Here is a 131,455-nt window from a genome sequence, read left to right as displayed (position 1 = left end):
CTACTCACGTACTCGTAAAACGATTCGAATATCGTTCACGCGTGTCGTCTAGCGACGTCAGAGGAGGAGAAGATTTTGACACGAGATTAGTCGGTTCCGCTTGTTTGGTAATCGCTGGTGGCACTATCAGCTGAACCGAATAAGGATTAAAGTAAAATAATAATGAGTTACTTTCAGAAGAGAAAAAGCGTAAATTCAATGGTACCAAACATTAGTAAATATTTAAAATATAATAAATGGAGAAGAAGATATGATTGTAAATTTAAGTAATAAGAACTGTAGTCCGCAGAGCTGTATGTTGATAAAAATGTTTTAAAAAACGAGTAGATTTACTTAGGTATTATTTTTCACAATAACTTAAAATTGAAGTTACATGTAAATAACGTTTGGCTACGTTTTGTAATTTTCAAGCTGGTTATACTAAAGAGTATGATACCAAAACAAACAATAATAATCTTCTTCACATTGTATCAAATGTAATTGGGGATGGCTTTCAAGATAATATATTAAATTCATTTCAACTAAATCAAAGTGATATTACTGTCAAAAAAAATTTACACTATACACAATTAAGCAAACTAGGTTATCCAATGATTATAAAAATTTTACCTGTAAAAAGAAAATTAAAAATTTGATTTTTCATTTAAATATACTTATAAATTTTTTAGTAAGTATTTTGCGGATTACTTAAAACCAAATTTTAAAAAATTTAAAAAATACAGCGTGAAATTACAAATGTTAAAAGTTGTATACTAATTGTCATTTTTTAAACTAGATAATGGTATGTGTTAAAGAAAAAAGGTCCATTCATTTTAACTTTAATGTCTGATTATTATTGTTAATAGTGAATTATAAATTTTTAACAGTTTTTTGTAATTAATAATTGTCGTTGGATATATAAATTTAATACTTAATATTTTTATTGTATTTATAACTTCCAACCTCAAATACAAGCTTTAAATTTACAAAATTTATGTAATTTAAAATAATGATTTGTATTGTTTTGATTTAAATAAAAAAATTATCAAATATATTTTAAAGAGTCAAAAAACTTGAGTTAATGTTCAAAGATAATTTTCTTCGTACAACAATTTACGTGCTTTGATTTGGTGTTCATTTGAGAATATAAAAACTCGTTTACCGTTCAGTACGATTTCGTAGGTGAACAATAATTTTTTAAAAATTAGTAACTAAAAATGTGTTAATGATTATTATTTAGAGCATAAACGAGAATACAATGTATTTGATAATAATTTACGTATTTATAGTATTTTTTTTTGATTTTTATTTTTTTTTTGGTTTTGACTATTTATCATTCGTCAAGTTATCTACCGGTCTCGCAATTGTATTTTTGATCAGAATTAATGATTTTTTTGGAATCGCATCTGGATGAAATCCAATTTTAATCACACGAAATTTAAATAATCACAATGAACGCAGTAGATCGAAAGAAGAAAAAATTCCAGGAAACGCGAATTATTAATGTTTAAAGAAATAGCGGTTACTTATTTACTTATTAAAAACTCTTATTGGTGATTCAAACGGTTTTTGACTGTTAGAAGTAGTAAGTGTAAAAATACTGAAATTATAATAACAGAAATGTTTGTATAATTTAAAACTACCAGCAAATATAATATTGTTAGTAATTGCAGTGCGATAGTGATCAGTGACAGCTATTCTAACCCGACTACATTAAGGTTGTTGTCGAAATACCAAGCCAAAAGTCTCCGATATTCGTATGAGAGGTAAAATTTTATTAAAAATAAATAGCCAATGGTTAATGTTACTATATTATAAATCTTTAAATAGTACAAGAATATTTTTAATAATGGTTTATAATTTTTTTTTTTTTTATGTCATTAAAAAGAGAAAATACGATTTATTTTCTAGTTTCATTAAAACGTCCCATTCGGTACGTAGTGAATTTACAACCACGTATATTCTGTAGACCGTGGACCACATCTGAGCGTCGTTCTATGAAAAAACTTGCGCATGGTATAATATTTATCAACTAGCTAACCCGACAAACCTTGTTTTGTCATATAAATTATTTCTAGAGAATGTTTTGTTAGAAAAAAATAACCAATTTAATATAAGTGTGTAAAGATGTGGTATATAAGTGAAAGAGGTATGCTGTGAACGGTGACGGAATATAAAAAACATCAAACAATTATTTTTTTAATAATTTATTAAAATTCATCATTTAAAATTATATATATCGCTAATTATGACAGTATTAGTAAAAAACAATATCAATCCCTTAATGCAACAGAGTGTACAATATTTTTTGTCATCCCTTCTTTTGCCAACACAAACAAACTGGATGGTTTGAGAGCACGCCACGTATAATTGTCGGTGTGAAAAACATGATGTGCTCAATTCTAAGCCACAGACAGACATCGTTTGGCTTTAAGACTTATTGATAGACATTGCAAATGCTAATCTAATTGGAAATTGAAGGCTTTTAATTGTATTGACACATCTGTGAGTATAATAAGGATTCGCGGTAATAATATATTTTCACCTCGGAATTTTCCATTAAAATGATGGCTTCGATAACATTTTTCATTAATTTTTTAAATTAAAGCCACCAAACGTGGTGGATTCAAATTAACATACAAAACAAAATAACCGGAGATCCAACCTATCAATAGATTTGTATGACACCAAGTCTCCTGGTAACAAATGTTGTATCTTTAGATTCAATTCGTTGACGTCCACATTTGTTGCTGCTAAAATTGCTCTTTCTGCCAGCCACTCATGATTTGTGTATTGTCTGTGTACATTGGGAAATATCTGGTCAATGAGAGTATCTTACGAATCAATGATTATACAGAAATCGGTCGGTAATTTTATACATTCCGTTTCATCTGTAGTAACTTTCACATCACCGATATCTAACATTGTTTTGAGAATCTTCTGCGCGTAGCTTTTTTTGATCGAATCGCGAGTATCGAAATCGTTCGCTCTCTATCTTTTCATACATGTTGACCATGAATTGTTGACAAAGCTCACGACATCGTAGAATAACATTGTTTTGATCGTGTCTAATCATCAACCGATATGCATAATAATTCTTCTAAATAACATTCTTGTTTGTTTGGGCACCTGTTGCGGATCTTGTTGTTTAATATTTATGCAATATCCGACATTTAATACTAAAAATTAAATTAATAGTTTTTAAATAGTATTTAATAGTTTTTTAATAGTTTCATTTAATAATTCATTTTCAATTGCACAGTAATTCACCGGTTCAAAAATTATTAAATTAAACTACGATTTATTAAACAATAGCACTTTTCCAAAAAAAAATTTCGGAATCTTAAAACCTTCTCCTGGCAATTACGAACAATTTAAAAAAATTTGAGCCAAATCGACCCAGCTATTCTCAATTGATGAAATTTTATACATTTTTGGCTGCATTTATATATATATATATATAAGTAACGAAATAGAATTTATAAAAATAAACGAGTGCGATTGAAATTTAGGCCATCTTCCATTACGCGTCCTAAATTTCTACATGTAAATCTGTATGTCACATTCTCACACCACATATACAGAGTGATTCTTTACGATTGATCTACATTTCCGAAAAACGTTTGCCATTCTTTTTGTTAATATAATTCTTATTATAACACGCGCATCATCCTTTCCTCGTCACCATCAACTATCAACGTTTAAGTGACATATTATATTTTTAAGTATTCAGAATACTGGTTTATACTTAAAAGCATTGCGTATCGGTTAGAAAATACGCAATAAAATAGACTGTGGCTCATTAACTCTGTTTCAAGGATGTATCATCATGTATACAATCGGAATAACGAACGAGACCGATATGATAACCGTTTTAAAATGTGTACATGATGCGGTAATATTTTGCTCGTTGATTTGCCGTCCTTGGTATTCCGATGGATCATCAATATAGGTCGCGGGTTAAAAATACATTGAAATTTTTGAAGTTGTTTGAACCCGAAACTTTTGGCTTGAATGTATATATATATATATATATATATGTAACATATATAAAAGAAAAATGAAAAAATAGAATGGAATGCACCGGTGAAAGTGGTAAAATAGAATCCATAAAATGTTTCGCTATAAATAAAAATAAAAAATCATATTGGACGAAATACCTGCTGACCCAAAGCCGGGGTGTAGTTTACAGGTCACTGTCTTATACCCGCACCGTGCATGTATGCGATAAACGTATCTTTTGTCGGGCCAACAACATGATAATATGTACTCGAAAAATCAATTGTAGTCCATTAACCGTGATCGTACGATAATTTACTAAAGTACTAATAGTATCATGGCTGTTATTTCGTCCACTGGCAAAACACACGATGCCATGGCAGAATATTACGTATTCGGTAATGATCATGTGGTAGGTATAAAAAAATATTGTCCAAACAGTGAACTGCAATTTCATTATGAGGTACACGTTTACTCTGTACAAATTATCTCCAAATGTATTCTTAGGACCAACTCGTTTATTAGATGTACTTTAAATCACATAAATATTAAAAAATAATTGTTCGTTTTCAATAATACAAACAAATCGTTAATCTTTCATTTCGTCCAATCAACCGCGGCCGTGGGCCACAAAAAAAAATTAACTGTGAGCCACGTGCGTCTGACATGGCTGTTTTAGGATTATTGATTATTATAATTCACTTTAAAACATGAAAGACGAATTGATCACACCTACTCACATCTCTAAAATGTATTAATACACGCGTCAAATTAAAATCATAATTATAGTTTTAAAGATATCGTATCGTAAAAAAAAAATAGACCATAAAATCCATGTATAAATTGTACATTTAACTGACTATGATCGAACGATGACAAAATATTTTTATAAATCTATTTGAATGCGTACGAATAATAATTATCGATTTTTATTTATTTATTTTATTTATATTATTACATTATATTATTTCATTAATAGTCGTGTTGCTAACGTTGAAAGTTCGAGCAAACAAGTGCATTTTTTTCTATACGAATTACCTAATTACTCGAATTACGAGTGCACGCGCTGATAGAATAATATACTAATACAATTTCCTATGCGGATCTGCGGGTTTAAGCGATTATCGATCGATCAAAATGCTTACCTATGCATGTGATTGTTACGAAATATAAACTCTGTTCGAATACGTACAAACAATCAAACGTACATATTGTTACGGTCTGTTATCTAACGGTTGGACTTTCCTAATCTCTTATCTCTTATTAGCCATGAAGTACCATTATAGTCTACTCATACACATATATCTGTTCATATTCCCAATTTCAGAAATAACTACATAAAAACACGAACCGATGAGAAGTTGACTGTCTAAATCTTCAATGAAGATTCCACCTTTCTTGTTAATTTTTTTTTTTCAACTACTTTATACTGTTGTGTTTTAGATATTTAGGCAGGGGCGCAATTTCAATGAAAATTTGGGGGTGCTGAAGTCCTGCTATCTTTTTCATGTTCCTTAATGGTTATAGACATCCGCAACCCGGACAATTCAACAGTTAATAAAATATTTGGTAAATATTTGAATATTTGTAAAATTAAATTGTTCGCTTTGATTTTATATTTTTATTGTGCATATAATGAATTACGCGTCTGTAAATACAAATTTTTCTTTCATAAAACTTTTAGATTCTAAGTGAAGTGAAGAATATTATGGTTTTATAATGATGTTTGTATATTATTTTTTTAGCATTTTTTTGCATAGAAATACTGGTCCAAAAGTTTTTTCTATGAAATTTTTAGATTTCAAATTGGCATGCGGTAGTAATTTAGATAAGTAATTTTTTTTAAATCTTAATAGTTTTTAGAAAAAACTGTCCTGAAACGATAAAAATACGCTGTAAATAAGATTTTCATTTTTCAGATTTTAATTATTTAGTCATAATTCCAAAATTAATGTGACTAGAAACTTAAAACTTTTACCGTGTAGCAAAGATATTATTTTTCGTATTTTAGAATATTTTCATATAGCGTTTTTGATTTAAATATAGAACTTTAAAAATACCTAATTTTTTTAGTTTTTATGTAATACAATTTTTATTTTTGAATATTAAGTAAAAATTTAATAACATGTAACTCATATACGAGTACTTATTTAACAATACTGAATTTTTTTTAAAAAAAAGTTAATCTGAAATTTATTTCATAAGCGTTTAAGTAAATGTTTACACCTACTATTATTATGGATTTCACTATTTTTACATCAATTTTCAACATTAAATGTTAGTTCGAGGTCTGAAAAGAGAAAGAACGAACTTCTACCACCATTATTTAAATAATAAATTTAAATATTTATACAATAAAAACTCTGTTCTTCTAAGCATAATGAGTAATAAATATTTAAATATAAATTAACATAAACACATTTGGGGGTGCTAATTTCAAAAATTGGGGTGCTAAGCACACCCAAGCCCTCCACCTAAATTGCGCCTATTTATTTAGAATTAATATTATTATGTATACTACCTATCGTTATATATATTTAATATGTATTTATCCATATTATATTAAAAAGACACTGACGTTAGTTAACAATCAACAAATAAATATTAATACGCTAGAGATTCAGCTTGAAGATCTCATATTATTGGTTTTTTGTGTTCTAGTCTGGAAAATAATCGTTAATACCAACATCAGCGGGTATTTAATTATCATAGAATTTTAATGCTCTGAAAATATTTGATTATAAATCATACTACTATGCGAACTATATACATTCAATTGTACATTAATCGATTGATAACGAAAAATATGTTAATATTTTCAATCAGTTTGATCACTTTAACACACTTAACTTAATTCTATAATTATTAAAAATGTTGTATACCATGGAAGTTTATTCAACTAAAAGTCATAGTAAAAATATAGTTTTGTAGAATAAAAACCCGAAAATATAGAAATAAATTAAACTGCAGACACTTCGGTAACACAATGGTTATATGGTTCTTATTATTGATTAAACCAGTAACTCGAAGGAAAAATCAATGATTCGGAAACAAACCAAATCGTTAATAAAAAATAAAAACGCGTTATTAAAAGTACACGCAGTTCAATATCATCCGTATGACTTATTATTGGCTAATTATACTGAAATATTCTAGAGTCTCACGAGTACGTCGAAATTGAAATGTGTACTACAGCACTGCTTGAACGATGCATATCGTCATTTACATAATAATAATAATATGACAAATGTGTTTATATTACCTTTATTCCATATTCTCGTGTTAATTAATAATACGTGCATTCGATCTTAAGTCGTTACATTATGAATACGTTAATTTTGTTAAGACTCTTGTTAAGACCATATGTTGACACTTGACTCATGAAATATTTTACAATTTATATCGAATAGGATTAGATAACATAAGGATGGAAAACTTTAAGTAAGGCACACACGTTTGGTAGTATGAAATTCTTAAACCGATTCGTGGGTCTCGAATTATTAATGCAAATGTTAACGCTTGAATTGATAATCCTTTCAAGGTCTCACAACTCCTGTAATATAATAGGACATTGTACAATATGTGTTGTACGTTGTCCATTTCCCAAGATCGTGGTTGATTGGATCGTCGGTGTGAACGAAATGGGTGTATCGAAAATGGCGTTGCTGAATCGGACAACAATGCAAATCGGTATTCTAGAGTATTGAACTGTGTAGTATCCAGGTAATGTCCGAAATATTTTGGTATAACGAATGATTGCAATTATTTATATCGTTCCGGAAACTATATATCCTCTTCTGTAGTGGTTGTCTACAGCACGTATATAAATCGTCATTGGAATATAGGCCGCTTACCGAATATATAAACTCGATTAAAAGGGCCAGTGATGCATTGAATTAAATTCTTCGAAACGTTTATCGACCAGTTTATGCCAAATTCTAATTCCTACTACGTTAATAATATAGTAAAAGGATATCAATAACAAGTGTGCGTGCCTGTGTTTAGAATGAATAGATGTCATGAGTGCAAACGAAAACGCCAAAGACGTAACTATTTTTTAAGCTGGAACCATATGAACCAGAAAACGATAGTTAATTAAGATTTATTTTACTTTAAATTATTTCAATTTGTTTATTCATTTTATCTATTTGTTTGTCAATTTTATTTTTATATTTGCAGTTTTAACTTGTCTATATGTATACTTTGTTAGTTAAAAATTTTATATTTAAAAATTGTTTTTATATAATGGCATGATTGACACGAGAAAAAAAATGATATAGTAAATATTGACGCGTGTGGTGCTATTGAAGTATATATAAATAGTTTCGAAAACAAAACGTTTGACTTAACCGATTTGTATTGTAAGGTTAATTAGGCTCTCGAAAATTTTTTATATTATAATTTAATTGGTAACGTGTTTATATACTGAAGGTACGTGCTCTCAGTGTCGAGAGAGTCAGAAAGAAATTAGGATAGAGTGAGGGAAAGTGAGAAAATGAAAATAAAAAATGTGTCACAAAATTATTGTTTGAAGGCGATGACGCTCAGCGAGTTTTATTGATGGACACATTTTAAACCCATATTAGAAAAATTAGATTTAAAGTAAATATTACTTTATAATAAGTTTATAATCATAATTTTAAATTAGTGAGTACATTTAATTTTACTTTATTAATTGAAAAAAATCTTATTTACGATACACTAACGCGATTTTATTGACTTTATATAATTTTAATTCGAAACCGGTCGTACTTTACAATAATAGTAACACCCCAGGCTAAATATTTATTTGAATATATAAACTATTTGATTATTATTTTATACATTTATAAATAGAGCTCGGAAGTTATAGGAGTTGCATATTGTTCTGTATGCAAACGATTTATAGCACACCAAATTAGAAATCTGAGCTATACAATATTGAGTTTAAAAATTGAAAATTGAAAATGCATATTTTGCATAATACGTTGATTTTAGAGAAAAAGTGCATATTTCGACGATTTTCATTGATTTTTGTATATTTGTATGCATATTTAATGTTTCCTAAAAAAATTAATTTTTTTCATTCTTAACCGATTTATTTTAAATAATCTTACATAACACAAAGCTAATGACGCGGAAAACGTGCATCAAATAAAACTCAATAGTATTTTTCCTGGTTATTTATTGTTATTTTTTAATGTCTACTATGAATTTAACAAAAATATTGATGGTTCAATGCAATAATTTAACAAGTATACCAGGTATAACAGGTATAATATATTATACAACATATATTTATCTCGTATTTCACAAATAATGAAAATATATTTGTTCAATTATTTTTTCAATAAAATCTCAAATGCCGATCGATTATGCGCCATATTTTAGTTTTCAATAATACAATTTTTTTAACTATAAGTTTTTAAAATGTATTAATTAATTTTTAATAAATAATTTTTTTTTTTGCATATTTCACATTTTTTCACTTTTTCTTGCATATTTGCATGCATATTTTGCCTTTTTTAGCTCCTATAACTTCCGAATTCTATTTATAAATAATGATTTATTTATGATATTTATACAGAAATATTTTTGTTAGAACACATATTTTATTACAGAACATCAAAAGTCCAGTCGAAATAATTGCTTATAGACTTGTAATTCGTTACAACAAATAAAATGTCGAAACTGGTATTAAATTACGATTTCTGTTAATATTTTTTTAACCCAATACAACATAATCGTGTTTTTTTTTTCAATTATATAATTACAAATTGTTATCGTCTATAAATCATTTTATCGTATTAGATAGAAATATTTTGAACTTCAGGTAAACAATGTACACCGTCATGGTCATTACAGTTTGAACACTAAAATCATATTATTTATCATGCTCTATACAAATACAGAGTATATTAAGTTATAATATATTATGTTAATACATTAAATAATAACACTATGTTTTATGTTTTATTTTTAATTTTTTTTCCGAATAACGAAACTGATAGTAATCAGTTCGGTCGACAATATACTTCTATTTACTAGAAAGTGACTGATTAATCATATTACTGATAATTTGATAAACACATAAGTTACGATTTTGTTGATTTGTCATATTAGGTAAGTATCGTAAATGTTAAATAATAACCGAATAATAATGTCGTTTTCGATGTGTGTTTGGTAAGAACTGGAATTGTTCATCATATCGATTTGAGTGCCGACAAATGTTTCATTTTAGATTTAATATTTTCCATTATTATAGGGCTGATATCATTGTATAATTATACTTAAACGCTTTGGTGTCAGAAAAAAAATGCACGTAGGTACACGTGCATGTATAAAACGACAACATTGTAATGTGCCCCAATTGAAATGGTATTGAAATAATATCAATGGTTCTCTGTGAAGAGCAATCAAACTGCGAAAAGAATATGGTGTTTTTTTTCTCCTTTCAATTGCATTATTGCGTTATAAGCTCTTTCGGGTCCTAGTATCGACGATCTCGTGTAATGAAAACAACATTTTGAACTCATTACGGTATGTTTTCACAGTTGCACCACATACTTCTACTACTTGATCAGCATTTGGTATCCTTCAGCAGTTAATTAAACGCGTTCGTCGTTTTTTCTTTTTTTTTTTTATATAAATCTATAATAACAATAAGTCAACTCTACGTCGTCCCGCAACGAACGACTTTGTCCGGAACTGAAAATCCACATGTGAATTCATAATTAAACCGTGGGTTTTCGTCCGCATTTCGTGTCCCCGTTCAACCGTACCGAAATTTATCATAACGCTTAACGCTTCCAAACTTCTATGAGCTTGTACACGTCGTGATGCATCATCGCATTAATCGCATCCTTCTATTATTTATTATTACGTTCGAACTAGATTTCGGAGTTAACTTATATGTACCGCGTCGTATAATAACCACTTTCTATTTATTTATTCCCGATTTGATGTTTGAAATATATTTGTTTTTGACGAAAATTACGCACTGAGTACACGAAAACATACTGCTAACACGAGTAATAAAGTTTTAATAATATATTTTAATATAAAGTATTTATTAGTATTTAAATCAACAGCACAATATATTATTATTATTATTAGTACGGCGACATCAGCGTTTTCGGTAAACCCAAAATTTAAAGTATTGGAATAAAACCATTTTCATTGAAGACATATATATTGTTTTCACAAGTATTTATTTTAAATAAGTTTTATAGTATAAATAATTATTCACGTTGTATAATCATAAATAAATACACACATTTTTTCTTAAATTATACGAGCCAAATAGTTTCCGATCGCGAACATAACAAAAAACTATCATCCATTTTTTCCAAAATTCGAATTTTAACTCTCGTTTGAAAAATATGAATATTCTTTTTTTGTTCAGTGAATCAAATAACTCGCAGGAACTTATATAGTATTTAATTATTCTTTAATCGTGAACAGAAAAATTATTTCTCAAGAATCCAGGATCAGTCGGCCGGAATTAATGGACTACTGTTATCGCTGCTCATATACTCTTGAAATTTATCAGCTTTGAGCCTCAAGAGCTATTTAGAGTTATATTTATTTTCATATATAACATTGAAATCAGTGTATAAGATTTCATAATCAATGTATAAACATTGTACAATGGTATTTATTTTATACATACATTTTTGTACACCAAATATAAATAACCACTCAAACGTTAATGTTACCGTTAACGGTAAAGGTTTTTATTTTTTAGTAATCAATTTCTGTTCCTAAGCTTTTCTACATAATAATGGCATCTTTCAAAAATACAATTTTAATCAAACGAGTAAAATATAATATTTTTGTTTAATAGTACTTAATATTATTGGCTGTTCAAGCAGAAGACTTAAATTAATTGATTTCATATCTGTTATATTTATAAAAATATTTTTGAAAATCTGTGGATGATTTAAGTCAACATTTATTCATTACAAAATCACAATTATTTTTGGAACAGTATGATAAATCGTACGTATAAAAAAATCCAACGATTTAGTGATTTGGCCAACGATGTTCATTGTTCATAAAACTTATATTGTATAAAAGAAAAATATTTTTTTTTTCTTTAAACTACAATATTGAAGACAACAATTGAATATACATACAATTGATTCCACTTAAACAAAACCCAGTTTGTAATTGGACTAATTAATAATAATGGTAATAAAAAAGTTTCGTGAATATTCTGTGCAATAAATGATTATTTAAACCGATAAAAATGTTTTGTAAATTATGACGACCCCATATATATAATAGAGAACAATTTTATACTGTTATAATGAATGACCTATAAATTAATATAACCTATTATATTATTTTTTTTTACGAGGGGGGGGAAGGGGGAGGGGGGTTAATAGAATATCGGGAATACCCAGAAATTCTTGAGATAATATTTAAAAAAAATTGATTAAAATTTTCGAAACGATGAACGGTACATTCATAAGACGATATACATTATTAAAAACTTTATTTTAAGACTTTTTATCTGTAAAAAGATAAAACATCCTTTATAGTACTAAATAATAAAAAAAAAAAACAATTCTGAGTGAAAGTTATTAGGAGGATTAGTTTATATTTCAGAAAACAGTTAATATAACCAAAGAATCAAATATCTGAGTAACATAGAATGAATTTTTAATTTTTTAACTTTTGAATCATCATATCCCGCTGGTCAAAAATCGTGTACACAGACACAGAAAAATAAACATAAATTATGATATAGCTAATACATTCCTCTTTTTTCACAGAATTTAAAACATTAGCACAGTTGTAAAATGAAATAGATAAATTATTGTTTATTTGAAATTCGATTTGTTTATCCTTGGATACTTTTTAATATGGCTATTAAGTTAGATATTAGCGTTTATAATAATAATTAATGTTATATTAAAAATAAGCTAAATGATTTAACGTGTATAGAATTATCATAAAGTGCATGCACTATAAATATATATTTACATTTTTTTAGTTGTAACTCAATGAACGTACTTACAAAAAAAAAATTACTATGCTGAAAAAAATATTACCCAAATTTTTAAATATTGCTTAAAATAATAATTTGTTAAAAGATTAAATTTCAGAAAACTTTTAAAATTATACAAAACAGTACCGCTGTAATTATAATAATTTCACAGGGAACTGTTAGTGTAAACTATCTTAACAATTAGAAATTAACTAAGCACTATACCGATTTATCTATGTTTTAACATTCATATTTTTCTTTATGACTAAGCTAAATATTTTTATTAACATATAGAAATACATTGTTTTATTTCGTGCTAGTTACTTAAATGTTTTAATTTCATTGTTGATAAATCCAATATTTTCCGAGGGTTAAATAATTATTTATGTGATTTCGCATAATATAATATAAACTCTACTAAATATAAATGATTTATTTTTAATCAGTAGCTTCAAATTATTTATTACTGACAAAATTTCATGAAATTGGATCAATTTAATATAATCATTAATACATATTAACGAGTGCGCTCATTGTTTGCTTCTAATTTTGATTTTAATCGATTATTTAATAATGATGCGCTGGTTTTTCTAGCTATTAAGTTACTGTTTGCTATTGTTCTCTTGTAATCACTTTTATTTATTGTTCGAAAAATGGTCGATACTACAAACAAAGAGTTTTCTGAGATATTGTCTTAATATTAAACATTTTTATATTTATTTTATAAAATTGACTACAGGTCGCTTTTATTCCATCGTTGAAGAGCCATTTTCGTTGTGAAGAAGTTATTGTTTATTTATTCGTCATTTTTAAATATTTTATATTAAATTCCATTTACCATTACGCCTTTAATTTTTAATTATTGATGGCAGGTTGAAAATAAAATGTAATATAATCAACGCAACCATGATCAAAATGTGTCTCAATTGATTCATATTTGACTGAAATGTTATAGCATCATGCAGTCCAGTTTTTATCGATTTTGACTTGTTTTTATAGATCACATAATGGTTAGGACCCTCTGAAATACGACAAAGAAGTAAGTTGACGAAACAGTAGTTTAATATTCGATTTGAACAGTTGTACAGCTCTACGATAACCCATAAAATATGATTAATAGTCATGGACGCAAAAATTGTTGAACGGTCTCTTTGTAAGGTATATTGAATTATATCTCACGCAGTCGGTTTGTATAGTTAGAATTGTATTAGGGATCTTGAAAAGAAAATATTCAAATTCGTTTTTCGATTGTTTATAAATTATATATTAATATTTCGTGCAATGTTAAGATAAACATTTGACACACGGACGCAATAAGATGTAATAATCATACAATCAAAGAAAAATAAAAAATGTTAAAAAGTTTTTCAAGAATTTAGTCATTAAAGTTATATATTGCTCTTCAAAATTATGACCTAGAGTATTGAAAATGGGATCTGAACGAAGTGTTACGGACATACATAAATTTACGCCCTGACGATTACCATTACATGGTGGTCCTTATAAAGTATTATGATAACATATGTGTTATAGTCCGATCGTCGTATGCACCTTCACACCAGTTAACTTCCTAAATAAATTAAATATTTGGATATGGAATGTTTAGAATAAATAGAGTTTAACTTAATTTGAGTTATTATTTGAAACATCCTATCATATTTCCTAACCTCAGAACCGTTAAACTAACGGTACGCAGCGATAACGATAACGCATCCGACGGAGATTTTTAGAAAAAAAAAGAAAATTAAACCACTAACTGCAGATTATACTGAGAATAATGTGAGTGTCCTATTACATATTTCTATATCCGACCGCCACAGAAAAATTTAAAACCACCTGTAATGACATAAGAGGCGGATCGTCAAGAGAGACTTTGAGACTGCGTCTCCCCTTAAAAAAAAAAAAATTAGCTACTTGTAAATATATATGACTATTTAAAAATAAAATGTATAAAAATATTTTTATTTGAATTTAAAATTATGTTACATCGTTATCGTTGTTTATTATTAAAAATTGAAGGTCACAAAATCTAAAACCTATAAAAAATTCAATGGAAATAATATTCCAGTCATTTCAACGACGGTGGCCGTTTCGGTGAAACTGACGCCCGACAGGTTCAACCGTAATGCAATGTTTGAGGTTGTTGGACGGAGAGGGCCGGGGAGAGTAAGGTGCGTATTATAGACACTATTGAAACTGGGTTCGCGACAGTAATTTGCGTGTCACTGCACCGTCATTAGTTGCTGTAGGCCATCATCTGCGTTTATTTGCGAGTAAAAAAATTTCGTAGAATCGAACAAGTTTATAAAAAAAAATATATTATTAAATCAAGTTAAAAATATTAATATAATATAAGTATGTATTAAGTATGATTAATTTTTCAACAAAAGGGTTTTTCTTGTTCGCAGTTGTATAGAGTTAACGTTTAATAATTTTAGTCTCCCCAGAATACGTACTACGAGCCGCTACTGAACGGAATTCGTCGACCCAGTGAAACGGATTACTATGACGAGCCATACACACAGTTACCCATAAAACGATATTGGTACGCAATGATCGAAAGTCACAAGGTTTGAGAGCATTAGCCATCAAATGGACATGTGATGTACAAACATTACAGAGGGCTCCGTATTGCACAACGGTTAATGGCTTCAGAACAATCGACACCGTACGAAATGTATACAGGGCCGGGGCTAGAAGTATTAGCGACTTGGGCGAGACCGTGTTTTGGCCATCTATTGTGTCCAAACGTTTACAGGCAATTCTGTCATTTAAATTTGCAATTACCGCTATTTACATACCTACCGTGATACAGTACCGAACCGTTCGAATCGCTGTCGTGTAATGATAACAATTAATAACGACGTGCCATTTTGTCCCATGGTTTTCCCATTTAATCCCATGTTTATTGTGTCAGTGTTAATTGTATTTTTAATTTTACAGTCAAGCCGACTCGCGTTTTCGTCACAAAGTGGTAATAAAAAACTACCACAAACCCGATATCGATTATGCGGGAATATGTGTTGTGCACACGGAATAGATTTTTACGACATTTTCCTGACCCGATTGTTTATTCAATGCCAAAGAATATTGTTCAAATAAAATCCTTTCTTATTCTCCCTCTCCTCTTTCTCATCCGCAAGTCTATAACTTTTCCGTACGTGATTTATTCGATCGCTTTCAATGATTATTATTCGCTCATCAATTTGGTACCGGATATAAAAAATTCTTGAGCTGATATTGTGGAAGATTTTACGGTTTATTTATGTTCAGCAATCTAATTGGATATTGAATATCTTTCACTCAATATGCGCACTTTTTATTTTTTAATTTTACATATAAAAAACTTAATTTCCCAGATACCTTAAAAACAAAATATTAACACGATTATTTTACCAACTGACGGATCATTGAATGTTTTCCAATGAAACGCTATGCAAACGCTCCTTGTAACTTACTGCTACCGAAATATTCAACAAATCAGTTTTAAACCCGAGTCCATAAAACTCACAAATTGGATTTCGATTAATTACGTGCTGATAACAACGTTTCTTGATTACTGATTTTGTTCCATAATAATAATAATATTATAGCCATAACAAGTAATTTTTAATTTATCGTACCGTAAGGAATTCAATAACGTATCAAAATACAAAATTATTCATTTTATTTCAATATATACTTACAAAAATATATTTCGTATTCAGAAAAAATAAGAATAATTATGTTATAGGCAATGTTTATTTATTAAACTGTTTAAAAACTACATCGAGCGGCGTTTTTGATAGGCAATTTAGGTGCATTTCTGCCAATAAAATTGAAAACTGCATACCTATTTGCCTAACAAAACTTTGAAGCATATTTCCTTTTTTTAAATTTAATTTTAAGTAATATCATATAGTAATACACTTGAGATAATTACTATATAATAAAATACAGATACTGAAAATAACATTTTTTTTTAATGTTAATTTCAGTGGGTTAATAACTAATATTATGTGTGTGTGTTTTTTATATATTTGATGAGCTATTTTTGTTCTTATACGTTGTAAGCAATTTTAGAGGAAACCTATCAAATAAGTATATTAGTTTTTACTATGATTGGTTTTACAAAATGTGTAATTTAACATATTTTTACTTGTAAAAACACTACAACATACTTGTTGACGCCTATATCCGCATTTGTGATTTACGGGTGTATAGACCATCGGTGTTATAATGATAAAAATGTTTTTAAGAGAGAAATAAATAATAAAAGAAGAAGACCCAACGTATAATGTATCAGTAGTTAATATTATTAAGATATACATATTTATATATAATTCAACTTATAGAACAATGGTTATTTTACATATAACTAAATTTTAACAATAAAGATAATGCCAGTGTAATGACAAACAAAATAAAATTACCGTGGTTGCCGATGCCAAATGCGTCCACGCGTTCTCGTACCGAAAAATAGAAAAAACACCACAACAAAGCCAACGGCATATATGTCACAAAACCGAGAAAAGAAAAATAATGGCGATGACACACACCGATGACGAAACACGTGAAAAGTGCACAAAAACTTTTACGCACGTCTTATCAATGTACGCACGATCAACAACGCTCCGTTCATATTCGGACCGTTCCATGTCGGAGCGGAGAGTTTCGGGTGGTTGATAAGACGTGCGCAAATTCAAACATGGTCCGAACAATACTAACGTAAAATAGTTCATAACATTATCGTCGTCAAAATTCAAAACATAAAACTACGATCACACATTATTTATTTTGAATGAAATAAATATAATTTATTTCATTCCGACAGGAAAGATTCTTGGCGTAAAAACTTTTTTCATAAGTACGTCACTGATTATGAAAGTATCAAGTCTCATATTTATTAAACTACTTGAACATCATCCAAATTGAAACATTTATTACTTCATTATATCCGTAAGGAATATTAAATATTTTGAACTTACTACCGAAACGCATGGTTTAACTCATTGTCTAGTAAGAATTAAAATTAATGTCTACTTTTTATACAATATAGTCCAATGGATTTGTTCGTATCTATTTTTGATGGTATTTTATGAATAAATTTATTATACTATGGTATGTCTCGCACTTATATCGTCTTAGTGAAAAACTGTTTTATTAAATTAATAACAAAATAAGATTCATACCACTATTGAAGTACGAATATATTAATTTATCAAACCATTACGGCCATAATTAATAAAAATCGCCAAAACTGATAACATTCATAATTATCATTACAAAACAGTGGTAGTTTACACAAATAACTGATAAATAATTACAGAATAAACATTTTAAATAGGCAAAACCATGTTTAAAATACTCGTAATTTTAAACGTGATGTTTAAAAGAATACAAATTATTTATAAGACCACACATCATTAAAATGAAATAATTAATTCAATTAGTAGTTTGTAAGCTAGTAAAATAAGAAGCATCTATACGGCTTTAGTCTCTGCTCAAGTCATGTAAATAATTAATTAAACAAAATGTTGGTTTTACGTATATGATGAATGATGTGTACAACTTTTCATCGATCTTACGACTAATCTTATAATATAGTGTTTTGAAACTAATTTCCCTGAAATTTTCAAAACTTAATCCGTCATTTTCTACCACACGCATTATTAGGTCACATTTTCCTCATATGCGTTATTTTGTAAAATGATGTGTGTTGTTTAATGGTGTGTTTGATTTTTATATTTTCAATTTTTGAATTTCTAATTTTATTGTAGATGAAAACTTTTATCAATATACAATATACATAATTTGAATTATAAAGTATTTCAGACACAACTTTTTCTGTCCATATATTTGATTTTGATTCCAAAGGAATGTTCTGATCGTCACAAAATAAATATTAGAAGATAGGAAATAAGTTCTAATCGGTACTTATTTATATTGAATTTCCAAAAAATATTCTTAATAATTGCGAAAAATGACAAAAGAAGCATGAGAAAATAGCATAATATATGACGACCAGTTTTTGACAAAAAAAAACTTCGTTTTCATTGAAACTCAAAAATAACAACAGAAGAAACTTGGAAATTTCACTGAATACAAATCGTAAGTCATAAATGGTATAATCTTCTAAAGATTTGTTTTTTCTATTTATAGATATTTTAAAGTATTATGTTTTTTAGCTTCTTTTCGTAAATGTTATCAAAATGTCTTGAAAATAAAATTTAAAATTTTTTATAAGATTTTCTATGGCAAACAAAAAAATTACTAGAAAGTTGCAAAAACATTATATTAACGTGACAAAATGAAATCTTTATGAAATAGAAATTATAAACGAATTTTCATTAACTCAAAACAATTACTGAGTGGGTACGTACATTGATTTTGTGCGAGATACTGACATCGTTATCGGTTTGGTACTGAAATTAATCGCTTCCCGACATTTCCTCATAAAATACTATTTGTTAAGGTTATGGTGTGCAGCAAAAAAAAGCAAAACTTCTTGTGACTCATATGTAGCATCAAAATCAGACTTAATCGAATGTCACTTACCGGATGGACTACTACATGTTTTTATTTTCACTACTTGTCATAACCTTATCTCGACACAAGTTTACCTTGTCTACCAGATATTGTATTTTGTCGCAAAAAACGAAATATCGAATAAAATATGAATTAATAAATTTAATAAATAAAATTTACCATAAAATTAAAAATATAAAGTATTTTTATAAACGGAGGATCATACTGAGATATTGTAATTGATTACGAGCAAATAATAATCCACGTAACGTTAAGTTCCACAATTTGCAAGGATAACTGTTTATTTTTTGTAGTTTAAATTTGTGTGGTGAGGTGGTTCCATGTTTAACCTAAAATTAGTTACTTTTATCGAATATTAAGACTAATTTTACATAATTACATTAGTCGGATGTATAGATTAATAAATTAATAATGATATTTTGAGAATAAAATATTTGTAGTTAAAGTAGAAATCCTTCAATTGAATATAATAAAAAATACTAAGTTCATGGTAAAACACTTCAGTGACTTAATAAGTAAAAACAACCATTGTCAAGCTAACCAACGATCGAATTTTAGTTGAAACAGATATACATTTAATGGCTATGTTGAACAAATTAAAATTTTAATGATAAAAATTAAATTTTTACCATTTTTTTTTTTAAACGAGGTTTCATATTATACGGTAATATTTCGTTTTATTTAAACAACTTCGTATAAAATTCTATTGACGATTTATATTTTTGTACTATTCTACTATTCGGAGAAATAAAATTATTTTATATAAATAATCTATTATTACTTAAACTTAACTGCATTATAAACTCGTTTTCATACTGGCAAATATTTAAAACTATTCACTTTTCCAAAAATTACGATCGTATAATAAATGCAATATTATGAATATTTTATAAATTAATCTTTTACAATTAAATAATATTTTAATAGTATATTATTTCAACTTAAATAAGTACGATGAATTTTAATTCAATAATAAAAAAAAAATTAAAAAAATATTTTATTACTTATCTTCATAAATTTTCAAATTTAGTATTGACATTATATTTTGAGATGAGCATCACACGTGCACGGTAATAATTCACTATTATAAACTATTTGAACTCTTGACAAGTTATGAGCAATAGATACGTAGATTTATGATATGCGTTTAATAGCGTTCGCTCTGTTTAAAGTCAACATCTGAAGATATTACTGCTTGTGGATTAACGGTTTTAAATGGTAATGAGGGGGGAAGTGGAGGTTGTAGAACAGAAAAAAAAGTTACCGAATTTACTTATTGTAAATTACTATATAAGCTACAAATATTCATCACGTCAAATTATAAACACGACGAACATCGCCATAGCCATGGAGATTTCTTGCCCATTTCCTTAGGTTGACTTGGAGGTCGGTGCGGTTGCTCCTTACACCTATTTCATAGCTTAAATTACAGGTACTTGGTCAATCAGTTAAGGAAAGTCTTCGAAGATCTATAGAACGAACAATCGTATTGGTGTTATGACTAGGCTGAGTATATTTGCTACGTTCGAACAATGGTATCTCATCTGTGCCTTACTGCCAGATATATTTAACAACTAATATCTTGCCTAGTTAACGTCCTAGATACGGTTTGAAAACGATGTACCTTAGATAGTGTAAAACCACTGAGCGTTTTGAGAATGTTTAAAAATTTGCTCGTTGAGTTCAAAAGTTGAAACACTTTATAGACAGCACTTTTTTTGATTATAGTAAATGATGGATGATTAAATAAATTTAAAAAGGTATAAAGGTATAAAGGTATAAAGCTATAAAGGTTCATCGTAGCATATTTTCTTTTCATGTTCTAATTTTATGGTTTCTTTTTTTTTTTAATTCTTTTTTTTTTAGCTGTTTTTAACAGTTTAATCGTGAACTTCATACTGAATCATGTTTATTAATACATAATTTTATTTATTCATTCTTGAAATCTTGATATCTGGTTAAACTCTGATTCTTTGTGTTGATCACAATAAAATATGTACTTGCTAAAAAAATTTCCAATTAATAAAGATGATTTATCGATGATAATCTAGTAAAAATTATAATTAAAATTAAAAATATAATTCAAGTATTATTATAAACATTTAATTTTCTAAGCTTACTATTAAAAGAAATTACTTATGCTTATAGTATTATATTTTATCAAAATTGTACATTTTTCTTTCGGTATTGCGACCTATATTGCTTCTTAAATTTTATTTTTAGATATAGATAATAGTTTTTGGCAATGCCTGATATTGAATTTGTTGTAAATTAAATATGATTCTTAATAATATCGTAGACCTTTAAAAACGAAATTTGTCAAAAATTACCTTATTTTATTAAAAATATGTATAACAATTTCAATATGATCCAATAGTATTTTTATTTTAAATTATTAATTTAATGAAATAATGTATGCCAATAAAGTTATATTCGAATAAGAACAAAAGTGATTAAATGTATCGATTGTTCATTAGACTTTTTTGATGACAATTATCAAATGACCGATTCAATCCCATATCACTGTGTTTTTTGTGTGATGTGTGTGACGCAGAAATAATGCACTCGACCAGTGTGTCTTACATAATAAATCCGAACACAAAATACATAACCTACGGAAATCTTAGATGATGTGTATGAAAGGTTGCTAAAATCGTTTACATACTTGGTAATATTACAGCAGTTAATCGATTTCAGAAGTAAGTTACATATCATAATAAACATTTACGCAATTTATTATTATTTGTGTTTGTTGTATTAAGGAATCGTTTAATTTTACCAATAATGTACTCATCAATTTAAAGTCAAATGTTTTTTCTTTATTATTTCATAAAATAATTTTCGATTTGAACAAAAGGAACTTAGAAAATAAATAAATACTGAAGGATGTATACTCTATTAATTTATAATGGTTTACTTGGATTGGAACATTTTTCCAAAAAGTTTAAAAATATTATTTTGGAAAATATATTGGTATGTCGACAAAGTCACGTAGTTCGAAAACACGGTCGGTGAATTATCTTACTATACCGTTTAATGCTAACTTTTAATTTACATAACAAGTGTTTTATTTAGAGTTATCTGGGCGTGATGTAATCAATAAAAATGTTTGATTATAATTATGGACTTCATATAACTTCAGTATTATAGTTATATTCATCCTATTAGTTTGGGAATTGTTGATCGTAATTTTTTATGCACATCTTATAAACCACTGAACTCGTGACCGAACCATTGTTCTTTATACGAAATTAAAGGAGCGTAATGATTATAATATCTACTTCAATAAATCGTGGAATAATTAACGTTTGCCTCGTGCAAATGGTTTTTAGTTTTCAACAAATCAAAAACACCGTATCATTTCGTTCGGTGGTAATTTTTTTTTTTTCAAATATTGTCGCAAATAAAGAATAGTGTTCGAGTTTGGAACGATTAAGGAGACAACAATGTAATCGTTCGTTGCACGTGTAGACCACCAGTAGCACATTAGTTGTTTTCAATACGAAATTATTAATATCATACCGCCTCTCCATATCTGTGTCTCGTTCACTCTCTGTTCATCCTCCGCGTGTTATCAATATTTTTCTTTACTTTTTGTTTCTTTTTCCTTTCAAACGAGTCTCGACGTTGCACGTGAAAATAATAACGGTATTGGCACGTCGCGTTATGACCCGATGAAATCATAAATATATATATATATATATATCTCATCGGCCGCCTCCCACCACCTCGTTAGCTGCGGACAAGGTCGTCGGTAAGTAAAATAAAAACATGATAAGTAAAAAACTTACAGCGTAACACGATAATATCATCTGGTCATTATCGAACGAGGTCCACTAGCGAGGGTCTCGCGTCCTCCACCTGCTCGTCCGCGGCCGGACCGGATCCGGACACGCACGTGGTCTTCGGCGGCGGAGGCAACGGCGCCGGCGGCGGCAAAACAGTCGGCGGCGTCGACGGGTACGCTGTGTTGATCGCCACCCGGTGGCAGTCCGTCGACGCGCGTCTTCCGCGGTACAGTTCGATTCGCACGCAACAGCCGCGCGGTCCTTTGCCGGTGCTCCAAACGCCGAGCGCGCAAACCGCCCGCCCACGATTTTGGTCGTCATCGTGATGTGCGCCCTTCCAACGACATCGCGTGAGTACCAACACAAGTCTACGCATGATATTACGCTTGCACACGTCCTGGGAGGGGGCTTTGTTCAGAATATTTTTCCCCCGTCTACTAAATCCGCTCTCCGACCGCTTTTCCCCACGGAAGTGATTGCAACGGGTTCCCACGTGAAAAAAAACTCGACATTTTTCGTATAATGATTTAATTTTTTCTCGTTAAAAATCTGCTAGGACTTATCAGTTGACGTTACCGTCTCTACTGGTTTTGCAACAGCACTCGTTCGACCATGTCGCCGATACGATACAGGACGTTCTGCCTTACGCATGAACCTCACGATCGTCGTACTACATAATAATCGTTCCCGAAATTAGGATGAATGATGGAGTTTTGATATTTATTTTTTTTTCTGATTACATGTTAAAACAAATCGAAAACGTTTTTTTGAATAATTCCAGTCAGTACATTTTTATCGTATTATGCTATTGCTATACTGAGAAGTTCCTGATCTACTTGACGTTACTATAAGTAATAAATAATTAGTACCTATACTGAAAATGGATGTAAAACGTAACCGGATGTTAGACTGCTCGCGCATTACGTTTCCGAGTGATACTGAAGGAAAAAAATCGTTCATCCGTACTTAAACTGTGATATAAATCTTCTCGGGAAGGCACGGTACTGTCGAATACTAGAAACTATGAAACAATATCTTTGAAATTGTTTTTAACCCTTCGTTAGGCGCGTGGTCTACAATTGTAGACCAGCTATAAATATTGACAATTTTAGTATTTATAAAAAAAATTGTAGCGCCGTGTACTTTATAGTAGCTGTTGTTTATCTATACTACTGTGTGATCAGTATTATCGTGACCGTTGACGAGCGTTGTGTAACGAAACATATCAACAATATTCCGAGTGGTCTGCAGGCCACGCGACTTACTATGTTATATTTTTTTATAAATTTGCAAAATTCAATTTTTTTTTTTTTTAATCGGATAAAGTTATATAACATGTTATTATTTTTAATATACCTGTTGGGTCATGACATTTTGTTTTGTATAAACTATAAAATTCGATAATTATACTTTATATCAATATTATGGAATTTAGTTTACAAGAGGAAATGATTACTAAGAAAAATAAGCATCAAAACTCATATACACTATCATTTCCTATAAAGAAATTACAGTTATAATACCAATATTTATTCGACGATAACTAGTAAAAAAATATAAAAATGTATTTTAATTTTATTTCGGGTCTTTTGTAAACATGTCAATTTCAGATATTTATAGTTTCAGACCGATTGGAAGGTAATTGAGTAACTAGTTTTAAAAATAAAAATTTTATGAATGAAATTTTTATAATGTCACTATTAACAAGATAATTATATTTTCTTCAATTATTTATGGATTATTTTTGGTATTTTAATGCTCATACGATTCTTTATATGCATATAAATACTTAAAATTTTTAATATAAACAAAAATAATTAAAATTAATTTAATTTCTCATAAATTAAAATGGTCTATATGTGTATACCACGTGCCTAAATAAGTAAAAATATACTTCATGCCTAATGAAGGGTTAATGTTGTACTTCGACACATAAAAGAGTATTGGAATACTCGCACGGTTTATATGTTTTCCATCCGGGCACGAGAATACCTTTGCATGTGTCTTTAAAGTTGTATCTCGACATATAAAAGGGTATTAGAATACTCGCATAGTTTTTATATATATATATATATATATGTTTTCCATACGGGTGTAAGAATACCTTTTCAAATGCGTTACACATAATATCACCTGCTTACTCGTAACAATAACATGGTGCAAGTTCGCAAAAAAAAATATTGTAGATAAAATTTTTTGACAATATTATGTCGTTCGAAGAAAACATTTTGTTCCTGGGTTACATATTTTTCGATAGTAACGTTTTTAGTTTTTTACTTGATCTGAGATGAAAATCCTACGAGTAGGTAGTGAATATATGCTCAACATTTTTTCATAATATATTATTAGATACAATGGAAGACCAGGCAGATAGTTTTAGTTTGCAGACATTTTTAAACCAGATATCGATAATATACACATAATACTTATTTTATAAAGATATGTTTACGATATTCTCATTATTTTTTTCGATAAATAATCAAAAAAAATAAAAAAAAGCATACTCAAAGGTACGTTTGCATTTCGTCTGCCAAGCCCAAGCGTTAAAATAGAAAACTTAATTTTTTGTTTCGTATGTTGAAAATTTTAATGAAAACTTGCGAGCCAATTTTAACTAATGTTCAATATAAAAGAATGCATCTCAGTCAATGTTTATTATGATGACTACGAATATTACCAGATTTTGTACCCAATTATTTTACGAATATATATTGTTAATTGAAGTTGTTCTGTCGTCGCTACTAGCACCTACGCTTAAATATATCAAATTAAGTACGATCAACACATTAAATGACCATCACTCATAACTTGTTAGGTATTATTATGGCGACGTATTATGTTTTTAATTTATTGTAATTTTCGTCGTTTATCACACGGATCGTTGCTGCGTACATAATTAATGTTCACTAAACGAAAACTCGTGGGAAATATTTGGTCGTCATACGAATCATAGTAATATGTTATTATTTCAACCGATGTCTGCAACAGATGTATTTTCAGTTTCGAATAATGTAACATGGGTAATCATTTTCAAACATACTACAGGAATTACTCAAAAATTGAATTTGGACACATGAATAAATGAATAATGATACATCCCATGGAGTTGACTATATATTTCAATAACTGCTTATAGCAAAATATCGTAAAATTAATTTCGTAAAAAAAATTTTTGATTGAAAATTATAAGATATTCCTCATGTTTTTACATATTTTTCTTAAACATTTTTCGCTGTATTTGCTCACGGTTCCACGAAAATGCGCATTTTTTAAATAAAATTGCCATCAAATTGTCAAGTTTTTGCGAAAATAAAAATCTCCAAAAAAAAATTGATCGATAACAATTATATCAAGTACTACCACTTTGACTACATTACTGATATTATTTTATCATCCTTATTTTTACACCATAAATTAAACCCTACAAATAAGATCGATACTTAAGTATTCGTTGTATAGTTTTTAGATCATTATTAAAGTGGGAAATGTATCAAATATCAATGATGTAATATATATATATAATGTATTTTGAGAATCTCAGATCATGTTGTCGTGCATATAATTTTATTTATATTTTTTTTCATTAATAACACCGATTAAAAATATTATATATTAACTTAACATAAAAATAAACTACGGAAGAAATATGAAATTGGTGTTGAAATAATAAGTACATTGTATAGATACAAAATAGATAGGTGAGAAAAATAAAAGTTTGTGATAAAATTTAATTTATTGATTTAGAATTAAAACTTTCTAGCACAATACACTATCGATATAAGAATTATATGCATATATTTTTTCAATTTAAGGGACTTTAATTAATCAATTATTAGTTGAATAGTTTAATAAATTAAAAGAAATTATTGTTCGATCAGTAAGTACTTAAAGTATATTATTAAGAGGATAGTTTAATCTTGAAAGCAAGTAGGTTTCCAATAAAATGAGAACACTCAAATTAATCTTGGATAGTAATTTTGGGCAATATTGTTGTTTAGTAATTACTAATTAATAACTAAACGAAATATCATTAAGTACTCGAGTTCGATTAAATAATAGTTATAATGTTACTGAACCGTAATCCATCTATATTTTTATTTTTTATACACCTAATCTTTGTTATATGGGCGTAAAATTTCAGTTAAAAAAATTATTTCACTATTATGAGGTACCTGTATGGGTGTCTGTATCACTCTTGGTATTATTTATTTGCGGTTATTGTTTGTTATAATACTAAAATATGATTTCCCATTGACCATAATTACTATATAAGTTACAAATAGTTCTGTAATGATACATAGGTATCATTACATGTCATCATCTTCCTCGTAAAAATATTTGGTACAACGCATAAAAGTGCAAAGAAAACAAATTTAGTGTAAATTACTAAAGTGAAACCAATGTTAATGTCAATAGCAATAACCACGATAATAGACAGATATATTAAATATGTATAATAAATAGAAATCAATTAAGAATTCACTTGTAGATTTCTAGATATTTTAATAGTACACACAATTTTGCAGTATTATAAATTACGTATTTACCACGGCTTCCGTGTTGTGTAATTTGAAAATTCAGTATCGTATCGAGTCACGGGAAAAACCACTAAGATACACCTATTTTTAATATTTATTACTCATATTATCATATTTAATAATAATTTAATATAAATTTCTTATATATTAGGGATAAACGAAATGAACATTAATGTACATATTATATATAGTAAATATTAACAGTCGATTGTTGAAATTTTTTCGTTTTTGATATACATTATGCAATTTATAAATAATAATATTTTTTTAAAACAAAGGTATTGTAGTATTTAAAAAAATTTAATTTATCTTTACATATCGGTAAAAAAGTACCGATGAAATTTACATAAATATAGCATAGATATTGTTGGAATATGTCATTTAATTTGACTATACTAAATTGTTAAAAAAAGTTGACAATTTTATTTGAACTACGGTTTCGTTTTTCTGAAATTATTATCAAAATCATAAGGCTTTTAACTGGCGGTATCTTAAACAAACTTCAGGGTGGTGGAAGGTGAAATATTTTTCATATCAAATACAATCCTTAAAAATAGTAGTCATCAAAAAAAATACGAGTAGTTTGTTAAATTTAAAAATGCATTTCATATAATATTAAATTTATTTTTCTGACATAATAATATACTAAAATGATGCAAAAAATTCATATATTATCAGGATTTTTTTGTAATTTAAGATTATATTATATCATATTATAATCCACCCCCTCCACTCCCGTAGGACCACCACTGACCAGTATAATATTTGAAACCAATAAATATTAATCTGCTCTTTTATTAGAGTATCAAATCAAAATGTTATTTTTAAATGCCTAAAATGATCAATTTTTATCCATTGACATATTATGTTTTTTTAGATCGTAAATAAGAAATGCTTGAATTTGTATTTCATCATTAAATGTAAAACGATGTGGATGCCTTCTTTGAATTTTTATCGTGTATTCATATATACACAGTAAATAATACATATTATTTGTTTTATAAAATAAATTTGATATATAGTAGTACGGTTTTATGTTCCTACAAACGTTTGTTTTCATAATATTTACAATTGCGTTCGATTCCGTTTCGCTTTCCGCACTTTTTGAGAGTTGAGTCGATGCAACAATTAAGAACTACCTACGAACAATATTAATGTACAACAATACATTTTTAGGTTATTCATTATATATTTATATCCATTCTTCATCATGGTATATCAAAGAAATGTACGTACTGGAAACATTTCTGGAAACAATATAAATTATATACTTTAATTAATTGCATTAGTTGCGATAATAATCTATTCAAACATTTCGAACCGGGTGACAGAAGGCTACACATAACGCTTTAATTCCAAGCTGTGAATAAATCGTAAGGTAAAACCATAACATTTTATTTGTAAAACTGTTCAGATAATTTGGCCATTTCACTATTGTCATATTTAACAATCGTTTATATTAATAATTAGACGTTAAGAAATGTATTTTTAAAGTAAGAAATTGTTTTAATGATTTTACTTTAAAACGTACAATTATTAGTGTTCATTTTGTTCGCCATGACTTTTTTATTTTACATTTCAAACATTGCAGCAGGTATTATAATTTCTTGTGCAGATAATAAATTTTTTAAAATTATACAATTTTTCAAATATTATTCGAATATTCTCCAAATTAATATTATACTTATTAAAGTGCATAATTTTTGAACATTTTAGGCTTTTAGGTTTATTAATGTGGAATCATAAAAAAAAACCATCTATTTCAGTTTTGTTATAAACAAACTTCATGTAAATCCCATCTTTGTTGCGTTGTTACGTAATTTATCCATTGTTCCAGTAACTTTAAAACTTGAGTAGTTTGAAAAATTAATTCTATTTATGACGTAAAAAGTAGATAAAATGAGTGAACTAAAAATCTATACGTAATGTAATTTTCGGAGATCACTGGTAAGTGGTGTTTAACTTTTGAAACAAATATTGTATTTAATATTAAATATGTTTGTTTTTTTCATGAGATAGAACTAGAACTAGAACGAATTCTAATTAGAACTCTACATATTTTTCACTAAAAACGAAACAAAGAGTTTTTAAGTAACATTAAAAATGCAACTCATTCTTTTGATCCTATGTTATATGTAATAAATAATTTTACAATAGACACTTATCTACATTAAACGGCTTAAAAATAATAAGAGTACCTATAATAAATCTTCAATTCATGTCTTAAGCCTTAATAAATCGTTATTTAACGGATTGTGACAAAATTACGGAAAACAATAAATTTACATTTCTAAACAAAAGTTAAATTATTATATACATATATCAAATAATACGTCAAATTTTTTAACACGTACACACTCTTCCATACTCTAATCCTATCAGTCTCCCCTCTGTGTAAGCTCATAATATTTTTATTACATGTCCTATGAACTAGAGAATTTTTTTTTTTTATCAAACGTGGAATTACATGAATATGACATGGTACATCGGTTAAACGGTTAAAACGGTAATATATATACCGACTGTGTCATAAATTACTTATCAGTAAATATACATCTTAAAATCGTATGGTTTTAAACGAGTACCTACAATATACTATACTTAATTGAAATGAGAAAAAAAAAATGTTTGAATAAACAAAAATATAACTATTAAAGGTAATATTCCATTATAAATTACATCGATTAGAATTGGATCATTATTAAATTGAATTAATCAAATACATATTTTTTTCATTTTATTACGTGTAGAAGATAAAATATTAGCGTTAAAAATCAGAATTATATAAGGTTTTAGGGTCAGATTTATATTCATAGAATATTATGAAATTAAGTTCACTACGTTTTTAAATACCCCTGCTACAATAATGTCAGCAATTCAGTGAGCGTAGGCTACCACGCATCAAACGGCTATGCCATTAATTATTTTATAAAATATGTTATTGACATAAGTTAATTAAACAGCTCAACATGAACCTTATAATAAACGTGGTTATATTCTAATAGATAGTTAAGTTTGCCTTGTATATGACAATGAAAGAATATTTTAACCAATTTTTTTTTTTTTTTTACGTAACAGTTAAGAACTGATATCATCCGAATTACCAGTTTGTTACATTTCTATATAATATATTTCAGTGCCTGAGAGCCAAGGCTATGTGTATGTAAGGTTCAGCATCAAACTGTTAAATTAATTATTTTAATTTATCGACTGTATACGAAGTACCTACTGACATATTTTACAACTCGTTTATAGTTTTAAAACGAATAAAAATAATTACTCTGATCATTGGAAACATCATAACCTGCTAACTTTACACTATATTTTAATAATGTATGGTTAAATTATTCGTTTTTGTGTTTAGCGAAAACCACTTATGTCTCGATTTCACTGTTGAACAATAATATTGAAACTACAATGATGATTTCATTGCAATTTTTCAATCTTACGCGTAATTTCAAGGTCCGCAAAGACAAATCACAGTCGCCTGGATCTGTGTGGATTTAACATAACCTGATTTCTCACTAGATTAGGGATCCCAGATTTATTTTTTTTTTTTAAATACGAGACATTTTAAATCATACTTATTTTTTAAATTCAAATTGGTGTTAATTTGGGGAGGGGGTAAGGGAATTTATGTTAGCAATTAACATATTACAAAATGAAATATGTGATGTTTGTTTTACAAATTCTTTGTAAACATTTGGGAGCTAAAATTACGTTTGGCCTCTATTTAACATTTAATTTTCCTCACAGTTACTAAAAATAATATAAAATAAAGTTAAACACGATATTTGATACTTCAAACAAATATAAATAATAATTAAAATTAAAAGCAAATAATTAGGTGACTTTCTATTTTTTTTTAGATTTTTTTTTTTTTTTTTTTTATAATCAAATATTATTAATATCATTTGAATAAGATACTATGGTTTAACAATAATATAAAATTTAAAAATCTTAATGATATTAAAAAATGTAATTATTAAAATCAGGTGCGTACAAAATGAATTATACAAAATACGGGACAATAGTGTTATTTTTATAAATGTGTCTTGACACCGGGACACTTTATTCAAATATGGGACAATCCCGTGAAATACGGGACATATGGAATCTCTACGCTACGTAATATTTTCATAAAAACAAAAACGCATGACATCATCACTGACGGCTTATAGTTGAATATGTTAAAAAAAACTTTATAAAACCTAAAAATGTACATTTTTCCTATAATTATTCGTTGCAAAGTGAACAATAGATTATTTTAAATGCTTAACGAATTAAAACCAATTGTGATTTAAGGATTTAAACGTCCCATTTCTGTTTTTAGAAAAAATAATGCAATCCTCGGAAATAATAGTTATACGTTAAGAAATTCAAGTATACATAAATCATGACGAAAATTTTGCTATACTATATGTACGGAAAAATAATAACCTACCACACGTGAGCATAAAACAAAATGACAATATATAATAAATTCTGTACTACGAAAATAAAATAAGTTCCTTCTATTTACATAATCATCTAAGTAAAATATCACACAAACATATAAATGTATATATTTTATACGATTTTCAAAAAAAAAAAAAAATGTTTTTCTTATGTATAGAAAACTACATGACATTTCCCCGTGTACCTATACCATATACTTTAGAATTAAATGAATTATTCATTCGATGAGTTCAATTTATAATAATAACTAGGTATATGAATGAACAGCGACATAGACACGTCCTATTATTCGGCCACTTAAGTGTTGAATACTTGTACATTACTAAAACAAAATAAGGATGAATGCAGTGAGAAATGTTCCCGAAAATAGGATTATCTATTTTGTTTTACGTACACATACACGACTAGCATTCAAATATTTGTTGTGTTTCATATTTATTCGCATCTCGTGCGTGTTTTTCAGAAATAAAGGAGGAACATTTTTTCGAGTTTTTACGGTTTATCATCTGACGTTTTTAGAGTATGCTTATTTTATACAAACTACGAGACAAATAGGTAAATCAAAGTTTGAGTACTATATTTAGCAGGTGAATTAACTTTTTTTTTTTAATAAAATATCGTTTGTTGAATATTTACAATCTATACTATTATATGTATAATGAGTAAATTTGATGGAGGAATGACAGTTAACGTTAAAATTTTAAATCTATTGAAAATAACTCGAGTTACACACAAGGGTACCCATAGGAAAATTCTCAAGGGGGGGGGACAACATTTTAATTTATCAATCTATTCATAAATAGGAATGTCCCACGATATAGGAAGGGCCTTACAATTTACATTATACTCTTACATTATATATATATCAAACTGGAAGAAAATAAAATAATAATTATTTAACCAATTTACCATAAAAGTAATTTATTGAAATTTTTATTTAATTAATAATAAATATTCGACACTTAAAACATTAGTTATATTTATTAAAATATTAATTTACAAATATTATATAAATATTATGGTGATGTACACACACACATATACATACCGTATTTCTGGAAATACATAATATTTTAAGAATTGATAACTATCTATAGAATAGAAACGAAAAAAGCGTATTGTTATTTATAGCTGATAACCTGATTTTCCAAACTAAATAAATAAATTTTTCATAAACAAATTATAGATTTTCATGTATTAAATTAAATTTTTAAATTCTATTTAAATAAATATATTTTTATTGTAGTAAACAATATTTCAAGATTTTTGGCATTTTCTAGGGGGGCATGTCCCTCCCTTGCTTCCCCCATATGGACGCCCTTGGTTACACACTCATTATCAATTGTATTTGATCGTTAACTATCGTTTATATACGTTTGGAGAAGTAGTCCAGTACCGTATAACATTCAAGTATTCGAATTACAGTAATAAATTTCATTAAGCTCGTATACTCGTAGTATGTTAGAGTAAGTATGTACACGTCAACCGGTATAATAATATACCGGTTAATATAAAAATAATATGACGTGGCGTAAAAAATAAAAATATACTTAAAATATTATATTTTTTATTACTGATAATAATGTGAACTTATGCAATTTTAGTAGTTTTATTATTGAAGAGTACCCTTTTCTATACATTATTAATAAAAATGCATGTAAGGATTTGGTTATATCGATATTATTAAGTCTTTATCATTTTTCATACGAGGATTCGACATCTTGTCGACAATAATTTATTTTTTTGAATTTTTTTTAATAATTTTAAATAGAAAATCGAAACTATATAGAGTTGTGTATTGGTACGGCAATATTTTCATTTATCGGATCATAAGTACGTGTCAGATAATAGATGAAATATATTATGCTATTTATAACTTATCGAAACCATATAAAACGATTGATGCGTATGGGCAGCGTTAAATCATCGCGGTGAACCAAACTAATGACGTCACATGGATGTTCTCATTTTCCCATATTATTTCAGCGAAGAAAATAAAAAATAAGGGCAGTAAAAATATAAAAAAATTAATACTCAACGTAAGTAATCAGAAATAAACTATGTTGTTGTTTTTTTTTTTAAGATTCGTTAAAATTATAACCGTAAAACTAATTGTGAACAACATGTTGTAGTTAACTAAAAATAATTACTATCAATACAGTTTTTAACCTCGTCTGTAATATTAGTTTTAGAGTATTAAATTGACTGTATTGGGCCTAATGAGGTTTTTTACATTTTTTTCACTGGAAGTTAGTTTTTTTGATTAGAAATTAGACGTAAGTAGCACGCTTTAACAAAATACTCATATACTAAAAAGCCATAACATTATTTTAAGTAAACATTAAAACAAGTATAAAACAAAATTCGAAAATACGTCGAATTCCTTAAGGGTTTGATTTGGTTTATATTTATTTAAATAACATAAAAGAGCGTGTTGTTTTTTAAAAGTTGAAATTGTATACAAGAAATCCTTCACAAAGATTCCAGTCATAAACGAAATAATTTGTCAAAAATATATTTTAATGGCCATCACAAACTATTTCTTTTTAGGAGCATTTATTAGGTTTGAACACTACAGTAATTCCAGCTCGGTTCAGAATCATTTTCTTCGAGTACAACTAACTTTCAAGTTGAAAAATATCCAACCTAGTGGTCCGCCTTGTAATCTGTTATATTAATCCGGACGGTGATTTTTGTATAATTCAGAATGGTTGTTTGAAGCAAATGAAATGGATTTTATTTTAATTTATTCGTGATATTAAATTATTAGTCTTTAAATTAATATTATATTAAACATATTTTACATCTTTATTTTATCTCAACTTATCAAAACACAAGCTACGCTTATTTGGAGGGGTATCAAGAATAATTTAATTTTAAGTGTGTATATACACTTTTATTGTGAAATAAATATATAATATTGATGTATAAAAAAAAACTATAAATACGTATAAATTATTAAAAAAAGACCTAATATAATTAAATAAATTCAAAATCGTAATTAATAATACTGTACAAGGTTTTAAATTATTTACAACTACAACCCATTATCATACATTTATTTTTGTCAGATCTAAAACGAATTGGCTTTTTTATATTGTGCGATTTTTTTACAATTTATAATTTTAATAGAAAAAAGACAAATGTTGTGTTTTTCTCAATTTTTTATTTTACTGCAAGATTTACATTAAGAACAATATAGGTAGGTAATTAAAATCAAAAATAAATTAGGAAAAGATCGCATCAACTTGATATGGGCACATATCTTAAACTCGACAAAATTTTAGAGGAAAAATGTTTGATAGAGTAACTCTTGAAGTCAACAGTCTCACCTTGGTGTATTTTAGCAATTTCTTTTAAAATTAGCAAACCTTTATTTTTATTAATAATTTTGGATTATTTTTTTTTTTTTATTATTATTATTAATACGCTATTTTCATTTTCAGAAAGATTATTAATAGAATTCGTAACTTGTTCAAAAATGTATAAGGTATCTACGAGTAACAAATCTGAAGTTTTAAACTTTTTAATGCTTTCAAAAATAATCGAAAAATTTATTTTAATATAAGTTAAATCGTTAATTATATTTGATTTAGTTAGAATTTATTTACAGTTTTGAATGCTTTTGACACCATCTTCTTGTAGGATTTGAATAACATTTTTAAAATGTTTGAAATTATCTGCATAAAATATTGCCGATTCTAACCAAGCTCCTCATCGTGTTAATATGGGTTGAGGACCTCAACTTGAGGTGGTAATGGTGTATTAGATAATATTTCATGATATAATTGAATTCTATAAGGAGCTTTCAAAAATATCTTTTTTTCCGTTATTTATTAAATCGTATATTTCATGAAAAATATATATGATGGTCCATCGCACACACGTTTTACCTATGCCTACCAAGGGGCCTCTAGAGAAAAGTTATTCTGAAACCTATAGTAAAGAATTGGGACATAGTTTTTATCTAAGTCTATTTATTTTTTATTTTATTTTACAAGTTTCAATTTTTTTTTTTTTCATTATATAATATATCCGTGGCTTCTATGGCCATTGGACGTTGCAATGTTTGAGACTTAATAAATAATTAAAATAAATTTATCACTTAATCATTTATAAAAAAAAAAAACAAATATATTGGTGACAGGTTGGTTACAGGAGATTGATAAGGTGTGTATCTGTGAGGAATTGGCAGAGCTTGACGATATTGTCTGGTTTAGGGCTTAATGTTTCGATCAGATGATAAAATATCCGCTGCTTAATTCTCTCTATATTGTGTGCGTTACATTCGGTGATTATATATTTGACTGTAAGTGGGACCCCACAGCATAAGCAAATGGGGGTTTCTAAATTTCAATTTTGTTTTACGTGTTAATAAAAGTACTTTATTTTTATTTAACATCTTTTATGGGTGTTTAAATTATTTAATTACCTATGTTCTCAAAAACATCTCAAACATGCATTGAACATGCTAAACATCGTTTAAATAATTATTTGTGAGTAGGCAGTATCCCGCATAGCGATCACTATAACGTTATTCATTACTATCAATTCTTTTTAAATATTATGAAAGCAAATAGTTAAAATAAAATTGATCGTTTAAATTCAACTAACATCGTATATTCAAGTTTATTCAGCTTCACTCGAGTTAAACTATAAACGCTTGTTCTTTTTTTTTTTTTATATGAGTTATCATTAAAGACTCATCAAGTTTTATACTCATTATGTAATGTTATTCACTTTTGTTTCATCTATATGACATTTACATTTTACCAAATAATTTATAATTCTCATTAATTATCCTTTCGTTGGAAGTAATCCTTTTAGAGGATTTGTCATTACAAACAAAACAATACATCAGTATTCGCGTGGTCCATCGCATAGCACGCTTCTACTTAAATTCATTATCGTGAGATCCTTCCTATACACAAGACGTACTCAGGCTGAATTAGGTTCTATTGACGATGAAATACTACCCGACGACCATTGTATTATCAAAATTTTACCTTGTTTTTATTCTAAGATCAAAACCTATGGTATTTTCCTAATTTCAAATCGTCTTGAAAAAAATACTAATATTTCTGGTCTTTTCGGACGTATTTTCAGTCGACTCTGTGTAAACACTCGTATATCAATATTTATTAAATTACTATAGTTATACACTTACAAGTATAAATTGAATATGAAATAAAAAATAATGGGATACTAAATAATTTTTTATCTCGTGGGGAAAACAACAACCTTTGCATTAGAACAATAGCGAGTGCAAAATGCTGGAAACTTCAGAAATTAATATCTATTACAGAACGGTCAATTGATAACAATCAACTGGTAAAAGGCAAAAGGAGTTAAGCGACGTTTTAGGCTAAGCGATACGGTGTTTGGATAAATTACGGGACAATTGACGGTTCAAGCATTACATTTCATAAGCGCTAGTGTGCTTCTGATAATAATTATATATTTTACAGATAAATTTTGGTACATGCTAAATTAACAACCGAAGTATTATACTATACATAATGTAAAGTTATTTTATAAACGATACTATAGTGTAAATAGAACAAAAATTATGTTCACCAAGCGACAAACAAACAGTACTTGGCTCTTACTTTGATCGTCAATCGTATTTTATAATGCGGATTTTATAACCAGCAGTTACATTACATACTGATCATTGTAATATTATTATATTACCTAACCTGGTGCTTAATAACTTATGTGATTATTGAGTCGCTATGAAAATGAATAAAAAAACCAGACATATTTTAATCGTATCAAATGTAATTTCTATAATAAATATTAAAAAATGTGATTAGCGATTAAAGTAAAGACCAAATACTATCTATTTGTCACTTTACGAATACCATTTTAATTTTAAAGTGTCGCTTATAACCTAATTTTATAAAATGTCTGTTCGTAAATGTCGTTTGTTCCGAAATATATATATATATATATAAACAAAATAATTTCATCATTAAATGGTCAATAAAAAAATAGCACTGGTATGATTAAATGTTTTAAAATATCGGTTGTCCAGTAGTGTACACACCACGTTTAACGTTGAATTTTCTTTTACTTTTTATCAGTTTACCAGGTAATGATTATATTAATTATGAAACGCAAAGAAGTGTTTTATAAAATCTACAACTGATAACCCAGTGGAATAATCATAAAGTGACAAATTATTAATATTCAATTAAGTTACTGAATATTTCGGTTCATTATGCAGATGGTGACGAAAAATTAAATTTACTATAAACTTGGAATTAAAACACAAACTAACTGTTTAATATAGCAATTAAAAAATAAAAAATAAAATTGCTGTACATCGAAATATTAGAGAATTGAGTCTCAACATATTCGTTATCAACATGAAAAAAAAAACTATCCTATCCAAGAATAGGCTTATATGGTACAGCTTTCCAAAGCCATATTTAATTAAATTAAAATTAAAATTATATACGCATATAAACGTATAATATACTTTATTCACATAATGAACTTACGTTTACATTATACGTTTACATAGCGAAAAACGTTTGAGTATAGATAAATTATTTAATTTCAACATATTAATTTTAATTTACGGCCAATAAACCAATAACGTAATTGGCGATTTAATATATTTTACCATGGCATGGTTATTATATAAAAACGAAACTCTAAAATGATTGAACGTGTTTAACATGTATTTTTACGTTTCACTCGCAATGTTTGAAATATTTTGTATACTTACGAAGACTATTCTCAGTATTCAGGTCCATTAAACATAACATAAATTCATGAGAATTTTTTTTCGACCACTGACGGACTGCAATTAGTGCTCTGATTCCTTTTTTTTCGAGTGATCTATTATTAATCTATAATATTATAATTATCTATTTATCTATTATTTATTATTATCTATTAAACACTATTAATACACTTCAGTATTGCATCTGATTCGTATTGTCAACGAGAAACAATTTTATTCTTTCTGATATCAAACTATGTGTATATCATAAATTGTAATTTATAATGTCTTACGCTTCAGAATGTTATGATTAGTAAAATCAGATACCCGTTCAGGAAAAAAAAAAGAAAAAGTTCATTCAAAAAAACATAATTGTATACCCACGATAACATTCTATTCATGTTATTAAATGTACACATATATTTAGTATTATTTATATGGATAAACTTTATGGATCGTCAAGCTACTTTCACCCGAATATCTTTGGTCGGATGATTATTAAAAATTCGGGTTCTGGCAGAGTTACAAATTCGTATATTATAGTAAATAATTGTCGGCCATAAATAAGTGATCGAACATTTTTTCGAATCACCTTTTTTTTTTGTTGAACAGATGTTTTCCATCGTCTAGGCCTTGTGGATGGTTCAATTTGTGTATTCTTGGTTCGTCGAACGTTTGACGAAAATCGGTTGATAAAATATTTGGTGGATCCGATTCCCGTGGAGCAGGTTTATTATGTATTCTGTAATGATTATTGTACATAATATCTGTTCGATTCATTTTTAATTCACGTCGCGTACAGCGAAATTCAATAAAAAAAAAAAAAACATATATTACAATAAAAACTATTTAAATTGTATTTACGTTATCACCCAAAATTCAGTTTTATTTCATATTATGTAAACACAATAAAAATAAGTGTATAAATTATGTAACGCCGGAAAGGAACTAATTTAATTTGTTTATTTTTTAAGTATTCACTTATACTATATTTAAGTTTCGGAATAAAATATTTCAGAAATATGATTAGTTGGTAAAAACTACAAGTTTCCAAGTGTTCTACTAAACAGTCAAATGTTCGTGGGTCATATTTGTTACCAACTTCAATTACGAATTTAAAAATAAATATGTATATATTAAACGTATGTAGTCTGAAACGGAATTCAATTTCAACCATGCACTATAAATATTTAGCGATTGAAACTAAATGGAATTTAATAAATTAAGCAAATAAATAAATTATAGTTTGTCATCACCAAGCGTGAATGAATATTTATGTCGAAGTTTGTTATTCAAGCAGTATTTATTTCACCAAGTACAAAAATAGTATATACGCAGCTACTACTATGTCTACACACTTTATTTGTTTTGTTCCCGAATATGATTTATATTTATAAGTACCTAACCATAATAATTCATAGATTATTATTATTATTTTTATTGTATCGACCACGATTTTCTTTCGACCGCAACACCGCTTACGCAATAACTACCAAGTAATATTGTTATTATGTTAAATTATGTACCTGACGAATCAACAAATAACGCGGAAAAAATTACAATCATTTTTAATTTAAAATTTTATTGATTCGCTTTTTTTTTTTTTTTTGGGTGACAAAAATATAAAAATATAATTATAATAAGACAACATAGTTTGTGTCATTTATTGGAATTAACATTTGTTGTAAACCCTATTTTTGACTTGAAAATAATTGGAAAGGAATTCAGGATCGGTAGAAATGGCGAGAAATTTTGGAGACCATGAAAATTCTCGTGGAATACCTAGTTAAAGCCAGAATAAAAATAAGATAATGGTGTCGAACTCTTGGTTTAAAACAGAAATAAAAATAGCATCAGTACACTTTCCCTTCATCTTAACTGCCCAACATCATTTGCCCGACAATGCATTTGACCAATACTACATTTCCCCGGTAAACTCAAGTTATATTATAAATAAATATGTGTCAACAATTATTCAAAAATTCAATAAAATATTATATTATTTACTATTTAACATTATATTTAAAAATAATGTTTTAGACGATTATAAAATTTGTCTTAACAATTAATTATAATAAAAAAAAAATTAACTAAAATATTATAATACTTAAAATTTAATTTTATGAGCGATTCCTTTTAGGAATGATAAATTTGAACAATTTTCCCTGTCATTTATAACTGCACTAATACGTTTTTCTCGTTCAGAATATTCTCTGCGAGTTGAAGTATGTGCTATTCCACGAATTATATTTTCAGCTCTCCGTTCCATACGAATTTGCTCTTTTTTAGTTTCTTCGATAATTGTATAAACACCAATGTGACATTTTCCAACGAGAGTTTCAAAACCCCTTTACCAACCCCTTATGCAATTTAGAGTTCTAGGAATTCCTAAATTCATTCGCTTAAGTAAGGACCAACATTTTGTTGGATATATAGAAATTGTGCGACTTACATTACTTCCTCACATTATCCTTCAAATTCTACCATGCATATAATTGTTCTAAAACCACTGCATGTACCATTTTATGTTGAATTTTACTTAATAATTAGTAAATTTTCTCATAGAACAATATAATCGATGATAAAATATTCGTCTAATTTTGGTTTTTTTGAATTATTGTTTATTAATATAACGTATTAATAAATAATAATAATAAAATATTATATATCAGTACCACGCATAGTAAAAATAAGTAAAATAAAGTGTCAGGTAAGTGTAGTGTCGGCAAAATGTGTCAGGCAAATATATAAGTCTCAATAATAATATATTCGTGTAGAAAGATCTCTTTAAAAAAAAATACCCCGCTAGTGTTATATTATATCTTATAGTTATTTAAGTTATGGAACAATAAAGGATTTCTCTGAATTTTGAGTGCATATTTTTCAGGATAAAACTATGATGCACTTAGTATTATTGATATATTATATATAAATGAAAATGATATTATAAAAAAAATATTATCATTGTTAGTGTAAATACTTATTTATTACAATATCTACTACACCTAACGGCTACATTACGATTCTGAAAATTTGCGGAATCGTGTAGATCAGTGATGTCCAATCTTTTTTCATCGACGGGTCACTTAGGTAAACAACAATAGGTTTTAAAATATATTATTGACTACTGAAAAGATTACAGATCTAGGTACACGTTGAAAATACACGCTCTTTCAAGTACTTATCGTGAAATTTATATTTGAAAATCTACACTATAGATCTTCAAAACCATTCAATTTTAATAAACATAAACGATTCCACAAATTCCGTTCATGTATATATACATGACTCCACATGATTTAAAATGCAGCGTTGCACTCACGCTGTCCATAATTTGGAATTGTGTAGTCGTATATTTTTGATCTACACGTGTAATTAATTTGCGCGAACTTGGTTTAATGGACCTTTCTGCAAGATTTTCGATTATTAAACAAACAGTTCCCAACCGGGGGGTAATTATTCCCCAAGGGGTAAATAGGATTTTTTGGGTAGTAAAGACTGGACCAATTTTTCTTTTTTTCTTATTATTGTTTTATTATCTTCAAATTATGTTTATACATTGTACTTTCAATTATCTTCTGTAAAACGAACGATTTTTACATAAATACAAACAAAAAATAAAAAAATATAATTTTTCTTTACATAATACATATATCCATCATTGTGGTTCCGTAAACCGGTTTAATTGGGTTGCGATAACCGATGACCCGATATTATGGGTTTTACATTAGGCCTAGTGATTTTTAGCGGGTAGGGGTATCCACCCGGTTTGCAGGTCATAGTTTCGAAAAATTTGGGAACCACTGTATTAAAACAATCGATGTATTTTTCATTAGGATATTTCTGCATTCCCTACTTGAAGTATTGTATTTTTTCATAATTGCGATTTCCAAAATTATTTTTACAAGCAACATAACGAAAAACCAAATTTAATATTAAATTTTTCACATGGACGTACATCAAAACATTTCACTAAGCCTGTACGTATTTTTAGATATTGTTTTTCCGCCATTTTACAAAAATGATCTTACATACATTCATATATAAATATAGTGCACGTAATAAATAATTTATTACAACCAAGTGAATAGATATAACTGTCACTGAAAATAAAGAACAGTATATTTAATTAGCAATATAGTAGCAATAGTACATCACAAGGTTTATCTGAAGACAACGTGTTTATAGCAAATATTCTGCGTTTAGCGAGTATGGAGCATACAATATAGTATGTTTGTGTATAGTGTATACATTCATTACGTAACATATCGTAGACATAAACAACATAGGCGTATTATTGTATCTACTATACCAACGTGTGAGCAGCTTTTGTCAAAAAATGTACGCTGTTCGTTTACATTTCATCGTCAATCTGTTAGCTAGAAAATATTAGAGAAGCTATAAAATCTAAACGATCCGTCCGTAAACTGTTAACATGATATTTTCTATTTAGTCACGATCTCGGGGCGGCTTCTTTGAAAGGAAATCCTTAACCTTGACACTTGGTGCGCGAATGACCTTGGCCATGGAGACGGAGCTTGGTTGCAGTTTTGTATGCAAATGTGTCGCGGTATGTGAATGGACGTTAACGACGAAAACACGAACCTAAAGGAGTAAACAAATACAATACAAGAACGTAAATAATTGTGGATAATCGGGGTACAAAAAATCATTTAACGAAAAACCAATAGGGATGACACGGGATAAAATATATGAGTTATCACAAAACCAAACAATGTTAACAATATTTTTGTCCGTCTTACTAGAATGTATATTATGTTCAGTTAGAAATATGGGTGGTTTGTAGTTACAAAAATAATTTACATACTAATAAGATTTGCGTTTTTATTTTGAGTAACACGTTTATGTATATTAGAATATTATGATAATATCGAGAGAGACTGCAGAACATAACGCAAGGTTGATAAAAAATTAATCTTAACATTTATAGATAGGAACTCAATATTATTTATAAAAACTGATAAACAAAAAAAGTTTTGCAATTTCGAAAACTTTTATTTATGTTTAAGTCATTTTTTGTACAAGAATATTTTATTTGTATGAACGTAGACGATTCCTTTTGTCACAACTACTTAAAACTTGAAATTGAACCGTTCTTTTGCGATTTTCTTTTATTTATATAGATTGATTACATACATTTCTACAAGTACGACTGGTTTAATCTAATATTTATTTATAAAGAAGTACTGTAAGATTATTTCTGTTTATTTATTCTAATTATTTCTTGTTCGCATTAAATATATGATTGAAAATTTAGTTTACATTAAATTAATAAACGGTAATATATATGACCAAAATACAATTATCAAATGAAATTCCTAAAATGTAAATCACGAGAAAATTTGGAGAGTTAGCTTTTTTTGTTGATATATAGGTATGGATTTTTGTATTTTATTGGTATCTAGTGAACAGTTTTTCATATAATCACAGCATTGAAATTTATATTTTATTGTACTGGAAACGGTCCAATATGATGTATATTATTGCAAAAATCTACGATAGAAGTAGTTTCAAATATTGTTTGTAAGATATTAATAGATGTTCTGTTTTTATTCTATCATTCGTATTTCGTTACTCCTTGTCAGAATAAATTATGAAGTAAAATAATTTTTAAGTTTTTATAAATCGCAATTTTATTACGAGCAATCAAGTAAGTAAAAATATGTTACCAACAATTCCGAGATCCGAAATAAACCTTATGGAACCAAAAATGATTCATAATAAACATCCAACTGTGGTTTATTGACTAAGAATATTGTGCCAATACTTATAATTTCTAATACCGACAGGTTAGACGATTCTAGCAATGTACATTTTTAGGAAAAATAATTTAAGGTTTTTAATCCGCACTTATCCAAAATATACGGCTTTGGTTTTTATTTCAATCACATAAATGTGTGATAATCTATAAAAAATGTATAATAGGCATTATTATATTAATCTAACTAAAATAAAATTTTTCTTAAGTCAAAAATATTCAACGAGAGTCTGATCCATTCAGCAATAATATTATTATGGCGCAGGTGGACTACAACGAATGTACTAATTTGATTACCTAGCTCAGTGGTTCTCAACCGGGGTGACATGTCACCCAAGGGTGACATGGACACAATGTAGGGGTGACACGAAATCTCCACAGGAAAAGGAAAAAAATTAGAAAAAAATTAATTTTAATAAAACCATATTATTACCACAACAGTCATGTAAGTAGCATATCTTTAAGTTTACATCTTTATATTATTTAGATCCAACGAATATGTGCAGTATTGTTATTAACGCAAAATCGATGTATTATCGATTTTTTTATCGACTTAACTGGGGTCGTTAGTTATTTTACAGTCGTTAGATATGTAGTATTATTATATACAAATAAAACAAATAAGTATAAAAATCTTTAAAAAATTTTCTCTTTTTTTTTTTTTAATTTTAAGTATAAACTTTATAATATCAATGTTTATTGAACAATGCATCTCAATAAATTGAAGGTGTTCTACTGTTTTCTTCTGTTATTATTCTTCTGTTTTTATTGTTTTTGTTATTTCAAGAATTATTCTAAAATACACAGTTAAGATTATTTATTATTTTGATGTTAGGGTGACGCGGTGTTTAATTCTAGTGGCTAAAGGTGACATGAATGAAAAAAGGATAAGAATCACTGACCTAGCTAAATAAACAAAACGTGTTAAATCTGTACAATTATAACCAGGGCTCATGACTTCTAGCATTTGCATATTTTTTTTGAGAGGTCCTAGAGGTACCTATGTGAGCTATAAATTTGTTTCAGATAACCAAGAAGCTACATACGAAATTTTATGTTGCATATTTTTGCATATATTGCTATTTTGCTTTTTTTCGCTTTTTTTGGCTTATTTTTGGATTTTTGCATGATTTTTTTAAAAAATTTTTTAGTAATCTAAAACATTTTTTCTTAAAAATAACAAGTAATTATAGTCATATTAATTGTTCATATTAGTAATTAATTCGTGTTAATTAATTTTTCTTCTTATATAACTTATATAATAATATCAGAAGAAACTAAGAAAGTAACTATATATAACTATATATAACTATATAACTATATATCGTATAGGTATACGAGTTTAGGCGACCCGCGACGTAGTGAAAGTGTACGCCCGAAACTTTGTAATTCATAGTAATATATTATAATCCATAATACATTGATAAGGAAACCATTATTATTGTAGCTTGTACTGTTGTATTTTATTTTTATAGTTTCTAGGTATTCTGGTATTTCGATATTATCTAGATATTCCGATATCATCATTCTCAGATTATTTACAGGTTATTTTTCATTAACATTTTGCAGTCGTTTCCGATTTTTCGAATTGTGTGCATACTATTTCATTTCGTGAATTTTTTTTTAATAATAGAAGCTAAAATAATAAAATAATATAGTAAATAATAATAATAAAATAATAATTTTTGTATACAAACGTTTTTTTTTTTGCATATTTTAGTATTTTTAGTGCATATTTAAGCGCTTATAACAACCTTTTTAGAACTATATATAAGTTATGAGCCCTGATTAAAAAGTTTTAAAAATATTTTTTTTCAGTTTAACCTTTTGATAAGACATTTCCATTTCATGTCATACTGTTGCGAAAAGTATTTGGAAGGCTGCTCTACATACTTATCAATCATATAATCGCATACTTCTAATTTTAGTCCTTTTATTGATCTTGTTTTTGTTAACATTAACAGAATGCATTCGAAACGTAACCAATAATCCAGTATAATCAAGTAATGTAATTTAATACTTATTTATCGTTCCGTTTTACTTGTGATATTCAATTTATTTTTATTTCCCAATGACTCATCACGATAATCAAAATGTATTAAAATTTAATTTAAAATAATATTTATTTTTTATTTATATTATATATATATATTCAAATATACTATAAATTCGATTTTGTCAAAATCCGGTGCTCTGTAAATTATGTTTATTATAACTTTCCATTGCATTTTCGCAATTATTAAGATATTGTAGGAAAATTCGTAAAATGTCTCCTTAAAAGTATCAAATAGACTTTTCCTATCATAGTTTTGATGATCAAAGTTGTTCTACTGGTTGAAATCGTAATCACAGATAAAAATAAAAAAACTTACATGCGCACACACACACACACACACATATATTACGATAAAACCAATACCAATCCTCGTTTCGCTCAGAATCTAAAAAAAGAGAAATACATGAGATAGGTAAACGGAAAACAGAATAATGAAAACTATCATTCCATGTTTATCATCCATACAAGAAGTAAAAGATTATATTATAATTATAGAGGTTAATGTTAAATTGTCGAATCGAAAAAGTTGTGGCGCATTTCTTATATACGTATTTTACCTCCTCGATTTAATTAAAATATAATATTATTCCATTGTTAATAATTCGTAACAATATGAATGTTTTCATTTCTTATTACTTTTTTTTTCAGTGTAATGTGTGATGTGCAATCGTTATTGAACACTTATTATGCTTCAACCTTAGGCACCCCGAATTAAAATATCGTTGCGTGGTTTCTTTACAACTCGTCGTGATTGTACCTACACGCACAATGTATATAAATGTCCGAAAAATAATGGATTTCGTATGTCATTCAAATACTATAATGAGTACGGTTTTGAATAGAAATTATTCTTCGAGTTTGTTATTTCGCCAACACGCCCACGTTCAGTGTTAATACTTTAGAGGCATAGCGGCATAGCGAGAGATAGAAATCGTGTTATTATAACACATAATATTTTGTACGATTAATAGTAAACACAATAACACGAGTCAGAATCTTAGTTAAAAAAGGTGAAAAAAACTCTGTATATAAAAATCCATCACGAAAAAAAATCACGGCATGAAACCGAAAAATCGCTCGATGTCAATGATAATTCCCATGTTTAATATATTTCCAGTCACATATTGTTCCTGCGCAACTATACCAGTATACGGACCTGGTTGTTATTTCGCTTTGTTATTCGATCGAGTCTTAATAGTAAATCGCAAAAGATTTTATAAACAAAAGATTCTACAAGATTTTTGCTTGCTAACATCGAAAATGACTGAATTCTTTAAAAAAAAAAAATTTAAAAAAATATCATATTTAATATTATGTCGACAAAACAATATTGCCTAAATAATATCCGGTTTTCGTGGTTTTTTACTTTAAAATCGTATGAAAATGATGGATTCGTAGAAAAAAAAATTCCTGACGTTTTTAATAATTTTCTACTTGTTTCTGCTTTGCTAAAAAATCAATATTTTCAATTGAGTAATGAGTGGGTAACCCTGGAGGAATTGTGGTAGAAAAAAAAATGGTTTCCTTCATAAAAATGTAGATGCCAATACGTGACGGAGACATTTTTTCAGTATTTACAAAATTAATCATACGATTATATTTATGCTAAGAATAATATAATTTAAATGTACTTTCGTGTAACTGCAATCGTTCATAACGTATACCGAAAAAAATTGTCAAATAAGAATAGTATATAGAATATACTTTATGTACCATTAATAGTAGTTTAACTGTTTGCAGAACTAAAGGTTCAGAAAAATATCCGAAATGTTGATAAATTAGTTCAAATCATCGGAAGTTCAAAATAATAATAATATATATTTAACGCCCCGAAGACAAACAGTATTGTAAATAAAGAACGTATTAAATAAAGTCAAAACTTAAATACTCGTACAATTATTATCAATTACAATGTAACTTAATAAAATATAATTAATTTCATTTAATTAATAAAATTTCTTTTAATTTTTCATTACTTTCATCCAAAAAATATTATAGCTATACAATCGATAAGGTATTTTACAATAAATTTAAATAAATTAAAATAATTTAAATGTGGAAACCTATACTAAGGGTGAAATTAATGATGAGCGAGATGATGGAAGAACGATTAAAATCATGGTGATCGAAAATCATTAATTTTAATAGAATTCATAATCATATTAATAGGCACAATATGACTGTAACTTGGCGGTGATAAGTTAAAAGAACATTATTTCTAGAATTAAAATAAGATAACTTGAAGTATGTATATATCTCCAAATAATTCACTGTGATCAATATTATTATTATATTTAATAATAAATAAGATTATGGATAAAACTACAATCGAAATATTTTCTTCTTAATGATAAAGGATCAACACACAATTTTAAATTAAATAAAAAATTAGAATTAGGATTATTGAATTCACAAGCGTTTCTAACAATTTGTATAAATCCCAGCATTTGCTTAGCTTTACAATATATTCAATGTACTTATAAAAGGTTATTTGAAGTTTCATTCCAAGATATTTAATATAGTTAATAATATTCAACGATTTTTTATATATCTTTAAGCCGTAACTAATTGGATGAATATGAGAAAATGTAATTTAAAAATATTTATTAATACTTAGTGAAAGATCATTAACCTCAAACCAAATAAGAAAATTATCTACATCCAACTGTAATTTTTAGAATTGGACGACCTACCTATTGTTTTATTATATCGAGTCGGGTCAAGTTTCAATTATTTCGAATCGATTCTAGTTCAAAATTCGAGTACTCGACCAGTACTGAGGACTCGGAAAAAAAGTCGTGGTTACCAATCTGTATAAAATGTCATATAATGATAATAAAATATCGAAGCAATAACAATTAATTGTTTTTTATTTAAACCTTCCTGGTATTTCCTATCAGAAATATTTGGCTATTTATAGTTTTTTTAATAAAGTAGTGAATAAACTCGGATACTTGATTCAAGTCGAGTACTCGATCAAAGTCGAATAAATTCAAATACTTGATTTAAGTCAAGTAAAATCGAGTATTCGTATATACTCGTATATTTGTTTAAACATTTTTATGTCTCTTGTAGTTTTAAATAATCTTCATACTTAGGAATTACAGAGTAAAATTTTAAATCATCCGCAAAAAATATTAGAAATGACTAAAATATTATATATCGCAATTAAAAAATATTGGCAATGACTAAAAACAAGGTTTATATCATTAAAAAATAATAGAATCCGTAAAGGAGATAAGTACCCCAAAGTGAATATGAAATATATATTAGGACCTATTTTAACACAACGAATTCTATCATTTTTATAAGTTTTGAATCACGAACAAAAAGAACAGTTCAATATTAGTATTGACAGAATCAAAAACCTTCATAAGTTAACTTAAATTAACTGACCTTAGGTTAGTGTAAATAGAATATATTTGTTTACCTGATTCAACAGTAATTAAAATATTAGAATAGTAATATAAATATGTAACATAACATATAATATTATAATAAAGGTACGGTGGATATGAAACGTTTGAAAAACATTTAGGTAATGTTGTCCTTTGGCTTAATTACGTGTGAAAAACGCTTAGTTTTAGTGTTATTTATTGTGCATAAATCATATTAACGATAAAAGCTCGTTTATCAAAGCCGCGGTTTCGACACATTTCTCAAGGTTGAAAAATTCGCGACTTATGTTTGTTATGCTTGACCTCAGTTGTACGAGGCGATGATATTTAGGTATATTATATTGGGTGGTAAAAAGAAAGGAAAACGTCAATAATAATACAGATGGGTCAGTCAGCAATTAAATTGGCTTGCGATCAGAACTCATTAATATGCCCGAATAAAAATGTTTAGTGAAATTGACGTAATTTATATGCCAAGGTCATTGAACCGGTTTAAAAATAAATTAAATATCAAATACAGTCCAATCACAAACCTATATCGTATTGAAAAATTTACTTTGAAGTTAATTTTATTATTTATATTTTTAATAATTATCTATATACACCACATAATATTCATATATTTATATATTTATTTTTAATTATAAGTTCATACTTTAATTATCTAAGATAAATGTGAGTACCAAGAATACTGTTAAAGTCAAAAGTTATAACTTATATGTATTTTTTTCTTACGCATTACTAAAGAATATTAATATATTTACTTACACATTGTGTATAGGTAAAAAAGATTTTATTTTTCAGCTATAGGTGCTTATAAATTAGAATTAATTTGTTATCATAGACAAAATCGAATTGAAATCATGACTTTTGTTAAACCAAACTTAAATTTTATAAATAAAAAAGTTATTTTCTTTTATTATTTATTTATCATAAAAGTTATACCACAAATATTTTAATATATAATTATATTTGTGTGTCTATGTTTACCGTGCATAAACTTGCAATTTATATTTACATCATGACCAATCCAAATATTTACATTTTGAAATAGTTTTTCATGTAATTCTCAAGGGTTTTATATTATGAAACATATACTCTTAGAATAGTTATAAAATATAGAAATCAAATTTTGTTATTATTCCATTTAAATATCAAAAGAAATAGGTACATAAAAATGTAAATGTATTATTAAAATTGGTATTGAAAAATCAGTATATATTTTATTTATCAAATACATATTAAATAGCATGAAAGTATTCAATTGGATTCAGGTATTTTTTGTAATAGATATTTCATTCGAATTATAAGCCAAAAAAAAATAAACAACCATAGAGCCTATGTTATGAAGTTTGAACAAATATATTTAATAAATATTAGGAGTACCCACAACAATTTTATTATTTTACTTAATACAAAGTAATGTACAAAAATATTGTCAAAATATCGGTAAATATATATATATATATATATATATATGTGCGTGTGTGTTTATATATATTGTTTACCGTTGATTTTAAAATTTTATTTTTATGATCGTGTAAAATAATGGTTATATAATGTCATTAATAATAATAATAATAACAATGATTTTACAAAATAAGTACACGTTCAAAATAATAAATTTCATAGTGACACAAATTCGGTATCATAAGAAAAGCATCAAATAAATTGATCTTGTTTCTATTTTTAGTGTCATGTAAAATTATTATTACATTTGATTAGTATTATTTATAAGATTTATATGAATTTTAGACGTGCAGAGTATTATGTACTAATATCTTGTGTGGTATTCCTCCGTTGCACGGCTTGAATATATTTAAAAATCAGATAATTTCACTTTTGGTTACTTATAAAATATACGTACATTTAAGATGAATGTTGCAGTATACAGAAATTAATAATAAAAAAAAAGTCGCATTATATACCGGTATATATAAAATAATTATTATTTAATATATATATTAAGTATTATTTTGTTGAAATGTCAGAAAGAAAAACGCATTAAAAATGCAATTTAATTAATAAATTTACTGAGAAATCAAGTGTTTGACATTGATAAAAATTTTAGTGTATCTCATAAATATGGTAAAATCAACCTACAAAAAAATTTTGCTTGAAAAATTAAAAATAATAAAGTATAATCATTAAAACATTTTATATAAAAAATTAGTACCCAAAGTGAACACAAGTTCCGAATTTTGTCGAAAAAATACAACAAAAAATATTTTAGATTAAGTATTTAGAATTTACGTGAACACATTTCATTACATTCCAGAAAAACTATACCGAAATTGTCCCAGATTTATCACATCAATAATGGATAAAAAAAAACTGAGGTGAATAAGCAAAAAACAAAAATTAAAAAAAAAAAAATGTTTAAATACCAGTCATCAAAAATAAACATTATGTAGCTTATGAACTTTCAATTTTTCCTTGGTCAGTTGCCAAAAGTCAATCGTATCAAACTACAGTTCACATGTTTGTATAGTTCGACGAAAAATAACGTTTTTAAGCTACCGACCACGCTTCCGCCTTGAGATGAATTATTATTCAAATTCCATGATCAAAATTCGAACAAAAATTTTTAAAAATACGTACGAAATGATTGATAGATTTTAACAAACGTTGTTTATTACGAGTACCTATGTGTTTCGGTGCATTCGTAACGAAACAGTTTTTCTACTTTTTTTTTCACAATGTTTTCTTATTTTTTTCTTTTCTATAAATACGTAAATACTTAATGTTAAGGTAGTATTATGAATTTATTACCAATTCGAATTTGATGGGACAATGGTGTAGAATAAAATATTTATCATTATGTCGCATTTGGACGTATCGCTTTCTCTATTCATACAAATTATTAGAAACATAAGTAAATGTAAATAACTATTTATTAAATTATTCATTATAGATGTTAATCATTACTCACTAAAAATATGTATAGTTTTATTTATTTATTTCAATTAAACATTTTCAAATCTCTTGTGCTATCCGTGTGCTTTTAACGTTAATAATCAATTACAATCAACACATTGACACAGTTCAAAAATAAATGCTATACGAAATGCTTAAATATTGCTCCTAAAAAATACTATGCTGCAGCCCCTAATCAAGTATCAAATACAATTGAAAAAGTTTGATTTTCCAAATATTATATTCACACGATTTGTTATGTGGTTCTAATATATAGAAATAACATATATAACATGTATAACATATATTTTAATAACTTTGTAGAAACGTAGCGAAAATATTTTACCAACCTAAGATTCCTACAATAATGGTTTTATTTATTTTATTCGTGGATTGAATTTATTTTTTAACTCCCTCGAATATAACAAAAAAATAAAAAGAAGTCGGACACTCGTTAAAATGTTTTAAGTATTAAACTACAACTAGCTGCTGATATCGAATTGAACTAATTGGAGTAAAGCTTGGATCGCAATGTAATGATCATAATTGCTTTGGTACCGCGTGTAAAACCGTATAGGTGCCTAGATATGATTAACTTACGAAATATTCGCGATAAACATCAAGACTTTGATATGTAACATGGTAATTTTTATGATACAGCGATCCGATTTCCATTCTGCTTATACTTATTTTATTAGACTTAGGTATAAAATATCTGTACAAGGATAATGTTTAAACATTTTTTAAAAAGTTTGAAAATTTTTTTGACAACCAATTTTTTTTCTTTTATTAACGTTGAAAGTTTCCTTTGAAATATATTCAATAAGTGCCATTGTGTTATTTTGTTTAATAAAATCTAAAAAGCGTTTTGTTTTATTATGATATTATACAGATTTTTTACTGTCAATACTTAAAAGCGATAAAAATGTCAATAAATCACTTATTATATTCTTGTGAACAGAAAATTTGTATACGGTTTTGTTCTTTGAATAGGTCTTTTTTTTTCTTTTTTTTATATTTTCCTGTGATTTTGATCAGATCACAAAGCGTATTATAATATTATATAAGAAATTTATATTATACGGTAAATTACCATGTTGAACATTAGTATAATATTAACTGATACTGACAAATCGTTTTGTATTTAGGATTATTTATTAGATGCATTGATTGTTACGTTAAGTTTCATGTAATGTTAGGAATTAGGTATCATATATTTACTGATATTAAATGTGTACTTCAGTCGAACATTTTTTAATACGTATGAAGTAATAATAAAGTAACATGATTGTTTTTAGGTAACTGAAGCGTCAAGTTGAAATAATCTTCAAGAATAACAGACACGGAAATACATAGATATGATAACAGAATAGAAGAAAAAATCGAAAGTTTACATACATTATTCATGACGAAGATTTTCACAAAATCATCAATATTGAAGGAATCAGATACTATTTTGCGATACGATTGAGAAACAATTAAATGAAATAAAAAAAAAAAATTACTGTAATGGTAGATATTAAATATATTTTAGCAAGCAGTTAAAGACTTCAGTAAATCAAAACACAAAAATAAAAACTGTCATGAATTACTTCACTTTGCCATAGAAGAATAAGCAAAAGAAAAAAAAAGGTAAGAACTTATGTAACTAACTGTATGTGAAATTGACCATTCAAAACATATATGAACGACTTGATAAATTAGTAAAATTATATAAAACTCCATTTGAAATATTTACTATTGGTATGCACATAAATCTATTTCACTAATTTAAACATAACATTAACAAAGAAAAATTTCATGTTTTGTTTTATTTATTATTATAATAGTCCAATGCAATTTATAATTCTACAAGTAAATTTGTTATTAACACATATAGTTAAATAAATTCATCAGATTTTGAGTAAAGCAGAGAAGTGTTTTAACGCTATATTTATCATAAAACATGCAGTTCCATCTTACAGTGTGTGAATCTTATAACCCACAATAAACGTGCACCTATAAAAAGATTGCCATTCTTGTCATAAAATAAAGTTAATTGAAATATAATGTTCGTGCGTTTATTTTTATGCATTATTATTGTTATGCTAATTTATGCTATGTTAAATATCCATACATTTGAAACGACTAATAAAAATAATAATTCATGGTACGAAATTATTCTTAGATGTGTTTGGTGGGTATTAAATATCATAATAATATATCTATGATTTTCATATAATAGATGAATACTTATTAACGACAGTGAACTGCGTAATTACAACGGTGACGAGTATAAAATCATACCAAACTGGTTTGTGTATATCTCATTCGTATACACGCATCATATAAACACACGTCCTATTATTATATTAGAAATTAACCATGCAAAAAAAATTATTTTTCCATTGTATTTTGTATTGGATTTGAATTATATTCATCACACATTTAATATCTATGTGTAGCTCACTGTGAACACTTCGTTTTTTAAAGCACATTCCCCTCGTAAATCATGATCACTGCGGTTAACGTGTTTCTACGATATAGAATATAATGAACTAAAATCATATATATTATTACTCATATTTTTTTATAACCTATATTTTTGTAACAATTAATAATGTTAAAATAAATGATTAATTATACATAAATAAAAACGAAGGTTGACGTTTGCACAACAAATATTATTTATTATATTTGACTTATATGAAACGTGAATTTTTCTTTTTAAATTATTTTTTACAATTTTATTGTATTTACCATCATCATAATCAATAATAACTCAAAAATAGACAGTTTACAAATTATAAAAACACTATACATATTATCTATATTCATTATAAAGAAAAAATCTATTAAATTAAAATTTGTTCTTGCGTCAAAACTTCGTTTTTTTTTTTTTTTATGTTGACATTTTAAAGTATTTGATATTGGAAAAAAGTTTCAAAGAAAAGAACCGGAATTTTGATTATGAGATGGACTTAGAGTGTTACATAGTGATGATAACATCAATTTATTATGATTTTTATTTTTATTCATACTATTAATTGTCATAATTACCATTACTAATTATTAGGAATCTTAAAGATTACAGTATTCGATTTGAAGTAAACATGAATATTTAGCTAAATTAAGAAGTAAATGATTTTTTTTTTTTAAATATCTTGAAAATAACTAATAAAAACTACGTCGATTGTGATTTCATATCTTGTTTGGCAATATTATTAATATATTATTTACTTTTTCTTGAATAAATCGTAAAAAAGACTGATGGCCACTGATATTGATCTGATGAAAACTGAAAATGAATGTTGGCGCAAAGTTTTCTTGGTGCTTAGTATGATTGTTTTTTTGGTGTGCGGAGATTAATTTCATTGGTTTTTTATAATGTCTAGAAGTAAATTAAAGTAAACCAAGTTTCTTATAAATGATGTTTCCAATTCATCACCTAATCTAACCTGATATTTTGAATATCATTTAATGACTACGTACAATTATATAATGCAACTAATTTTATTCAATATGTGTCTTATTATAATTCAATTTTCTCATTTTTCTTCTTCTTATTCTATAACTATCACTGTACAATACAGTCTGTACTATACGCTTCTAAATCAAAAACTTTTTCTACTTCTTATTTTATAATACCCTTTACAAAAAGCTGTTGTTAAGCGTAAAATTCATAAACGTATAAAATTAAAAGAAAAGAAAATTGTTTCTATTATATTATGTTCGTACGCCATAAAAATCCTTTAAACAATTATGAATTTTTCTCATATCAACGATCTTTTTTATCAACGGTATTACTTTTATGGCTCCGTGGTTTAAAATGAAACAAACAACCGACATTTGCGTGGTATATGTCACATAACACATTTCCAATTAAGGAACTTATCGCCAAATCCTACATGTACACAAGACTACGCTATAGTAGGACCGACTCAAACCGAAATATGCTCTAGTCGACAAAAGACATTGGATTCATGTGGGATGGGGATTCGGCCTGAAATTGTGAGTTAGTAGAACAAGCTTAAAACACAACATCATTGTCTTCACGGTTCCACGAAAATAAATCCAAAAAATAAAATTTCATCACATTCGTTATAAGCAGTTTTTTTTCACAAGCTAAAGTATTTTTCGTTTAACTTACCACCTAGCAGTAAACACACAGATAAGAAATAAATAATTTATCATGACAATGTATTGTTGTTAAATAAAATTAATAATAATTATAGTCATATTAATAACATTCACGACGGGGTAACGATGAGTATATGATCTTTACATGGATGAATTGTCGATATAAATTCATAGTACACTGTTGTCCATTTGCATGATAAATATCGAAAATGATAACAATTGATATCAGTGATAATATAATGATGGGTGGTAGGTCGATAACCGCGAAAAACAATCTGTAACATACAAGTATATTTATATTTGTTATTTCGGCCTCACAATGGTTCACGGCTGTCACACAACGATGAGTGTATTTTAATTTTTTTCATTCGTAGGGCCCATATAAAATTTCAGCCCGGAGGTCCAATAGATACTTAATCCGATCTTGGGGACCTTAACAGCCTATGACGATGGTCAACGATCGACAACGATAATATGAATTATACAAACGTAAAAACCTATGTATATTATAATTATTACATCAATATTATAATAATATTGTAATTATTGTAATAATATATGTATATAATGTATGTTACATGATAACGTCGATAATTGACATTAATTTCTATGAATAAATTTAAAAGTAATTTTTACTTTTACAACAATGATAATAGGTTTTTTAAATGTTTAATATTTACAAATTATACACTACGCAGTACACACCATACGTATTATTGATTTGGTTCTGTATAATATAAAAATCTCTATTGATAAATAGAAATAATTTTAATACGAGTTTAGTTAAACTATTAAGTTAATTTAGTTAAAATTACTAGTATATTAGTCACTCCATTATATACCGATCTATAATTTAATCGGTAATTTTTTTTTTAAAAAAAAGACTTACTTAGGTACCTGATTTGAGTTCTACATTACTACCTTAAGATATACTCTCACGAAAAAATATAAACAGTGAGTTACACCTTTCGTGTGGGGTATAACTTTTAACAGTAGCTACCTAAACCAGAGTAACATGTACTGTATACATGTATAAACATTTATTGTTTTAAAATAAAATATAAAGATAAATATATATATATATATATATATATATATATATATATATAAAATAAAAATTAGAAAACGATTTAAACCAGTTCTAACTGGAACCTAAATTTTGAACTTTATGAAATCCTGAAATTAAACCTAAACCCCTAAAAAAATATTTTAAAGATCCGAACCTAAACCAGAACCGTTAAAATGATTAAGGTCTCAGTTCCTGCTTTTCATATAATTCCTGCAAAAGGAACCTCACATCAACAAAACTACTAACTTATGTCAAAAATAGCAAATTATCAATTGTAACATTATAAGTACTCATCGTATATGTGATATAAACGTTTTTGGGGAAAATCAAAGATAAATATTAGAAAAATTATCATAAATTCGTTTTAGATTATGGTTCAGTATTTAAACACATCTTTGACATAGCACTAGTCGTTAATAAGATAAATATTAGATATCAACGACCAGTATAATTTCAAATATGTGTTTAAATACTGAACAATAATCTAAAACGAATCTATGATAATTTTTCTACGTTTCAATAATTTATTTTGGTGTTGGCTATTAAGTGAGTCATTATAATATGACCAATTTGAATTGATCGTTCCGAAGATATTTCATGAATATCTACTTTATATCGGTATCAAAGACTGAGTATCTAAATTTATTACGTTGTTAGAATTTAGTAGAAAATATTTCTAAAGACGTCGAGAAGCCACTAGGCAATACCGAGTTGTGGATATTTGATATTTTATACGTTAGAGTTCGTATGTGTAAGAAGAGGGGAGAGCATTTGAGAGTGAAATGTATAAAATAAAGTGAAAAGTAAACCATACTGTGGTGAATCCAGAGACAATGAAATAAAAACGATTTTTCTAAAACGAAAGAATAAACTGCAGTTTGTAGATAATATGACATCATATCCCGTCAATCAAATCAAAGCTTAAGTGAAATTATTTTTCGAATCGGGAAGAACTCTTTTAAATGTATCCTGTTTTCTTATATATATATGTTGTAATCTTGTTATTACATTTTAAATACTATAAATTGGATCGGTTACCATACTTATATTTTGTTTGCTATATTACGTATATGTGCGTATAATAACAGTTTCGATACATGTGAAATATAAATTCGAATGTGTTTGGTAGTTGAGTTTTCGTTCATGGGTCTATTTCACTAAATAACATATTCACAAATATTAAATAAACATTCAGTAGCGTTTTAAAATCGTTTTAAATAAAAAAAAATATTGAAAAATAATTAAATCAAATTAATGTGTTAATAGTAAATATAACAAAAACTTAATTTTAACCCGAAATTTGAAAACCCATCAACATAAAATCAACTATTATATGTCAATTTTATATGTATCACTTCAATATAACTTAAACGTCAATGCACTACCCTTCAAATGAGTGCTCTTATTATTACAAACTTTGAAAGTTGTTTAATGTACGAAATTGTAAATTTTCTTACATCATATTAACATTTAATCTATTTTTATAATAATATTAATTATTTCAATAATAATACCATTGATTATAGAATAGATAGATAGTCCATGGTATAGAGATATTAAACTACTAAAATTATGTTTGTTCTAGCTGCCGATAGAATGCGTTGTATAATAGAAAAAATAATTATTTTACAATCTGTATAGATAAATACTGAACGAGCGTCGAGCGCTGCCGCACTGGGCGGGGCGGGCCACGGGTGCTCATAACTCAGTATTGCATTGCGCCATTGCGGTCAGAGTTATTTATACATTTTATTGACATTTAATTCCTAGCACTCGTACCTAATGATTTACTATTTTAAATGATATGATAAAATTGATAATTAAATATGATTAAATCCGTTTAAGGCGGAATTTTACAGATTTTACCGAAATTACTCAGTTTTTCAACAATTTTTCCTCATTTTTGGAAAAACTATGGAGATTTTCGAAAAATGACCTCCCTAAATTACCATCTCAGTCTAGTTTCGAATTATTAATGCCTACAATAATTTTCAGAAAACATTCTATACTTCACTTCAATAATTTGAGTAGTGAAAATTAAATACCAGGCACCAAATACCTTTTCAATTATTTTGACCTGTTATGCAAACAACTATGCATGTGAGTAGACATAATTTCATACTTTTTTCATTATATTTGTAGGTATTGATGAATATTTCGTAATATAATAAAATACAATAATAATACGGTAAACTTAATTGTCAGTTATGACATATAACTATTTATTTACACAATTGCATATCACAATTTTATAGTAACAACAATACAAACACAAAGATATGGTTGCAAGAGGTTAGCAACCTACAAAAATAAAACAATACAGGTAAACTTGTAAAAGAAAGAAAATGTTTGACTTCTCAGGCTAAGGTAACACCATGATCAGCAGGCTCTGCAAGTTCTATACTCAGTGTATCAGCAAATATATGGATCGATTGAAAAACAGATTAAGCTAACTCATAGGTACAATGTCAGAACAAAGAAATAATGAATACATAAATATAAAATTGTTATTATTTAAATATGATTTAATATTTTTAGTTTTGAAAGTTTTGCTAATTTTGATGTGGATGAAAACATTTTTGTTTTATTAAATATTTTGCATATTAAAAGGTATTCAATTGTATACAACTTATGCTCTAAACAGTTTGTCATTGATTCGTTTAGCCATTTTTTAATTGTATTATTATTTTTTACAAGTTCAGTTAATTGTTGTTTAATTTTCTTTTTATGAAAATAGTTTTTATAATTATTTTCAAAAACATTTAAAATTTTATTTATAACATTATTAAAATTATTTGATGGCGCTTTAAGCCCACTTGCATAATTTATTGGAGTGTAGTTTTTATTCAGAAGAAGTAATTGTTTTTTATCACATACATTTTTATTTGTAAACAGTTCTTGTTGACAAAAGTTACAATTAAATTTTTTTATACATTTATAAACCAAATATCCAGCAAAATATGCAACAGAACAGTACTCTAAGGTAACATCATTATCAATATTTACATTTTTAATAGAGTCCTCATCAGATTATATAGAAGAAAAAAGAGATAAATTAGAAATACACTCTGTGTCAGAATCAGAATTTAATGATGAATCCTTTAGGAATTTACTTGATATTGAGGTCTTATTGGGTCAATTACTATAGGATTATAATCTTCTAAGGTTGCCTCACAATTTGTTCTAGTAGATGTGCATAAAGAAAAAATACAATTACTTCTTATCGAAGTCCTAATCGTTCTGGCTGTTGGATTCTTGTTATAACCACCCTTTTGTCGAAAAATACTAAAAAGATTTTCTAATGCATCCTGATTCAAACGGTTGGTCATTAAAAATACTATATCATTAGATTTTTCTTCTTCAAAAAATTGCAATACACCATTAATGGTCTGCTTAAAACCTTTAAAACAGGGTGGTTGTGTTAATTTTCTTTTTTTAATTTATGTAAATCTGTGAAGTATTGCGAAGCTTCTAATACAAAATGTTTTACAGTACCTGAATCAATTAATGCACAGAGATATAAACAAAATTTAAATAGGTATTATTTTTTTTTTATAATTAATTAATTAGTACTTAACATGAACTTAGTGATATAGTTGTTTATAAAGATTTACCTATATTATTCATTATAGGTACCCAGTGGCGTATTTAGGGGTGGTGTCCTGGGGGTTAAAACCCCCCAATTTTTTTGTAGTTCTATTTATTACTGAAGTATTGCAAAATATTGTTGACGAATGACGAAATATTTTAAAACTGCTTTGAAAATTGAATAATGTATATTTCATCTTATACCAGAAAATAGATACTATTCATTAGCAAAATATTATTTGAATTTTCGCAGTAAACCGTGAACTACGTAATTCTTAGAATTGTATTATCGTTTCGTGATGTCAGGTGAGCCATATTATTGGTTATCGTCTTATTATCTTTCTTCGAATACAAGTTATTGTCAACTAATTACTATAGCAAAGGCCGACGATATAAAATATATACTGTGTACAGTGCACAGTACACTCGAAGTATTAAGATGTATTATAATCAGGTATGAATTCGTGATGAAACTATGTTAATATTTGTTGAGATAAAATATTGCCAGGAGTCAGGACACCCCCCAAAAAAAAATCTCAAAATACGCCACTGTAGGTACCTCCACCAAAACTCCAAAACAAAAAATCAGTTTATATGTGTTTGATAAATAATATACAAATAACAAAATAAGTTGCTATCCGAAATATACAAAAAACGTATCACTTAATAAATGGGGGATTTATAGCTAACTTGGTAACAAATCTAATAAATCGAAAAAATAACACCTGAGCTCTTTTTATAAATTTAAAACATTTGTTTACCCGAATTAATTATCCAAATTTCTCTTCTTTCATCATTGGGAAAACGGAAAAAACTCAAGTTTGGAAATGTTTTCTTCGACTTTCCACAAATTAAAAATTGGCACTTGTTACCAGACATTTTTAAAATTACTCACAAGACGTAAAAGTAATAAAAAATAAAGTACGTAACAAATAACAATAAGGCAAAATACTTAGAATATAAAATAAGCAAGACCTTTTTTTATTGACAAGTGACAACTGCAGAGAAGAATACTTACGTAAAGACTAATCGTAATTCGTATGTTCACAGAGTAAACGGTAAAATATTGACGAAATGATGATAATAAAATAATAATCGCTAATTTTATCGATTATAATGGGAATAAATATAATGGTACTTCAATTTTTCATTTTACATAAAAAATAATTCTATAAATAGAACGACGGTATTTTTCACCGACCCCGCGTGATTGCCTTCCCATCATCATGACTATCTATGATAGAGGTACCACCACCTGCATCCTAGCATCCACCGCGTACGTCGTTCATCTACCTATGATAGAGGTACCATCTCCTTGCATCCCAGCGACGCCAGCGCTCCATAGCGGTTGCATTTTACGAGTAGTCGCCAAATATTAACATTGCGTTGACTATCTATCTATTCTATAATCAATGATAATACTTTTAAAGGCTGTTACAAAGCTATAAATCATAAAACGTCTATAAAAAACACTTTTACGTAGGAAGTATTAAAGTTCATTGCACGAAAATTGTTGTTTTTTCTATTTTAGTACATTGATTCATTGAAATTGTTTTTCCAATTTTTTTACAGATTTTAATTAAAATCGTCAATAAGGTTTCACCATAGTCAATAATCAAAAAATATATATATTATCAGTGACATCCAAAGTAAATTTATATGTCATTGCCCTTAAATACTTAAGTTAATTGAAAAACAATGAAAATATATTTTTAACCACATTTGCGCAAACAAGTAACGAAAATAATAATATATTTTTCAAGGACAGTGGAAATGCGTGGTTTTCTTGTTAAATTGGTTATATTTAAAAATGATCTACATACTTAATTGAAAATAATCTATCAGCAGTGTTTTGCATTTCAGTTGTCATGTATATTTTCTCCAAGCTTATCGTATTCGAAAAAAAATCCTCTTTACCTATAATTTCCAACCGTCGTTTTTCTCAGAACGTCGAATTATCCGTCGATAAGATACTTTTTTTTCGAGGCAGTCGAATTTGATTATACTTTCTCGAATTTCCAAACCACCGATTTGTAAACTACACGTGGGCACATGTATTTGCGGCTTAACGGTTATTGTTATTGCGACGCGGAAGAAACAACGCGTGACAAGACGAAGGTGCATCCGCACGGGGATTCGGCCAGGATTTATAAAGTCAAATTGACGTACGCGTGTATATAACAAACGTTCGGTACATAATATAAAAACATACGATTTTTCGCGTGGGCAGTTTACCGGGGGAAAAAAATTAAAAAAAAAAATAAACCAACACGAACTTAGAAGTTAGAGAATACGTTATCGAACACTTCGTTGAACATTTTTCTATAACACGAAAACAGAGGCACCAATCAATTAGCGTTCAAACTTGAGCAAACGACTATCTGCTGCAACGTCAATTCCAAACCGTCCGAGGATATTCCGAGCCCTACCGCGTCGTCGTTTACGTCTGTTGGCGAGCACGACGAACACAAGACGCGTAGACCGGGAACCGCGAGATTTCTGCAATTCTATCGCGTGCGCCGCAGAAAAAGAAAACCGTGTGCGTGTAACCGTTCCGGAGTAGGAGGGAATGAGAAAACTGCCCTAAAGCATCCGAAGTATTATGCATTTATAGAGCACCGTAAAAATTAATGACGGCAAGAAAAATTTAGCGTTTCATTTTAGACATTTTAGACATTTTTCCACTCATTATGTTGCACATTGTGTGTGCTATAAAACAAAAAATTATGTAATCAGTGTTACGTGCCCGCAACAATGTAAAATTATTGCTGGAGGATAGAATAGTATTAATAAATCATTAATGATTGTTTACGATGACACATTACGACTTTATAGGTAGTGCACACCTATAGATAATAAATTTCAAGTGCCGTAGTCTATGAACTTGTGTGGTTTTGTGTTTTATGTCACACATTATAAATAAGCACATAGTGGTTGAAGAATTTCAAACATTGTCACGGAATTCGGTCGTCGGAGCCGATCTTCAGCGCAGGATATTAAAAATGGTTGCATCCAAAAAACTGCACACATTTGATTTTAATCCCAAAAAGGTCGGTAGACAAAAAACCGCACACATTATGGATTGCCAGGTAAGTATATCGTACAGCCAAATACCGCACAAGAAATCCCACTATATAATATATTAATAATAATGTATTTTGTATAGACGAGTGTTGTATATATAATTTTAAAGTTAATTGATACATTCAAAAGCTTATCTTATCGCACGTTAATGTGCTCAAAAAATGGCCGTAGCCATTTTCCTCCAAAAACGAGATACCGTTTTCCTGTCCATTTTCCTCCTCCTCTAAAAAAAAAAATTGGCTTCCATTTTCCGCCACATTACTTTTGACTAAAATTATGTCTTTTATCCTCCAATATTTTAGCCAGTGTTATAGGATCACATTTTGTGCGTATCTAATGATTAAATTCTAGTCGCGTTCTTATCAACTAGGGAAAAACGCTAGTTCAAGTGTCCTACAGCACTCGCAATTTATAACAGTCGATAACTTAATATTGTAACTTTGATTACGATTAATAAAGAAACGTAAATATAACATACGTGCATATATGTATATACTTATATTGTTATATTGTGTATCATAATTTATCACTGATTATTATGATTACAATCGTTGAGTGAGACAGAAAGACAAATATACAATATACTCGTTTCAATAAGACTATATTTGAGGTACATAGAACCAGAATGGCTTAACCCACAAAAAATCAAATTCTGTTTTATGCGATAAAACGTTTCAGATTTATATTACGATGGTACAATTTTATTATTTTATTTTTTGGTGGAAAATGGAAAGTGGAGGAAAATGGTCAAGAATTATTATTATTATTTTTTTTTTTTTTGAGAAAAATAGACTATGGAGGAAAACGGTATCTTGTTTTTGGAGGAAAATGGACCCGCCCCGAAAAATAACCAGTACGTTTGTCGACCAAAACGCGTGGTCTAATGAACGTTTATATACATATATTTATATTATATAAAAAAAAAGTGTTTTTTATAAAAGGAATTTAAAATAATTGATAGTAATAAAGGAGGCAAGTGTTTAATAATTGACGATTTTAAGTATAGTAATGATTACATTATAAACATTACATATAAATATTACATTATTACATTATAATATGTGCGGTTTTTGATTACAAGAATTTAAAAAAGTGTGCGGTTTTCACCTACCAAAAAAGGGTGGTTTTTTTCTAAATTTTATCAAAAGTGTGCGGTTTTTGGAGTCATCGTTCAAAATAAATTCCACCCCTTGCGCAATGGCGGACCATATTGCCGATTTTCGTTATTGTAATTAGATATCAAACACGTTCTCGCGTGAGTATCGTCGTTTCGACTATACGTGTACAACGAATTGAATGCGTTAAGTGGTAAAAAGAAAAAAGACCGCATTCGAGGCAGTTGAAAACGATTTCTGCTGTCCAACACATTCGCGCAACGCATAATAAAATATGTTTGTTCCAAAGATATCCGACGTACCGATCGATCGAACACGATGCGATTAGGATTTTCGAAAACCTATTTGTATCCCCATCATATCATGAGTCGAATTCTGAAAATGGGAAATTCAGTAAACTTATAATTTTGGATTTTCTTTTTCTTTTCGTTTTTATAGAAATTGAATGTTAAACGAATAACGATTTTTCAAATTGAGTACAAGTTGTACTTTGAGAATCAATTTTAAAATTTAAGAAACATGATATCAAATCCATATCATTTGTAATCATCAAGAATTATCACTTAGCAAAAGACTTTAAATAGATTATTAGAATTAATGTTTGTTTCATTTTTAGTTGTACGAACATAATCTCATTTGAAGGGCCGCCGATGTTCATATACATTGACGTTCGATTATCACAATGGAATATAAACATTTATATAAACTGAAAGGGAAATTAATAATAATTATAATGGGATGTATCGTCTAAGGAACATGATGTATATATATATATATAGTAAGAATGATTTTAATCTATATGATAATGTTCAACAACATTTTACTCCGAGGCGGTAAATCAGTGCACACATCCAATCCGTCAAAGACGATGTTCAAAGACAATTTCGCCAGAGGAGTAACTCCGCTGGTCCGCTGGTTAGTATTATAGAAGCGTAGAGAATGGACTTATTAGATTTTATAATAATAAATAAACAACGTTTCGTAGTGGAATACCGATGACCAGTTCAGTGGCCGGGGCATGAGAGAGCTCTTTTGGCAACCGAAACAATTCACAATAGCCGAAAAAAAAAAGTAAAAATAATGGAGGGAACGAACATGGCCAGTATATTATTATATGATTATCGTCGTTGTATTGCAGCACGAAGATGGACGTCTTATAGTAGGGTCTTGAATTTCCGACGTTTGTGATTAAGGTTGGTTATCGCGATATGATTTCACTACGTTTCGACATAATAAAATACAATATAAAATATAAAATAAAATAAAACATCCTGTTATAGCGGGACTGTTACTTTTGTGCGTCACATTTTTTATTAACTTTGACGCACAAAAGTAACAGTCCCGCTATAACATTTTTAAATTTTCATTTTTTATTAACTAAAAAAAAAATATTGTATTCTCAGCCCTCCGAGGAAATTTCATTTTTGTACGGCTCTAGGTAATAATTAAAAAAAAAAAAAGATTAGTCAATACTGCTTTATTATGGCAGTATGATAGTTGCACCTAAGTTACTCATTGATATGTAAAAAAATGCATTGTGATAGCGCTCTAAGAAATAACATGATTACACCCATTTTACTTTTAACTAACGAAAAACGCGACACGATTATTCGACACGAAGTCCAAGCATTGACCTTTTACCATTTTTCCAACTTATCGTTTGAAAATGTTAATATATAACACAGTCGACGTTGTATTTTGGAATTTTATTGGAAATTCTCCTACCGATAACTTTGATTCTTCTGGTCTTACATTTGAAAATCATGCGTGACGTTTTGTACCAATTTTATTGGCCGATAAACCATCAGAGAAAACAACCAGCGGACCTGAATCATTCTATCAATATTATAACTCATAATTTTTAACTTCACGTCATTTTATTCATAAAGTTATTAATACAGTATATTGTTAGTAATGCAAAGTGAAACTTGTTTTAATATTAAGACTCATAAAAAATTAAAAAATCCTTTAATTAAACCTCGAAATAAACAAGAAAGCAAATTAAGAGTTGTGAAAATTGCAAATTTCAACAAACTATGGAAATATCTTTTAGAGATCTGCAATCGTGTTACGCTATTCCACGTAAAAAAAGGTAAAACAGACATCCGTGTTTCGACGTTCTATTATTAGGGAAACTCGTTCGTCAAAACTTTACACGATTTAACATGATTTGATCTCGGTCCAGTGTACTGTGTTTAGTTTTATTATATATATTTTGTTCTAAATCGTTGATTTTATTAATCTTTTCCGAGCACAGCTGTGTGATGTCGCTGCACGGTGACGGCGGTAACATGAGCGCCGAGAGCGGCAGCTTCCTGATGCCGAAACGGGATCCGCTGTACATCGTCGTGCCCATGATCATCATGTATTCGGTGATATTCGTGACGGGCGTCATCGGCAATTCCATCACGTGCCTGGTGATCGCCAAACACAAGTACATGCACACGGCGACCAATTACTATTTGTTCAGTCTGGCCGTATCCGATCTCATACTGCTAGTGTCCGGGCTCCCGCAAGAGATGTGGTCGATTTGGTCCAAGTGAGTGAAAACCATTTGCAACGTTATTATTGTTCGCAGTTGTTCACACGATCGCTTTGTAATTTTTTTCCCCCTTCTGTTTAGAAAAATTTAAAAATTTCGTTCGAAAAACTCGTAACTGTATGGTTTTAAACACTAAATCACTGCGCTACTCCCAAACATTGTGAGTTTTCTGAACGTTCGATATTTTATTACGAATTTCCTTGTAAAACACATCCGTTTCCCGTCCAAACCACATTAAATCCTAATAATTACGCCGGCGCTTTTAATGATATTACGTAAAAGTTGAAAACATTTCTCGAATATTTTATATATTTTTACTTTGCTTTTCGATAATTTTCAAGCATTTTTCCATAAGTGTATTTCTTTTTACGGCAATAATTATTTTGAGGATTGAAAAATGGAAAAAATGTCTTACAGTAAAAAGTAAATTAAGAATTTGCTATTATATGACAAATAATATGATTCGATCAGTAAAGTATAAACTCATAATCGAATTCAATAATTGTGATATTTTGAAAATAATGTTACTAGAATTATTTTAACATTGTTGCCTACTTTTTAAAATAAATATAAATTAATGTACATTGATTTGGAGTGGAATAGGTTGGACACACACACACACATACACATATTATATATAACAGTTTAATAAGGACATATTTTCAATAGCCATTTTCTATTATGTACACCTAATTCATATTATTAAAATAATTACAATATAGTGTTACACATATTAATTCATATTATATAGTACAATATAAATATATATTTTCTTCCATTGCTACATAATAATAATATGTAGACAAATTTGATGATTAGGTCATACAATTCGGTAGTGATAAAGTTTTTCGGATACTGTCTTCGTTGATTTACATATCATTATAATAGATACATCAGCCACGCGATATTTTTTTTAATGACAACCACATACACGCTTTGAATATCTAATATTAAAATTATCTATTTGATTAAGTTAAAAGTCAAAAATTTGATTGCTCATATTATTGTCTTAAAAGTCGACGTGTGCTCAACAATAAGTATTGTAAATCAATACGATAAAATAAAGAAGCCCATTGTCAAACAACTTATTTTTCGATAATAAAACACGTAAATTTTATCGTAAAGAAATATGTTTCGGTTTTAACAATTTTATCACCAATAGAATGTTTGAAACTTATATTGAAGAAACTGCACCTCAAGTCACTCGTGTTCAATTTCTTTTTTTCTTTTCGTTTTCAGGGTTCTCGAAATTTCTGATTAATTTTAGTTGATTTTATCTGAATAAACACGTCCTACCCCAAACGGTCCATCCCGTCAGTGTCCAAGGTCTTCCCAAGGCTAGAGCCGTAACCGTCATAGATGTATGTATTTACGTGCACGCATACGATAAATTAAATTGCAGTCCACTCGTGCCGTTAAGCAAATGCGAACATTTAATATTATGAAAGCGCTCGGGTTTTATCACACATCCTGTCATATCGACCACGGTTTTCAAACGATACCCATGCACCATCACGGTTTCGTGATTATACGCCTTTCCGGGATCAACACGTTTTTCAACCTAACCTAACACCTAGAGCTGGTGGAAAGGCAGGGAAGACGGGGTGGCTATCCAGGACCTTGCCAACTAAGGGACCCCATGACTTTCATGAAATTTATCAATTTGTAAGCCTACTATACAATATTGTTTTTAAAATCAAATAATATGTTGTTCCTCTCATGTGAAAATGTAACTAGTATTTTAATCTCTGATTTTAATATTATGTTCAGTAAACACCTTTATTGTAATATAAACAGTATTATAATGATCAATTAATAGATAATAATATATTGTTAACGCTTTGATGATAAAATATAGTGCTCATTAGTGTCCAAATTATTCCTGATTAGCGTCCTAATGTCCGTGCAAAGAAAAAATGTTTTTACATAATTCATGTACAATTGGAAAAATACAGCGTACGAGTACTAGAGGGCGTCCAAGACAATATATTTTGCGTTCATGAAAAACATTTCTAGGCCCCCGTTACGAAACTTGCCCCGGGCCCCGGAAAACCTCCTGTCGGCGTTGTGGCTTTCTAACGCTTGTCGCAAGCAGCTGCCGATAGAGTGTATTTATTTATTATTTACCGGCCACGCGTACTAAAAAAAAAAAAAAATCACCCGGTTCACAGGTACCCATACATATTCGGCGAGATATTCTGTCAACTCCGAGGGCTGTTCGCCGAAATGTCGGCCAACGCGACCGTGCTGACCATAACGGCGTTCACGGCGGAGCGGTACGTGGCCATCTGCCATCCGTTCATGGCACAGAGCATGTCGAAACTGTCCCGGGCCGTGAAGCTCATCGTCATCATATGGCTGGTGGCCGTGATGTTCGCCATACCGCAGGTGAGCGTGTCCGCGATCAGCCGTTCGTCCCCGTCCGCGCGCGGCTGCAACACAATTGTGCAATTTTTCCTTTTTCGACCCAACTAATTATACCACGATTACTCAAAAAATTTACAACACGAATGCGCCCTGATCCCTTTTTACCTGATAAAATCACAACACCATTGCGCACCAAATAATAATATGTATATACTATGCAGTGGCGTAGCTAGGATTTTCTGAAGGGGGGTGTTAATTATAATTATTAAATATTATATATAATACGTACAAACTAAAACTTTTATTTTAATTAATTAATATGTATACATAATGTCTGTAAAAGAGATGTAATGTATATTCGAATTCGGATAGCTTTACCATAAATTATTCGAATATTTGACTATTCGAATATCAGTATTCGATGCTACAATACCTATTATTATTAAACGTTTTGTGTTGCACGAAAACGTAAACGAATAATTTTCGTTACGTATTGTCGCAATCGCGATAATGTTAACCTGTATATATGTAATTAGTAGTGTGTATCATTTTATATTTCATATTGTATTATCGATTTATTTATATTCCTATAATAATGTAATATATGATACGACTCAAGGGGGGTGTCATATCTACCAAACACCCCCCTTGTATACGCCACTGATACTATGTATAAGTATTATAATTTATCTACATATTATTACTTATTAATTCATAATTTTCCTTCACAATTATTACATGCTTAGGATTGTCAACATATTATCATCGTTGATTTGGTTAAAAATTGTTTTTTTTCTTTACTGAGTTATTAGTCGATATTATTATTATAACTATCATTAGCTCAATCAACTTTTCATTTCGATTTTGAAAATGTACATTTTGTGAATTAATAGTTTGATTGCATGTATATCCAAACTATAGAAAGTATGTATTATATACATTATTTTATGTTGTACATAAATTATTATACATAGTATAGTATATACTCATATAATTTGATAAGCAATGGTGTTGTGATTTTATCAGGTAAAAAAGGCTAGGGGTGCAATCATGTTACACATTTTTTGCGCAATCGTAGTGCAATTAGTCGGGTCAAAAAAGGAAAAATTGAGCAATCATGTTGCACTACCGCGCACCTCCCCTCGGATCCCCGAGAGTTCTAGTGTTGATCACTAGTGGTTTGAGCATCCGACCACTGTGATCGATGGACGGATGTTGAAACGTTATCCTCGATACATGATGGCTCAATACTGTGATACTCAATACGATGCGTTTGACTTTATTTTATTTTTAATAATATGGAAAAATAATTTCATCCATTATTTTTGGTGATCCGCAAACCTATGATTCGCGATCCTCTTGGGGGTTGCTACCCCTAAGTTGAAAACCATTGCGTTAATTAAGCGAAAGAGATATTATACAACTCTTCTGCTGTTCGCCGTTTTAAAAATTGCTTTTCTTCGAAAAGCAAAGTCCCGAAATCGTTTTCAAAAACGGTAATAGCTATCGTGTTTGATTCCTAAGCAATATCCGATTGAGCACACGACGCGCGGTCGTCCGCCGAAAGCGCAAGTACGTCTATCCGTAGGATAAAGTTCTTATCCAAAACTGTCTAACCAATACGAAGATTTTTAAGTGAAGGTAACACATAGTCTCAAAAATCCCGTAGTCATGGGAAGCATTCGATCGTGAGAGGATAGTCGATTTCAATATTCGATATTCAGCGTGGTGGCTTTTTGATTTTCTAATTCATCCGTGACTCGATCGTTATAAAATCATTGTCAAATGCTTTGAACGAAAGCGCATTTTCTTCTTAAAAATTTTCAAGTAAACCAAGTTATGTCCGATAAAATCTTATTCCAAATCCTAAAGATCCTATGTGAATATTTAATACTGTTTTGACAATAATGTAATACAAATATTGCATTAAGCTTATACGGTTTTCTATATATGTATTAATATTCGTTTGGTTTGCGAAATTCTATATCATTTTTAGAATTTACTTACAAAGATATCGCATAATTTTTATCTGAATAAACCGTCAACTACGGATTATTGATTTGTTAACCTATTTATTAAATATTGATTGATCTGTAGAAACAAAACCAAATATTATTTCGATCGTATTCAAAATGTTATCGAAATCCATTTATATTTTACGTATACTTTTTTTTTTTTTTACTTAACTTTTTATTTATTTTACTGAAATCTATAAAAACAAAAATCAATAATGAAATAAAAAAAAATATTATGTTTTTCAGTGTCGTATTTTCAAATTTTTTTGGAAGGGGTCTACAATTTATGCATAATCTATATAAACTAGGATAGCTTATTAGAAGTTTATTTACTCATATAGTCGTATGTTATAGTATATATATATTGTATTTCATACTACATAATAAAATATAATTTTATAAAATAAATTTCAGTCGACTTGATTTTTAGCTAACTTATCTATCACTTGATTCATTTCAACTTCCTTATAAATGTTGAATATGGCCAATGCATTTAGTCTTTTCTAAAACAAAAGAAACGCAAATATTATTTTTAAAATTTAAATATCTTAATAATATATAATTTTCTCAGATAGAAAATATGTATAAATGTATTTTTTAGATATAATAACTCATGCTCACGTTTTTAACACTGATAAGTTACTTAAGAGTTTTCACACTGAGACCAGCGTTTGTTTGTAAATAACTAGCATTTAAATCATCATTATATGGTTAGATCGTTTACTTACATGAATATACATTTATAGAAATAAAATTCAAAACTAGTCGTTACTTAAAATCATTCAAAACTCTTTATCAAATAACCCGTATTATGAACCTTCCGAAATAAAAATGACCAAACCATCTGTTGAAAATAAATGTATTTCTCCGAATATGATATAACAATATGTATATAATACAATAATAAATTCAGTTTGTGTCTAGAACCCTTTAAATTGATTTTTGAAATAAATAAAAACTATGAAATATTTTTTTCGGCAATACTTTTAAAAGAAAAACAACGTGTCACTTACTTAAAATATATGCAAACTTTATAACATGTATTTCCGATGAATACAATTTTTTGCTTCTTTTTTTCGTTTCGAAATAGCATTATAGCTAAATTGAAATAAAATACTATCAATAACTAATATATATTACATTCAATGATTATATAATAATATAAATTTTATAGTTTGAAAATACTTAATAATTTTGAATGACTAGGAATTTGGTAAAAAGGATAATAGAAAACGTTTATTACATTTTACGAGTACCTATTTAATCTAATAGGATACATTACCGAATGGTTTCTTTCTCTCTCTCTTCAGATATTATTTTATTATTCATCCGTTTTATTTTACCACATTTGCTTATTGTGAATATAGCATAAATCGTATATTTTCTTCATTAAATAGTAAAAAAAAAACTATGTTTTTTTTAATTTAAATTTATTCATTCATAAACAATAATTCTAAACTATTCTAATTCTCTATGCTCCTTAATCGTGTTTCTTTTATGTAATTTACATTTCTGTTTGAGACTATATTTTACTTGTTTTGTCACTAACGAGTTTTGAAGGTATACATCAAATAAAGTTTCCATGGACACTAACATTAATTTATACTATTGTTGTTGATTCGAAATTTGTTAATACTTCCTTCTCTCATCACAATAGGCTTTCTAATATGCTCAAGTGCTGTTAAATTTCTAGAGACCCTTATCTATTGTTGTACATTACTGTGGAGATATTTTAATTCTAAGCCGTCGACCTACTGTAATAATCTTCGAACGCCTACACCAGCATATTAATTTATATTCGAATCCCTTGAAATTGATAGTTTATTAAACGTTGGTCATAAATAATAAAGGTCTGACTGTCCGTGCGTTAGAATCTTCTAAATATAACCACAAGTACAGGGCCGGTAACAAAAACGTCGAATTTCGTCATACCATTCCAACCTTTGTCTAATGCGCAAAATAATACTAAACGAGTTTATTGTTTGAACATAATAAGTTCATTAAATATATTACTAGAAAATTTATGGAGATTTATAACAGTTTTCTTATTATTATATTAATTGGTAACGAAGAACCCGGTTATTGTATTTTACTTGCAATAATTAATTAAATATTTGGTATACGAGAAGAAAATAATTTAAACAAGAAAACAGTGAAGCATACGAGTCCATTTTCGATAATTTACACAACAGGATTATTAATATTCGCTTATCGATGTAGCCGCTAACGAAATTCGAATTAATGATTAGTTATTAACTATGCGCAAACTATAATATTTACAAAGTTTTGTCTATAAACCATCCAAGAACATACTAAAATAATTACTTTCTGACTACGTAAATTGTCTTTTGTTAACAAACATTTACGGCGTTTACATAATAAAATATAGCGGCATTTTACTAACGTTGTACAACTAATTTTAATTTTAATTTAAGCTGTTTTACATTTATCACGCTACGGATCGTGAAATATAATATAATGACCACGGTTATATATGACAGAGTACGTTACCCAGTAAAGACTAAATTTAAGAGTATCGAATAAAGAGATTAATAGAAAAATCATCACAAGAAGAGCACTTAGAAGAAAATCTGAAATTTAAGCCTATTGACAGACCAGCAGCATGCTGTAGTAGGAATTGAAACTGTATATTCGATCCGAATATTATAACGTTAAAATAATTGATTGTTTGATGATAATTAATCACGAAAATTAGATAAACCCCGAAACATTTCAAATTCCCATTACATTTTACGAGAATATTACTGCTCGGTAATAATTTTACTTTGCAATGTGTTGCATACGTTTTATGTAATGCAAGCGCTTTGTAAAGTTTAGTTGTTTCACTCGTTTGATGGATCGGTCTCGAAGGAAAATACATGAATAAAATTAAGATTTTTGTCAATTTAATAAATACAAACGTTTGTGACCACCGTTTTAATATATAATACCCGTGAACGAATATCGATAGACAATAAAATATCTTTCCAATAAAAATAAATAATATATAAATCACTTGTAAATTTGATTCATACATATAAATTCTTCATAGTAATGACTTAGTTTTAAATTTTTGAAATTCAGTAAATAATATAATATGTTTAATTATTAAAATTATTTAAAAAAATAATAATAAGTTTTCATCACTAGAAAAGTATTACATTTTTGTCGCAAGGTTAATGATAAGGTTATACAAATTTAACAAATAACTGAAGTAAATATTTATAAATTAAACACAAAAAAACCATTCCGATCTGAATTCAATTTGTTATAGTGAATTATTCATTACGAGTTGACGAAACCAAATGATAAAAAAAAAAATAAGTCCATCGAGTTAATATATTTCAAATATCTAATTATAGATAAAATATTCAATTACCGTTGTATCAAATATCGATATCTCAAATTAAGTTCTAACCCAATTTCGAAAAATTGTATTTGATAAAGCTTGGTATCTACATCTCGAACTTTTTTCTTCCGTTCATCTTATACTCAATAAAATAATAATCTACCGTACTATTTTATAGCGTACGTCAGGGTAAGATAATGAACTTCAATAAAATTTTACCTCGCTGCGACTAGAAGTAATTATAAATATACAACGTAAATTATAGGTACGCCGAATCCCGAGGGGAATAGAAGAAACTTTGGAAAATCGTTCTCTAGTTCCGTGTCGAAAATAATTATTTATTTCTATTTTTCATTTATTCGTTTTTCGAAACGTTAATCGTATGAGCGTTCGGTTTGTCGCAATAGTGTATTTTTCGGTGCCGGAAATATTCTGTTCTTTCGACGTCCTCCTTTACATCATCCCTTTTGCTTTGATCGTTCCGTCCTTAATTTTCTCTTCACGAAAAAATCGTTTCTAACCGGATTGTATCGCATCATAGACGTGTCGGACAAAACACGAACCTACCCACATACACGATAGTTCCGGTCGCCGCGGCGGTAGTGGGATAGTGGGGTCGTGGAAAAACCGTTTCCGTCACGTGTGCGTGTGACGGCCGTAAAGCATTTGCGTATCGTTTGTTTACCTGTACCAAAATATCGTACGTCATTTGCACATTAACATACCGAACAATAGAAGTATGGTATAATTATATAATTAATACAAATTAATCTGTAATTTTAAGATTTTAATAATTTATAAAGAATTTGATTATTTTATTAAAAATGAATTTTAAAAAAAAATGTGTTCTTTCAATTAAGCAAATTTATAGTTAAATACAAAATGTATACATAAGATATAGTTTGAGTAAAAATTAATTGATAATAAATATAAATAAATACATAACTACATTGGGCGCTAAAAATATTTTTACAAAGCAATACTTGGTACATTGTTGTGTCCCATCATTTTTACAAAATGAAACCTATTTATTTCACCTGTGGTGTGCTTTGGCCCTGAGTAGTATATACACATTTGTTGGTTCTATAGTAAAAATCGATGTATAACCCAAAAATTGAACGATGCGCAAATTTCTTACGAAAAAGGTTAAAATTAACAATAATAATGCGAAAACCGGTGACGTGTGACTATTTGCAGGCGTTGCAGTTCACAGTCTCGTCGTACGACGGCATGCCCGAGGTGACGCAGTGTAACATCAAAACGATACAGCTGATGGATACCGACGTGAAACTGTCCACGGTTTCGTTTACGCTTTCCACGCTACTGTTCTTCGTGCTGCCCATGACGTTCATCACGGTGCTGTACGCGCTCATCGGGCTGCGTCTCCGGCGCTCGGACAAGCTGAAGCGCACGATAACGGTGCGGTCGTCCTGCGGCGAGAAAAAGATCTCGTCGCCGGAGTACAGGGCCAACTCGTCATCGAAAGTGCTTAAAATGCTCGGTGAGTACACCTTTGAGGTGGCCTCCTCACTTGAGCCTTCTTTTTGTGATCTCCTTAACTATATCAGGTGTTTGAAACTGCATTTGGAGTTCATAATTATACAATTTTCCCCATTAATTCGTTTCACTATCAAATACCGATCAATATATTTTTCTTAAAACTTTCCTCTCAAATACCGTTGTCCTTGATGATCGTCGGTCATTTAATATTATATTTAAAACGATATCGTACAAGACGCGAAGTTAACTTTCGGCAATCATCCCTCGGTTGCTCGCTTTCGGTATCATTTATAGCCGTACAATTTAATTGTAGTGTCGATTAATAATACACTTCCGAAAATCGGGATAAGTGAACATCAAGTGTATTTTCCAATGTAACGATTCGTAGTAAAACGGTATTACTTCTATGGTTGCGGTTTTCCGTTAAGAAATCGGAAACTCTGTTATATCTGTTATAAAAACTTTCGGAAAAATTATTTCATCAAATATTGAATATAATTAAATGGAACATACGTAATAATAAAAAATATAAAAAATATACTAAATTACGTAAGAATTCATTCCAATCAAACGACTAATAGGACGGTGTAACAATAACGTACAATACGATGATGTATCACGAAAAAAAATTTGTTTGACCATATTATCTTTATTTTATGGATTTCGTTTGAATAGTTTTTGTTTGTACTACTTAATATTTCAAACAACGTTTAATGCTATCCAGTCTTAGTCGAAAATTTGATCGAAATCCCGTTCGGTTCAAATGATTTCAAAATCTAAACGCATATAGTAATACGGAAAGGAGACGTTTTTAACGCGACCATGACATGTGTTTTGATTCACATTATTTAGAAACTCGCGTTCTCACCCGTACGCGAAAAAAAAACGATAAAAATGTCCGATCGCGAAGTACGCGGGTGTAAGAAAAGTAAAAATCAAACCCTGCCGTTAGGATGCGGAAATATTATTTTATTCGTATTTTCGCTACGTACAGAGATTTAAGTACAGAGAAACGACGTAAACGGTTCACACCACAGTATAACGGTTTCGCGTATTTGCCAGCTCGCGACGCGAACGCGCGTACATCTTTTATACCGTTTTAAGGTCATACCGTACACGTGCAGTCAGGCCCGGCTCGAATGTTTGTTCACACTTAGGCAAACATAAGTATTGCCATCCCTTACATGTAAATACTACATGAATTTTTTTTTTTACTTAGGCAATACTAATATAGACTTAATTCTGAGTTCATTATATTTATATATGTAAAGATAACAATTGATTAGATCAATATGTCTGTAGACAAGTAAACCACTACTAATTTAAATAGAACGAAACATTTTATAGGGTCTTATTTTTTACTACACATAATTCGATATGAGTAGGTACTAAGATTGATATCTTTTTTTTTTAAATATAGAAGTTTAAATAGTTTATCTATAATAGTAATGTATGGTTTAAAAATGTTAAATTCCACCCTAGACGTGGGCCTATGTCGTCTACCCCTCGAGTCGGGTCTGCGTGTAGTAGACGGCAATGCGAGTATCGAAAAGCGTAAAGGTGTGATTCCTATGCGCGCGTCTAGAGACGCGCGACTGCGCGGCGTGATTTGAATTTTGGCCGCGTGGTCATTTATTTAGCCACGCGGTCTAATATTAATTCCTATGTACGCGTCGGAAGACGCGCGGCTAAAACTAGCAATCACGCTGAGGTAATTTAACATAATATATGTTTGTAGTATAATTTACATTTCATAATATACCTAGATAATATTAATTTTTAAATAATGAGTATAAAACCATTTTTATTCATAGTAAATTGTGTTTAACTTCTCGTTTAATAAAAATTAATAATGCAGTATAAAATTAACAAAAGAACTTTTAAAAATGCCAATACATCATAATAAAATTATTAAAAATAAACATGAATAAAATCGTACATAGTTTTTAAATTATAAAGATATGATAAAACAAACAAAGTTATTAATTGTTTTATTAAATTTGAAAGGGTATACTACTTACCACTTTTATTATTCAGGTTATTTGATATAAGCTTCCATACATTGTCCCTTATTTATTGATCTTTATAGTTGGCATTTTTTAGATCATACGAACATGGATGTTCCCTAACACATTCAGCCAATTGTATGTCTTCTTCCACAGTAAATGACACTTTTGAAGACATTTTGTGTCACACAGTGTTCGCAAAATCTCGAACTTTGAAAATTAAAATACGAATAATTAGCTTCTGGCCGCGCGTCTCGTGCGATTTGACTGCTCTCGAAGCGGTCGTCGCCGCGCGGCTGTAGAAGCGCGCGGCCGCCGCGATCATAGGAATCGGTTATATTTAAAAACATGTAAAGTAGTGCCGGCGCGGCTAAAATTAAATCGCGCCGCGTTGGCCGCGCGTCTCAAGACGCGTGCATAGGAATCGTACCTTAAGACGACGTATTTTTCCGCATAAACCGCGCACGAAACGCATCGCCGCCGCAGCAGTGGTACAGTTAAAAATCGTTTTGCCACCGCTCGTCGACTCAACGCAACGATCAGTGCCGCTGGCAGATAATATGATTGCCATTGATTGTAATTTATTCGCAGTGCGCGAACCGACCGAAAAATCAACCGAAACCGAACCCTAGTAACGACCCCAAACGCGCCGCCAAGGCAACCGTGGTATTAGGATGCGAACATTTTATCGTAAATTTTTTTTGGCTACACACGAATTGCGTCCCAAAATAGAAAATTTGATAAGCGGGTACACGAATTGCGTCCGGCATTATCTAATCTACTGCATGAATTGCGTCCGGTTTTGTTTAAACGATCGCATGAACGATAAACGTACTGTAAAGCCTATAATAATTTTAGTTCGATTTCGATCGTGTGTTGGTGTAAACGTTTGTGTAACCTTCATCCTCTGTTAAATAAAACTTAAACTCTAAAAACACTATAAAATGACTTAATAATATATGCCGATTTTGAAAAAGCAATCCACTCATCTTTGTTAATCGTGTGGCCATCAGTTCAAATGAAAGGATGCAGGTTTTATATAGGTCACAGTTGGCGGAGGAAAATTCAAACGATTGGTTTAAATCAAGAATACAAAAAAAATTCAGATATCAGTATTTTTTTAAAATATTTTTTTTGGTCTCCCATTTTTAAAACCAGATGAAGTGGAGGATTGTTTTACTGACGATATTGTATCCATTTTACCCGAAAATGAAATAGTACAGCAATTTTCCGATTATATATTAAATACATACATAAAGCCTGATTGTGACTTCTCGCCTTCTGTATGGGCAATGTACTCATGTTCTATAATTCGAACTACGAATAGTTGTGAAGCCTTCCACCCCAAGATTAACAGTATGTTTTACTCAGCACACATTATAACTTTTTATATATATATATATATATATATTTTTTTAAACTATTGTATTATTAACTTACACATTTTATTTTACTTACATCTCATTGTATTACAATGATAAAAAAACAATATTTTTAACCTACCGATAGTCGTAATTTACTATCGACAGTCCTAAGTCTGTATTAAATGAGAAGGAAAATAATGTTTTTACGTTGGGACGCAATTCGGGTAGTTGTTAGATATGGTTGGGACGCAATTCGTGTAGTCGTTAAATATCTTTGGGACGCAATTCATGTGTAGCGTTTTTTTTTATATATAAATGAATAATGCCGATCACATACCGTCGACTTTTAGACTGGATTTCTTTTTAGTTAGAAAAAAAACAGAGTTTGGATATTTTGGACGTCATAAACTTATCGATCACTGTTTAAAATACATTTAAAATTAATAAAACCTATAAATAATTAATACATATTTTAAGCCATATTAGTGATCGCGGGTGACGTGTGCCCTTTAAATTTCAAAAAAGCCCCCCATATCTTGCTTATCTTGATCCGGATCCGTACAGTAGGGATGCACAATTTAAAATTGAACGCTTCAATACTTTTTTCAGCGCACAAAGTCAATATTTTGAAATTTCTGATCGACATCGTTCTCAACTGTTTTAGGTTAGTTCACGTACACTACACATATCTATTCGTCTAAATAATACTATGGTACCTTGGTACACGTTAACATCTGAATAAATTATTCTAGCGACGGTACGATAACGTTTGGTTATTTTTTTTTTTTTTACGACAAAATTCCACGTAGTTTATCGGGCGTCCAATGGCCTGCCGACAGGCGATTCGGTCTGAACAAAATGTTTTCCACTCGTGCCAGGCTACTGTTATCCGTTTCTGGTCGTAAAAACTTATACTTAGCTTGCTTCTCCTGGGCTTAAAAGAATTTTGCACGCAAGTGATTGATTGATGCGCGAAAATGTAACGATTTGGTATACCGATTCACAGCAAGCTGCAACATTTTCGTTTCAAAATATCAAGAAATTCAAATAAACAAATTTTCTCCGGTCAATCATAGTTAAAGGTAATTATTATCGTTTTTTCAAGCACTATTTGTGGAACCGACCAAATTCTATATAAATTGCTTATTTTCTACTACTTAAAAAATAAAACTAAAGTAATTATTATTTCAACTTTTAAGATTGAGAATTATAAACTTATTCGAATTCTTTTCTCATTATCCGAATGTCGTAAGTCATATAACTAATTTTGCTAACTTTGATGTTTGAATTATAGCCAAATACATAATATCTAGTTCAAAGATGCCTGTAAATCAGTAACCTATCAAAATATAATAAATGCCAACTAAAATGTATGTTTGGTTGGTCTACAGGATGAAAAGTTCATAACAATCACAACAACGCGATGTTTAGTTAAAGAACAAATTCGATACGGAAATAAAATATTGAGAGTAAACAAAAAAATAACTGTTTGTGTGTAATCATGCACGTCGGAAGTGAATACTTTTATTAAGGAGTAGTAAAGAAGGGAATGATTTTATCTGATATTTAAATATAATTACAGTAAAATATTATTACATAAGAAAATCAACATTCTGTAACATTTTCATTAACTTTCGTTTTATTGGCAAATATAAAATGTATGTAATAAATATTTAAATATTTATGGAATTGTCATCAGTTTGCTTTTCTGTCAGTCTGGTAATACTAATGGGATTATGATAACTGAAGTATGATACAAAATGCTTTAGTTCTATATTTTCAAGTTTCCTGGTAAATACACCATCAATGGTAGTACCATCTTTAGTCGTAGGATAATTTCTACTGTTTATCATTCTCAAAGAGAATTTTTTTTCAAAGAAATCGAGCAATGGTTAAGCCTCTGGCAATGAAAAGTTTACATTCAAATCTCCTGTCAAAACTACAGGTCGATCGCAATAATATACCGATTCACCAGTTATTTCCTCGAGTAACGCCTTACTCACAAAGAGCTTTATATCTCGCATACATACGATGAGTAAAATGTATATAGCTATCAATATCAGTTGACAATCCGAAACATATTTCTTTTTGCATTCTACAGCACATATATCCCCAATTCTTGATGAGCTTGATACAATGATTTCTCTGTTAGCTTTTATGTAGCTTTGAATATAAGTTTTTATTGAGTTACAAATTTGCAACAATTATTTAACATTTGAGGATTTTTTTTTTTTTTATGAGAAGTATTTACACTAATCAGACTGCAAGTCAAGGTCAACTATATCGCTCCACACTCTACTCTCACATAGTAGGTAGGAGTGATGGGGGGGGGGTGCATTTAACGCTGAGCGTTAAACGGGTCTGGACTCGCATAAGAAGTATTCACTTCAAAAAAAATTACAAAACTATCAAGTCAACTTATTACTTTTATTGTAATATCAGCGATATAATCCAATTATTACGAAACTATTTTTTATATTTAATTTCCTATGCGTTAGATGTTGTAAGCTATGTAAATTACTATAATAAAAATTCTCTAGAAAAGTGAAATGTCTACATGTGAACTCAATACCTATACGATTCATCTATTTTCATAAATATTGTGACGATCGGGACACCAAAATAACGTGTGCAGTGGTTTTTCTAGGAAATTCTTAAAATGATTAATTATTTAAAAATACAATTATATCACATTTTACTTTTGAATATGTACTTGGTTAGTTTTCTTTGTCTTTATTTCCACACAAAAGTTTTTAAAATCACAAATATCACAAATATCACCTCCGTTTTATTACCGCTACGTTAAAAATATTACGATTTTTTTTTTTTTTTTATTAATTACGAGTCAACAACTATTAATCGTCAAAAAATTCGTTATCCTAATAAATTAATTTTGCCAAATCTATATTGTTCATGAAAATTAATATAAAATTATATCTTCTCTGGTTTATTAGGAAAACAACAATGAACGTTAATAAATGTTATAGTTAATGAAGTTACATCAAAATTAAGAAAAAAAAACTATATGGTATACAGAACTAAAACTACTAATTCAAACTTCTCGATAATATTTGTACCATGAATTTTAATCAAATTAAAATTACATAATAAAATGGATATAAAGTCCAATAATGATTTATATTTAATTAAGTTGATATTTGACAGTATTCGATAGAAATACCGAAGAGCTTTGTTTAACGTCGTTAATTAATAATAATAATAATAATAATAATAAAATAAATCTTTGCGAGAGACTTATATTTTATGTGTTTCGCGTTTTATGCGATGCACGAAAAGATATAGTTGTATAATTAAACTGTTGTCTGCCATAAAATAACGGATGTTGTCAGAATAAGGTGGTCTTTTTTTTTTGTTTTGAAAGAAGTTAATGTCGTTTTACGAAAATCAGTAAAACGTGGAATAAGAGAAGCTCACCTATTATAAGTTAATCTACTACACTTAATATGTTGGTGTTAATTACATTACTTTGTACACTAATTAAAATTATTATTGCACAATCAACGTTATTGAAATGTACACGTCGTGAACATTTCACACGAACGCGATAATTTGTTTTACTCCCACACACGTCATCACGCGACCATTCATTTGACGTTAAACAATCGTAGTCTTAAATTAACAATCTTAAATTGTTATAATACGAACCGTTTTCATAATTGTTATCCCTGTCCCGTGCAGGCGCGAGAATCATATTCTAGACGATTTTATCTCGTTTGTCTGTGGAAAACATATTAATTTCCAAACTTTCAGCCGAAGACAATATCCAGCGTTTACCAGCGTTACATTCGCGTGCCTCCTGACCACTCGCTTCGAAAACTTCGTGTACTCTCCTGTACAAATTTGATGAACTTTTTTTTTCATAATAACCATTACTATCGTATAATATGTTATTATTTATAATTAAATTTAATCTGATAGATTAAAAACTTCTGGTACATTTCATGACAAGTTTTCTGATGATTAATTCAATTTTATATAATAAAAATACAATAGGTACTTAATAAATATTGAACAATACTCAAAACGAACAATTTTAAATAAATTAAATTCTATATTTTTCTATCACAAACCAGTTTTTTTTTTTTTTTTTGTGTACCCCTTGCATTAAGCTATAAGTAAACGAATTAAAGATAAGAAAACAAAGACACAGACGATTTCTTAAATTTTATAGGACGTAATGCGAATAATTATTTGTTCTTAACAATTATATTTTAACCAAAGGCGGGGTAAAGATGTTCACATATGTTCAAATTATAACTATTTGCTCAAAAAAAATTATGTATTTGGTTTTCAACACATCATTTTTTTTAAAAAAAAAAAAGTTCTTTTAAGATTGAGTGAAATATTCACAAGTGCAACTTACCCTTTGACTACCTCAAATCATGGCACTGATTAAAATACTAATATAACTTTGAACATTTTTTCTTGTGAATTAATTTCACAAAATACTTAAATAAAAATCGCTGTCATTACAATCATTGCACCGATGATAATACCGTTTCCAGTCGGACAGAAAAAAAAATTTTTTTTCATTTGAATTCCAGACGCAGTACATGTTATTATCATAATGCGTTCATTACATTTATCCAATATTCATTTTACCACTACATTGTACTATTTAAGATATAAATTATAGTTTTGAATAAATATTTCTAATCGAGTATATATATCATACTGCAAATACAATTTTCCAATATTTTAGTTTCCATGTAAACAGAAAAAAAAGAAAAAAAACTGTATTTATACTGTCGCATAGTATACCTATACTTAATAGGTATACAAAGAAAGGAAAAAGATAATGTAAAATACAAAATAATATTATTCTCGCCTAACAATAATATACGTGTTTAAAATATTTGACGAATATTCTAACCTATATTACATCCCATAAATCACTAGACAGCAGACACATCGTTATTTTCCATCTTAAAGGTTATCGTTATGAGGGTAAAATCGACACCTATTATGTTCATAATTTATACATTAAAAGAACCATTTTAATACTTTATACTATAATTCAAAAACCCTTTTCCAATTATAATATTGTCAAACGATATTATTTTAATTTTTTTTTAACGCTTATTCAAAACGTCTTTCTTTAATTTCTATTGATATTTTACAACCTAATTTTAAATAATAATTCAAAAAATACTCACATAATAAGTGTAATCATTTATCAATTTAATTACAATATTAATTTTCTACTTTATGAGTAAATTTTTTTATTATAATTAATTTGATGACAATTCAAATGAATTGTTTTTTATTAACGATAAATTATTTTTTTTTTATTACTTTTAGATATTTCGCCTTATCTTCACTATTCAGACACTGTTTTTTATATACGCGTTTATATAACTACTATGTTGAAAACAAAATAAAACCGCCTTTAAATCACTATGAAATATATTTTATTTTCAAAAAAAATTATTTATAAGTTTGTGTTTTTATTTGTTTCTAAAATATAAATTTCTTGATATAAATGTATACTTATATTATTTATTATTAATTATTTTTATATTTTTTATTTTAATTTATATTATTTATTTATTCTTCGATATTAAAAATGAAAAACAGAGAGTTGAAATATCAAAATATAATTTTGCAGGAAATTTTTTTTCCAAATTAATTTTTTTGCGAAAATCGTAGGGATGAATAATAAACTATTCGGTATTGAAAAACTATCTAAAAAAACTACAAATGTGCACACTTTGACAAATTAGCTTACTGCAATTTTTAATATACTAACATTTGCGAATAAAGTGAATTGGAAATATAGTTAATTTCAAGTTAACCCCAAAAATATAATTCGCTACTGCTTATCTATTTGTATAACAAATGAAATTATCACCAAAAATCGCTTCAGATAATTTGATAATACTATCACGCAAAACAATCAATGTTAAAACACCAATCAAATTACACACTTGTACACAAATTTCATGTAACATTACATTTTAATTTCGGCGAAAATAAAATATGTACGTTCAATATTTAGAATTTATTCACTTGATGCACTTCTAATAGCAATTGTGTCTGAAGTGGCTGATAAATTATTATATAAACCAAAAATATTTTCTCCTTATGCGAAAATAAACGTCGAATGATAATATTATGTAATATCGTTATCTTTTGACGGATTTCAGTGGCCGTCGTCGTGGCGTTCTTTATCTGCTGGGCCCCGTTTCACGCACAACGGCTGATTGCCATATTCTGGTCCAATCACGCATCATCTAAGGACGAGGACATTCCGTTCTTGCATCAGCTTTACGGCATCACCACGTACGTATCTGGCGTGCTATACTACATGTCCACCACCATCAACCCGATTCTGTATCACATCATGTCGTTGAAATTCCGCACGGCATTCAAGGTATGTAATACAACGTATAATTTAAATACATGAGGAGAGGTGAGGGTTGTTGAATCACCGCAAAATGTATTTCTATACTTGAGCTAGTCGTTGGTATTATCCAGTAGGAATTATTTAATTTTTTTCAATAACACGTTCGGTACGATTATTATATCGATCCTCCTTATGGATAAGTACTTGTGCATGCCTACGGTTTTATCGACCAGTATTTGGCAAAAGTCGAATTTCAGAATTTCACATATTGATCATACGTCACGCGCAGGTCATCCCAAGTCAGATCCCATCGATCTCAGTGAAACGTCTGAACGAAGCACGTGTTAATGACGTATATGATAATATTCTTGATAAATATAAAAATTGTTTTTTTTAAGTGAGCTTAATACAATGATATGCAACTTTTTATTATTCGAGTTAATAGCAGCATTTCACGTTTCGTGATTAATTTTGATGCGTGTCCGGATGATATTGTAACATTATTAATATAATACCGCAATCGGCTGTAAGAAATATAATTTTTTAATGCTTTTGGTACTGAAATCACATCCGGGTTGTTTGTTTTTTCTCCACTACCACTGAACACGAAATCGAAATATTACCCATAGTATTGAATTTTAAATATGTAAATATGACAATAATAATAATAATAACAATAATAATGGTGGGTTAAAATTAAAATTAAATGAAAACAGCTGTATGCGTATGCGGGAAAAATGACGGAAAAGAATGACATTTGGAAAGCTTATTATGAAAACATATTTTCGTGTGAAGACAATGAAGTAGGAGAAAATTTAAATTTTAAATATGTGAGATTTTTGTTGTTATGTTGGGAAATTAATAGCATAAAAAATAAGGCGTAACATTTTCGTAATTATTTTTTGAATCACTCAAATGATGCGTACACATTGTAATAATAAAAACTTTTGTTTTTATAAAAAAAACTTATAATACTTGTAAAAATAATATTTTTAATATCTCATCGTATAACTACTCGCATACCATAGTGTTCGTTCGTGTAATTTTACCTGAAACATTTTATTACTCTTTTTTCGAATGACGAATATATATGATGAATATCGAATTTTCTATGTGGATTATTTTTCTCGTAGAAACTGTATCATCACAAAGATAAACATATGTTAAATTTTTCAAAAACCAAGCAATGCAGTCATTCAAATCAATTGCTCATTACGTACAGGGCCTGCGAGAGGGTGGGATAGGAAGGGCTTAGAACTCCAGGGCTCGTACGTCCGAGAGGGCCCATCGTCTCAACCTTTTATATAATATTTTTAGTGTATTAAAGTAAGTACAAAATGTACTATGTATATCTTGGCCAGATAAGAGCAAGTAAATGGGGCCTGGAACCGATCAGCTCCGTGGCCCTCAAAAGTTCTCGCCGGCCCTGATCACGTATGCCCTGATTATGTACAGTTACCTACTTCACCCTTTACCCTTTGGTACTTCTGGAACCGTTTAATTTTAAAATATCTCATAGCATTGAGGTTATCCGGCTATACCAATTCACTCATTGTTATTCAAGGGGTAGAAAATATCGAAGAAAAAACTCATCCGGTCTGTTTAAAATATGCTGCTGCGGCTGGTATCTCTTAAATCTCAGATTGTAATTTTCACTCCCTTGGGGGTTTTATCGTTAAACTTTCCTCATATTATACTCATATTGTGTTGATATTTTTCACGTCAATGTTTACAGATTTTATATTTTTATACTTAAGAAATTAAGAAATCAATTCCCCTTTCATTAAACTGCTATCGTCATTAAATTACTAATTATCAATTCGTTTTGATCAAATCACTTTGGTAACAATCACTTTGGTACGGGACATAACTGATAACATAATCCGATTGATAACATTAAACGAAAGCTATAAATAATAATAAAACCTACGTTAAATAAAAAAAATAAATAATGTAGTGTTACATCAAATTTTATAATCATAATACATAGTTATTAAAAATAAAATTATTTTATTGATGAAACCATCCTTCTGAGGCAATAAAATTTTCTATACCCATTTTTTTGCAAGCTCTACAGCTTTTTGAAGCAATATTGAACCATTAATGCATGCATAATTTTTTCTAACATTAATAAACCATAATGATAATGCTGATTCAACCTGTTCTTCTTTCCCACTGCGTATACTCTTTATGTTTGGATTTTTATTAAATGTTGCTGAATTTTCTATTTCAATTCGTTTTTTTTAATAATTTACACAATAATGATTCCGAAATTTGTAGTTTTATAGCTGCTTCTCGTTGTCTCATTTTTGGTAAATTATTGTAACGTTGTAGTATTGAAATTTTTTCATAAATTGTTAGGTCATTTCTTTTTCGTTTTTTCACTCACACGCGACACGATGCATACAAACGCGATACTGGTTGACAGACAGCGACGGTACTGTCTTAATGCTATACGAACGAAAGGTAGATAAATATACGGTAAATAAATAACAGTATAGACATTTATATTCAAGAAATTCGACGAAAACTTTGATTGTATCTTACGAAATTATGATTTTATGACCTCAAACTGATAATATTATGCGGCGTATTGATTACAATAGCCGTCATAATTTACACAAATAAGTATACATCCAGCCCGTACTTATACTTTTCGATAACAATAAACGACTGATAACATTAACCGTGATTACATTAAGCGGTGACCACTGTATTTAAACTCGTAATACCTCTTATTTTCCGAAATATATAATCACCAATATCTAAGTAGTAATGAGGCTCGGACTTCGTTAATTTTCCGTTTGTCCATCACATGCCAACTAAGCTCTTGCAATATCGATGACTGTCTTATCCGTATATCCTAAACATCGTTGTCGATCCACACATTTATTCCGGTTAAATAATTATATTCCTTTCTTCGTCTTTTTTTATTTCAATATGAGTTTATTATGTATAATTGTCGATCCCTAATGCTTTAGTGGCAAATGTTCATTAAATTTTTTTTTTTTTTATTCAAATAGAAAATTTACAATCTGTAACATATGTACAATAAGCAAATTTGATATAAAATGTGACAAAAATAATTACAAATTCATATGAGGAGGGAGGCTCTTCAGTGACAGAATCCTCGTGTATCGTTGGAGTCAGGGATTTAGTAAATCCCTGCTCCAACGCCTTTTTAATCGACGGGTGGGATTATTTGGTTAGTTTGCTCAACCTTGATTAGCTATGAGGGGGTTGGTGTGAGTTGCTAATTTGGAGTGGAATTTTTTATAATGTTTAGATGCAACTGTGGTAACGGGTTCAATTTTTAGGTCATTGAGGAGTGAGTTATTGGAAACATACCAGGGAGCAGAAGTTAGTAAACGGAGAGTAATTTATTGAAATGCTTGTATTGTTTTTATTTGTGATGGTTTGGCACAGCCCCATATCTGGATTCCGTATGCGAAAATGGGTCTTAACATTGATTTGTACAAAATTATTTTATTACTAAGGGAAAGATTTGATTTGAGGATAGGACGGAGGAGGTGCAGTCTACTGTTGAGTTTTTTCCTTGTTGCTTTTAAATGGGGACCCCAGGTGAGACGTTTGTCTCAGGCCCAGATATTTAATTTGAGTTTCAATTGGGATTGCCGTTCCATTGAAGTGAAGGACAGGGATATTTCTTTTCTTAAGGTGAAAGGAACGTGAAAGGACTTTTCAGCATTTATTTTTATTTTCCAATTGAATGCCCATTTTTTCGATTTTTATAAGATGCGATTGGAGATTGGAGGCTGCTATGATGTTATTACTATGGTCGCTTAAGATTGCAGTATCATCTGCATATGTAGCTATTAGTATGTTGTCAGCGCTTGGTAAAATTCATTAAATTTAAAAATTAAAAACGTACAACATAGTAAATCTGCGTTTACTAGAGCCAATACTGTATTAATATTAAAGCAAGATAATTAAACTTAAAGAGAAGAACTTTATCGGTATTTTCTCGTAGAAGTTGGTTAGGATACTTTAATTTTTAAAGAAATCATAAATATGTACAACATGATTAAAAAAAAAAACTCATTTCTGGCTAATAAATAAAACACCGTTAGAAAAACCACAAGAAGATCCAATTATTGTTCTGCCTTTTAAGTGCGAAAATAGGTCAGTTTACTCTAACGTTAAAGCTAACAGCACAAAATTGATTCTCTTAAGGCTCTATAAGTATGAGTATGTGCATCCGCCATTTTATGTGCAACAAAACTGATAAATGATAATGATTAACTATGATAGATATACTGATTACTGAATTACAGTTTCAAAATAGTTATAACAAATTAAATTTCTACAACTATTTAGCCACTTAGGTATTCACTTATTAGTTATTTAAATATTCAATTAGGTTTTGTTAATATGTCCTGTTCTGCAGTAAATTGTACTAATCGAATCAGTCAAGGCTATCGATTATGTCGGTTTCCGACAGACCAAAAACGTAGACAAATTTGGGTAGTTAATAGTAGACGGGATAAAAGGATTCTAACTGATTCAGCACGACTTTGCCATGTAATCAAACACATTAGTTGTTTCATTTATATATTCACCTTGGATACTAAATTGTTACCTGAATAGATTCATTTTGAGGATAATCAGTTTGAACAAAATCGAATAGATGGATTAAAAAAGTTGAAATGGAATGCAATTCCAACTATTTTTGATTTTCCTAACCCTCCAAAAACAATAATGACCTCAAGAAAATCCTTGTATAAAGTAAATTACTTAAAGTATATATAATTATTAATGTTGAAGTAGATAGTGAGTAGATTGATTAATTCAGGGTTGGTTTTATTTTCTGAACTGCTGAACGTGCAGTAGTTCAATAGTTCAGCTAATTAGGCTTCAGTAGTCCAATTAATTTAATCATAATTTTTTATAGAGACCTGTTACTGATGACAATGTTTCCAGTCAGATTGTAGATACTGTTTCTGCCAATGCAAATTCTTTAGGAAATACAAACAATTCAAATTTAGAATCTGTAAGCACATTTCTGCAATAAAATTAGTTCTTTTTACAGGGTTAGGAACAGACAAAGTATAAAAAAATAGTGAAAAAAGTGACTTTTAATATTAAAAAAGTGATCTGAAAATAGTGACCAATTATTTTGAAAAATTGGTTAACCAGAAAGTATTTTACTTAAAATTTTGAAGTAATAATATAATATATAAATAGATACCTAGGTAACATCATATAGTTAATTATTTAATTAATATTTTTATAATGTAATAATTAAGTATTAAAGTAAATAAAATATAATAAATAATAAAAAATAAAAAATCATAAACTTCTATGAACTTAATTTATTTCTGTACTTTGAGCATACATTTATAAAGTAAAACATAAATAATATAACTGTAGAATAAATTTAAATAACAGAGATCTTTTTATAACACTATAACTGACAGCCTTTTTTTAAAAATAAACTGAGTAAAATAAATAAAAACATAACTATTGTAAACCTGAATAATATAACAAAAAAGCAATTTAAATAATAAATATAATAATAAAAAATATTTAAAATAAGTGACTTTAAGTTGAAAAAGTGACTTGTTCCTAACCCTGTTTTTAAAACAATAACTCCTTTAAATAATTTTTTTTTATTACCAAGCTTAAAAAACTTATAGAGTAACTTATAGAGATATGAAAAAATATATTTTTTTTAATTGGTTAAGTAATAACTATTAACTAATAAACTAAAAAAGTATGAAATAACTCGAATAATTATTACATTTATAACATTATTGAATTATAGTTTAATATTATTCTCATAATATCAAGATATGATAATAGGTTATAATCTTACAATCTTTTGCACACAAAATGGCAGATGCACATACCTGCTTCTACAGTGCTCTAATTCTACTATACGTACATTTGTTAAGTTGTACGTTTCAAGACGGAGATTACAAATGTGCACACCTTAAGTTTTCATCATAACACGGTAACGAGCACAGCGACTCACTCCTCTCTAAGTGAGTACACGTATGTACCTGTAAGGGCAATTTCACACTCAAATATCAAATCTCATCTTAAATCTCTGTTCATGGTTCTGCAGTAGGTATGTGCACAGTAGTTAATGCTGACCAAACACGAAATCATAAACACTTCAAATGATGTATAAACAGTCACCAAGGGACTAGAGAGTATTAATTAACTTTTACCTATATATTTGGTTTATCAGGCCAATGGTCGTAAATATAATATTACAAGTAAACGAGAAATATAAATCTGTAAACGTGAGACGACAAATAATAAATTAATGTTTTTCCTTTACGACCGTAAACGCATTTGAACAAAATCCACGCTGTAAGTTGTAATTCGTATTTCATTAAGCACATTTGTTTCATCAGTTGATTACAACTGTCACCCAATAATATCACATAAACGTTTGACCATTTTTATCTGTAAATATTACATTTTATACTTACGAGATAGAAAAAAAAAGATCCTGACTTTGCTAAGCAACCCAGACATTTTTTCACCTTATTAGCGTTACGACGGTGGTGGGGTGCAATAAAATATCCGTACGGGATAAAAACAATGCGTGATAATTATGATTACTACGATCGGTCGTGTTTTCGAATTAATTTGCAATGACTGCAGTACATGCGCATACGTGCGCTTATGTGCAGACTGAGGCACTCATTGCTCGACTGAATATAAGTTTTAAAAATAAATATAAACTAGTAGAAAACATTAAAATAACAAATGTAGCATAACATTTCTGGAGGGCTTGTGTGGGTACAGCACTGAACTGCCCTGCTTGTCCACCTCTGTGTACACTGTACGCAATCGTTACTTTGTACTTGTGTGCCACGTTACTCTATAGAAATCAATGTTTTATTGTTCACATATAATATATACGTTCAAGTCCACTGGGAGATCCACTCGAGATCTCGGTCATATTTACTTTTCCACTCGCTAGAGTGAACAGAAAAAATAAATCTTTTAAAACAACAATAGTACGGTCTGTATATGACCTGTCACTAACAGATTATGGTGAACTTCGTGTGATTTTTATCACGTAAACAAATCATAAACGTTGTGTGTAATAATATTACATTATGAACCCACGATCTCAGTACACCATCGCCGGAAAACATTATGCCCTCACGTACACATAGACCACCATTGAAACAATACGAGTACATATATATGTGAAATTATTCCGAATAATATTATTAATCCAACAACCAAATCTAATCATATTTTTCAGTCGGTCTCGCATGACTAATATTTATAAATAATCAAATTTTAAATTATTCGTAATTATGCACTCCGTACACGCAGATGTATCTAATTTATCATCATTATAATAATACTCGTATTAAAAACGCATCACACTATTGGACATTTTGAAATCCGTTTAAAGAGATCTTATTATAGTTAATGTGGTCTTAGTAAGGTCTTGTGTGAATTTTAGTGTTCACCAATACATAACATTATGCAATAAACGTGCACAAACACACTGTGTATATATATACATCATGTGTAGGTATAATTTATATTTGTGTGTGTGCGTGGACGTGTACGAGCAGAAACGATGACGTGCAAGCAAACGTAAGACGAAGAGCTTTATAGCGACACCTGACCATGCGAAAATGTATGCAAATATCGTGTATTTGATACCAATGGAAGAAGATTATTGGTGATGAAATAAAAATGTATAAGTTTTGAGCTTAAAATAATACCATCGTTAAATATTTTGAGTGTGCGATAAAAAACGGTACCACTGTTAAAACTGTAGGTGATTCGCAAGGCTTAAAAATCTTTCAAAAGCAAAATCGTTTTTTATTTTCGAAACAAATACTTTCTGAAATTACGTTACATAGTAATGATGAAGTAATGCGATCATTGTTTATAGTCGAAAACACGCGTCGTGATGGGAATTGTTTGAATATTTTGTAATGAACTCTTTTTATACGTTTGTACTATATTTGTGAATGCATTAAGATTATTTTGTGAAAATTTGAATTCGTGTGAATTGATGCGACTGGAATTTATTTCCCAGATTAATTCCCAGAGCATTGGGGGTGAGAACTATTAACATATTATTATGTTTAACCCCCCAGGTGGATATTTGGGGGAGAGAACTATGAGCTCTTGAATACGCCCTGTAGAAACTCTAAGGAATGCTTTAAGCACTGTTATATAATAATCATCGTAGTGTTAAGTGATATGTAATCTGTCGTATTAATCACAAAGAATAAAAATGTGTTCGCGCGTGAATATCGCTAACGAAAATTAAAACGATGAAATTCTTAAGTATCTTTGTCTCTTTATGTACAATATACGTACTTTACTCATATACATAATATGCAATCATTCGTTTATTAAAACAAAATAAAACATATGATTGCAAATCTGATTATTAACTAATAAATATCATATGTATAGGTCGGTGGTGATTCTCGTTTTATATGATCGTTATTTCAAATTTACATTTTTATCATTTGATTCGATATTTTTTCACGCATATTCTGTTACGTTAACGAATATCAAGTTATATGCATAATACGAAAAAAATTAATTTATTTCGATAATGAAAAAGTCTACGTTTCACGAATTAATATTCTGTGGTTGAGATATGATTATAATATAAAAACGAAATTATGTTACTGATTCGCTTATCAAGGACAAAATCATGCACTACATCACATTATATTTTACAATGTATCAAGTACAGTTGTTGTCACGTGCAATCTCCACAAACTAAACTTTACTGGGTGTACTTATTTATAAACTAAACATCTGCAGGTAAATGGGATATTTATGTGTAGTATGCCTATGCAAACTGTTGACGTTCTTATTATAGTTCATTCATTGTCCTATACTTGCCTTTATTATCTGTCACTCTTCATTTAAAATTCTCTAGTCAATTTATAATATCATATTTACAAATATTAAGCCGCGATTCGTTTTATTCGAAATCTTGTCGATACGATTCGAGGTCATAAGTCTCTTGTCATATTTTCATATGAACTACTTTCCGTTTCCTTCTGTTCACTATTGCGTAGTCTCTGTTCGTTATAAAATAAATGGCGAATTCGCAAAGGTAATACTAGAAGCTGAAATCAGTCCCTTAAACTTTTATTTTTCCTTGGTCACCTAAAGTGTCATATAGTGAACTTTGTCAAACTACCGCATGAAATATTTTTATACTAATTATCATTTTGTGAGCGAAACACAGATCCTTGGTTTTTGTCCTCCATCGAGATACTTATGCTAAACAACGTTGTACAGTATCGGTGAATGGTCTGAGGAAATAATGGTACTACAATCGAACTCCATCGAGTTGGGTGCAGTACGCATGTAATTGAAATTCAGTGATAAGAGTCCGGTTATCAAATTTTGAGAGTCTGGTTTGGTTTGAAAAACGTTATTATTAAATACCAGTGAAATATTATAAACGTTTAGGCACATTCGAGGTCTAGCTGCTAATTATACCATTAAAACTGATGGGGAGAATGCAGGGACAGGAGTTCAAAACTTGATAAGGTATGGTTCATTTGTGTGCCGTTTTAATATAAACTCAGTTATTAACAAGAACAATTTAAAATGCTTGATACATATTCCGTGAAGTATATTATAAAGCATATAAATATTCAATAAAATGTAATTATTTTCTAGCAAATAATATAACACTGATTAAATGTATACAAAATTCTTGAGTCGTAAGTTTGTAAATAATAAGCTAGACAGTGAAGGGGAAAATCATACTAAGCTGTCAAAACCCATTCGTGTTTCACTCTCATTGCTCACTCGAAATTCCCAAAAACCTCTTTCGTTATCGCAGAAGACGCGTAACATGGACATTTTTTAAATTAGTCGTGTACAAGTTCTGAGTGATTCCGCACCAGTGCAGTCTCGATCGTCGATTCAAGACGTATTATTATATTTTCGTGTCCAGATTTTGAATAAGTCTTGTGGTAGAAAGAAGAAAATATAAAATGTACGTCATGGGGGGGAGGGGTTGTCTGACGGTTACGCGATGGTCACTCGATCGCATTGATTAAGCTAGCTCAAGTACATACAGGGCCTCCGTGGTTGGCGGGAGGACAACTCAGATAATAGCCCAAGACCTCACGCTCAAAACCCACTTCAGACTCCAAGTTAGAACATTTAGACGTAGTTAAGTGTTAGAATATTATACTGTTTTTGCCAGAGCCTCGGGACGGCACTGGGCGCGCGTGCACCTTGCAGATGCAATGACGTTAACGGAGAAACAGTGTTTTTTGTTCTGCACCGACAGGAAACCGTGTTACGGTGCTGTGGCGGTGACGGCGACGGACGGCCAAGCAGTCGGAGCGAACAGCTGCGGTGGCAGCGGAGTCGGGGGCAGCTGTTGCACGGCGACGGCGACCCACCGTCTCCTGGAGCGGCCGATCACGGTCTCGGCGGCGGGCGGTGGTGGCGGCAGGAGTACAGACGGGTGTCCGGCCGGACGGCGTCCACTTCCGTCGAGCTGTCGTCGGACGGAGACCGCGCGGATGTCGGCACCAGTACGGCCGCAGCCGGGACGACAGCGACCACCGCCGCCGGACTGGCCGAGTGTTGGCGGCGCACGCTGAAGGGCTCGGCGAACGGCGCAGAAGGGATCGCGGCGCGGCGTGGTTGCGACGGGTGCTCGGGCCGTCCCAGAAACGACGCGGACGACTGTTGCAGCTGCTGCTGCTGCTGCCGCACCGATAGTTCGACCACGCCCGTCCGGGACGACCGGCTGCCGGCCGCGGCACTCAGTAACTGGACCGTGATCAGCAACAGCAGTCTCAGGGACGTGGATGGCGACGATCTGCGCGACGAACTGGTCGGTTACGCGGTGGACGGGACCGTGGCCATCACTTCTGCTGTCATGGCGGACAATTTCGACGGCATCGAAATCGTTGTCGGCCACCGATCGTAGACTACTGACCTCCGGACGGATGTCTTAAGGATCATCTCGAATTTTAGACACGCGGTTGCACCGTGCTTTGTCGTCGCTCTACCGGTACTTGTAAACTCATCCGGCGTATAATAGTCTCGATCTCCCGTGTCCTCTCCAAATTCGACGAATGCTCCGGACATGTTGGATCGCAAGTGTTGTACGAACGTTAAGAATGTATTGAACCCTTTGGAGTCGTTTTCGGTTCACTGCTTCGGTACCAAGGGCGTATCGATTTAAAAAAAGGGAGACGATTTTTACGATTCAAAGGGTGCGACACTTGGCAAAGATCATGCCAGGGCTTAAAATATATTTTAATCGTTTGGTTTTAAATATATTTTAAATCGTGACTGGACCGTAACGACTATGATGCACCGGATTCTCAACGATTATTTTTCGGGAACGCCATTTATATCTTAAGGGTGGGATATTATTTACCCGTTATTCCTCCTCAGGATCCGCCACTAACGCATAATTTATATCTCAATAGAGTTCTCGGCATTGATAATTCGCATTATGTGTGTGGTCGTGCTTAAAATTCACCGGCAAGTATTCATCGATTATGATGATTTTGTAAGAACTCAAATCTTCCATTAAATTAAATTGCTCGCCTTCTCGTCAACGTTCCTCAGAGCATTGACCTTTAAGTCATACTTGATTTGATTTATTTACAATTTTTGATAACATCAGTTATCTTTCCTTCTGAACATCGTACCTTCCATAATTGTGTTGTGAAATCTTTCTATCTAGCTCAGAGCATCTCCAACCATTTTAAAACGCTTTATATATATACTGTATCTATAAATATACGTTATTATTTGGAGTTTTAAGTACTACTAAATTTTTTTTCTACTCCATCTAACTATCCAACTTTACATTCACTCCCAACAAAAGGCTATTAGTATTTTATTTTCGATATAATTTACGCATATATAACCGTAAAACATATAAAACATATAATTCTTTAATATGTTTCAAGAGTTCAATTTATTGTAATTAAATTTAAACTAAATATATATATACGATGTATTTATGATATTTTTTACAGTACTACTAAAATTATTAAACTAAATTTATATTTAAAATCAAAGAGTCAAACCAATTAAAAATGTTGTTTTCGCTTAAATCTAAAAAAAAAATAAAGAAAACTATATTGTCATTATTCATTCTTTACAACACATCGTTTTAATTTTCCGTCATAAACACTCGTGTAATGGTCTAACATACTGCACGAGAAAGAGTTTATATAATATATCTTATTTTTTAGAAGGAAAATAACCAAATAGATCGAACATGATATAACATTTAGGTAGACCTGATTTTCAAGCGGGAAAAGTATTTATAAGCTTATAGATTACGGATAATAATTTAAATTTAATAATAAATGTGATATCAGCTATATGCTTACTACCGCCAATATATTATAGTTTATCGATTGTGCGCGTTATACATTTATGTGAAATTAAAAATTACTGGAGGTAGACACGTTTTCTAATAGATATTTTTAAAGCTATTGAATGCTCGTTACAAAAATTGGGCCTTCAATAAATAGACTTTTTAAAACAAATATTGATAGCAAGTGCCATATTTAACTATATTGTAATATATAATATATCTATGATAAAAAAAAGTTAAAAAATATATTACAATTAGATACATTTTTCGACGAGTCATATTTTATTATCATTATCTATAAATCGCCCACGGGAATACGATATTAGAATCCTAGGTGTTTTCGGTAAAGGATAACGATTCCTTAATAATATGCCGAAGACACAACGAAACGTTATAAAACGTTCTGTTATAAAAATGGTAAAGTACGGTTTTCTTGGTACGTTTTCGGCGGAAGTGTTCGTTCTTCCTCCAGTCGTAAAAGAAACCTCTCGTCACCACGTAGTCAATCGGTCAACATCAGTCAATATATCGGTGATATCAGTAAACGAAATACCATACTTCCATCATTTAGTTAAACGGTTTTAATGGGTTCATCTCTTTGGACATCGTCCTGCGTTCATATGTTGTAATATGATATGTGACTGTGATGTAAAAAAAAATATATCGCACAATATGACGAATTTGTATCGCACAAACCCTTCCGCGAACAAAACGTTCCTTTTCGCCCACTTTTGCGTACCTTTAACATATAATACGAGCCCTGGTGGCCGGACACGCGTGTGCAAGATACGGCATCTCGTGCGGTTCACTTATCTTCTCGTTAAAAAATGTCATCGATTTTGAAATCATCGTTCCCTGCAGCCACGTTCGCTAACGTTTTATTTTCGTACGGCTTCTGGTCACGACTGTGCATAATATGTGCCATTTTTTTTTCACCATTTTACCCATTTTCTCGTCTACGACAACGATCTTATGCTTCAATGAACAAGTAACTGATTATTATTTCATTGCATTTACTATGGTATATAATTTATTGTATATTTTAACAATAATATTACTATCGATGATCTAATGTATAGTTTAAACGTATTATTATGTACCTAGCTTATAGTTTTTGTTAAAAAATTAAGTTTTTTTTTTTTTTTACATATCTTATACATACATATTTTTAATTACATATTTGGACAAAAATAAATGCATATATACGAGTGTGTACATATTTTTTAGTTTCAAATACATATAAATCCACACCCTATGTATGATATATAATTAATAGTTTCAGTATTGTATTGAATAAAAATATAAAATAAAAATTATAATAAAAACAAAATAATAACACATTCCTCGTAATACTTGGAATTTAAAAACATTCCAAATAAATCAAAGATTTCAAATTGAATAAAATTATCAACAATAATAAATGATGAAAAATAAATAGTCTTAAAAATTAAAATGATTAATAAAAATAATCAAATAACTTTTATGTCAAATTCTGATACCACTAATATTCTAATATTTCTATTGCAAATTCATAGGATTTTAAAAGTCCAAATAGCCGGTTATAAAACAGCCACGTGAATATATTAGCAACGTGTTATGCATACACTAATGGTTCTCGTACTGAGCTTGGTATGGCCCCAGGGTTCCACAAAAGTAATCTAGAGCCTCCGCGGATATTTCTGCACTAAATAAAATTTAAATATCATTAGTAGTTCAATTGTTACATTAATAAAAATATTATGTGGTTAAATATAAGTATGTATACATATATTTAAATTTCTTCTATCAAACCAAATATTAAAGTATTGTTAAAAAAAAACCATATTATAAAAAACATTATTCTCATTGAAAATCAAATTTATATTATGTTTTCATATGAATTAAAAAACAAATTATTGATAAATCATTTTGTGTTGTCATTTATAATTGGTATTCGTGACTTTTGGAGCTCTGCATAATATTTTAGCATTTTAAGGGCACAAAGAATGAACAAAATAGTTTGAATACCACTGGTAAAAACTTATGCCTCTACCTAACGGATGAGCGGAAGGGAAATGTTACCTTTTTTAACTTTATAAAATTACCCTTTCAACGCAGCAGTGTGTACGTGGTAAGAAATGATATTCATATTCGCATGGATTCCGAGTATTCTTGACGGGTATAACATCTTAATGAATTATATATTCAATATGTGTATTATATAAGCGTAATCTGAATGAAAAATTGTCAAGCCCTTGAAATAAACACGAAACATGAACTTTACAATTTCGTTAATCGGAAAAAAAAGAAAGCTTTCCAGAGTTAAAGTCAAATGTAGAATTTGTAATGTGATTGGTATTACGTTTATAAATCATAAATCCGGTTGGATAATGTTTCATTTCACATCATGAAATTAACACTAAGTACCTTATTAAGCGCATCCTGCTTGGGAAAACCAAAATCCTTCAAAAATACTGTGTACCGGTTTTGTTGACGACTAAAATAGTAAGTAGTAGTAAGTAACTAACATAGTAATGTAAAAATAAAAAACTTTTGGCGTTATAATATATTGATTACAAATATTGCAGAATCTAATATATTAATATATCAAATTAAGTGATAAACTATAATTAATGGCTCTCGGCATGCGTTCTTAAATTTTCTTTTACTCTTTTTTTTGTTATTTATTAAACACATACAATATATAATTTTTTTTTTTTACAATAAGTATGTTTCATATTATTTATTTGATAACATGAGTGACTTGATTTAAAATAAATTACTCACTAGTATCATTTTCAACTTGATTTTTATTTTTTTTAATTAAGTTTAGTCTCGACATCAGTTTTTATTATTTAGCCTTCTCGGGGGATTACCTGGGAATTTATTAGAATTAATAGCTAATGTTAAGGGATTAAGGTAATTTACAAGATATAAGCGAAATATTTTCTAAAATGAAGAAAAAAGCGATGTGTAAACATAAATGTAATGTATATATTTTTATTATAAAAAGTCATCAACAAATTGTTTTGATTTTTTACTGACCTTATATGATTCTCATTTGCCTTTTTTGCTACCTTTCTTCTTCTTTTTCTTTTGTAGCTGAGGCCATGGAAATCCACGGCATTTTAGTAGATCTTGTATGTTGTGACATGTATAGTAAGCATTATCCATAGCGCATTCATTAAACACATCCACTAGATTTCTTGACTTCTTTCCTTCTTTCCTTGTTTTTACAGTTGCGGGTTTTTTCGTTTTTTTATCATCCTTAGAATTCATGTCATTTCTTTTGTCACTTCCTTGTTTACTCATATTATTTCAATTTTTAAAATATATAGTATAAAAACAATTAAGACTTTATCTGAAATAAAATATAATTATTTCATATTTTACTATAGGAATGAATGTACGATACTATTAACTGCTGGTTACGTATAGTACCAATCATGATTATTGATCAAACATCAAATACTACTTACTACTTAGAGCCCTAAATGTTGTAACCAAGGTAAAAATTGTTTGAAAATGAATATTTGGAATTATTATAAATGTTTATTGATTTGATAAAACTATTTATATTTTTTTCATTCTTTATCAAATTACGATATAATAGATACCAAGTAATTTTCTAATCAGTTTTCTTTGTTAGTTGTGTTATCTAGATTAAAGATGCTTAGACACATAAAACGGTATTATATAATTTTTTAATCTCGAAAGATAACACGTTTGACACATTTTTTATGTCCAAAGTGTAAATGGTCCTATACAATTTTCTTTTCTTTTTTTTTTTTTTTATCGGCATATATTTATGAACCTTGCTCTACACCAGTTACCACATCATTGAAATATAGTATATTATGTACGATATCTCTACAAAAAAGGCTCTTACGAAGTGGTGGTTGGCCTTGATTGGTGACTGTACTTACGTGCTTTTAAATTAACCCAGATATGTGTGCTATTTAGGTTAGAATATGTTAGGCAGAATAGGATAGGGAACCATTAAAGAATATTAACACAATATTGTACTACACTGGTATGCCAATTAATATAATGATTTTAATATTAACAATAATAATTATAATAGTAATAAATAATACGAAATTACAGCACCTAGCTGGTATGACTATTCATTGACTGAATCAGCGAATTACCATATTTAATCCTATTGAAAAGAGTTGGATTTTAATCGAACTACAATTGTAACGGCGGACTTACAATATTGAAGCCGAAGATGCACCTGGCATTGAAAAGTATAAGTATAAGTAAAAGGTGATCACATGACCAGAAAAAAATCAAAAAATCAAAAAAAAAAAAAGACGCATACCACCGGCACTCTTTATATATATATTCTGTATAAATTAATTAATAACCGTATAGATAGTCGGGACTATTATCAATGATTAATTTTAAGGTTACTAATTGTAATTTAAGGAATATTGACTTGTTTTATCCATTTCCAACTTCTACTAATTTAATGTCAAACATGCCAATTAATCGAATATTGAAATTAGCAAATAAGTATAATATAGATCCATTTGTAAATAGTTTATATGAATTTAAAAGAAATCTAGTAGTTAAATGATTTATTGTATATTGGTATAGTAATTTAATTTTAATTTGACTAACAGTCCATATGAAATATATAAATTAAATTAAATTTAAATAAAATATTTATATGAATGATATAAGCAAAGCTGTCCTAAAGATTTTTAGAGCCTGGAGCAAATTAATTCGGAGGCCACTTAATCATCACAATAACATAAAAGTATAATTTAAAAAAAAAAAAATAAATACATACCGAGTTTGCAAAATATTGATAAATATTGTTTTCTAAACTTCAAGCAAACAAGGTCATGAAATTCATCGATACAATAAATTACATTTTTAATAACTTCTCAACAATATATCACCAGCGTTAGTCATTAACATGGCTTTATAATATTTGGACGATATTAGCTTTTGATTTTAAGAGTGTTGTAAAACATTTTATAAATATAATGTAACATGATATTGGTAATAACTAGGGCTCAGAGGTTGATGACCTAAAAAACATTAAAAAATTACCTAAAAAAAGATGCAAATATGACATAAAAATAATAAATATTTGTTTTATAAATTTATCAAAACTTACAAATAACTCAAAAATCAAAATAATTACATCGTACAATTAGAGCGTAATTGATGTTATCAAATGCAAATGAACACAGACGACCTTTTAATTTTCATAATTTCGAAGATATTATGAAAAAAAATAAAATGTAGATATAATTGGTATTATTCATAAGAACATGACAATGACGCGACGACTGTAATCGACGAGATAAATTCGGATACTAATCGAGTATTAGGAAAAATAATAAATGTAGGTATAATAGTATTCACTACAATACGAAAATCACGAATGTAATTGGCGAGATAAAATCGGACGAGTCTTAAGTTATCGGCATAATGGTCGACAAAAAACGATAAGAAGTGCACTAGTGTGAAATCAGTAAAAATGACTAAAAATGTCAAAAAATGATTTAAAAAGTAATAAACACAAAAAAAAAAGAAAAAAAAAATTAATTATTCCTATTCACATGCTAATTAAACACATTTTTGGCCAGGAAAGTATTGTCTAAAGAGTTCCAAAAAAATAAATGCAAAATGCTTCAGCTTTCGAGCCCTGGTAATAACCCATAATTTATTTTATAAATACCTAATTATTAAAATAAAATAAACTCTTATAATAACAATAACATGTAAAAATAATATACAATAGTAATTAGTTAAATAGTAAATAATACGATTTTTGATAGGTACTTACAATAATTTATGATAGTTTGAAAATGTTATCAAAAAAACGTTAACTAAAATTAGATATTTAAATATTTTTCAATATGTATTACAAATTTAAATACAATTATTTAGAAAATTGTTGTCCTTTTTTGATTTGTATTAAATCTTATAATTTTGATAAAAACTAAATTTATAAGAAATGAATACTAAAATTAAAAACCTAACAAGATATTTTTTATAATAATTTTATTCAGAATATAAATTGTCATTGTTTTTTTTAAGCTGGTTCAATTATAATTATATCACAATAATATTTAGGTAGGTAAGGTTATGCTACTAATAGTTAATAATTAAATACTATAAGATAATATAATATCACTGTGTTATAAAACTACTGATTCATTCAATACAATAATTATTAGATTCTCTTTTCGGATTAACTGTCATTTATCAATATTATCTTTCGAATTATAGATTGAGAACATTTCATCATAGCACAAGAGTGTGTGGTAAGCACGGTTATCTACTAGTAGATAGTAGTGGTTATTAGCATTCAAGTATTTTTCAATCGATTATAGATATCAATATATGTAGTATTAAAGTAGAAAGCACTAACTGTTTTATTCTTACTTTCTGTAGATTATTAATACGTACATATTAAAAAAAAAGTAATTTTCGACAGTTTGGCGTTCCTTTCATGCTGGCGCCCTGGGCAATTGCCCAGGTCCCCCATAGCTTTCCCCGGCCCTAGAAACAATGATAGATAGATAGATACAATTCTACATTGTATAATGTTAAAATTTCGTTATAAACGACTTGTCTTGACAGCTCTTTTCGTCCAAACATATGACACTACATAAAAAAATTCTCAACAACTAGTTACTCCTCAAACCTATCTAGTCCTTTCTATCCAAATGCCTAACCTAACCAATGCTTGTTTTAATGCTTCTATTGTTTAATAGTATCTTCAAACAAGCCCTCTAATGTATCCTTCCATCTAGGGTTATCAAATATACTCTTTTAAGAGTACATGTTCTCTTTTGAGCTCTTAAAATTGTTGTACTCTCACTTTTTTATATTCGCAAAAATGTACTACTTTTTTTATTTATAAACAAATAATGTTTTTTATCGTTTCCAACAACATATTAAAAAACCAATTATTGGAATCGGATGCCCTGCTCACGTTCTAAATAACTGAGTTTAACACGCAACTGATAATTTACCAATCGATATAGAGTCTATTATATTAAAAATATATAATTATTTTTCAATTTATACAATATGTATAGAATCATTAAAAAAATTTTGTACTTTTGTCGATGTTAACTCAATTGAGTGTAAAAAACTTTTATTTCACAGTTATAAACATTTATATATTTATATATATATTTCACATTTATAAACAGACTGTTTCAAATATACCCAGTGTGCAAATGCGTGACACTAACTTCGCTGTCACGTAGATTTTGAGTTCAAAATTTAACTTCTCATTGTAACGGATATGTTACGTATTGGTGAAGTTATAGCAAAACAATCTAAACGTTAATTCTGTGGATACCTTACTAAGTTAATTTGCATGCAATGTTTAATGTTGACATGACATGGAACTTCATTTACATTTAAATATTACTTGTGAGTTTAATGATTTGTATTTAACATTACAATTGAGATGTTAATGGTATATAAATAATTTACTTTCATGTAAAGTTATATGTAGGTATCAAATGTGACATTTTTGAAAACGTCAGAAACCACCTAAAAACGCGCCACTGGCAGTTGATCGGATTAATAGAATACGCGTTTTTAAATTAAAAACCATATAATATGAATGATGTCGCAACTGTTTTGGTCGCGCGTTCAATATGTCTGGTCGCTCGAAAAGATTAGAACGGCGCGGCCAACTTTGTGGCGCCACCAAATGTGAAACCCTCAATTTAATTATTAATATCTTTTGGTGGCGCTGCTATGGTGGTTTCGTGTAAAAAAATTATAGGTTTATCTTATCTAGAACGTACAACACTATAAAAACTTTCATAGACGTCGCATTTAAGTCACAGGCGAGTTGGTATCGGTATGATTTATTTTCATATCGTGTTAATAATTTTTATTCGTTTTGACGATCTGTTTAGAGTCAGGCGCCCAAGAAGCAAGGACTCAGCATACTTTTAAAATTACTTTTTAGTACATACTTTTACAATTTAAAATTGTTTAATAGGTTAAAAAAATTATTAAATATCCCAACTCTAATATAATTTGGAAGTTAGCAAATTTTATGAATGTTATGCAATGTTTGATTCCCCTATAAAGTCAACTGAGGTAGGATGTTTTTATGTAAATATTTCAAAAGTATCATCTTATTATTTAATACCTTTAGATGAAATTAGTTTGAAATATTTTTTTTATTTTATATCTAACTATAAAGCTATAATGTTTACTTTATTGCATTCATTGTAACACTACATGAATAAAATTATATTTGATTTTTAATTATTTTAAATAAGGTTTTATTACATTTAAAGTATTATTTTGGTTTATATCTCGCACATTAGTAAATTTAGTTACTGTGTAAGAAATAATCACTTTATTTTATATAAAAACAAAATATTTATTTAGCTTATAAAAAATCATATATATTTTTTGTCTATATGTAAATATATAATTTATTTTAAAATTTAAGTTTGTTTCAAATGTTATATTAAAATATTACATAATTATAAGTTTTAAATCATAATAATGAGTATAAAAAGTAATAAATAAATAATAAAATGAAAAAAAACAATATATAGGTACGTCTTATTATGAATTATGCCTAAATAATAATTATTTATTATGAATTTTGTTGTTAGAAATTGTTATATATTTATAATACAATAATTTATAATTATGTAAATTGTAATTATATTTATACTTGTATTGTGTATATGCTCTAGATAAATAAACTTTCGTTGGCAGCATAATCTGAATGAATGTGTTTATTTTTCTCACATAATATTTTAACCTTTTGTATCTATTTATAATTTCAACTCTTAACTATTTAAGCGTTATTAACAATACAACCAAATTCCAAAGTTTAGACTTAGAAGTTCCCAAGAAGCTTATAGTTATATAACTATAACTTTGAATAGTATTGGTAAGCAAAACATAATTTGGAAAGTTAAATGGAAGTTAATTTTTAACATTGAATATGGAAGTCAATTTCGTGATATATAATAAGAGTTACGAAATACTACTATATTAACTTTGCATGGTAAGCTAAACATAGATCGCATTTGTTAATATCAAATGCGAGTTACATTTGTAACAGCGTATGGTTTAGGTCAAATAACTTGGCATAAAAGGTCTAGGGAAAGTCACTTGTACGTTACTAGGCTTTAAATATTAACCTCGCATCATACAATAAAACATTCATGTGACGTCTCATGCACTGCATTTTACACACTGAGTAGGTATCCAGTTTAAATAATCCTGCACTTAAATCATATTTTTTGTCACAAAATCAAATATCAATTGCAATCAGATCATTTTTTGAAAATCCTTTAAATGAAAATTATTTATAGTTTATTCATTCACTAATGTATAAATTTCATTCAAAAATTGAGATAATTGAAAAAGAAAATAATTCTATATGGGAAATATTGTATGTATTGTTGTCATTAGAAAATGACTTACAAGAACGAAAACAATAAAAGTTTTTAACACTTAAAAGTAAAAGAAATATTTAAAAATAATTATAACCAATAAAATGCATATAATTTAAGAAAAGAAATGTTAAAAGTTTATGGCCATGGTTTGTTATTTAAAAAAAAATGAACAGCTAATTTTGATCAATTTAATGTTCTCAAATGGATGTCCCTAAAATACAAACCTTTGTGGATTGATAAAGAAAATAGCATATTATTTTTTAAAAAATATGATCTACAATTAAATGACTCTTTATTATTTGATCAATCTCAAAACTTAATTTGTTTATGTCAGAAATGGAAAAAAAATGAAGATTTCTCATCGTTATTATCAGATGAAAAGTGGGTAAAATATTTTGAATTAAGGAGCTTTGATACATCTTCAGAACTTTTAAAAATATGCACGTTTTACTTCGCCATACCTACTCTAACTGCCAATGTCGAAAGAATTTTTAGCATTATGAAAGCACAATGGACTGATGATAGAAATATACTTTTACTCGATTCTGTAAAACATTTGTTGATGACACAATACAATTTTAACCATTTTGACTGTACTCAGGTTTTTAACTACTGTATAAAAATAAAAGATTTTTATCAAAAATTCGAAGTAATGAGAAATATTAAATTTTATGTCTCAATTCTTAATCTATAATCACCTATATAAAATGTTAAGTCAATTAAATAAATATTATCTGTGAAAGTAGATTTTTATTATTACTTTTAAGGCATTATATTATAATATGTACCAACTCTTTCTTAAAGGCACCGTCTGGTACCCCTACTTCCATCTCTTGTGCTTATTGTAAAAATTATATTATTATTATTATTATTATAACCAGTGCCAAAAATAAATGGCCTCTTATTTAATCATCATAACATCTGATAAGAACAATAACTGATAACACTATCTAATGAAGTCATAGATCCCTGGTTTTTTCCTACGACAATCCATTCGTAAAACATTGAAGGCTATCTTACAAATTTAAGAGTTATTTTAATTGTAAACTAAGTATTTACTTCGTCAAAACGAAATTGAACTTATTTTCAACATGAATCTTTCGAAAAAATCTGGACGTGGTGTTCTCAAACAAACTTTGAATCCACCGTTCGTGTTTACACCTTCCTAGTGAACGATTAAGAGGTGAATACAGGATGTATGGGGTAATACATTTAAGTATAGTATTCTAAAATAATTTAGATTTCATCAGGTGTACAATGTATTTATTTATTTATTTTTAATAGTTTAAATCGACTATGAAGTTATGATGTAAATTTCAACTGGGTTTATTCAGTTTATGCTCATATTCCTCAAATATAGTTTGTTTCAGCATATTCGCACAATGTTAAAAAAATTATCAAATTCCAAATTTTTAAATTTTACAATCTATGAAAATAAATAATAAAAATCATAAACATTAAGAATATTTGATTGTTTATTTCAATAAATAAATTAAATGGTTATAACATCGTAAATCTTTTAGGATAAAGTTTTAGATAGACAAGTTATAAGAATGTACGTAACATGATAATTTTGTTTTTTCAGTACATTTGTTCCAACAATCAATTCTCAAAATAAGTTACAGAAAATATGCATAAACGGATTATACCCTTTTAGCTATTTACATCCATATTTATATATTTTGTATGACTAATTAGGTCAACACATAAACATACATAATTTTAATTAATCAACATGACATAAATATTAATAAATATTAATTCACCTGTAAGCAGTTTACTATCTTATGTACCTAATTTATATTAATTTCTTACTTTATAGAAAACGAAACATATGCATTAACAGGCTTGTTAAAGGAAAACTAATTAAGTTAGTAGTATATTAACCTGTTATGCAGTCACATGGTACATTGTTTAATTGAATTATTAAATATACCTTGGTATGGATTTGAAGTTTGTGCATTACTCACAACATGTCGTCACATAACTGTTGGGCTGTTGGTTTCAGTATCAATACAGAAAAGAGATTTATGATGTAATGATTGATTGGACTACCGAATTAGTACTTTATCTAATAAAGTCTAAGCTGGATCCTTTGGAATTTTTAATATATATTAAGCAGCCACCTATCATTAATAAGTAAGTTCAATTATTGGTTATTTTACAGTATAAGCTATTATATTGTTTAATGTAGTATTCAATAAAATTCATTCAAGTTAAAAATGTAAAATAATGTATAGTTAACTATTGATAATAATTAGCCAGTTGGATAAGTTTATACTAAATATTTAAAAATTAAATGTATGGTAAATGTATTTCATTTTTGATTTTGTTGAATTAATGATGTGCATAAATTTATATTTTATATTTCCATTCTAAACTAAGTATTTGATGAACACTTTTATTTAGTAAGTCACATGATATTTATTTTGTACAAATTATAATATTATATAACTCAATTTTTCATATATCATTTTCAAAAAATATTAAATATCCAAGTATGTAAATAAAATAACAAAATATAAATTTATCCAACATCTTAACAAGTATAATATCATATTTATTTATTTTCTAATTACATAACTAATTAGATATTGTTTTAGATAATTTATGTTCTACATTCTTTCCTCGTATTCCCACATTCTTATAATTATTCTTGATTATATATTACTCATTTTAAACAATATAATAGTTTATATGCTAAACTTTTGTGAAATTTATAATATATAATATGTATAAAATAATGAAAATTATTATTTTTGAAAATAATTTTTTTAATATTTTTAGGGGAGAAATAATATGGCAGATGAACAGTCTATGCAAAATTACCTAAGTGAATGTGAACTGATTAGTACTCCTTATTTTATCATACATTTACACTCATTAAGTTTAAAACATGACATTATATACAATTGTAAATTCTCAAGAGATCCAATATCACTTTTATAACATATTTATTATAGTTATGAAAACAATAGATTTTTGTTGTAATAATTTAATAAGTTATCATCATTTGAAAAGGAAAAAAACAATTAAATTTAAACTATCATTTGATAAATGGCTAGGAGATATTAATCAAATAACAGTTTTTAAAAAAATTCAAGGATATTTCTTCATTTATTGGAAATATAATCTTTAACATCATTAATATGGCTCGGAATTTAATAACTTATTAATAATGACTTTAATATTATTTTAAAAAATTATATTAACTACAAATAAATTTAATTTAATTTTTAAAATACAAATTGTATAAGCTTTAAAATTACTCACACAAAATTACTATTTATTATACCAATTATTAACATATTAACCTACTATACCATTTACTACATACTATCCATCTGTTTCCATAGTTTTCAGGTATAAAAATCCATAGCTTTTGGCTTTTACAATAATTTTTTATTTTATTAATAGTATTATCATAATATTCAGAAATATGGGTTTTGTCGTGGTATCTATTTATCAGAAAAATTTTTTTTGTGTATATTTTTCAAAAAATGTATGAAAATGTTGATTTCACATTTTGGTTTAACATAAATCATTATTAAAATTAGATTTTTTTTGATGATGTAGTAATAAACTAAGTTTTTTTTTTTTTTTAATTTTCCTTTTTTAATTCATTGCCTTTATATGTTTTATATAGGAAGTGTGTTGTTTCATAATTAATTTTTTTTAAAGCTTACATTCTCTTCATATATTTAATAATAAAGAATTTTATCGTTGAAAGAAAAATCTTCCTTGATTTTGGATTTAAATGCACAAAGATGAGCACTAGCTGATTTTTTTATATTTTGACTATTTGGAAAAAAGTATAAAAATAAAAAAAAATAATAAAATTAATGTATACTTACTATTTTCAAAAACAAGATAACAGCAACTATAATCGATGATATAATATTAGATTTTAATTTAGTAATTTAAAATGTAAATCAACTATAATCGGTTGATAGAAATCTTTGAAATAAGCAAAGCGATTCCATTTAATAATACATGTTACACATTTCCTACATATTATTTGATCAATGATAAAATATATGATTATATATTGTGATTTTAATAGGTACATTATTTTTTCTTCCAACTAGTGGGAAATTAGTAAAAATAACTAAAAATTTCGGAAAATTACTTATAATAAAAAAATTCAAAATAAAATTTAATTATTCCTCATATATGATTAAAATTGTGTTTTAATGACATATAAATTAAAACACATTTTTAGCTAGGAAAGCATAATTTAAAAACTTACAAAGAAATCAACTTTTGAGCCCTAATTATTGGATATGCTAATTTAATAGATATTATGGCATTAACAGTTAATTTACATTTACAACATTTTTGACATTTAAATATCAAAAATAACAATCTTTTAAATAATTCTTAGGTCATTCAATCTTAAATTATAAACATAAATCAAAATGTCTCTCATTGTAATGTATAATTAATCTGTAATATAATGGGGAAGCTTAATAAATATTATATATTATTTTGTATGTATTATTTACGTATAATAATAATAATAAAAAAAAATTAATTGGGTTGATAGAGTAAAAATCAAAAGCCTTAACATTGCCTGCAGATCAGTCAACAGTTTCTACTACTAGTACCAAATACAATATTTTAAGTAAGTTTTTTTGATATTCAATTTATTTTGTTTTGATTTAATCATATATTTCATTTTATAGGATTACTATAAAATCAAAAACATCAATAGCAGCTTCAGCAGCAACCTTCCACACATGAAGCTATTCAAAAGATAATAAAGAAAATACACTGTTTTGAAATTAAAACTACTAATCGGTTACTAACACATTGGTGACTTGGATCTATACACAACACTACTCATAGTATACCTACTCATACCTACCCATGATTGAAATCTTTAGCTTATACTGTGTGATCATAGATGAAGGATATTTATTGTCATAATTATGTTGCACCATGAGTGTTGATAGTGATTCTAGTAACAAAGAAATAAAGACAACATACTACTATTACAGAAGAAATAAAAAAATAGGTTTTTGGTTTATCTATACCTTGAAAAAAATTTCCATCACAGATTAATCGTTGCTACAAGTTAACTTAATTTTTCAGATGCTACATTTTTTGTTTTTTTCGCATGTCAATATTGGTATGCATGGGAGAGGATGATAATTCTTACTTGTTATCGAATATTCTCGATTATCGGTGAGGTAATTCCAATTATATTTTGTATAGACAATTAAATAGTAAATATAAATAATAATAAGAGCCTAATTCATAGATAAGAGTAGATAGTAGACAATAATAAATAATTATAATAATACACGGTGACACAATGTATAAAAATATATTAAATTATATAGTCTTAAGGTTAACTATAAAAATTTACCATAGATGATAATTTGTTTTTAGAAAAAAAAAAATTCAGAAATAAATGAATACCTAAATTATAGGTATTAGGTATAATATTCATGAAAGCAATTGTTAGTCCAACATAATAAAAACTAAATTTAAAATACCTGTATAATACAATTAGTTTTAAAGTACATTATTATATTTAGTAAGTGATTAGTACCCACTTATTGAAAAGATTTAAATTATATATATTCAAGGCTAGAGTCTAGAAATATTCAATAATTATATAGTCGAATAAAATGGATTTATGCATTCTTATGAATATGTTATATTTAATAAAATAAATAGTAACAAATTTAAAAGAAAATTATTGTAGTACATCATATTATAAACACTAAACACATAAAGTCATACCTACTTTACATTTTTATTAACGAATATATTCTTTTAAAAAATACAACTTATTGGAAAAAAATTGAATAAGTTACATTTATAGAAATGAAACATTAAGACAATTTAAAATTTATACAATATCGAAAAACAATTGAAAAAATAATCAAAAATATAAATAAAAAACAATGATATATGTATATATAAAAATTAAAAAAAATAGCTTATGGTTTACATAAAGTAAGTGATATTTTAAATTTTTAAAAGAATTAAATACAATAAAAAGTATAAATTTGAATAAGCTGAAATGTATAAAAATGGAACAATAATAAATAATAAAAAAAAATAGAATATCAACTTCAAAAAAAAAAATAAAAAAAATAAAATGTTAACAAAAAAAAAAAATCAAAAAACAAAAAACAACAGTGCTGTAGCCAGAAAATTGTTTTGGGGGGGGGGCACTTAATTTTTTTCTCAATTTTTGCAATGCTAGAATACCTAATCATCACCTATTACTTTATGGCCCCTTTGCTTATAAAGTGTTAACTACAGACCTATTATTTTTATGACTGCCATTATATGCTAACAACTATGGTACCCATATATTTAACACATTATTATATTATTATTATATTATTTGTTATTAACAAAGTATTATTATTTCTTTAATAATATTTTTAAAAATTAAAAAATAACAAAGTATTAAAATATTATATAAAACATATATATTAAAACATATATTGATAGAATAATGTATTAATTAATATAGCTATATTAATATAATTTTGGCCAACCAAAAAAAAAAAAGGATTTCTGGGGGGGGGGCACGTGTCCCCAGTGCCCCCCCGGCTACGGCACTAAAAAACAACATTCATGGTTAATTTTGTTCGAAATAAAAAATAATGGTTTTTTTCACATCATTGATAATAAGCTAATAATTTACAACAACAACGTCCTTATAAATGGATTCATCTGGAACATAAAATCACGTTTAAGTTATAGCGTTAAAATAATAAAACACGTTCAATAAGTTAGTTCTATCTAAAATAAAAAATAAAAACTTACATATAAGTTTATCGATCGGAAAGAAGGAAAGTAAGGATTGGCCTTGCTTTTCAAGAATTTCTGTAATATTAAGATCCTTAATATGATCTTTTACATTATACAAAACAGACATTAAATCATCTATACTTTTGTCATTAATTTTTGAACTAAACACAAAAGCATGGCCCATTTCAACGGGTTTGATCAATCCAGTCTAAAAAAAAAAAATTAAAATAAATACAAATTACATTGAAAAAATAGCGACAGATAATTTAAAATTTCCAGTTCATAAATTATAAATACCTTAAGAAACATATTAACAATAGGGATGGGCATGATATCCGAATATCCAAATCCGGATTTGAATCAAATTCTTATCCGGATTTATGGATTTGCTTTTTATGTGACTTCAGACTTACAAATATTTTTAATATATGGTAAAATACATTATTTTATTATAATGAAAATTTAACAAAATGTTATATTTTTAGTCTACAAAAATGTGCCATTTAACAGCAAAATCGATTTGAATAATCCGTGAAATCCGGATTTACTAAATCCGGATAATTCGGAGTTTTGAAATCCGGATATGTCCACCACTAATTAACAAGCAAAATAGAAAACACCAACATTAACTTGAGAAAGTAATGGGTATCCAATTAACAAAAAACTGTCAGAAGTTTCAAGTTTCTTTAATGATTCTAAAATTAAAGTCAAAGAGTTAAGCTGTATTCTACTGTTAATACAATCATTGGCATAAATCGATGTTACATCACAAACAATCGACCATGGACCGCTTGTGTTGAAATTTGGAGTCGAAAATATATGTAATGCATAAGAGAAACAAAATTAAATATTAATAAATTAATATTTTTATTATATTAATATTAAATTTATACTTCCGTCCTACCCTTTATTGAGAACCACTTTGTCAGCCCTCATTTCGTCGACCTGTCCTACATGGGAGATCCTGTTGGTAGTAAACTACCGTTTTTCTCGAAACTGTTGAGGGACGCAAGCCCCCCCCCCCCCACCACATCAAAGTAGGTCCTCCTAGGGAGGTTAGTCAAGACATCACGCTGGATGAAAGACTTACACAGCTCCACCAATCGGGCTGGGTAAGAACATATATTTTTCTTCTACACCTCTGAAGGGGTGACGGTCTCACTGCCACCCAAACCAACTTGTAAACATTTTGTGAGGGATTGTTTCGTACTTGCCTCAATAAAAGTTGTAACATTAAAAGAATAAATTATGACGACCCGCCACCAGAAGCATTTCCTCATCGGCAAATACGGGTGGCAGGCTTATCCTCGGTTTTTAAAGGGAAAAAAAGGTCTCACTATACTTTGGGTACCCACAGGTGGTGTTAAAATACTAGTCAATAACGTTTGCTTTTAACTCTTACCGACTGCGGGTTCCAAGGTTTCAGTCAACACTGCGGCTGATCGCTTTTACTCTATCGTTTTGAAACAATAAACGTACGTAATTATTTATGCACATTCGGTCTAATCGATAACGTTTATGCATAACACTCGAGTGTTCGGTTACGTTTGTCGAATTCACTAGCCCACGTGTCAACGAAGTCGCGCGTAAGTATGTGTACCTATCTGCTAATTTACCTACACGCACGCGTATTTCATGTCCACACGTTGCGTACGATTTTGGCCATGGATTAGGTTAGGTTAGTTTCGGTGCCTATGGTACTTTACGCAGGCCTGTGCGCTAGGGAGAGGTTTTGAGATTTTTAACCCTCCCATTGAGGATCTTTTCTTTTTTACATACATTTTTACTAAGAATATATAGAATACCTAGTCCTCATTCCATAATAATTAAAAACTGAATCGAAAATTCATATACCTATAGTGCCTATTTTTGTTTTAACAGTGTCAATGTTTTCGATTTGACGCCTTTTTCTATTTAATTGTCGGTTATACTGCACCTAATGTCGATTACCGCTGTAAATGCATGTATGGTATGTTTTACCTAACACAACATATATAATTTTTGAACCCCTCCTTTGGACGATTCCCGCGCACGGGTCTGATTGTACGGTATCGTTCTCAAACAACGAAGTAGAATAGTGAAAATGTATGGAGTGTGAAATGGTCAACGAGTAACGACAAAAGTAGCCAAGTCTTGAACTTTCATCGCGAGCGAGTAGCGTCCGTTCAACACGTGTTGAAAGAATTATCTAACGAAATTGAGTACTTACCGAATTCTTGTAGATCGTCCATTTTATTCGATTGTTTGTAGTTGTCTCGAAATTTTCAAATTTAAAACTTTTAATTAAAAATATATGATTTCTTATATTAGGCAGGGGTAGTTTTGTGGGATAGGTAAGATGCCGATCGTCACCCCCATATTGGGCTTTTTATATTAATAATATTAATTATGTTTCTATAAGTAAACTCTCGACAATTCTAAATTTAGAAAACTTATCGGAAAATTCGATTTGGAGAGAATTCGAATTACCGAGTAAAAAAAAAAAATAGTTCAAATAAAACAGCGTTGTGTATTATTTCTATAGGAATAAATATTTATTAATCAATTGGATTAAATGTATTGTATTAAGTAGGGAAAACTGGGTACATATTACAGTTATTATTCACGAACTATACTTTTAGTTAAAGAAATGTAGGGCAGTATTTTTTTTTATCCCGGCTTCAACTGTTTTTCGCTGGTTTTTATTTGTGTCTATTCTCCGATAAACTGATAAAAGCGCTAGTCTGCTAAGACGTTTCTTAGGAAAAAACACCAATGGGGGAGAGGATTGATCCCTCCACTCCTCGTAAATACGTCGCTGGTTTAAGATGAAGGATAAATAATTCTTGCACTTTGCTGAAAAAAAAAAAGAGCTGAAGCCGGCCCAACGATGAAAAAAAGCGAAACGATGAAAAAGTTGACGTATCTAACAATGAAGAAAGCGATGACGGAAGTACGAGTGAGAATAGCGTTAACAGTTAAACGCTGTTGTTTTTTTTTCACTCGTGTACCACGGTAAATCATTGACAAATAACACGTAATAACTGTTTCGCATTGCCGAAGTGTGCACCAATATAAAATATTTTATACAAACGAGGACGAAACGTATTTTCGTCCCGCTCTTTCACGTTCCGGCCCGCTGTGCGTCGGTAAGGGCGCGAGCCAACCCTAACATAACGCGGCGGCGCGAGAACGGTCCGCAACGAGCGAATCCCGACGGACCGCGCGCGTTCCCCAGACGGTCGGCGACTAACTCGATAAACGTTCCGACGGGGTCGCGCGCACACGTGTTCCGCGCACCCCCTCCCACCGTGTTGTGCACCGCCGGCTGGAGGTTGATGTCTCTTTTCGCGTGGCCGCGTGCGGTCCGACGTGCGCATCGACAACAATAACGGTCGTGATGAGTTGCACGCGTTTACGGTCGTGCACGCGACGCCGAGTCATCTGGTTCGCGACCAACTCGGCTCGGACAAAAGCTTGAACGATAAACGTTCGTTTCGATTTTCGCCAACGGCCTATACCCGAAACGAACGAATATCCGAACTGCAGAATCAGTTTTGCAGAACACCTCTTCGGCTATATCGGAAAACACGTTCAAGGGTCATATTGGACCATAGTCTACGGCAGTGGTTTTCAACCTTTTTCAGATCGCGACCCCCCCCCCATTTTTTATTTTTGTGTAATGCGATCCCTTCAAAAAAAAATTGTGTTTCATTCATCAAAATTTGATTTAACTACCGATAAAATATTTACATGATAAACTATTTTGATTAATTAACACTTAAAAATTTCACAAAATAAATAATTTAATTTGTTTTTTTAAATAGTATGGAAAAACCATATCATCCATTATTTTTGGCGACCCCCGAACCTATGATTCACGACCCCTAGGTTGAAAACCACTGGTCTACGGTATTCCATGTTTTGGAAGGTCGAACTTCCTGAAAATTTAACGGATTTAAAAAAAAAATATATTGCTCAATATCTTCAATATCTTGATTCAAAGCACCAACGAATTGTGGGAGTTCCATACGAAGAAACATTTCCGAAATAAATTTCCCGACAAAGATCAAATCTGGAGAGATTTTTACTTTGTAAGTATCAATAAGATTTATATCCATATATATATATTTATTATATTTCACAAATATAATAAAGGCAAAACTTTTATTAATTTATTTATAAATTAATTATCAATTGTTTTTTGTTTCTTAACATAAGTATTCTGTCCATCCGTTAGTCACCAGTATGTTTTTACGATTGTTAATAGCAAGATACAAAATTATACCCATAATATTCCGCATGAAAAGAAATAAGTTCCAAATAAGAATTGTATTGTTTTATAACACACACACACACACATATATATATATTTTTATTAATACATTTATAATATTATAATATTAATTATTTATTTACAGATTAAGATATATAATGTACTTATGTTTCTTCATATAAGTAAATATGTATCAGTTGTTAAGTTATTTTTCAATCGTATATGGAAATATATTTAACTTGTTAGATAAAACATGCTATCAAAATAACTGTAATGATAACTAACAACTATATTCTATTATCCTCCTTATCAAGGTACCAAAAATACCCTAAAATCGGTTTTTGGATATGTTGGTGGGGCTATCGGTGGTTTTTAATAGCTTCAAATCTTCTCTGTTGAATACGAACGATTTTGTAAAAAATCACGTAAAATCGGCCCATTAATTTTTGAGTTCATCAATGTCCAATATACCAACATCCAATTTTATATTTATTCGATTGATCCATCAATATTTAACTATTGTTAAATTTTTTGTCCTATATTATTTTTCTGCTTGTGATATTTTTTTACTTCCGTTAATATTAAAATGGATGATATATATTATTCGCATTTAATCATAGTCCTTATTGTTTAGCAATGTGTAGCAGAACGCAAACATAAATTTGAAATGTTACGGAAGACTGTGGAATCAAATGTGATCAAGAGCAGGCGTGGTTTTGCACCAGTACCATCCGCGAATTGGCTAAATCACAAGTTTGTTGCATTGGTTTTTAAATAATAGTTAAAATACATTTTGTTTAATGATTGCATAATGTATTAATCGTACATTTATTCAAAGATAAAGAATCCATTTCAATTTTCTTATTTTTTAGATAGTCCTAAATCTTAAAATATTTTAATATGACGATTTTAATTTTGTTGATGTTTTCAGTGATTGCAACAAAAGAAGTGGAAGCACTTCAAAATCAAGTATTCTTATTGATGCACTTCCTTACAAAAGACGAAAAAATGATAGATAGATTTTTGTTAAATTCATATTTTTTTCTTATAATATATACATTTTGTTTGTTACTATGTTTATATATTTTTTTTTACTTTGTTTATATGTTTATTAGCTGACTTAACCATATATTTTCCATAAATTTCTAGTATTTCTAGTATATATTTTGTAGTATAAAAAATAATTAACTTATTTTAAGTTTGTTGGGATGGTATCAACAGGACCGACGAGAGAAGGTGGCAGGGAGGTCTAGAGCCTCGGGTCCTGAACCTCCGGGGGACCCGTTATCAGAGGCATATTTAGGCACCGGCCCGGGCGCCTACTTAGGCGATATTTGGAGAGCGGAAAATTTTACTAATTTTTTATATAACTATGTACTTATATTTATAACAATTCCTGTTACAGTAGAAAATGTAGAACGCTCTTTCTCTGTATTAAAAAGAGTGAAACTGTGTTCCGTGAGACCGTGTGTCAAGACAGGCTATCGAGCTTAGGAGTGTTAGTGGTAGAAAAAGAACAGGCCAAAAACACCAACTTGGATGCTGTTATCAACGACTTTGTTATGAAAAAAGCCAGAAAGGGAACACTGTAATTGAATCTAATCGTTATTTAATTACTATTAAATAGTTGGTTACATTTTTTTCTTCAGTATAAATAAAAATGTTTATATACCAAATATATTATGTTTATTATTCACAATCCATCAAACTTAAATATAAAGTATAACATTAAAGTATATCTTATTCAAATAAGAATAAATTAAAGGGGCCCGGAATTAATCAGCCTCAGGGCCCACAAAAGTTCTCGTCGACCCTGGGTATCTATGATTGAATAAGAAATGGAGTCATATGGACGATGACGGCCTATAAAAATTACAAAACGCCAGTCATTCATTTTTTTAAATTTTTTTTTCTTTCATATATCAAATAATCTTTCGACGGCATCCATCGGTAAATAGTCTATATTTTCCTATCGCGTTCTACCCCATCAATCGGTTTGAAAGTAAATCGTGTTATGTATGATCATACTTAGGCGTGATTACAACTGATTTACACTGTCTAACATATTATAGATAAATATACAATTATAACAGTTGTTTTTTTTCAGTCTGGCAACAACGCTCAATGTGCACGCACGTTGAAGCAGTTATCACGTCGGTGTTTGATAATATGGCAGACAAAGTTCACGACACCGGTGACGTTCCATTTCTATCTAAGTCTTACAAACGCAACAAACGCAATCTTTCTAATTCGTCAACTTCGCCAAAAGTTGACGATAAAAAAATCAAAAATATTTATATCACCTAATCGTTATGCTGCCTTGTGCTCCAACGATTTCAGTGACAACGTATTTAACACTCCTACCAACAGTGGGGTAGCTCACAATGAAAAATCGGGTCCTGCAAAACATAATATCGAGCAGCCGAAATTCGATAAACAAGATGTCACACCAATGGCTCCTCCGTTTTACATCTCTAACATCTCTAATTTCTTCGCCTTCACAAACGAGCTAACAAGATTTATCGGTCCTGACGTATTTACCTGTAAGTCCACTAAATCATTTCTGATTATATATCTCAGAGGCGTACTCAACTATAACACTATTTTGACTCATCTCAAAGAAACTGATGCTAGTTTTCATACCTTTCAATCTCGCGTTAATCGTTCATTCAGAGTCGCAATTCGAAATCTCCACCATTCCACTTGGTGCATGGAAATTTCCGTTACCTTGTCGGAAGAAGGACATTCGGTGACACAAGTTTATAATGTCAAAAGTAAAAATAATACGGTCTTCCATTATTTTTTGTTGATCTTAAGCGTCAGAATAACAATAACGATATTTTTAAAATTACTTCGCTACTTAATATCAAAGTTATAATCAAGAAACCTCATCTGTCCCGTTTTGGTCCACCACAGTGTCACAATTATCAAGCCTACGGCCATACCGATAACTACTGTCCCCACATATCTAAATGTGTCAATTACGGCGAAGACCACCTCTCCGAGGACCGCACTATGGATCGTGCTACTCCAGCCAAATGCGCGCTCTGTTCCGAGGCACATACGGCCAATTTCAAAGGTTGCCGTGTTTATCAATCAATCACCAAAAAACGTTTTAAAGGTCCCACACGGGTTTTTCCAGTCTTAGATGAGCTCTCGTCCGTTCATACCCATCGCAAAAGAGAACGTAGGACCTACGCAGAAGCAACTGTGGGCAATTCAAATAACCTTAACTCCGTATCTTACTCAACTCCCTCATTACTCTACTAATATCGCTCTTATCTACTCTATTAAACACATAACTTACCAAAAATACCTCATCTCTTTAAAACGTACTTCGCGTAATCCAATATTTATAAATGATCGATATTTTATATATATATATATATATATATATATATATATCTTTTATGATTAATTGTATTAATCATAATTATCTTTATCATGTCAAATTAATTCTATTTTTATTGCATATTTTTGTAATTGTCGAACTATCATAGCTATAGCTGAAAGTTCTAAAATAAAAAAACCAGTTGTTTTTGATTGTTACGACAAGCAATACTATGCGTTGTATCGTTAATAATAATAATGGAGTGTCTAGTAGAAAATTATTGACCATCATTTTGTTATTCTGTATCACGTATACTTAAGCGTATTCGACGAAGAAAGATTTTTTGTGGCGTTTATTATTATTTTATTTCTTCGAAAAAATATAAATTATACTATTTTATTAAAACTATGACCATGCGATGTATTGCCGGCCGCCGGGTATACAGTTGACTGTAATAAATAGTATCTAAATAATTTTTATTCAACCCTCGAAACCTGGTTCATTGTGACAGAATTTCTACCCTCGTTTTACAATCCACCTCACCAACTCCATGTATTGAACGTTTTTGGCGAAACATGTGTGAAGAGAATAAACAATAAAGCTTGCAGAAAATAGATGATTAACCTAATAGAAATACGATCGTTTAAAATCACATTTAATTTTAAAAAAAAGTATCGAATCGTACTTCAAAAATGCATGTTTTATGTAATATTGATGAAAAAAATTGATAAAAAAAATTATAAAATTTCGTACAGGTATAACCTTGTTATTGTTTGTATTTTATAATCATCAACACGCCAAAATAAGTCTAGAAACGTTATGGTCAAGTACTTATAAATTACAATGAACTTTATCCAAAAATTAAATAAACTACAATAATAATGAATGCATCAAAAACGATAAAAAGAGACGTTTTTGAATAGGCTCGATGATTAAATGCACCGCAAAGAAAATATATCACGGCAGTAATTTGCTCATCCAACACAATCGGTTGTGCTATGTAATACACGTAATACGTGTATGACACGAACGAATGAGACGGGAAATAAGACGCGTAATGACGTAAAGACCGATCATTGTCGCCAGCGGTCGTTTAAGACGAAATACTATATAATAGGCTTTATTACAGACTATATTTTCCTTGTGAAAACAAAACCACCAATTTTGGTTGTACATTTCTTATATTATCATTATATTTCTGTACATATATCTATATTATTTATATAATGAGTACCTATACTTTGTGGTTTATATCACGACTAGGACCATGGGTGCACCGGAAATGAGGAAATTAGATGTACTACCATGCGCATGTCTTTCACTGAAATTGCACACGTATAATATATATATATATATATATATATATATATAAACACACAAGATATGTTATACGTATAACATTAGCAAACAGTTATCCAATTGCACATGAGCATAATAAATCGTTTTCAACATTAAAATATAATACCTAAACGTCTTATAGATTTGAAGTGGTTGATTGTATATTATTGTTCTTCCAGCACAAAATGATAATTCGTACCTTATGCGTGATTTTTTTCCACACACCATGCGCGCGCACCGTACCGCAAGTTTTAAATTCGTAATAATAACGTGTATGATTTACTGGTACAATAACGATGTACTTCAATATTTGCATTAGAAATAATAGCCCTCGTCCATATCACCAAATCTAACCGAACTCCCCTCCTCCACCTTGCATTGTAAACCGTGTACGGTGAAATGTTTCACATAAATACAAAAATCAGCGGAAATCGATGCACGAGAGTATAAATATAAGGTCGATTTTATAAATATTAGCATGGCACGCGCATCATATCAGTCAAGTGCTATCCACGCGTACAATAGTTATTATTTATAATGCACACAATCATTACAGATGGCCAACGATATCAACATTATGGTAAATATTCGATAAGTGGTGATATTGAATTTGTTTATTATTTTTATTTATTTTTACAACTACTTAAAGTGGCCAATTTTGTCAAATATTAATTGTGGGTCAGCTGACCTCCTGAACCTTTCCTAAATGTGCCTCTGGGTGCTCAAAACAACCACGCTAACATGAAAAATCATAGTAATTATTCTCTTGAATGAAATTAAAAATATTTTATTCTTTTCTGAATCTTGAAATATTTTTGACTTGATATAATATAATTAGGTATAACCGCTATAGTTTATACATTTGTGTTCTCTTAATCAAAATCGAACAAATATAAATACTTTGAAATTTGAGATTGAGATGAGTGTTGGTAACGGTCACATACACGAACACAATGATAATTCGATAACTTTGGCTTTGGAAAAATATAAAAACAAAAATAAATTAAAATTTGTAGTGGAGTTCGAACGTAACGAGAAAAAACATTTTTAGTAGGTATTTATTATTTATTGAATCTCCTCCAATATTAAGTTGTTTAGGGGCCAGTTGTACATTTTTATGCCGGATACTCAATCATGAGCAGGACCGACACCGTGCATAACTGTATTTAATACTATCTATTTTTATACGCCCACAGTTGTTAGACATTATTGCGTGATGACACATTGACATACTATTGATGCATTAATGTGTATACTAATGAAAGTGTTAGGATTTCAAGGATCTACATTACATCCAGGGTTGCAAAATGTTTAAAACTATTTGTAGTAAACATGTGTTTTAAGCGTTTTAATATAAACTTTTGTTCAAACATTTTATACTTAAACTTTTAAAACAAGATTTTTTTATTGAGTTTTAAAACACAATAATTTCATATTTTTAACAATTTCAAAAGTTTGTAGTATAATTACAGTTGGTCACATTGTCAAAAAAATGTTGAAGCTACGAACACTTAAATTTTCCGTTTTCTTATCAGCTATGTATCAGCAATATTCAGGTTTAGTTATTATTTGTTAGTTGAGTATCGTATCATAATGGCTTCAACAGGTAGAAGGAATTATCCTGTTTGAAATTATTTTATTTTAATCAAACCAAACGGTACCAGTAGTAATACCAAAGGTTCTCGAGTTAAATGCATCAAATGTAATTTCGAAATGCCTTGATTATTACTATTATACAAAACTTAAAGATTTAAAATCTAATCTATTGTATAGTGATTGAATATTAGATAATTATAAAAATAATACCTTTTACCTGTACTGTAATAATCTCGTTTAGGAAAAATATTTTTTAATAATTTAGTTTTAAACTATGTTTAAAACTAACGAATAAAATAACAATTAAAAACTGTTTAAAACATAAAAATCATTGTTTTAAACAAATCAAATGTACTTTATGTTTTTTTCGCATCCTTGACTACATCATAATAGACGATGTCCAAATAGACAGTGTAGGGTCTAGGAAATTTGACGCACGGGGCTAATAAAAATGCAGATCACTTACGTGGAATCGTATTATTTTATTATTTTTCATATGCTCAAGATCGCCTTTATACCAACAATGCCTTAAGGAAAGTATACCGACTTGCCCTCCTCCTCCTCTATAGATCTGGCACTGCCTATGGGTCGTTAAATAGCACGATAACTTGTTTATACAACTGCTGCAGTTCCCCAGCCATTACGATAAATAATAACGTATATTGTCACTGTTTTGTATTCCAGTTTAGATTTTAATTGGTATTTATTATAGTTATTATTTTGATGATATAAAACTTTCCGCGTGCGCGATGTTCGGTCCTCATGGCATCAAATCGATCGAAAACCGTGATGCAATAACAAATCATGATTATCGTGTTGTTTAGTTGCGTGTACAACACCGTATCATATTGGATGATTAAATTGTTGTGACAAGTGTATATGCGTGTGGTAGTGTATGAAAAGCGGCCGATCATTGGCGCGAGTCGGCAATTCCATTTAAAAATAAAGGGTTACGGTAATGTGATTTGGAGGGAGAAAAAAATCGAGCGCATAAATTGGCCATAGCCGCAGCAGCAGCAGCAGCAACACACGTGTGCATCGCCCAGGAGACGCGGCAACAACGGGTGTACGCGGCCGATCGACGACACGCTTCCCAGAACTCGTGTGCAACCCTCTCGGACAACAGTTGACAATCAACTGCTACGAGGGTAATCCTATTAGAAACGGCCGTGGCGAGATATAAAACGGGATGAGGGGATGGGAGAGCGAAAGAAAGATAGAGGGATGGAGGGAGACAGAGGGATAGAGAGAGAGAGAGAGAGAGAGAGAGAGAGATGAAACGAGGACATGTGCCTCGATTAAATCTTTATCCACTTATATTTTCATTAACTAAAACTTATTCCCAGGACGACCACCACCGATGCAGTTCCCTCCTCGTACACACGCCTACCCGTTCCTTTTGCCATCCGCACTAGATGTTTGGTGGTCGGACGAAAAAAGAGAGAGAAAAAAAGAAACGATTATTAACAGTCGCATCCAATATAATATAGTATATCGCGCTCGAGACTTTGTCAAACGCGGCGTACGATATACTCGAGAAATTAACGTCACTGATTCCTACGCTAAACGTTTACGGCGGCAAACTCATACATATATATAGTAATATACATCGTTGGTGCACGTTATTTGATGGTAGAGAACATAAATATATATTACTATACATAACGAAACGGTATGATAGCTAATTGTTAGAAAAAACTAACAAAAAAACATCCGACTTTTAAAATACGTTAAATGTATGAATTCAAACAAAATAATTATTTATTTTTGGCGAACATAATTTGTTTTACCGAAATGTACAACTTTAAATGATTATAATAAATATGAGTATAAATATGCGCCAAGAAACCATAAGATCTTAAACATTTGAAACGTAATATTTTATTAATTAATTAAAACCCTATAATTAATTTTAAAACAATCGTCCGACTATTAAAACCACCAACTTATTTTTCGTAAGATAAAAATAATAAATATTAGGAATAGTTATGAAAATTATTTGTCAAACTACCGCCTTGTAAAATGTGACATGTGTGTGACAATATGTATGGCTGGGGATAATATACAATGTTTTATTTTAATCTATGGACATCATGTTGCTATCGTCAGCAGTGTCAAAATGTAATTGGATGTATAAACGAAGAGTCCCGTACCATATTGTTTACAAAAAGTACCAATTGTTATCATTATGAATATTAAATTATGTTTTTTACCGACGACTGTCCATAGTAAATAGGGTGTACAAAGTGCAACAATATCGCACAGATGATTTAAGATGATTCTCATAAATTTTCGTCTACATATTATTTGGAAATATTTAAACTTTAGAGTCCCGAAAATAAATATTCGTTGTTAATTTATTTTAAATATTTCCGTAATACTGTCGACAAAATATTACGTAGTCAATCAACATTAATAACTCAAATAATAAAAAGTACAAACAATTTAACTATTGATCAGTAAAAAGTAATTAGGTTTTCTTAAAAAAAAAATGTTTTATCAACTATCAATAAAATAATATTTTATAGTAAGACCTCTTTTTTTTTATTTTTTTATTGACGGATTCAGATATCAAACATCTCGTAATTATGAAACCGTATAAGAATGTTTTACAAAAATCCTGAAAATAATCGAAATACTTCCCGCGTTTCGACAGATCGTGGTTAGCAAGTTATATAGTATGATTTGTGTTGTTGTGTATTAATATGTACGTAAATTAACTTATATTCACAGGATTATCCACAGCGATGAATCCGATATAATGTATATAGAACGAAAACTATATGAACATATTACACATGAAAAAAGGTAGGTATACCGTCCGGTCGAACGGGCGTAGTCGACGTCAGGTGTGGCCTTCTGTTTGGGTCTCATCTCTGAACACACACACACGCACGTACATATATATATATATATATATTTTTAGTAAAAAAATACAATTGATACCGTGTTGTTATTTGATGTTATTTAATAACAGTAAATCGTGTGTAACGTACGGAGGATGAATGAACCGCGCTGCACAACACAACAGGTAGGTAATATTTCGTTGTAGTATGAGTGCATTTCATTTCGTCCTCCGGTTCATTGATTAAAGGCGAGATCACCGACAAGACACGCAAAAAATAACACCACCGCACAAGACGATTGCGACGACAAGGTGGCAGCGGCGGCGCACTGCGATAACGGACCCGAGAAAATGAAAAAAAAAAATAACACGTTCGCACAGACCATCCCACGACGACGTAGTGCGAGCACATATGTTCGAGATTTTTTTTTTCGGTTTTTTGTATAATATAAACGTGACCCAGCACTGGACTAGGATGGTGCGACTAAAAGTTCAAATGCAACACATTGAACCCGTAATACTTGCGAACACGAGGTTTTTCTTGTTTCCGAGTAAATTCGAAGTATTTGAAACAACCTATAGGAGTGGCTCGATGACTTTCAAAAATAAGTCAAATAGAAAGTTACACAATTCTTATTTCAAAGTTATTGTACACGCATGATTATTTAAAAATCAGTTAATGAGTTAGTTGCAGACGATCATTCAATATATAAATCTTCAGATGCCGTGAAACGTGAAAGTATATCCCCAAATATGATTTTTTTTTTACAATTTTACAACGGAAAAAGTCAATCGTAATTAATAATATTTTCCAATTTATTTGTTAAATTTGTACAAATACAATGTATCAAAAAATGTCATAAATCCAAAAAAACTTAACACACAACATAATTTATGATACTAGTTTGAAATAGGTCATTAACATTGCAAATGTAGTTTCTTAGTATTCATTTATTGTGGTGTTCACATTCATTAGCTGATGTCCAAAATCATTAGAAATTATGAATTTACAAACATTTTGGACAACGTCAACATTTATAGGGTCATAGGTCAAAGTTTATAGTCTTCCATGTTTTGGAAGTTCAAAATGCTTGAAATATTAACGAATTTACCAAAAAAAAAAGTATTGTTTAATATTTTCATACAATTTAAGTTTATCATCAAAAATATTTTTCAGGGTTATTTATATAATCCATTATCGGTTATCGATCTATCTAGTCTAGTAAAATTAATTATTAACAAAATTATTATCTTGTGAAATAAATACATTTGAAATACAAAGTTATAAAGCTGTTAAAAATATTACTAAATATTTCCAGGCACGCTCTTGATTATAAACATCATAGATTTTAAGCAAAGTGAAAAATGTATTGTTTATCATGATTTTTCTTTAAAAAAGAAAAGTCAAAAATATTTTGTCCAAATGGAATACCATGATGGAATACCAAATGGAATACCCCATGATTTGTTTTTTCTGCTGACAATTTTATCTTTAAGATACATTAAATTGATTTTTTAATTTTATCCGCAGTTTTCCAAATAATTGAAATAATACCAAACATCTGGCTATAAAAATCGTTTTCATAAAATATAAATATATATTTCGTTTCCAAGAGTGATGTTGGTCAATGACATGTTTGCTTCTAATAATAACCGATTCGATATCTCATTCTAGTACGAGTATTTGCATTAACTGCCCACCAAGTGTATTCGTTAATCAAAAAACTTATAATATATAAATATTACAATTGCATAGTAAAAACTGCTGAAGATCATTCTCTTTCATGGACATGGCATTACCTTCCAGTTCTACGGAACTAGTAAATGAATGTGGATTAGAAAAAATGATAGATTTTTGTTAAATTCATATTTTTTTCTTATAATATATACATTTTGTTTGTTACTTTATATGTTTATTAGCTGACCCAACAATCG

At 29.0% G+C, this 131,455-nt stretch overlaps 2 protein-coding genes, 3 long non-coding RNA genes and 1 pseudogene across 13 annotated transcripts; 4 read left to right on the top strand and 2 right to left on the bottom strand.

Moving 5' to 3' along the window:
- The first annotated feature begins 23,377 nt into the window (after positions 1–23,377).
- On the top strand, positions 23,378–99,552 carry LOC112679348 (pyrokinin-1 receptor-like). Of its 6 annotated transcripts, XM_025549118.1 has the most exons (8): positions 66,738–67,036; positions 67,107–67,192; positions 67,260–67,314; positions 68,379–68,660; positions 70,835–71,051; positions 77,592–77,895; positions 87,432–87,658; positions 97,917–99,552. In XM_025549118.1, exons 4-8 carry the CDS (start codon positions 68,386–68,388, stop codon positions 98,565–98,567), a joined length of 1,674 nt encoding a protein of 557 aa, XP_025404903.1. In that variant the 5' UTR covers positions 66,738–67,036; positions 67,107–67,192; positions 67,260–67,314; positions 68,379–68,385; the 3' UTR covers positions 98,568–99,552. The 6 variants fall into 6 exon arrangements, with proteins under 6 accessions (XP_025404904.1, XP_025404905.1, XP_025404906.1 ...); XM_025549119.1 differs by lacking the exons at positions 66,738–67,036; positions 67,107–67,192; positions 67,260–67,314 and adding exons at positions 23,378–23,618; positions 54,445–54,775 and having other exon boundaries at positions 68,377–68,660; XM_025549120.1 differs by lacking the exons at positions 66,738–67,036; positions 67,107–67,192; positions 67,260–67,314 and adding exons at positions 23,378–23,618; positions 54,445–54,778.
- A 1,859-nt stretch (positions 99,553–101,411) lies between these two features.
- LOC112679363 (small lysine-rich protein 1) lies at positions 101,412–103,441 on the bottom strand. 3 transcript variants are annotated; one of them, XM_025549142.1, is made up of 2 exons: positions 103,005–103,440; positions 101,412–101,659 (listed from the first exon to the last, which is right to left on the bottom strand). In XM_025549142.1, exon 1 carries the CDS (start codon positions 103,269–103,271, stop codon positions 103,017–103,019), a length of 255 nt encoding a protein of 84 aa, XP_025404927.1. In that variant the 5' UTR covers positions 103,272–103,440; the 3' UTR covers positions 101,412–101,659; positions 103,005–103,016. The 3 variants fall into 3 exon arrangements, with proteins under 3 accessions (XP_025404927.1, XP_025404926.1, XP_025404928.1); XM_025549141.1 differs by having other exon boundaries at positions 101,412–101,664; positions 103,005–103,436; XM_025549143.1 differs by lacking the exon at positions 101,412–101,659 and adding an exon at positions 101,984–102,456 and having other exon boundaries at positions 103,005–103,441.
- Positions 103,442–110,337: 6,896 nt separating this feature from the next.
- On the top strand, positions 110,338–112,355 carry LOC112679336. 2 transcript variants are annotated; one of them, XR_003148196.1, is made up of 3 exons: positions 110,338–110,561; positions 111,201–111,517; positions 112,166–112,355. It is a non-coding gene; the product is annotated as an uncharacterized LOC112679336 (long non-coding RNA). The 2 variants fall into 2 exon arrangements; XR_003148195.1 differs by having other exon boundaries at positions 110,338–110,581.
- Positions 112,356–113,841: 1,486 nt separating this feature from the next.
- On the top strand, positions 113,842–114,390 carry LOC112679347. The gene is made up of 2 exons (XR_003148198.1): positions 113,842–114,002; positions 114,064–114,390. It is a non-coding gene; the product is annotated as an uncharacterized LOC112679347 (long non-coding RNA).
- A 1,566-nt stretch (positions 114,391–115,956) lies between these two features.
- On the bottom strand, positions 115,957–119,725 carry LOC112679354. Its single transcript, XR_003148199.1, has 3 exons — positions 117,558–119,725; positions 116,171–116,363; positions 115,957–116,077 (listed from the first exon to the last, which is right to left on the bottom strand). It is a non-coding gene; the product is annotated as an uncharacterized LOC112679354 (long non-coding RNA).
- Positions 119,726–122,579: 2,854 nt separating this feature from the next.
- LOC112679403 lies at positions 122,580–123,990 on the top strand (annotated as a pseudogene).
- The last annotated feature ends 7,465 nt before the right edge of the window (positions 123,991–131,455 follow it).

Source organism: Sipha flava, unplaced genomic scaffold (assembly GCF_003268045.1).
Source record: "Sipha flava isolate LNK unplaced genomic scaffold, YSA_version1 134_pilon_pilon, whole genome shotgun sequence".
NCBI lineage: Eukaryota > Metazoa > Arthropoda > Insecta > Hemiptera > Aphididae > Sipha > Sipha flava.
The sequence above is the reverse complement of the archived record's forward strand: the minus strand, read 5'-3'. Positions and strand labels throughout refer to the sequence as shown.

Coding starts and splice junctions, on each gene's coding strand:
- LOC112679348 (XM_025549121.1), top strand. CDS start 68,386: ATGTCGCTGCACGGTGACGGCGGTAACATGAGCGCCGAGAGCGGCAGC. Junction 68,661..70,834: donor ATGTGGTCGATTTGGTCCAA/GTGAGTGAAAAC, acceptor CCCGGTTCACAG/GTACCCATACATATTCGGCG. Junction 77,896..87,431: donor GAAAGTGCTTAAAATGCTCG/GTGAGTACACCT, acceptor GACGGATTTCAG/TGGCCGTCGTCGTGGCGTTC.
- LOC112679363 (XM_025549143.1), bottom strand. CDS start 103,271: ATGAGTAAACAAGGAAGTGACAAAAGAAATGACATGAATTCTAAGGAT.